This window comes from Heloderma suspectum, chromosome 6 (genome assembly GCF_057233095.1).
Source record: "Heloderma suspectum isolate Gila_16-S chromosome 6, 16-S_ref, whole genome shotgun sequence".
NCBI classification, from domain to species: Eukaryota; Metazoa; Chordata; class Lepidosauria; order Squamata; family Helodermatidae; genus Heloderma; species Heloderma suspectum.
Genome location: NC_139463.1, coordinates 78,561,110 through 78,681,960, shown reverse-complemented (window position 1 = coordinate 78,681,960; position 120,851 = coordinate 78,561,110). Strand labels below are relative to the sequence as shown.

Here is a 120,851-nt window from a genome sequence, read left to right as displayed (position 1 = left end):
GGCTCCGGCTCGTCTTCCAGCTGCTGCCGGGCTGCTGAGGCCAGAAATGGCGGCTGTCATAGTGGCTGCCATTTGCGTGCCTGCATTAGGCCATGATAGGCTACGTAAATACTTATGTAGCCTATCACGGCAAAGAGCAGGGGCGCAAATGGCGGCCACTATGCCATTTGCGCCCCTGCTCTTTGCCGTAATAGGCAAATACTTACGTAGCCTATCATGGCAAAGGCAGGGACGCAAATGGCATAGTGGCCGCCATTTGCATCCCTGCCTTTTGCCGTGATAGGCTATATAAATACTTACATAGCCTATCACGGCTTAATGCAAGGATGCTACGACAGCTGCCATTTGCAGCCGCAGCAGCCCAGCAGAGGCTGGAAGTCTGGCTGCGGCTGGCCCAGGCTGGTGGCTCTGCGGCCTTTGCCTTCAGTCTTTCCCAGCATCAGGGTCTTTTCCAGGGAGTTTTCTCTTCGCATTAGGTGGCCAAAATATTGGAGCTTCAGCTTCATTATCTGTCCTTCCAATTATCTTGCTCTTTAGTTTTATGCTGCACTCATTGCCTTGTGGTGTTTGGCTATCTTGCTTTGTTAGTTTGTTCTCTGGATGGTGTGGGAGTCTGAGGAGAGGATGGAGTCCAACAGACTCCCCCATACCCGTCTGGCCACCTGGACCCCACTTGTCAGGATGTGGGTGGGGGTTGCTTCCCTACTCAGCAACCGGTGGGAAGTGCTACAAGACCATCCGTCCCCTTACTGATCTGCGATTGTGTACACACTCATGGCTTGGTTACTTCCACTTATGTAAAGTTGCCTCTATGGCTGCCTTAAAGGGGCAATGACTCAAGATTACAGTATAAAGGGCTGTGATTTCTGTGCACAATGGAGCTTGGTAAGATCATGGATGGCCTCACAGTGCTTCTATCTCAGGTTATCACAGAGCCATCCTGCAGCTCCTGCAACACAGCTCATGTGGGCAGGCAATGAGAATGGCTCCTTAACTGCCTGAAGGGAGCAGACAGAGGTGCATCTGTCCATTCCTAGTTTGTTCCTACTTATTAAAACCTTTAGCCTCCGCCCACTGGTGTGTTCATTGTTTCTGAATCCTAAAAAGAACTGTTGTGTCTTGGCAACACACAGCTACACCAAGCTGGCACTCAACAATGCTGGAGCTGCTATGACTGGTTAGTCACTCCTTAGGACACTATGTGGTCCTTCACTGGGAGCTCCTGTGATTGCTCCCACCAGTCACATCAGCACTGAGATTTGATTCAAAAAACCTGGACCATGTGGTCTCCTGATCTCTGGTACGCCTGGCACTTCTGAAGATTAAAGGCTCTGTGGAACCTCAACTAACAGAACCATGCAGTGCTGCATCATGGAACTGAGTTGTAGATTGGGCCCTAAGTCTGCAAGCACTTCCTCCTCTCCATGGTTCCATAAATAATGCTTGAACATTAAATGACACTAAGCTGTTTTGAATTCCACAAAAAACCTGCCACATCGATGCAGCTAGATGGAGAAAGCAGTGTTTGACTCAGAGAATTCGTAAATACCAGTGTTTCTTCCCAGTGGCACTTCACATCACTGAAGTGGCTAAATAATGAGATGTGTTTCTCATGTAGATTTCCATGAGTTAGCTGTGCCAGCATTTGTGGATATGCCAGGTCAGATATTTACTTCCTCCATCTGTAAGCACCTATGGGACCACTCTGTGTGGTGGAATTCCAAACATGATTGGAACGCATAGCTTTAACAATGTATCTGGATGATATGCTTGCAGATGTTCTTTGCATGTTGGAAGTAGTTTAAGATTTATTTCAGTTGGATTGTGCCATTTAGGGACAAGGTGCTATGGGGGTTGAGCTTTAATATTTGCAAAGGTTTGGGGCTTTATTATTAAAAACTGGGGAGGAGTGGTAGCTTCGGTATACGCTTCACGTGCAGAAGGCCTCTTATTTAGTTCCTGGAATCTCCAGTATGAAGGAATTCAGGAAACAGGTGAATGGGGCATTGTCTGCCAGAGGCCCTGGGAAGCCACTGCTAGCTGAAGAAGACAATACTGGGTCAGTTGGACTTGGTATTAGGGATGTCAGAGAATTTCGCCACGAATCTTGGGGAGGCCGATTGCCAGTGCATTTGGCCCCCCGAAATCGGTGACAGAATGGTCTGCCACCCCCCCGCCACCCCCCCCCCTGGGATGGGACTTACCTTGGGGACAGATCTTCCTGGTGGCAGCGGCTCCGGCGACGGTTCGGCGGCAGTTTGGCGGAGGCGGCGGCCGGTCTTCCGACTGGCTGCCGCCGCCGCCATTTCCAGTTAAAAAACAAACAAACAAAAAAATGTGATAGGCTACGTAAAGATTTACATAGCCTATCACGGCTTACTGCAGGGATGCAAATGGTGGCAGCTCTGGCCGCCGCCATTTGCGTCCCTGCTAGCCAGCAAAATCCCTGCGGAGCGGAGCCGGCTGGCCAGAATTTCAGGGGGGAGGGACGGAGCACCTCCCTCCCACCTTGAATCAATTTCGCTAAAAGGTAAGTGACTTTCATACATCCCTACTTGGTATGGGGCACCTTCATAGGTTCATGTGAGACAGTTATCCATCTTATGCCTTTGGGATGTGGCAGAATACAAATGAGATGGAAAAATACAATTAAAATAAACATGGCAATATTACATAGTTGCTGGTGCACTAGTTGAGGGAAACAGAACTGGCTTCCTGTGCCAAAATACAGGGTATATCTACCTGGAAACTTCAGCGATAGGGTGACTCATATATTGAATGGATATATACATACATACAAGCCTGTAACTTCATTGCAGCATTACTTCCTTCTGTCACAAGCTCACTGGTGGCTCCAGTCCCCAAACATCAATGGTTTATTCCCATCTGGTCAACCCATTTACGAGTTCTGTACTTTCCTTCTCCATAACTTGTGGTACTCATTAAAGTACTTCTGCTAATCCAAAGTGCAAAAGTAATACAATTACTTCATTTCATTTTTTGTAAATGGAAAGGGATTCATTCATTTAATGAGTTCTCTCTCAAAGTCACACAGGGATTATTATACAAAGTCCAAGCCGATCTAGAGACAGGTTCCTTCTTAAGGTACATGATATCTATGGGGATTGCAAGGCAAATCTTGTTGTCTCAGACTTAGCATGCAACAAGGTGCATCTCCACAAAACATACCCAGAACTGCCTTCCTTGATAATGACTGCAGAGAATTTGATGACAAAGCAACATTAATTAAGCACACAGAATTAAGGTAACAACAATAAAATACTGGGTTCTTTGTTTTCTTTGTCTTTTTCTTCAGGCAGCTTATTGTGACTTCTAGGCCTGGAAGAAAGTGTTTTCTGTGGCAGGGAGAGGGTTAGAAAGTATTAGAGTGTATATTTTAAAACATTGCATTATATAGTCATCCTTCCCAAAACTGGTCTTGTCTAGGTTTGCCAAAAATGTTGCCTAGTAATGTATGGACAAAGTTCAGACAAGTTCTTTCAAGCCACATTTATTTTAATGGGCAAGTTAAGCATGTGTATTTTATTGCTGTAGGCTGCCGGGGGGGGGGGGGGCTTCTGCCCTGAAAGGCAGCCAAGAAATATTTTAAATAAATAAATATTTAAAATAAAAATAAAATAAATGTGTTTAAGGCTCCCCCATTTTATTACAAGTTCAAAATGTGGGTGAATCATGCACTTAAAAGAAGAAGAAAAAGAAATATACAGTGGGCTAATTCTCAGTAATAGGTTGAAAACAGTATATAACTTTTTAAAACAATTATACATATACAATAAATAACTTATAGCAAAGTATTCATTTTATTTAGTTCAAAGCATTTTTACTTGGTGTATTAGCGCATTAGGACAAGTGTGCATTAGCACTAATGCACACTTGCGCTATTGCGCTAATGCACATTAGTTGATGCAAATTAGTGCTAATGAGAACTGTTGTCCTTTATCAGTGTGCATTGCAATGTGTGTGTGTGTGGGGGGGGGGGATAAAGATGCAAATGAATTGAAGAAACAGAAATTGTTCATGTTCCAGTGCCAGAACTAGTTTTATAAACAGGGTCAGGAACAATGGACATAGGGCAGAGTGAACCAGTGGAGGAGCAGCAACAGAATGAAATGGAAGCTATTCACTCATCCCTAACTGGAATGAAATGCAAATACAGATACTTATAACAAGATCATATGCTCCTTTTTGCGCTACTTTCTGAGGCAGCAGAGTCTCCAATGTAAGATTCTGGGGACAGTCACAATTCATCCCACAATAGCGTTGTGCCAGTAGTTCTATGGCTCAAACTATAAACGCAATAAGATGTCCAGGATTCGGCTCCTAAAAATTTTGTATAATTCAATGCACCCTGTGCAGGGGGCTGCAAACTTGACTGTGGCACAGGCACTGCACAAGGGCATGCTTAATTGCATGCTAAATTGTTGTTAGTATCAAAACTGCCCCCAAATCTGTTTCCCCACCTTGATTAAAAAAAAAAAAATACTGGGACAGCTATCCTATATCACAGCTACAATGAGATTCATAGCCACCAATTGGGCTGAATCTACACAAAGCAGTTATACCGTTGTCGTACCATTATCATAACTATTGGTACGCAGGACACCAATGGTCACCAATAATTATGATAACAGTATTATAACAATATAACTGCTATGTGTGGGTTCAGCCCAAGGCTCTATTTTAGGTTTGTTTGGAGTTTTTTTTAATTGGAGACTGGCCATGGATTGTGCAACATATAGTGCTTTTAAGTGGTTTTAATCTCTCTCTCTCTCTCTCTCTCTCTCTCTCTCTCTCTCTTTCTCTCTGTGCAATTGTTACGTATTTTAATTGTATTTTAATTCACATTGTACTGTACTGTAATGCTTTTAATTTTCTTGAAAACTGCTTGGAGATATTATTAAATATGGACTGTGGTATATAAGTCTATTAAACAAATAATAAATGAACATATAGAGCTTGGCCTTTATAAGCCTCTGTGTACAGCATAGCTGTACCATACAGCAGGAAGGGAATAGGAGTTTGGACACTGATATCTCCTTAATCATTTGTCCCACTGATATTTTTCCAGTGCTTACAACAATGTGCCATCCATGTTTAAGGAGACAGACAGAGGCTTGCGTATGGCGTAAATGGAAAGTGGGGGCAAGATATATGCCTCTGCTCCATTGTGGTGCCAAAAAAAAGCCCTCACTAAAGTCTTTCTGCAGCAGTTGAAAGAGGCTTGATGGGCATTCTCTAACAGCACAACCTTATATATTTCAACTGAGAAGTAAGTTCCACTGAGTTCATTTGGGGATACTCCCAGCTGGATATAGGATTGCAGGCTTGCCTTGCTGACTCCAGTCTTTTTGTCAAAGGGTATCTCATGGTTCCTTCCATTCCCCCCACCCCAAAGAAAACAACACATGGGGAAAACGGGATGGAAAAATCAAACAACTGCCAGAGAATTTGTTCTGCTAGGATTTGGGGATCTCCCGAAGCTGCAAGTTCTGCTCTTCCTGGTATTTCTGATAATTTACTTGGTGACTCTGTCCGGGAACCTCCTCATTGTTGTGCTCATTGTAGTTGATCGGCACCTCCACACCCCTATGTACTTCTTCTTGGGGAACCTGTCTTGCTTGGAGATCTGCTACAGTTCCACTGTTCTTCCAAGAATGTTGGCCAGTTACCTGACTGGAGTGAAAAATATTTCATTTGGAGGTTGTTTTGTGCAGTATTACATCTTTGCTTGCCTAGCCGGGACTGAGTGTTACCTCCTTTCTGTGATGTCTTATGACAGGTATTTAGCAATTTGTCAACCACTGCATTATGCAGCCCTTATGAATGGCAAGTTGTGTTTGCAGCTCTCATCTGGATCCTGGGTATGTGGGCTTTTGGTCAGCACCGTTACAACCATATTGATGTCATTTTTATCCTTCTGTGGGCCTAATGAAATTGATCATTATATATGTGACTTAAAACCCATGCTAAAACTCTCCTGCACTGACACCTATTGGATGGAACTCACAACATTCATTTTTGCCTGTACATTCACCGTGCCCCCCTTCCTACTCACCACAACCTCCTACATTTATATCATAATCACAGTTTTAAGAATCCAATCTGCTATTGGAAGGAAGAAGGCATTTTCCACCTGCTCCTCTCACCTCACTGTGGTTGGCCTTTTCTACGGGACTCTCATAATTGTCTATATGCTACCGGGATTCTGCATCCAGAGACAGCTCAGCAAAGTCTTGTCTCTCTTCTACACCATTCTCACTCCTATGGTGAATCCTCTCATCTACAGCCTGAGGAACAAAGATGTGAAGGAAGTTTTAGGAAAAATCCTTGGGAAATGCCACCCCTGAGTAATGCCTTTGAGAATCCAGCTTGGAAAACTACATCATTTGGGTTGGGAAATTAAACACTTCCTCTCATGTTCACTATTTTGCTTTTCTTTCTCAGAATAAAATGATCAGTGCATGAGAAATAGGGATGTCAGAGAATTCCTCGACGGATCTCAGTGAAGCCGAATGCCAGTGCATTCGGCCCCCCGAAATCCATCGCGGAACAGCCTGCCACCCCCCGCCCTCTGCGGATCCCCCCCAGGATGAGACTTACCTGGGGCGGATGTTTCAGACAGCAGCGGCTCCAGCGGCGGCTTCGGTGGTGGCGGTGGAGGCAGCTGGTCTTCCAACCGGCTGCTGCCGCCGCCATCTACAGTCTGTGTTTTTTCTCCCCCCCCCCCCGAGACGTGATAGGCTACGTAAAGACTTACATAGCCTATCATGTCTGGGTAAAAAAAAAAACGCATACACAAATGGTGGCGGCTACGGCCGCCGCCATTTGTGTTCCTTATTTTTCGCCGTCTTAGTCTACGTAAATATTTATGTAGACTAAGACGAAGACAAGAAAGGGGAACGCAAATAGCACGCAGTTTGCAAAAAATAAGGAACGCAAAAGACGGCGAAAAATAAGTAACGCAAATGGCGGCTGCCACAGCTGCCGCCATTTGCATATGCGTATGCATATGCGTTTGTTTTGTTTTTTTACCCAAAGCCCTCCGCGGCCGGAAATCTGGCTGCGGACGGCCCTGGCCTGGGCCTGGCCAGCTGCTCTGCAGAGCCACCGTGGAGCACAGCCAGCCATCGAGGATTCCAGGGGGAGGGATGGAACGCCTCCCCCCCACCATGAACAGAATCCGCGAAAAGGTAAGTGACTTTCGTACATCCCTAAGAAATGGAAAAGGTGGTACTTGGGCATGTTCCTGTGGAAATAATGGGATGCCTTAGAAATGGAGATGCCTTTTTATGAGACTTTGATTAGTAACATCTTTGGCTGGCTAAATTGTTAAGCTTTAGTATTATATGCTAACTGAAGGGCGATATATGGTTATTGGAAATGAATTGTATGCTTGCTCCCTTGCTAAAAAACTGATGATATGATACTGAAATGTAAGGTTGATTACCTATGCTGTACTGACTTGTAATATTGGCAATGTTATAGGTATAATTTTAAAAGCTGAATGAGATTTGAAGTTTGTGTGTAATGGAGTATAAATTTAATCCTTTTAAGTAACTGTTTAATATCTATTTTCTTTTCCTTTCTTTGCTTTCTGCTTCCTTTTCCTTCTTCTGCTCTTCCTTTTTTGTTATTGCTGTGTCCTCTTAAGAATACTGTATTGTTGGAAACCTTAGATAATGAATAGATTGTTGGTATTGTTTATTTCATTTATAAAGATAAAAAATAGAATAAAAAGTATTTTCAAAAAAGAAATGGAGATGCCGTCTATTGTTATTAGGCCAGTGGATTCTGGCCTGGAACTTAGTCCTGCCTCTGTTACATGGGCTAGGGATGGGCAGATTACTCACCCGTTTCCGGTCCGGAGCATCCCCTGAGGGGGGGGAAGGCGATCCGTCCCTCCCCCCCCGGAATCCTCCCCGGCCACAGCCGGACTTCCAGCCACTGCTGCCGTGATGCAGATGCAAATGGCGGCCGCTATGCCAGCCACCATTTGCGTCCATGCCTTAGGCCATGATAGGCTATGTAAGTATTTATGTAGCCTATCACGGCAAAGAGCAGGGGTGCAAATGGTGCCCATTATACCATTTGCGCCCCTGCTCCTTGCCATGATAGGCTACTTAACTATTTACGTAGCCTATCATGGCCTAATGCAGGGACGCAAACGGCGGCCGCTACGTCAGCCACCATTTGCGGCTGCAGCAGCCCGGCAGCGGCCGGAAGATGGCCCGCCACCACATCCACTGCCACCGTCAGGTAGGTCCATCCCAGGGGGATTCCATGTGGTGGCGGGGGGGGGATTGCTCCGTTCCACCACAGACTCTGGGGGGGGCAGATTCTGAAGAATCAGGCCTCACTGGAGTCCGTGGCAGAATTCTCCAACATCCCTAATATGGGCATTGTTTAGCAGTGGGCCAATCACAACATAGGCCTTTCATTGATAACTGTCAAATATTAGCTATCCCACTTCTTTTAAGCATGATGACTGTTCAAATGGAACATCTAGACAGCTAATACCCTTTTCTGTGCCTTGCAGGCAGGGACACCATTGACCTACCCACTGTTGGGGAAAGGATGAGAGTGGATGGGCCAGCACAGTTCTGTGGTTCAGGTGGGCCAATTATATGGAGGGAACCTATGGCCCTGTAGATGTTTTTGCAGTACAACTCCCATCACTGATATCCATTGGTCAATGCTATTTGGGACTGATTGGAGTTGGAGTCCAAAGCCATCTGCAGGGCTCCACCCCATCTATGCACACTTATCTGGGAGTAAGTCCCATTGAAATCCCATTAAGTCCCATCACTATATTTACAGGGTCTCAGATGGACAAAAACAACTGATAACTTTTTCAGTTCTGTGCCATTAGCCAGGCAATTCCCCCCCCCCCGCCGCCTTGTCCTCCTCTCTTCCTTTTTCGGGGATCCGTCATCCTCTCTCTGCACGGGTCGACAAGGGGTGGGGGAGGGGAGAGGGAACCAGCCATGATCTGCCGCCGCCTCGTCCTGCGGTGGTGGCGGCAGCACAGAGAGGGGGAGAACAAAATGGAGGACAAGGCAGAGAGTTCGGGAGACCAGCTCTCGGGGACCTTTGGGTGGGGGTAGTATGTGGGGGGGGTAATTCTAGGGAGCTGATCGGGAGGGGAGGTTTTAGAGCCTGGAATTAAGGACAGAAAAGCGGGGAGGCTGTGATCAGGAGGGGTCTGAGAATGAGAATTCCAATTCCATTAGCAAATCACTCTAAAATGCCCCATTCACAACCCCAAATGCAAACGGGAGCACACGTTCTCCAAAAATGTTCACAAACTTGTATTCATGTTCACGAAATGTGCTTTTAAAAAAAAATACACAACTTGAAAAATGCACAACTTTTGAAAAATGCACAACTTTCAAATGTGCACTTGTTTGATTTGAATGAACAACAACAACAACAAAAGACAGGTCACAAATGAGACCCGGAGTGAGCCAAAACAAGCTTTGAAGTAAAATTTGGAGAATTTCCGCAAGCTCAAGCATTCCTGGTTTTCCTGCCCCTAGAACTTACTAAAAGAGAAAGAAAAAGAACATCTGACTCTGGTCTGCACATTGAAAAAAAAAATGCAAACCAGCAATTCCGGAATCAAAAAAGGAACAGCTGCACCAATAGAATTCCCAACGTGTTTCGACATGGCTCATTATCAAGGGAAAAACTCTTAGAGACTTTTTTGGAGGATTCAGAAAAGGGAATCCTTCAGAAAAGTCTCTATAAGAGTTTTTCCCTTGACAAAGACCCGTGTTGAAACACGCTGGGAATTCATTTGGTGCAGCTGTTACTTTTTTGATTTTGGAAACCAGCAATTCCTCCATGTTTCCTTGCTTACAAGTAGGGATGTCAGAGAATTTCACCACAAATCTCGGGGAGGCCGAATGCCAGCACATTCGGCCCCCCAAAATCGGTGGTGAAATGGTCTTACACTCCCCCGCCCCCCCAGGATGGGACTTACCTTGGGCGAATCTCCCTGGCGGCAGCGGCGGCGGCGGCGGCGGCGGTGCGGCAGCTGCAGCAGCCGGTCTTCTGACCGGCTGCCGCTGCCACCATTTCCAAGTTTAAAAAAAAAAAAAGTGATAGGCTACGTAAAGATTTACGTAGCCTATTACAGCTAGATTTTTAAAAAATACCATGATAGGCTATGTAAATGTTTACGTAGCCTATCACGGCTGAGTTAAAAAAAAAAACCCGCGCGTACGCAAATGGCGGCGCCCATGGGCGCCGCCATTTGCATTTCTTATTTTGGCACGTCTAGACTACGTAAAGATTTACATAGACTATGGCGAAAATTAGGGAATGCTATTTGCGTTGACCTTATTTTCGCCGTAGTCTACGTAAATCTTTACGTAGACTAGACGTATCAAAATAAGGAACGCAAATGGCGGCGCCCATGGGCCGCCGCCATTTGCGTATGTGCGTTTTCTTTTTTTTTTCAAAGTCACCTGTGATAGGCTACGTGACGATTTACATAGCCTATCACAGCTGACTTTGGAAATCTAGCCGTGATAGGCTACTTTAATCGTTACGTAGCCCATCACAGCTAGATTTTTAAAAAATACCATGATAGGCTATGTAAATGTTTACGTAGCCTATCACGGCTGAGTAAAAAAAAAACAAAAACGCGTGTACACTTCCACCCGGCCTGAATTTCACCGGCGAGGGATGGGGCGCCTCCCCCCCAGCCTGAATTTCGGCCGGGCGAGGCGGGGCGCCTTTCCCCCCTTGCCTGAACTTTGGGGGGAGAACTGAAGCGCCTCCCCCCCACCGCGAAGCAAAGCTGCGAAAAGGTAAGTGACTTTCGTACATCCCTACACTCCCCCCACTCTGTTTTCATGGCTAGATCGCCAGTTTCAGCTGTCTAGCCGCAGGACCTGGGAGCGCGGGGTGGGGAGGCCGGATGACACATAGGAAGTGTCATACCAGCACTTTTGCCTGCCCCGGCCTGCCCTCGACAATGCCCTGTTTCCCCCACTCTGTGCTGCTCTTCCAAGTGCGGAGTGCAGGGCTGATCTGTGCTGCCTTTGAGGCAGCACAGGAGAGGGTAGAGGTTGGTTCTCTGGGAACCAACCAATCCTATGGCTGTCTAGCTGCTGACTTCCAGCCATAGGCCATAATTTCTTAGTACATGTCTAAATAACCATATCTCTTATTTACCTTGAAGTAAACAGTGAAGATCTTTATGCCATTTATTTTTGAATGAGAAAGGAGGATGTTCTGTATTTAATTATAAATTATAAATTTCGCAAATAAGATAACTAGACAAGTGTCCTGTTATTGAGTATTTAAATGTTGACATTACTTAAAAGGACAGATATTTCTGCAAAACATACATTATACTGGGCAGGATCCAGCACTGATGTTCCATTTATGCCATTGATGTAGCCCAACCACAGTGACCTCTAAAACAACACCAACAGCATATACTGGTGTGATGGGCTTTCTGGAGAAGCCTATTGTGCCAGGATTAGGGATGGCGGAGAATTTCTCCCCGAAACTTCGGGGGGCCGAGCGCCAACGTGTTCGGCCCCCCGAACAAGTTTCGGGGAGAAATCCTCCGAACCCCCCCTGCCCCCCGCACCCCCCCCGGGACGGGACGTAGCTTCACCGAATGTCCCTCCCGGTGGCGGGTCCGGCCGGCGGTTCGGCGGGTGTTCGAGCGGGGCGGGAGCAGCAGCCGGTCTTTCGACCGGCTGCCACCGCCGCCATTGCAATCAAAGAAAAAAAAAAACGCGCCCTGATAGGCTACGTGACGATTCACGTAGCCTATCATAGCTAGATTTGCAAAGTCAGCCATGATAGGCTACGTCAATCGTCACGTAGCCTATCACGGGTGACTTAAAAAAATAAATAAATAGCGCGTACGGATAATGGCGGCCCCCATAGGGAGCCGCCATTCCCGTTCCTTATTTGGTCGCTGTAGTCTACATAAATGTTTACGTAGACTACGGCGAAAATAAGGGCAACGGTATTTGCGTTGCCCTTATTTTCGCCGTAGTCTACGTAAACATTTACGTAGACTACAGCGACTAAATAAGGAACGCGAATGGCGGCTCCGTATGGGGGCCACCATTAGCGTACGCGCTTTTTTTTTTTTTTAAAGTCACCCGTGATAGGCTACGTGACGATTGACGTAGCCTATCACGGCTGACTTTGCAGATCTAGCCATGATAGGCTATGTGAATCGTCACGTAGCCTATCAGGGGGCATTTTTTTTTTAAAAAAAAAAACTTTCACGTTCGCGGCCGGGCGAGGCGGGAAGCCTCCTCCCCGGCCTGAATTTCGGCCGGGGCGAGGCGGGAAGCCTCCCCCCCGGCCTGAATTTCGGCCGGGACGAGGCGGGAAGCCTCCCCCCCCGGCCTGAACTTCGCGGGGGGAGCAGTGAAGCGCCTCCCCCCCACCGCGAACGTCCTTCGACGACAGGTAAGGGACTTTCGTCCACCCCTAGCCAGGATACACCATTGCCATTCCAGTTCACTAGAGTTTGTTATGCTAGTGCTATCACAATGGTGTAAGTGGAACAACAGCATTGGATATTGCCAACTGTGTCTGACTTGAAAGATTTGGAACAGAAGTGATCTAATGCATTCAATTTTAGTTCCTAATGAGATGAAATTACATTGTTTTACTCTCTTAGATCTTTCATAGTATCCAGATTTATTTATTTTTTTTGTTTCCAGGGGGAGAAACTCCCCATAAAATTTGCTAAATCCTTTGTTTGTTTATTATGTATAATTGCTGTTAATGGAGATAGTCTAGGACTTACGTATTGTTTGAACCTGAACCAGATTAATAAAGACATTTTAACTTACCACAACATCTTTTGATATTTACTTAATGTTTCTGTTTGAAACAATAATATATCCTTCAAATCCACACCAGTAAACTTCTGCTCTGCTATATAAGATTTCTATCCTGTTTGTAAGAGTCATACAATGCAGGTTGTTTATCTATATAATAATCCTGAATGATATTGGGAATGCCAAATCCCCCTCTAATATTCTTTTGCCAGAGTACCTCAGCTGAAACATGGAGGCTTATTTTACATTATGAAATCCAATAACAACTTCTGCCATCATATACTTTTTCTTATTAATTGTTTTATATTGTGAATTTCAACAAAATAAAATCATGAAAAAGAAAATGGAGAAAAAAAGAATATAACTACATGCTTTAAAAGTACCAATTACTATTTTGATGATAGATGATAGATTAATAGATAGATAGATAGATGATAGACAGAGAGATAGATAGATAGAGCATTCAAGAAAGAGTAAATTATGCATAAACTTCAGCAAAAGCAGACCAAATATCCATATATGTATCCATTTGCATGTGGCACCTGACCTATATACCACCCATTCAAATGTTGATAGCAGTGTTAGGTTCTCAATCGATTGCATTATAGCAGGTGAGTGTTTATCTTTCCAATGTCATAATAACAATCTTTAGCTGCCAAAGGGCAAGGAGAATCCATTTGCTGTGTGTTAATTTCCAGGAAGCAGGTAAATAATTTAAGAGGGCATGTACATCAGTGTTCTAATACAAAGTTTATCGGTATAATAACCTCCTCCCCAAAGGCGACAACTATTAGTCACTGCCAAAACATATGGTTACAAGACACATTCACTGTATTACATCTCCAGAGATTAGCTGACTTAATCGAAGCCACATTAAAGAGACATTGTGGCATCCAATAAACATGAAATGACTTCTGCCACGTCATGACTTCAAATGCTAAAAGGAGATCAATAAAAAAAAATATGTCTGGCAGTTGATTAATTACAATCATTGCCTCATATTTATATGGAATTTAGTCCACTCTGTCCACAAAGACTTGGGTATAATAATAATAATAATAATAACAACAATAATAATAATAATATCATCTCCTTAAAAAAGAAACTAAAAAATCTTCTTGAAAAAAATGGGACACCAATTATATATGGCAGTTTTCAATATACGGATGGATGTATATCAATATGCATCACCTGATGGATAAGGGCATCTCTATCCCATCCTAAAATCCTGCATTTATAAAGGGGCTTTCTGCTTCCATTTTAAAGGTAGGATCACAATGACTCCTTTTTTCACCCACTTTCTTTCCCCGCCATCCCCTTTCCCACTCCTTCTCCCTGTATCTGAGTCTTCCATTATCTTTTATTGATCTCGCTCCTTTTCTTGCAGCTTTTCCTCTTTTCATGGAGGAAACTGAATTGGAACACAGGGGGTAATTTGATAGCTCATTATCTACAATCTATTTAAAAATGGAACAAAGGGCATTTAGGGCAGGACATGCCCTGGAGGGTCACAAAGTAATGTAAAGTGCCCACAAACCTTTGTGAAGGAGCAACTTTTGTGAACTGCCTGGAGAGCTTCAGTTATTTGGCAGTACAGAAATGCAATGCAATGCAATGCATAAATGAATGAATGAATGAATGAATGAATGAATCTCAATCAAAGGATAAAAGCTCCATGTGAAGAAAGCCATAAGTCCCCCTTCCCCCCGTGACACACTTACCTGTCATGCACAAGAAAAGAGTGTGGCTGCCCTGGATGATCTCCCCACGTCTCAAGGCAGAAAGGAGATGAGAGGGGAGTTGTATAATGAAGAATGTTGAGACTGCTATAGCCTGAGCAGATCCCTGGATTAGGATCCCCTCTGAATTTGCCAGCTGGGCCACTGGATGCAGCTTGTGTCATAATAAATTCTTCAATGGATTAAAACAAAATGTCTCATTTCCCTATATTTCCACAGAATTACTTTTCCTATGCTCTCCAGCAACCAAAATGTATAAACAAGTTTGGAAATACAAATATATTTATGTTGTTGGGGGATGGTAACATATATAACTTGCTTAATAATAACTATTTGAACAATGTCACTGCATACCAAGTGTTGAATCCAAATGGAAGTTTGCAGGCTCAGAGAGAGAGAGAGAGAGAGAGAGAGAGAGAGAGAGAGAGAGACTGTGCTCAGTGGAAATGCGTTGTTTCTGAATAAGCGTGCATAGTTTTCAGTCTCTGAATGTGTGTTGTTTCTGAAGAAATGCTTCAGAAAAGAAATTCAGTGGTGAAGATATTTTGGAGACATTCTCATGGGTTGGGTTTGGGTTTGTTGGGGTTCCCATATAGGTGGCTGAGGAGTCAGCAGAATTGTCCCATTTTCCATTGTGCGATCATCTCTCTGGCAGCCTGTAGCCTCCTCAGCTTCCTACACTTCAAGTGAAGCCCAGCTTAAGGCACAATGAGGTAATTCCTCCCATAGGGCTTTTTTCAGATCAGGATGTGCAGGCAGCCCATCTTTCTGAAGCTACAGACAAGATAGATTGCACATGCACAGACACACACACTAGCAAGATTTTTTATCAGTCCAGATTCAAAATATCCAAAAGGAACCACCCACTCACCCCTACACTACAATTAAAGCCCAGTTTAAGGCACCATAAGGTAATTCCTCCCATAGGGCTTTTTCAGATCAGGACATGCAGACAGCCCAGGAGTCTAGCTGTGATTGTTGTTGTTCAGTCGTTCAGTCATGTCTGACTCTTCGTGACCCCATGGACCATAGCACGCCAGGCCTTCCTGTCCTCTGCTCTCTCCCAGAGTGTGCTCAAATTCATATTCATTGCATCGGTGAGGCTACCTAGCCATCTCATCCTCTGCCGTCCCCTTCTCCTTTTGCCTTCAATCTTTCCCAGCATCATCAGGGTCTTTTCCAGGGGGTTTTCTCATCGCATTGGGTGGCCAAAATATTTGAGCTTCAGCTTCATTATCTGTCCTTCCAATGAGCACTCAGGGTTGATTTCCTTTAGGATGGACTGATTTGACCTCCTTGCAGTCCAGGGGACTCCTAAGAGTCTTCTCCAGCACCACAGTTCAAACGCATCAATTCTTCGGTGCTCAGCCTTCCTTATAGTCCAGTTCTCACAGCCATACATTGCTACTGGGAAAACCATAGCTTTGATTATACAAATCTTTATCGGCAAAGTGATGTCTCTGCTTCTTACTATGCTGTCTAGGTTTGCCATAGCTTTCCTCCCAAGGAGCAAGCATCTTTTAATTTCATGGCTACAGTCACTGTCTGCAGTGATCTTGGAGCCCAAGAAAGTAAAATCTGTCACTTCTTCCATTTCTTCCCCTTCTCTATGCCAGGAAGTGATGGGGCCAGATGCCATGATCTTAGTTTTTTTTTTTTTTATATGAGTTTCAAACCGGCTTTTGCACTCTCCACTTTCACCATCAGCAAGAGGTTCTTTAGATCCTCTTTGCTTTCTGCCAATAAGGTGGTATCGGCTGCGTATCTGAGGTTGTTGATAATTCTCCTGGCAATCTTAATTCCGACCTGTGCTAGGGATGGCGGAGAATTTCTCCACGAATCTCAGGGAGGCTGAATGCCAACGCATTCGCCCCCCCCAAAATTGGCGGTGAAATTATCTGCCCCCTCCCCCCCCGGGATGGGACTTACCTCCCTCAAATGTCCTTCTCGGCGGCAGGTCCCGGTGGCAGTTCGGCGGCGGTTCGGCAGGGGCGGGGGCAGCAGCCGGTCTTCCGACCGGCTGCCACCACCGCCATTACAAAGTGAATGTAAAAAAAAAAACCCCACACACGTGATAGGCTATTATGTGATAGCGTTGCCCTTATTTTTGCCATAGTCTACGTAAATCTTTACATAGACTAGACGTGCCAAACTAAGGAATGCAAAAGGCAGCGCCCCATGGGCTCCGCCATTTGCGTACGCGCTTTTTTTTTTCCAAAGTCACCCGTGATAGGCTACATGACGATTTACGTAGCCTATCACGGCTGACTTTGGAAATCTAGCCGTGATAGGCTACGTAAATCGTTACGTAGCCTATCACGGGTGTGTGGGGGTTTTTTTACTTTCCTTTTTTTTTCGCGGCCGGGTAGACGGGGCGCTCCTCCCCGGCCTGAATTTTGGTGGCGAGGGATGGGGCACCTCCCCCCCGGCCTGAATTTTGGCTGGGCGAGGCCTGGCGCCTCCCCCCCCTCGCCTGAACTTCGGGGGGAGAACCGAAGTGCCTCCCCCCCACCGCGAAGCAAGCTGCGGGACCAGGTAAGTCCCTTTCGTCCATCCCTACTCATCTTCCGGCACCATATCTTTTAGCCTTGTGGTACATTCCATGGGGTTTTCTTGGCAAGAATACTGGAGTGGGTTGCCTAGGGATGTCAGAAAATTTCGCCACGGATCTCAGGGAGGCCGAAGGGCAGCACAATCAGCCCCCCGAAATTGGTGGCAGAACGGTCTGCCCCCCCACCCCCCCAGGACAAGACTTACCTGAGGCAAATCTTCTTGGCAGCAGCGTCTCCGGCAGAGGCTCCAGCGGCGGTTCGGCGGTGGCGGCTGCGGAGGCCGGTCTTCTGACTGGCTGCCGCCGCCGCCATTTCCAGTTAAAAAAAAAAATGTGATAGGCTACGTAAAGATTTACGTAGCCTATCATGGCTAAGTTTAAAAAAAAACGTGATAGGCTACATAAATATTTACGTAGCCTATCACGGCTGACTTAAAAAAACAGTGTGCATATACACATGGCGGCGGCCACGGCAGCCGCCATTTGCGTTCCTTATTTTGGCACGTCTTAGTCTACTTCAAGACTTACGTAGACTAAGACGGCAAAAATAAGGGGAACGCAAGTAGCGTAGGGGATGCTACATGCATTGACATAGCTTCTGGCTTCACTGAGTTATGCAAGCCCCTTTGCCACAACAAGGCAGTGATCCATGATATACTTCTGTACTGTATGCATTTTTCTCACTATATGCATTTTTGATGCATTTTTCATAGTGTATGCATGGATTTTGTGTGTATTTCTCCTAATCTCTTCATTTTTGTACGCATTCCTCCTAATGCATAGTTCAAGGGAAATGCAAACAAAAATGCACACAATGGGGAAAATACATACAAAATGCATGCACATACAAATGTACAGATTTCTCCTAATGCTTGCGTTTGTGCACAATTTCCTTCATCTTTTATCACATGTATCTATGGATTTCTTTTTATTGAAGAGCTGCATCACAAATGTGAGAGAGATACAACAACTGAAGGAGAATTGCATTCCAGTTTGTATTAGTTTAGGAAGTACAAGTTAGGTTAGTTTCTATTAAAATGTGAGCCAAATTAATTTCTCCCCCGTCCTTAGTCATAAAATTGCTTCTCATGCCACTGCATATCCTCCCTACTTCTCTCTCTCTCTCTTTTTAGGAGAAGAGGTTTCCATATACTTCAAACAATACCTTTATTTAGAGTATGACAAAGTCTTGATTTTTAAACAATCATGAAATTCAAGTCATATTGACCCTCACATTTCTAGCACTATGTTACCTTGAGTCAAGGTAAAGTTTATCATGAAAACTGATAACTCCTTGGGCTAGTTCCAGCCAGGCTTAATCAAAGTAGACCATAACTAACAAGTACTATTTATTTCAATGGGTTTACTATAGGTATGACTAAGTCTGGATCTAACCCCATATATTGATAAAGTGGATTACAAATCTACACCATTGCATGATAAAATCAAGATCACACACACACACACACACAGTGGTTTCTGTTTTGGAAAACAACCTCTGACTGTTGCCTAATGCATAGAATGCATTTGCTCAAGTAACCACTTGAGGCAGGTAGGTATTGTCCAGGGACACTACAATATTAGATAGTGGAATAACTAACCTTGGTTATTTATATATTCTCTACATTTATATCCTGCCTTTCTTCAAATTATGGAACTTAAAACTGCATATGTGGTTTCCAGGCAGTCTCCTATCCAGATTAAAACACAAGTAGGGGTTAAAGGACTTTGGGAAAGGAACTGGAACCTACTGCAGTTGTGATGGGTAGGGGAAAAATATGGCAGGAGCAGAAAATACTGTCTGGAATGCCTGTATCTCTCTCTCCCTCTCTTACCTTCTCTTGGATTTTTAGAGATTTAAACTAGTGGAAACCCTAGTCAGACACTGCTGCTGTTCAATTCTTCCTCTTTCAGTGTGGTTTCTGAGAATCAAATACTACACAACGTGGAACAGACTTGGACTTGTGGTTTTGCATTACCCTGGAAACACCATCTGTCAATGTAGTGGACTAGTTCAGTTGGTCTGACTGTGGAAACCAGGGGAAGGGGGATTCTCCACAAATGATTTACTCCAAACTGGCTGCATTTAGAGGTAATTAGGGATACATGATGCCATGGTCATCCAGTAGCCATCCGGAAGCTTATCACGGAAAACTTGGATTTTCTGAGGCTGCTTAAAGTGCCATTCTTTTCTTTAAGTCAGGTTCTTGGCAGTGTAGTTGTTGTGCACCACAACCCCTGCATCTACCTCAGGTATGCTAGCCCTGCCCAGGGGTGTGCCTTTCACCATGTCCCTGGTCAAGGGGTGTTTCCTGTTCCTGTGTTTCCCAGCACAAACCAGTCTACTCAGAAGTAACTCCCATTGTGGTCAGTGAGGCTTGTCCCCTGGCTGTGCACTTCAGAATTTACAGAGATCCCCCTCAAAGGAAATGGCACAGTTTCAAGCATAAATTCCCTAAAGGCTTTAAAGCATGATCTCAAGGTTCCAATTCTCCATTGTTTGGTTAATTGCCTTAGGAAGTAACTACTTCACACCTTTGTTGTAGGGGTCCTGCACAACATTGGAAGAGAAAGGGGGCTGGTTTCCCATCCCTGTTCCTCCCATCTTTCCTATCACAGCCATATGTGTGTCTACTCATAAGTAACTCCCATTGTGCTCAATGAGGCTTGCCCCAAAATGCGCACGACGAAGAGCCCATGAATTGAAATAATGCATTCAGGAGCCTTAATGTTGAAGCGCCAAAGCTTCAATTGATCCATCACAGCAGCTAGAACACTGTGTACCTCCTCTACTGATTGTTTATTTAACAAAATAAGTAATGTGTGGGAGGAGAGGCAGAGAGAAAAAGAGATTGTTCAGCAGGGAGAACATCCTCCTTTTAATGATGGTCTCTTTAAGAAAGTACTTAATGCAGGTGTAGGGAGGGGATAGAGAGAGAGAAGGAGAAATTTTTATTGAACCAAAAGGTGTTTCCCATTTCCCAGCACAAGCATATGTGTGTCTACTAAGAAGTAACTCAGTTGTGGTTAATGAGGCTTGGTCCTGAAATGCAGGTGTATCTGGAGCTTCAGGGGAAAGGAGAAAGGGGGGAGCCCAGAGGAGAAGCCTCTCTTATTGGCTGAGCATCCCCTGCTGGTCAGATGATGTTCACTCCAACCCCCGCCCCCACCCAGAAGTATGTTCTGTGAAGGAATTTTTGCCTTGCCTTGAAGTCAGCTTGCCTTATAACTTATAACTTATAAAAGGATATCATATATTTTTTTTTTCCATTCCTCCACCCCCACCCCAAGAAAACTACCCATGGGGAACACAGAGTGGAAAAATCAACAACTGCCCGAGAATTTGTTCTGCTAGGGTTTGGGGGACCTCCCAAAACTTGAAGTTCTGTTCTTCCTGGTATTTCTGCTAATTTGCTTGGTGACTCTGTCCGGGAACCTCCTCATTGTTGTGCTCATTGTAGTTGATCGGCACCTCCACACCCCCATGCACTTCTCCTTGGGGAACCTGTCTTGCTTGGAGATCTGCTACAGTTCCACTGTTCTTCCAAGAATGTTGGCCAGTTACTTGACTGGAGTGAAAATATATTTCTTTTGGAGGTTGTTTTGTTCAGTATTTCATCTTCGCTTGCCTAGGTGGGACTGAGTGTTACCCCCTTTCGGTGATGCCATATGACAGGTACTTAGTAGCAATTTGTCAACCACTGCATTATGCAGCCCTTATGAATTACAGGTTGTGTTTGCTTCTCTCATTTGGATCCTGGGTATGTGGGCTTTTGGTCAGCACCGTTACAACCATATTGATGTCATTTTTATCCTTCTGTGGGCCTAATGAAATTGATCATTATATCTGTGACTTAAAACCCATGCTAAAACACTCCTGCACTGACACCTATTGGATGGAACTCACAACATTCATTTTTGCCTGTACATTCGATGTGCCCCCCTTTCTACTCACCACAACCTCCTCCCCTTTTGATTTGCCATTTTAGCCTATGTAAAGATTTACTTAGGTTAAAATGGTGAATGAAAAAGGGACGCAAATAGCGCCCGCTACGCTATTTGCATTCCCCTTGATTTTCACCGTCATACTCTACGTAAATATTTACGTAGATTAAGATGGTAAAAAGAAGGAATGCAAATGGCGGCGGCCATAGCCGCCACCATTTGCGTACACGTTTAAAAAAAAAAAAAAACCCACCCCCAACCATGATAGGCTACATAAAGATTTACGTAGCCTATCATGTCTTTTTTTCTTTCTTTCTTTCTTTTTACCCAGAGCCCTCCACAGCTGGAAATCCGGCTGCAGACGGCTCTGGCCTGGCTGGCTACTTCGCGGAGCTGCCGCGGAGCACAGCTGGCCATTCGAGGATTCCGCGGGGAGGAACGGAGCGCCTCCCCCCCAGGCCAGGATTCCGGGGGGAGGGACGGAACACCTCCCCCCCCACCATCAACATAATCCGCGTAAGGTAAGTCACTTTTGTACATCCCTAATCCCACATCTTCTAAGCATGATGACTGTTCAAAGGGAAAGTCCAGACAGCTAATACCCTTTTCTGTGCCTTGCAGGCAGGGATGCTATTGACCCACCTACTGTTGGGAACAGGATGAGGGTGGATGGGCCAGCACAGTTCAGTGTTTCAGATGGGCCTATTATGTGGAGGGAATGATGCTTTCTTCATAGCTGTTATTGGACATGGTTTCCCCCCGCTTGCCTTCCATAGCCTCAATATGAAACAAATTGAGTGGCATGTCACCATGTGCTTCCCCCCTCCCAACCCCACACACTCCCATAGACCCATTATAGTAGTTTAATAATGTGTGTAGGATATTACAGCTTCAAAACCTTGACCTCCAGTCACAAGTATCTCTCTTTTGCCACTGTGATCTGTCACGTTGCTCCCATACCCTAATCAAGTGTATCACCACAGCAAAGCCTCTACCATAAATTATTGTTAAACATGTATATCTGCTCTTTGGTTAATCCTCTTGCAATCAAGTAGATGTGAATTAATTGCAATATTGTAAATTAATTCAATGGCCCCATTCAGACATCAGGTTAATCCATGGTGGTCTAAAAGGTTAGGCTTTCCTTTTTGCTAACCACGGTGGCTTAGCATGTTATGGGTTGGGAACCACAGTCTGCATGGGAACTAAGCCACCCTGGGTAACCACACCCTGCAAAATGGTTAAGGGGCCCCAGGGTGGCTCACCATTATATCTGGTGGGCTCCCTGGTGGCTTAAATGGGCTCAGGAGGACTCCCCAGCCGTGATTGTAGAGTCCGCCAGCTAGAGCTGGTGGGTAAAATCATTTTTGCCTGTTCTTGCCAAAGATATAGAAGAAAGGTTATTTATGGTTGTATGTATTTAACATGTAGATTTAAATAGTCTTCCTTTGAGTAAGTCTCGCAGGGCCTCTTTCACCTTTTCATTTCTCAATGTGTAGATAAAAGGATTGAGCACAGGGGTTATTACAGCTGTCAAGATGCTCAAAACTTTCTTGAGATCCAGCGATGGTGTCTTTGATGGCCTCAGATACATGAATATGGCACTTCCATAGTATACGGAAGCCACAGTGATGTGGGCACTACAGGTGGAGAAGGCCTTCTTCCTTCCAGTGGCTGATGGGAACTTCAGCACCGTGGTGATGATAGAAATGTAGGATACTGTTGTCAGTACCAATGATCCCAGAAGTACAATGATAGCTATCATGAAATCTAAAAGCTCAATGAGTTGTGTGCTAGAACAAGACAGGGCGAGGAGTGGCTCAATATCACAGAAGAAATGATTAATAATATTAGATCCACAGAATGGCAGTTTTGATATAGCAGTCACAGGCCAGATCACAAAAGCAGCTCCTAAAAACCAGCAAGAAAGGACCAGCCAAGTACAGAGTCTGAAATTCATGACAGAAGAATACTGCAATGGATTACATATTGCTACATAGTGATCAAAGGACATGAGAGCCAAGAGTAGGAACTCTGCCATGCCAAGGCAGAAATAGAAGAAGCACTGACTTATGCAGCCATACAATGAGATTGTTTTTGTTGCTGAGAGGAGGTTGGCTAGTGTGACTGGGATGATGCATAATGTGAATGCAATCTCCAGGATGGACAAGTTAAAGAGGAAGAAGTACATAGGAGTATGAAGGTGAGAGTCGAGTAGTACCACAGCCATGATGCTCAGGTTCCCCAGCAGTCATAATGCAAAGGTAAGTAAAAGCAGACAGAAAAAGAAGATAACTAGCTGGTCAGGAACCAGGATGCCCAAGAGAACAAACTCCCCCAGCGTGCTGTAGTTTCCTGGATGCATTTATGGTGCAAACTGCAAATAACCAATGTGGAAATAAAACAAAGACAAACAACAAGAGCACATGCACAACACCTTAGGTAATAAATTAGCATTTAAAACACCAAAGCCCCACATCATAACAGCCTCCCACCCCTTGTATAGTGCTAGATGAAGAAGGAAAGAAAGAGAGAAGTTCTATATTTTCACACAATTACCTTGATTCAACAAAAGATAGCAGAGTGGAAGAATTCAGTCAGAGCACATGCAGAAGCATCTCTCGTCTGGCTGTACATCTGTTACCTTTGTGAACTCATCCAGGGCATATAGCTAAAGCAGGACTGTGGCCAATACAGTTCCACTGCATTTATTGATAATTTGGTATTCATGTCAGTGACCTAGTAAAGTCCTTAACTGAAAGGGTAGGTTCATCTTGGAGGAGGCAATTCTCACTGGCCCAAGGCCATTTAATTATGGATGTGTGAAAGCCACTTACCTTTTTGAAGGGGGTGGTTCGTAGGGATGTACGAAAGTCACTTACCTGGTCTCGCAGCTTGCTTCGCGGTGGGGGGGAGGCGCTTCGCTTCTCCCCCCGAAGTTCAGGCCGGGGGGGAGGCTTCCCGGCTCGCCCGGCCGAAATTCAGGCCAGGGGGGACGCTTCCCACCTCGCCCGGCCAAAATTCAGGCCGGGGAGAAGCGCCCCGTCTCCCTGGCTGCGAACTTCAAAAGAAAAAAAAAAAAGCCCCGTGATAGGCTACGTAACGATTTACGTAGCCTATCATGGCTAGATCTGCAAAGTCAGCCGTGATAGGCTACGTTAATTGTCACATAGCCTATCACGGGTGACTTTGAAAAAAAAAAAAAGCGCATACCCAAATGGCGGCCGCCATAGGGAGCCGCCATTCGTGTTCCTCATTTGGTCCCTGTAGTCTACATAAAGATTTATGTAGACTACGGCGAAAATAAGGGCAACGCTATTTGTGTTGCCCTTATTTTCGCCGTAGTCTACGTAAATCTTTACGTAGACTACAGGGACCAAATGAGGAACGCGAATGGCGGCTCCCTATGGCAGCCGCCATTAGCGTACACGCTTTTTTTTTTTCCAAGTCACCCGTGATAGGCTACGTGACGATTAACGTAGCCTATCACAGCTGACTTTGCAAATCTAGCCGTGATAGGCTATGTTAATCGTTACGTAGCCTATCACAGGGGCGTTTTTTTTTTTTTACTTTTCTTGTAATGGCAGTGGCGGCAGCCGGTCGAAAGACCGGCTGCCGCCCCCGCCCCTGACGAAGACCTGCTGAACTGCCGCCGGGACCCGCCACCGGGAGCGACATTTGTGAAAGGTAAGTCCCATCCCGAGGGGGTGGGGGGTGGCAGGGGGTGGCGGAGAATTTCTCCCCGAACCTTCGGAGGACCGAATGCATTGGCACTCAGTCCACTGAAGTTTTGGGGAGAAATTCTCCCCCATCCCTAGTGATTCACGGTGGGGGGGAGGCACTCCACACCTCCCCCCAAAATCCTAACCCAGCTGGCTCTGCTCTGCGGCAACTCTGCAGAGCCGCTGGCTGGGTGCATTTGCAGGCGTGCGGAGCCTGTGGACACAAATGGTGGCGGCTACGGTGGCTGCCATTTGCGTTCCTGTTTTTTTGCTGTGATAGGCTATGTAAATACTTACATAGCCTATCATGGCAAAAAAAACAGGGGCACAAATGGCGGCGGCTAAGGAGGTCACCATTTGCCTTCCCTTTTTTTGCCGTGATAGGCTACTTAAATATTTATGTAGCCTATCACTGCAAAAAAAACAGGAACGCTTCCCCAAATGCCATGCGACGCCATGCAAATGGCGTCCCTGCATTAGCCATGATAGGCTATGTAAGTATTTACGTAGCCTATCACGGCAAAAATGGGGAAGCGAATGGCACCAGATAAGTGCTCCGTTTTGCGCACCTTTCGAGGGGTGGTGGGGCAGGGGTCTTCGTTCCACCACGGATTTCAGGGGGCTGAATGCACTGACATTCAGCCTCACTGAGATCTGTGATGGAATTCTCTGGCATCCCTACATTTAATTAAAGAGAAGAAAATAACTGATGACACAATATTGTGATAAATCCCAAGCTAACAGGACTTATGTAGAATGTCATGTGTGAGTAGTAGGTGTGTTGTGTTTGTGAAGAGAAAAATAAATAATAGCCCATGTTACTCATATATTTATCTATAATGATAGCTACATAGAATGTAATCATACAAACAGGACACAAAGATAAACAAAATAACTAGTGCTGTGCCAAAAATTTCTACCACATTTCTTTGACCATTCTCATTCAATTCAATAGAAAAGAAATTGCCTTCAAAAAGAAATTCAAAGGAGGAGAAATTTTGGAAAAATTGTCATGGGTTGGGTTTGGGGTAGGGATGTCAGAGAATTTCTCCACGAATCTCCGGGGGGCCGAATGCCAATGCATTCGGCCCCCCGAAATTGGTGGAGAAATGGTCCGCCCCCCCCCGGGATGGGACTTACCTTTGTCGAATGTCCCTGGCGGTGGTGGCTCCTGGCAGCAGTTCGGCGGCGGTTCGGCGCAGGCCGGTCTTTCGACCGGCTGCCTCTGCTACCATTCCCAAGGTGAAAAAAACACACAACAACAAACGTGATAGGCTATGTAAAGATTTATGTAGCCTATCATGGGTAGATTTTCAAAAAACACCATGACTTTTTCAAAAAACACCATGACTTTGGGGGGGGGAAATCGCGTACGCAAATGGCGGCGCCCATGGGCGCCGCCATTTGTGTTCCTTATTTGGGCACGTGTAGTCTACGGAAACATTTACGTAGACTACGGCGAAAATAAGGGCAACGCTATTTGCCCTTATAAGGATTTACGTAGCCTATCACGGCTGACTGCAGGGATGCAAACGGCGGCGGCTATGGCCGCTGACATTTGTGTCCCGGCAGGAGATGAGATTCGCGGACGGGGTGATGGGGCACTCCCCCCCGGCCAGAATTTCAGCTGGGAGGGATGGGACACCTCTCCCCTGGCCAGAATTTCAGTGGGGAGGGACGGGGCCCCTCCCCCCTCGCCAAGAATTTTGGGGAGAGAAATGGAGCGCCTCCCCCCCTCCATGAAGCAAGCTGCGGGACCAGGTAAGAGATTTTCGTCCATCCCTAGTTTGGGGTTCTTGTGCTTACCTCACTTATGAGGTGGCTGAGGAGTGTGCATGACTGTCCTGTCTGTCATTATACAATAATCTCTGTGGCAGCCTGTAGTCTCCTCGGCTTCCTGTGCTTCAGTTAAAACTATCATAAAGAAGACATCTTGAGTCAATTCCTCCCATGGGGCTTTTTCAGGTCAGGAAGTGCAGGTGGCCTGGGAGGCTGCAGAGCAATGGAAAGGTGTGTGATAGGGAGAGAAATCATACACAATACCCTCGGCCACCTCGGAGTGATTAGGTAAGCTCAAAAATACCACCAAAAGAAATTCAATATTTTGCCTCAAAAAAGTGGAAGCCTCAACACAATTGATGCTGTTGCCAGTAGGGATGTTAGAGAATTCCGCCATGGATCCCAGGGGGGCCAAATTCCAGTAAATCCAGCACCCCAGAATCCATGGCAGAACGGAGCAACCCGCCCCACCACCCCACAAAAGCCCAGCGAAACGGAGGCTACCTGGCTGTGGCTCTGGCTGCGGCTTTGGCTCTGGTGGCAACAGCTCCGGCTGCTGCTGGGCTGCTGTGGATGCAAATGGCATCCTGAGTAGGGGACGCCATATGCATCCCTATAGTAGCCCGTGATAGGCTATGTAAATATTTATGTAGCCTATCACAGCTAGGGATGTACAAAAGGGACTTACCTTGTCCCGCAGCTTTTTTCGCGGTGGGGGGGAGGCGCTTCGCTTCTCCCCCCGAAGTTCATGCGAGGGGGGGTGTCTTCCCACCTCACCCAGCTGAAATTCAGCGCCCCGTCGCCCCGTCTCCCCGGCCGCGAACTTCAAAAGAAAAGTAAAAAAAAAAAAAAAGCCCCGTGATAGGCTACGTAATGATTTACATAGCCTATCACGGCTAGATCTGCAAAGTCAGCCGGAATAGGCTACGTTAATCGTCACATAGCCTATCACGGGTGACTTTAAAAAAAAAAAGCACGTATGCAAATGGCGGCCCCCATAGGGAGCTGCCATTCGCGTTCCTTATTTGGTCCCTGTAGTCTACATAAAGATTTACGTACACTACGGCGAAAATAAGGGCAACGCTATCACGGCTGACTTTGGGGGGGGGAAGTCAAAAGACCGGCTGCCTCCCCCGCCCCTGACGAAGACCTGCCGAACCGCCGCCGGGACCCGCCACTGGGAGCGACATTCATAAAAGGTAAGTCCCATCCCGGGGGGGGGGGTGATGGGGGGGAGAATTTCTCCCCAAACCTTCGGAGGACCGAATGCATTGGCCCCCTGAAGTTTCGGGGAGACATTCTCCCCCATCCCTAATCTAAAGCAGGGATGCTTTCCTGGAGAAAACGGGAATGCAAATGGCATAGGGGACGCCATTTGCGTTCCCGCTTTAGCCGCTTTAGCCATGATAGGCTACATAAATATATACGTATTTGTGTCCCTGCTAGCCAGTGGCCGGATTTCTGGCTGCTGGTAGGGATGTACGAAAGTCACTTACCTTTGACGAAATTTGCTTTGCGGTGGGGGGGAGGCACTCCGTCCCTCCCCCCGAAAATCTGGCCGGGGGGAGCCGTCCCATCCCTCCCCCTGAAATTCTGGCTGGGGGGGAAGCACCCCATCCGTCCCCCCCGAAATTCTGGCCGGGGGGGAGGCGCCCCGTCCCTCCCACCACGAGTCCCGGCCAGCTGGGAACGCAAATGGTGGCGTCTGTAGCCGCCGCCGTTTGCGTCCCTGAAGTCAGCCGTGATAGCCTATGTAAATGTTTACGTACCCTATCACGGCTGAGTGGGGAAAAAATAGCGTACGCTATTTGTGTTCCCCTTGTTTTCGCCGTAGTCTACATAAATGTTTACATAGACTACACGTGCCAAAATAAGGAACACAAATGGCGGCGCCCATGGGCACCACCATTTGCGTACGCGCAGTTTTTTGGGTTTTTTTCCATTCAGCTGTGATAGGCTACGTAAATCTTTACGTAGCCTATCACATTGTTGTTGTTGTTGTTGTTGTTTTTTACTGGAAATGGCAGCAACAGCAGCCAGTCGAAAGACCGGCCACTGCCACCACAACGCCCCCGGAGCCACCGCCGCCAGGGAGATTCGCCAAAGGTAAGTCCCGTCCTGGGGGGGACAGGGGGGTGGCAGACCATTTTGCCACCGATTTCGGGGGGCCGAATGCGCTGGCATTCGGCCTCCCCGAGATTCGTGGTGAACTTCTCTGACATCCCTAGCTGCTGGTCGAGCCGGCCGGCAGCTCTGCAGAATCCCACGGAGTGGAGCCGGCCAGCCAGGATATATCCGTATATATATATATATATATATATATATTCCGATATATACGTAGCCTATCGCGGGCTACCATAGGGATGCAAATGGCGTCCCCTTCTCAGGACGCCATTTGCGTCTGCAGCAGCCCGGCAGTGGCTGGAGGCCCCGCTGCAGGTTGGCCTGGCTGGTGGCTCCGCAGACTGATTGCAGAGCAGAGCCAGCTGGGTAGGATTCCGGGGGGGGAGGAATGGATCGCCTCCCCCCCGTCGAGGATTTCAGGGGGAGAGATGGAGCACCTCCCCCCCACTGCGGATGTCCTTGGACGAAACCAGGTAAGTGTTTTGTACATCCCTAGTTGCCAGCTACAGAAGCAGTGCAATAAACCAAAAAACCTTAGGAAAAAAAGAAAGAACCTGTGCTACAGCCCCTGCCAATAGTAAGCCCTATCTGTGAGAAACTGTTGGAGAATTTCTCCTCCCCTAGGATACATTTGGTGAAACTGACTCTCCCCTCAATTTCTCTGCTCATGAATATGCTGGAGAATGTTGAGAACCCATTTGTACACAGCTCTAAAGAAAACATAGCATTGTTAGGTCCTCAATCCATTGCATTATAGCAGGTGAACATTTATCTTTCCAGTGTCATAATAACAATCTTTAGCTGCCAAAAGGGGAAGGAGAATCCATTTATGCTGGCCATGTGTTAATTTCTAGGAAGCAGGTAAATAATTTAAGAGGACATGTGCATTGGTGTTCCAACACAAAGTTTATCCATATAATAACTTCCTCCCAAAAGGAGGCAACTATTGGGCATTTCCAAAACATATAGTTACAAGAAGAATTAGCTGTATTACATCTCCAGCAATTAGCTGACTTAATCAAACTCTTATTAAAAAGATGTGGTGTCCAACATACATGAATCAACTTCTGCCATCATATGACTTCAAATGGTAAAAGGAGATCAATAAATAAAAATATGTTTGGAAGTTAATTACTTGCAATCATTGCCACATATGTATAGGGAATTTTAGTCCACTCTGTCCACAAAGACTTGGGTCCAATGAACTTAAAACACACACAAACACAAACACACACACAAACACAACTCCTTAAAAGAGAAACTGAAGAATTATTCCTTGAAAAAATGGGACAACAATTGTATCTGGCAGCTTTCAAAACAGGGATAGTCGGATATCTGTATTCATAACCTCACGCATAAATCTCCCCCCTTCTACCTGTCATGCAAAAGGAAGCAGTGTTCCTGCCTTGGATGATCTGCTCACTTCTCAAGGCAGAAGGGAGATGAGAGGGGAGTTGTACAACAAATAATGTTGAGACTGCTATAGCCTGAGCAGATCCCTGGATTAGGGTCCCCTCTGGATTTGCATCTTGGCCACTGGATGCAGCTTGTGTCATAATAAATTCCTCAATGGATTCAAACAAAATCTATCATTTCCCTATATTTCCACAGAATTACTTTCCTTATGCTCTCCAGCAACGAAAATGTATAAACAAGTTTGGAAATATAAATATATTTATACTCTTGGGGGAGGGTAACATAAATAACTTACTTAATAATAACTACTGGAACAATGCCACTGCATACAGAGTGTTGAATTCAAATTCATGCATACTTAGTTGAACCATTGGAATTATTGGGATTTGAGTAAGTCAGGATGAACTGATTGATTCAGTTCATCTGTCTGAGTAAATCTGGATCCAACCCGGAGGAGCTGATCTGCAGTGAGAAAATTAAGAACTTCTATGAAAATTATAGTTTGAGATTTCTCTCCATGTTTTAGCATTGAAAGATTCCGTGTGTGTGTCTGTAAACTGGCACAACAGCAAAGCAATGAAGAGGCCCTGAACCACTATGGATGCACTCAGTCTTAAGTTAAAGTACATAAGAATTTCCCCTTCATGGATCACTGCCTTGTCGTGGTGAAGGGGCTTGCATAACTCACTGAAGCCATAAGCTATGCCGTGCAGGGCCACCCAAGATGGACAGGTCATGGCAGAGAGTTCTGACAAAATGTGATCCACTGGAGAAGGAAATGGCAACCCACTTCAGTATTCTTGCCAAGAAAACCCCATGGAATGTATCACAAAGATAAAAGATATTACATCGGAAGAGGAGCCCCTCAGGTCAGAAGGTGTCCAATATACTACTGGGGAAGAGCAGAGGGTATTTCCAAGCAGATCCAGAAAGAGTGCAGCGGCTGGGCCAAAGCCAAAAGGACACTCAGCTGTGGATGTGTCTGGTGGTGAAAAGAAAATCCGATGCTGTAAAGAACAATATTGTTTAGAAACCTGGAATGTAAGATCAATGAATCAAGGTAAGCTGGAGGTGGTCAAACATGAGATGGCAAGATTGAACATCGACATCTTGGGAATCAGCGAACTAAAATGGACAGGCATGGGCGAATTTAATTCAGGTGACCATTATATCTACTACTGTGGGCAAGAATCCCTTAGAAGAAATGGAGTAGCACTCATGGTCAATAAAGGGTGGGAAAAGCAGTACTGGGGTACAATCTCAAAAACGATGGAATAAACTCAATATGAATCCAAGGCAAACCATTCAACATCACAGTAATTCAAGTCTATGCCCCAACCACTGATGCCAAAGAAGCTGTGGTTGATCGGTTCTATGGAGACCTACAACACCTTCTAGGACTAACACCAAACAAAGATGTCCTCTTCATCATAGGGGATTGGAATGCCAAAGTAGGAAGTCAAGAAATCACCAGGATAACAGGCAGGCATGGCCTTGGTGTACAAAATGAAGCAGGACAAAGGCTAATAGAGTTTTGCCAAGAGAACGCACTGATCATAGCAAACACTCTTTTCCAACAGCACAAGAGGCGACTCTACACATGGACATCACCAGATAGTCAATATTGAAATCAGATTGAGTATGTCTTTTGCAGCCAAAGATGGAGAAGCTCTATACAGTCAGTAAAAACAAGACCTGGAGCTGACTGTGGCTCAGATCATGAGCTTCTTGTTGCAAGATTTTGGCTTAAATTGAAGAACGTAGGCAAAACCACTAAACCATTCAGGTATGACGTAAATCATATCCCTGATGAATATGCAGTAGGAGTGCACGAAAGCCACTTACCTGGTCTCGCAGCTTGCTTCGTGGGGGGGGGAGGTGCTTCACTGCTCCCCCCAAAGTTCAGGCCGGGGGGGAGGCTTCCTGCCTCGCCCGGCCGAGATTCAGGCTGGGGGGGAGGCTTCCCACCTCGCCCGGCCGAAATTCAGGCCGGGAAGGAGGTGCCTCGCCTTGCCCGGCCGCGAAATAAAAAGTAAAAAAAAATAACCGCCCCCGTGATAGGCTACGTGACGATTTACGTAGCCTATCACGGCTGACTTTGCAAATCTAGCCGTGATACGCTACGTTAATCGTCACATAGCCTATCATGGGGGCATTTGGTTTTTTTTTACTTTTCTTGGAATGGCGGTGGCGGCAGCTGGTCAAAAGACCGGCTGCCGCCTCTGCCCCTGTCGAAGACCTGACGAACCGCCGCCGGGACCCGCCGCCTGGAGGGACATTCGGGAAAGGTAAGTCCCGTCCCAGGGGGGCGGGGGGGTGCAAAGAATTTCTTCCCGAAACTACTTCGGGGGGCCGAACACGTTGGCACGTGTTCTCCCCAGAAATTCTCCCCCATCCCTAATATGCAGTGGAGGTGAGGAATAGATTTAAGGGATTAGACCTGATAGACAGAGTGCCTGAGGAACTATGGACGGAGGTCCATAATGTTGTTCAGGAGGCAGCAACTCAATCCATCCCAAAGAAAAAGGAATGAAAGAAAGTAAAGTGGCTGTCTGAGGAGGCTTTACAAGTAGCTGAGGAAAGAAGGGAAGTGAAAAGAAAGGGAGAAAGGGGAAGATATATCCAACTGAATGCAGAGTTCCAGAGAATAGCAAGGAGAGACAAGAAGGCCTTCGTAAGTGAACAATGCAAAGAAATCAAGGAAAACAATAGAATGGGAAGGATGAGAGATCTTTTCAAAATAACTGGAGATCTCAAGGGAACATGTTGTGCAAAGACGGGCATGACAAAGGACAAAGAAGGCAGGGACCTAACAGAAGCAGATGAGATTAAGAAGAGGTGGAAAGAATACACAGAAGAACTATACAGGAAAGATCTGAATGTCCCTGATAGCCATGAAAGTGCAGTCACTGAACTTGAGCAAGACATCCTAGAGAGTGAAGTCAAGTGGGCCTTAGGAAGCAATACTAACAACAAAGCTAGCGGAGATGACAGTATTCCAGCTGAGCTATTTAAAATCCTAAAAGATGATCCTGTTAAAGTGCTACACTCAATATGCCAACAAATTTGGAACACTCAACAGTGGCCACAAGACTGGAAAAGGTCAGTTTACATTCCAATTCCAAAGAAAGGCAAAGCCAAAGGGTGTTCAAACTACAGTACAATTGTGTTCACTTAACATGCCAGCAAGGTTATGCTCGAAATTCTACAAGCTAGGCTTCAGCAGTATGTTAACCAAAAACTACCGGAAGTAGAAGGTGGGTTTCCAAGAGGTAGAGGAACTAGAGATCAAATTGCCAACATTCACTAGATCATGGAGAAAGCAAGAGAATTCCAGAAAAACGTCTATTTCTGCTTCATGGACTATGCTAAAGCCTTTGATTGTGTGGATCACAACAAACTCTGGCAAATTCTTAAAGAGATAGGAGTACCAGACCACCTTACCTGTCTCCTGAGAAACCTGTACGAGGGTCAAGAAGCAACAGTGAGAACCAGACATGGAACAACTGACTGTTTCAAAATTGGGAAAGGAGTATGACAAGGCTGCATATTGTCACCCTGCTTATTTAACTTATATGCAGAGTACATCATGAGAAACAGGGGGTTGGATGAATCACAGGTCGGAATTAAGATTGCTCGGAGAATTATCAACAACCTCAGATATGCAGGCGATACCACCCTAATGGCAGAAAGCAAAGAGGATCTAAAGAGCCTCTTGCTGAGGGTGAAAGAGGAGAGTGCAAAAGCTAGTTTGAAACTCAACATTAAAAAAACTAAGATCATGGCATCTTGCTAGGGATGTACGAAAGTCACTTACCTTTTCGCAGGGGTGATTCGCGGTGGGGGGGAGGCGCTTTGCTTCTCCCCCTGAAGTTCAGGCGAGGGAGTGGAGGCATCCCACCTCGCCCGGCTGAAATTCAGCCCGGGGGGGAGGTGTCCCTCCTCGCCCATCCGAAATTCAAGCCGGGGAGAAGTGCCCCGTCTCCCCGGCCGTGAAAGAAAAAGTAAAAAAACAAACCCGTGATAGGCTACGTAACGATTAACGTAGCCTATCATGGCTAGATTTCCAAAGTCAGCCATGATAGGCTACGTTAATCGTCACGTAGCCTATCATGGGTGACTTTGGGAGGAAAAAAAAGTGTGCACGCAAATGGCGGCGGCCCATGGGAGCCGCCATTTGTGTTCCTTATTTTGGCACATCTAGTCTACGTAAAGATTTACGTAGACTACAGCGAAAATAAGGGAAAGCTATTTGCATTGCCCTTATTTTCGCCGTAGTCTACGTAAATCTTTACATAGACTAGACGTGCCAAAATAAGGAACGCAAATGGCGGCGCCCATTGGCCGCCACCCACCGCCATTTGCATATGCACTTTTTTTTTTCCAAAGTCACGCGTGATAGGCTACATGATGATTTACATAGCCTATCATGGCTGACTTTGGGAATCTAGCCATGATAGGCTACGTAAATCGTCACGTAGCCTATCACGGATGTTTGTGTGTGTTTTTTTACTTTTTTATTTTGTAATGGTGGCTGCGGCAGCCGGTCGGGAGACCGGCCACCGCCCTTGCCCCCGACGAAATGACGCCGAACCGCCGCCGGGACCTGCCGCCGGGAGGGACATTCGCTGAAGGTAAGTCCCATCCCGAGGGTGGGCATCGGGCCAGCGGAGAATTTCCCCAACACTTTTGGGGCGCCGAATGCCTTGGTGTTCGGCCTCCCGAAGATTCGTGGAGAAATTCTCCGCAATCCCTACATCTGGCCCCATCACTTGTTGGCATATAGCAGGAGAAGAAATGGAAGCAGTGACAGATTTTATTTTCTTGGACTCCAAGATCACCACAGACGGTGACTGTAGCCATGAAATTAAAAGACACTTGTTCCTTGGGAGGAAAGCTGTGGCAAACCTAGACAGCATAGTAAGAAGCAGAGACATCACCTTGCTGACAAAGGTCCATATAATCAAAGCTATGGTTGTCCCAGTAAAAATGTATGGCTGTGAGAGCTGGACTATAGGGAAGCTTGAGTGCCAAAGAATTGATGCGTTTGAACTGTGGTGCTGGAGAAGACTCTTATAAGTCCCCTGGACTGCAAGGAGGTCAAATCAGTCAATCCTAAAGGAAATCAACCCTGAGTGCTCATTGGAAGTGCAGATACTGAAGCTGAAGCTCCAATATTTTGGCCACCTAAGGCAAAGAGAAAACGCTCTGGAAAAGACCCTGATGCTGGGAAAGATTGAAGGCAAAAGGAGAAGGGGACCAGAGGATGAGATGGCTAGATAACATCACCAGTGCGATGAATATGAACTTGAGCTAGGGATGGCGGAGAATTTCTCCCCGAAACTTCGGGGGGCCGAGCGCCAACGTGTTCGGCCCCCCGAACAAGTTTCGGGGAGAAATCCTCCGCACCCCCCCCCGCACCCCGCACCCCCCCCGGGATGGGACTTACCTTCCCTGAATGTCCCTCCCGGCGGCGGGTCCGGCTGGCGGTTCGTCCGGTGTTCGAGCGGGGCGGGAGCGGCACCCGGTCTTTTGACCGGCTGCCGCCCCCTCCATTGCAATGAAAGAAAAAAAAAACACACGTCCCCTGATAGGCTACGTGACGATTCACGTAGCCTATCACGGCTAGATTTGCAAAGTCAGCCGTGATAGGCTACGTGAATCGTCACGTAGCCTATCACGGGTGACTTTAAAAAAAAAAAAAAAGTGTGTACGGATAATGGCGGCCCCCATAGGGAGCCGCCATTCCCCTTCCTTATTTGGTCGCTGTAGTCTACGTCAATGTTTACATAGACTACGGCGAAAATAAGGGCAACGCAAATAGCGTTGCCCTTATTTTCGCCGTAGTCTACGTAAACATTGACGTAGACTACAGCAACTAAATAAGGAACGCGAATGGCGGCTCCCTATGGGGGCCGCCATTCGCGTACGCGCTTTTTTTTCTTTTTTTTTTAAAGTCACCCGTGATAGGCTACGTGACGATTCACGTAGCCTATCATGGCTGACTTTCCAGATCTAGCCATGAAAGGCTACGTGAATCGTCACGTAGCCTATCAGGGGACGTGTTTTTTTTTTTTGTTACTTTCGTGTTCGCGGCCAGGCGAGGCGGGAAGCCTCCTCCCCGGCCTGAATTTCGGCCGGGCGAGGCGGGAAGCCTCCCCCCCCGGCCTGAATTTCGGCCGGGCGAGGCGGGAAGCCTCCCCCCCCGGCCTGAACTTCGCAGGGGGAGCAGCGAAGCGCTCCCCCCCACCGCAAAAAAGCTGCGAGAAAAGGTAAGGGACTTTCGTTCACCCCTAACTTGAGCACACTCCGGGAGAAAGCGGAGGACAGGAAGGCCTGGCGTGCTATGGTCCATGGGTCATGAAGAGTCGGACACGACTTAACAACTGAACAAAAACAACATAAGAATTTAGTGCTAAACACATAGTCTCTCAGACTTCCAATTGCTTCCAATTGAATAGGCAAAGGACACTGACAGGCTTGACAGAACAGAAAACTCCTCAATTTACAGATTCAAACTCTTAGTCCATATGGCTTTAACGTGGGGGACAAGTCATAATTTTTATACCACTCATACGCCTGCTTGTTTGTTTTCTTCCAAGCAATTTTGTTCTCCCAGCGTTACAAACTGCCACACTTGGTATTCATTTAACAATAACATCACAGCTACTGATAAGGCAGAAGTCAAATAGTTTACACTAAATATATCTTGAAATTGCTGTCCTGTTGGTCTGTCTCAGATAGATAGATAGATAGATAGATAGATAGATAGATAGATAGATAGATAGATGGGTGGATAGATGATAGATAGATAGATAGATAGATAGATAATACATAACAGATAACAGATAATAGATATAGATAAAATCTGTTAGCCATCCTTCTTACAAATTCAATGCAGGAGAGAAACTAATTGCATAGTACCTTTCTGCAGATAAGAAGTGAGTTCAGTGTTAGGTCAGCTCCTGACTGAGAAACATCTGTATCAATGGACACATAAACGACTAATTACATAGAGATACTTGCACTTCTCTATTTTTCTGAACTCAAACATCTGAGGGGATTTAATCACACAGGGAGCAATCAGGCACATAGGCAAATAAGTCACAATTCAATTCCAGATATTACAACTTTCTCTTTGTCTTTTTTTTTTTTTAAAAAAAAAGAAATTGGGGCTGTTCTGGCTAGTTCCACTAAGTGGGGATGGATTAATTTGCAAATGTATCAAGATCCCATCCAAAATTATAGGGTAACCTATGTTAAAGACAAGACAGATGAATCACATCCCACCGTTATAGCCAGAAAACAATGGGATAGTAACTGCTACAACTTGTATTTAGAAAATGGCTCAATGGATTGCTTTGAAACTTGGCAGTGTAGGAGATGTCCATGCCGATTATGAGGTAGAAAGGATAAGACATGGCTTGTTTTGCTAGGTCAAAATTTGATCAATGACTCCAGCAGTATTATCAGCAGTATTTTTCCCCATAGACTTTACTAGGGGTGCACGAAAGTCACTTACCTGGTCTCGCAGCTTGCTTCACGGTGGGGGGGAGGTGCTTTGCTGCTCCCCCCGAAGTTCAGGCCGGGGGGGGAGGCTTCCCTCCTCGCCCGGCCGAAATTCAGGCCGGGGGGGAGGCTTCCCGCCTCACCTGGCCAAAATTCAGGCCGGGGAGAAGCGCCCCGTCTCCCTGGCCGCGAACTTCAAAAGAAAAGTAAAAAAAAAAAAGCCCCGTGATAGGCTACGTAACAATTAACGTAGCCTATCACGGCTAGATCTGCAAAGTCAGCCGTGATAGGCTACGTTAATCGTCATGTAGCCTATCACCGGTGACTTAAAAAAAAAAAAAAGCACGTACGCAAATGGCGGTCCCCATAGGGAGCCGCCATTTGTGTTCCTTATTTGGTCGCTGTAGTCTACGTAAAGATTTATGTAGACTACGGCAAAAATAAGGGCAAGGCTAAACATTTACGTAGCCTATCATGGTGTTTTTTAAAAATCTAGCCATGATAGGCTACGTAAATCTTTATGTAGACTATCACTTCTTTTTTTTAACTGGAAATGGTGGTGGCAGCAGCCGGTCAGAAGACCGGCCACCGCAGCCGCTGCCGCTGAACCGTCGCCGGAGCCGCCGCCACCAGGAAGATCCGCCCAAGGTAAGTCCCATCCCGGGGGGTGCGGGGGGGCAGACCATTCCACCACCGATTTCGGGGGGCCGAAAGTGCTGGCATTCGGCCTCCCCGAGATTCATGGCGGAATTCTCTGACATCCCTAGTCTAAGTTTCTAAACATTTCCCCCCTAAAACACCCAGACTGATACACATCTTGGTATATTTCTTGGGCAGATAACTCACAAAATTCAGAGAAGATTAAGCAAAATCTGAATGATTACTGTGTCCCAATCTATACATTAGCCCAGAAGGCATGGATCACTTCAGTTTGCTTTGAAATATGGACCAAATGAAATCTTCTTCCATCCCTGGCATTTTGTCCAATAAACCTGAATTATTTCCAAGATGTAATTACATGATCTATTGTTTCTGAAACAATTCCAGGTCCAATGTATACTATCAATACTAATTGTCAACCTTTATTCTGGTACCATTTATTTATTAATATTTATTTATTCAAGTTACCTAGAGGCATCTTTGTCCCAAATAGCAGATATCAATTCTTATTTCTCAAGGAGAAGGAGTCTGATGATGATGATGAAAAAGAAGATGATAATAGTAATTTAAACTAACAATTGTAACATTATGTTTGTTTTCTCTTCAGAAAATACCTTTTTGTGATATGGATGGTGGGAATCACTCACCTGTGTCTCAATTCATTTTTGAACCTTTCTCTGATGTACATGCTATAAATATCATCCTGTTCTTACTGGTGCTGGCTTTGTGTCTTGTCACCCTGATGGGAAATGTCTTCATCATAATCTTTACTTTGACCAATCCTTCTCTTCAGTCTCCTATGTATTTCTTCCTCCGGAATCTACCTTTTCTAGAAATTAGTTACACTTCAACTGTCATTCCCAAAATGCTGCCAAACATCCTGTCAGAAGACAAGAGCATTTCTTTCATTGGCTGTGCCACACAAATGTATTTATTTGGCTCCCTTGGAATTGCAGAATGTTGCTTGTTGACAGCCATGGCATACGATCGTTATGTGGCAATATGTCACCCTTTGCATTGCACAGCCATTATGAACAGGATAGTTTGTCTGCAGGTCTCTGTGGTCTGTTGGGTCATTGGAGTGTTAGTGGTTTTGGTGCCAGCAACCTTAATTTTCACTCTACCCTTCTGTGGGCCCAACAGGATCAACCACTTTTTCTGTGACCTTCCTCCACTTCTCAGACTCACCTGTGCACTTATCAAAATGAGATAATCATTTTTACTGTCACTGTAGTCTTCATAATGATTCCCTTTCTGCTTACTCTGATCTCTTACATCTGTATCCTTCGTACCATCCTGAAGATGACCTCGATAGGGATGTACGAAAGTGACTTACCTTTTGCGGATTATGTTGATGGTGAGGGGGGAGGTGTTCCATCCCTCTCCCCGGAATCCTCGACAGGGGGGGAGGCGATTCGTTCCTCCCTCCCCCGGAATCCTTGATGGCCGGCTGTGCTCTGCGGCAGCTCCGTGGAGCAGCCAGCCAGGCCCAGCCCAGAGCTGTCCACAGCCGGATTTCCAGCCGTGGAGGGCTCTGGGGGGGGGGACCGCGTATGCAAATGGCGGCTATGGCCGCCGCCATTTGCGTTCCTTATTTTTGGCCATCTGAATCTACGTAAATATTTACGTAGACTACGATGACGAAAATAAAGGGGAACGCAAATAGCATAGCAGGCGTTATTTGTGTCCCTTTTTGATTCTACATTTTAGCCTACGTAAATCTTTATGTAGGCTAAAACGGCAAATCAAAAAGGGACACAAATAGCGCCTGCTATGCTATTTGCGTTCCCCTTTATTTTCGCCATCATAGTCTACATAAATATTTACGTAGACTAAGATGGCGAAAAATAAAGAATGCAAATGGTGGTGGCCGTAGCTGCCACCATTTGCGTACACAGTTTTGTTTTGTTTTTTAAACCCACCCAGCCATGATCGGCTATGTAAAGATTTACGTAGCCTATCACGTCATGTTTTTTTTTTAAAACCTAGCCATGATAGGCTACGTAAATCTTAACATAGCTTATCACGTCTTTTTTTTTTTTTTTTACAAGACTGGAAATGGCAGCGGCAGCACCTGGTCGGAAGACCAGCCGCCATCGCCGCCGGAGCCGCCGCCACCCGGAAGATCCGCCACAGGTAAGGCTCATCCCAGGGGGGATCTGCGGGGGGCAGGGGGGTGGCAGGTTATTCCGTCACAGAGTTCGGGGGGCCTAATGCACTGGAATTCGGCCTCACCGAGATCCGTGGTGGAATTCTCTGCCATCCCTAGTCCTTGGCCATAGGCAGAAGCAAGGCCTTCTCCACTTGTTCACAGTGGTGACTCTTTTCTATGGATATGGAATTCTGAAATATCTGAGATCTCAGTCTGCCTATTCAATGGAAACTGGCAAAGTGCTCTCATTTTTTTACAGTGCTGTGTGTTCTATGATGAACTCTTTAATCTACAGCCTCCGGAACAAAGATGTGAACGATTCCCTGAAGAGCTTGATGGGCAGAAAGGTATTCTTTTCTAGAATGTAAATTAATTCTATTTTTTCTGTAATATTCTAAGATGGGATGCTATCAATATCTAGATTTTGGCAATATGACAATGGCATAAGGACATTCATTCATATAACTTGGTGTTGCTCAGTGATAAATCACATATCTACTATGACATGTAAGAGCCTAATTATGAGAATGGATCATTACTGCTAAAACCTTGAATGTATTACTATACTAGATATCAAAAATGTGGGAGATGAGCACAAATAAATCCAGTTTTGATAAGACAACAAAAAGGCTATTGCTTGCAAGCACCAATTTGCACCCTTTCAATTGTGTGGAAGGACAGAGTGCTGCCAAGATCTGATGGTTAGATAGAAGAAAAGTCTGTCCTTGTAGGGGTGCATGAGCATTCTCATGTTCATGGGGTGAGCTTTTACCATCACCCAACCCAAACACTTGCCAAAGGTGCAAAAGCACAGAGCAGAACTTTTGCCCCCACTACCTCCACCACCTCCAACAAATTATCTGTAGTGATGTCAGAGAATTCCACCACGGATCTTGGTGAGGCTGAATGCCAGTGCATTAGGCCCCCTGAACTCTGTGGCGGAACAGCCTGCCACCCCCCCGCCACCCCGCGGATCCCCCCCGGGATGAGATTTACCTAGGGCGGAAGTTCGGGACAGCAGCGGCTCCAGCGGCGGCTCCGGCAGCGGTGGCAGCTGGTCTTCCGACCGGCTGCTACAGCCGCCGCCATTTCCAGTCTGTCCCCCCCCCATTCGTGATAGGCTACGTAAAGACTTACGTAGCCTATCACTTCTCAGTTAAAAAACAAAACGCATATGCAAATGGCAGTGGTAGGGATGTACAAAAGTCACTTACCTTTTATGAAATTTGATTCACAGTGGCAGGGAGGTGCTCCGTCCCTCCCCCTGAAATTCTGGCTGGGGGGGAGGCGTCCCGTCCCTCCCCCCCGAAATTCTGGCCAGGGGAGAGGCGCCCCGTCCCTTCCGCCGCGAATCCTGCTGGCCGGGTCTGCAAATGGCGGCGACCATAGCCGCCACCGTTTGTGTCCCTGCAGTCAGCTGTGATAGTTAACACGGCTGAGTTAAAAAAAAAAATACCGCACGTACGCAAATGGCGGCGCCCATGGGCACCGCCATTTGCGTTCCTTATTTTGGCACGTGTAGTCTACATAAACATTTACGTAGACTATGGCGAAAATAAGGGGAACGCTATTTGCCTTCCCCTTATTTTCGCCGTAGTCTACGTAAATGTTTACGTAGACTACACATGCCAAAATAAGGAAAGTAAATGGCAGCGCCCATGGGCACCGCCATTTGTGTACGCGCGGTTTGTTTTTGTTTTTTTCACTCAGCCATGATAGGCTACATAAACATTAGGGATGTATGAAAGTCACTTACCTTTTCGCAGGGGTGCTTCGTGGTGGGGGGGAGGCGCTTTGCTTCTCCCCCCGAAGTTCAGGCGAGGGGGGGGAGGCGTCCCGCCTTGCCCGGCTGAAATTCAGGCAGGGGGGGAGGCTTCCCGCCTCGCCCGGCCGAAATTCAGGCCAGGGAGAAGCGCCCCGTCTCCGTGGCTGCGAAACAAAGTGTAAAAAAAAAAAAAAACCGTGATAGGTTACGTAACGATTAATGTAGCCTATCACGGCTAGATTTCCAAAGTCAGCCGTGATAGGCTACGTAAATCGTTACGTAGCCTATCATGGGTGACTTTGAAGAAAAAAAAAGCGTACGGAAATGGCGGCGCTCTATGGGCGCCGCCATTTGCGTTCCTTATTTGGTCCTGGTAGTCTACGTAAAGATTTACGTAGGGACCAAATAAGGAACACAAATGGCGGCGCCCATAGTGCGCCGCCATTTGCGTACGCGCTTGTTTTTTTTTTCAAAGTCACCCGTGATAGGCTACGTAACAATTTACATAGCCTATAACAGCTGACTTTGGAAATCGATCCATGATAGGCTACGTTAATCGTTACGTAGCCTATCACGTTTTTTTTTTTTTACACTTTGTAACGGCGGCGGTGGCAGCCGCCCCCGCCCCCGACGAAAGGCTGATGAACCGCCACCAGGACCCGCCGCTGGGAGGGACATTCGCCAAAGGTAAGTCCCATCCCGGGGGGGGGCGGAGAATTTCACTGCCGATATCGGGGGGCCGAATGCATTGGCGCTCGGCCCCCTGAAGATTCGGGGAAATCTCCACCATCCCTAGTAAACTTTTACATAGCCTATCACGGTATTTTTTAAAAATCTAGCCTTGATAAGCTACGTAAATCTTGACGTAGCCTATCACGTTTTTTGGTTTTTTTTTTAACTTGGAAATGGCAGTGGCGGCAGCCGGTCAGAAGACCGGCGGCCGCAGCCACCACCGCCGAACCGCCGCCTAACTGCCGCCGCAGCCGCCGCCACCAGGGAGATTCACCCAAGGTAAGTCCCGTCCCGGGGGGGCGAGGGGGTGTAGACCGTTTTGCCACCGATTTCAGGGGGCCGAATGTGCTGGCATTCAGCCTCCCCAAGATTCGTGGTGAAATTCTCTGACATCCCTACTGGCTACAGCCACCGCCATTTGTGTTCCTTATTTTTGGCCATCTTAGCCTGCGTAAATATTTACGTAGGCTAAGATGGCCAAAAATAAGGAACGCAAATGGTGGCGGCCGTACGTGTTTTTTGGGGTTTTTTTTACCCAGATGTGATAGGCTATGTAAATAAGGGCCATTTGCATCCCTGGTAGCCAGCGGCCGGATGTCCAGCTGGTGGTGGAGCCAACTGGTGGTTCTGCAGAATCCCCGCAGAGCGGAGCCGGCTGACCAGGATTCCGGGGGGAGGGACAGAGTGCCTCCCCCCCCCCAGTGGACCCTGGCGGATCCAGGTAAGTGGGGTTTTGTGCATCCCTACTTATCTGAAGGAGGGATAGGCAAACTCACCCCCATCTGTGCCACTTGCTGGACCTTTCCTATCACTTGATACTGCTCATCACATGCGGCAAGCTGCTGGACAGTCTGTGGGTTTCTGGTGCATGGAGAGTGGCAACCTACTCCTCTGAGCCCCTTTTTTTTGCAAAATGGCAGTTCAGCCTTTTCCATAAATACTGATTTTATGTAGGGATGGTGGGGAATTCCGCCACTGATTCCAGTGAGGCGGCCCCCCGGAATCCGTGGCGGAATGGCCTCCTGCCCCCCCGCCCCCACGCAGAATCCCCCCGGGACGGCACTTACCTGGGGCGGATTGGGCGGCAGCTCTGGCGGCGGCGACTGGTCTCCTGGCCGGCCGCAGCAGGGCTGCTGCCACCACCATTGCCATCCTTGGACCATGATAGGCTACGTAAGAATTTACATAGCCTATCACGGCTAACCTAAACAAAAAACAAAAAATGCAGCGTACGCAACTGGTGGCGGCTACGCCAGCCACCATTTGCATTCCCTATTTTTTGCTGATTTATCTAACGTAAATATTTACGTAAGATAAAACGGTGAAAAAAAAGGGGAACGCAAATAGTGTAGTGGACGCTACTTGCGTTCCTTCATTTTTCCACCGTTCTAGGCTATGTAAATATTTATGTAGGCTAGAATGGCGAAAAATAAAGGAACGCAAATAGCGTCCACTACAGTATTTGTGTTCCCCTTTAATTTCACTGTTTTATCTTATGTAAATATTTATGTAAGATAAATCAGCAAAAAATAGGGAACACAAATGGCGGCCGCCGTAGCCACCGCCATTTGCGTATGCTGCATTTTTTTTTCAGGTTAGCCATGATAGGCTACGTAAATTCTTACATAGCTTATCATGGTTGTCTGGCTGGACACAAATGGCGGCCTCTACGACGGCCGCCATTTGTGTCCGCACCAGGCCGTCCACGGCCGGAAATCCGGCAGCCAACGGCCCTGGCTGGCTGCTATGCTGCCTGGCCGCGGAGCAGAGCCGGCAGTGGAGGATTCCGGGGGGGAGGACTGGATCGCCTCCCGCCCCGTTGAGGATTCCGCGGGGAGGGACAGAGCAAAGGTAAGTGAGTTTCGTACATCCCTAATTTTACGTAAATGGCAGCCATAAAGAGGGCCAATTAGGCAACTTTAGAGACATCAGTGGTCTAAGTAGACCATTTATGCCTGTAACATTGCCTAAATGGGCCTCTTTACAGCCACCATTTACATAAAATTGGCCTTTACGGAAAAGACCGAGCCGCCATTTTGTGCAGAAGTCTGCTGCACTTCCCCAACTTGGATACTCACCAAGCTGGGCAAGCACGGTGGTCTACGGACCCCAGTCCGGGGGGGCCAAGCTGGTGGTAATCCACCAAGCTCAAGCCCCCAATCAGGCTCCACCACCACCATCCATCCCTCATCTGAAGTGGCAGGAAACCAGTGGACATGGTGAGTGATGACAGAGCCCTGGCATAATATCCTTTTCCATCAGTGACAGGGCTGATATTACCATGGAATAGTCCAAGTCCCATCCCAAGCCAGAGAAGATGCTCTGCTAAGGCTCTGGGACCACCTGCTGCCTCCTCCCTTCTTGTTATGCCCCATAGTAAGTTACTGAGCCTTGGGGCAGGGAAAGGGGGAGGTGGTGCTGAGACTACTGAAGTAAGTAGGGTTAACTCTGTTCACATTATATGAGCATACCAGCATGGGGACCAATAGCAATGATTTTTCCATGGTAAATTGGAGCTGATTGTTAGGGATGGCAGAGAATTTCTCCACAAATCTCCAGGAGGCCAAATGCCAATGCTTTCGGCCCCCCGAAATCGGTGGGGAAATTCTCCGCCCGCCCCGCCCCCCCGGGATGGGACTTACCTCTGTTGAATGTCCCTCTCGGCGGCGGGTCCCGGCGGCGTTTCGGCGGCGTTTCAGCGGGGGCAGGGGCAGCGGCCGGTCTTCAACCGGCTGCCGCCGCCGCCATTTCCCAGTAAAATAATAATAATTAAAAAATGTGATAGGCTACGTAACGATTTACATAGCCTATCATGGCTAGATTTTCAAAGTCAGCCATGATAGGCTAAGTAAATCGTTACGTAGCCTATCATGTGTTGTTGGTTTTTTTCCATAACTTTTTTATTTCGCGGCCGGGGAGACAGGGCGCTTCCCCCCTGCCAGATTTTCAGCAGCGAGTGATGGTGCGCCTCCCCCCCAGCCTGAATTTCAGCCAGGAGGGATGGGGCACCTCCCCCCCACCAAGAATTTCAGGGGGAGAACCGAAGCGCCTCCCCCCCACCATAAAGCAAGCTGCAGGATCAGGTAAGGGACTTTCGTCCATCCTTACTGATTGTCAGTGTGATTGTGCTATAGGGTTATCCCTTCTCCTTTTGCACAGAGGTCCCAGTTCTGATTTGACCTCTTCCTGGCACACCATGGTATTAAACTGATCAAGACCTCTATAGCCACATATCCTCAGCCACAGATGCTTATTGATATTCAAGTTATGGGATGTAAGACCACAAAACAACCTTGCGACTGTGTTACAGTGGTTCTGGTCCTACCTACCAGGCAGATTTCAGAAAGTAACATTGGGGGATTATTTCTCAGCCCCTTGGCAATTGAGCTATGGGGTACAGATGTGTTTCTTTGCTACACAGTATGAAGAGAGCCCCTTTCTTACCACACAGCACAGAAGCCTAACGTATGTGATAATGTTTATTTATTTTCATTTATTTATAATATTTATATACCACTCCATATCAAAGATTTTGTAGTGGAGAACAGCAGGATGAAGGAATAAAATCTCATAATTCAAACAATTAAAGCATTTTAAAAGAACAGATACTGAACATAGTAAACTGCGGCTGGTCACTCAGGGCAGGCCTCTTGGAATAATGACGTCTTCAGGAGGCGCGAACGCAACACAATGTTGGTGCCTGCCTGACCTCCAAAGGCAGGGAATTCCATGGGAAGGGGGCCACTACGCTGAAGGCTCTCTTTCTGGTGGACTCAAACCGGGCCATAGGTCCACGTGGACCCACCAGAAGCAAGCCCTCTGATGACCTCAGTGACTGGGCAGGTTAGTAAAGAAGAAGGTGCTCTCAGTTATCCTGTTCCCAAGTTGTTTAAGGCTTTGCACACTAGTACTAATACCTTAAACCTGGCCAGGTAGCAAGAGGCAGCCAGTGCAGCTCCTTCAGCAAAGGAGTTACATGATGAAAGGGGGCATCTCCTGACAACCACTGAGCTGCTGTATTCTGTGCTAGCTCCAGCTTCTGGACCAGCCTCAAAGGCAGCCCCATATAGAGCATGTTGCAGTAATCCAGTCTTGACATTACTAATGCCTGTACCTAGGGATGTCACGAGTGTCCAGTTGGGGCTCGAAGCCCAGTGAGAAGTTGCTGGTTCGGCCTCACAGACACTAGCTCATGGACCTGAGATCTTGCCCAACTCACTGCATGCTGAGTCAGGCAAGAGCTTGGGTGCCTGCTCCCTCAGCAAGGCCGCACCTCTCCTCCTCTCCCCATCCTTGCTACAGTGGCAGGGGCATGGGAGAGGCTGGTCATTAAATGACCAGCTTGTCCCTTGCCACCGCCACTGTAGCAGGTGGGGACAGAGGGAAGAAGGAAGCACCTATCCTCTTCTCTCCCTCCCACCACCTGCTGGAGGCCAGGGTGAGAGGCTGGGGGCTGGCTGCTATCACCCTCCTTCCCCACGCCAGCCCTTGACAGCTGGCATGAGGAAGAAGGGTGATGGTGGCATCTCAGCACTCTCTCCCTGGCTTCCTCTAGAGAAGGCCAGAGAGAGAGGGTGGGAGTGGGTGTGCTGAGGCCCTCCTTCCCCATGCCAGCCCTTAACAGCCAGTGCGAGGGAGAGGGGTAGCTTGCAGGCAGGCTGGGCAAGCAAGGAAGCTCACTGAGCAGGCCTGGGCTGCGCGAGCTGCGGGTGTCAGGAGAGCCCTAGCTGCCTCTTGCAGTCCCCACCAATAGCCAACTCAGGACACAGATGACGAGGAATTCTTTCCAAGACTTTATTCCTTTATTACTTTATGACTCTTTCAGAATACTAGTTGCTAGTGCCAAAGCAAGGAAAAGCACTGGGGAAAGATAGGCGAGTAGGCTAAGCTCCAGGTAAGGCAGTTTGTCCCCATTTGAAGGAGAATCACGGGAAGACCCTGAACTTATGGGCTAGGGAGAGATCCTCCCTCTTTCCCTTGGGTCCTCAGGACACAACCATTGCTTGCGCGCCAAATGAGCACTAAGCCTCCTTTCCGCGCCCTCCATCTGTCGTCACTCCCTACATCTGTGCCAAGCGTCCAGCAACCCCCCCTCCAGTGCTCTCTCACTGCCAGGGTCACTATCTATCCCAGGAATGCTGGCAGGTAGGGATGTACGAATCCCTTACCTTGTTTCGGTGGTGGCGTCCGCTGGAGGGGGGAGGTGCTCTGATCCGGTCCTCCCCCACGGAATCCTCGATGGCCGGCTCTGCTCCGCAGTGGCTCCGAGGAGCAGCCAGCCAGGCCAGGGCCGTCCACAGCTGGATTTCCGGCTGCAGACTGGCTGGTGCGGACGCAAATGGTGGCCACTGTAGCGGCCACCATTTACATTCAGCCAGGGAGCCGTGATAGGCTACTTAAGTCTTTACGTAGCTTTTCACAGCTGGGTAAATAAACACACACACAAAAAATGGCATACGCAAATGGCGGCTACGGCAGCTGCCATTTGCGTTCCTTATTTTTCACCATTTTAGCCTATGTATATATTTACATAGAGTATTCCAGTGAAAAATAAGGGGAACGCAAATAGCGTAGTGGGCGCTATTTGCATTCCTTTTTTATTCGCCGTTTTAGCCTACGTAAATATTTACGTAGGCTAAAACGGCGAAAAATAAGGAACGCAAATGGCGGCCACCATAGCCGCCGTCATTTGCGTATGCCGGTTTTTGTTTTTGTTTTGATTGGCTTGCCATGATAGGCTATGTAAATACTCACGTAGCCTATCATGGCAAAGACCAGAATGCAAATGGCGGCCGTGGCAGCCAGTTGAAAGACCAGCTGCCGCCGCTGCCACCACCACTGGAGCTGCTGCCACCCGGAACATCTGCCCCAAGTAAGTCTCATCCCAAGGGGAATCTGCATGGGGGCGTGGGGGGGCGGGCCGTTCCATCATATATTTTGGGAGGCTGAATGCCAGTGCATTCAGCCTCACTGAAATCCATGGCAGACTTCTCCACCATCCCTAATGGCAGGAGGAATTTCTGCCAGCTGCTGTGCTTGTGAGAGATGAGCGAGCTCCTCTCCCACGGATTGCTTTTCCTCCTCAGAATCAGAACTGCTCTGGGGCTCTATGGACACAGTTTCCATCCTGACAGCGGGGGCAGTTCGTCAAGCTCCCTGATCCCAGATGGAGATGGGCTTGTCCATCCCTACCTGAACCACTGTGGCCAAGCTATCCCTGTCCAGGAGAGGCTGTAGCTGGTGAACCAGCGGAAGCTGGTAAAAAGCACTCCAAGCTGCAGCAGCCACTTGGGCCTCCAGCAACAATAACGGATCTAGGAGTACTCCCAAATAGGGATGGGGGAGAATTTCTCCCCGAACCTTCGGGGGGCCGAGTGCCAGTGCATTCGGCCCCCTGAAATTGGCGGTGAAATTCTCCGCCACTCCCCCCCCCCGGGATGGGACTTACCCCCTCCGAATGTCCCTCCCGGCGGTGGGTCCTGGCGGCGGTTCGGCGGGCTTTCATCCGGGGGCGGCAGCCGGTCTTTTGACCGGCTGCCGCCGCCGCCATTACAGCTGAATTTAAAAAACAACAACCCCGTGATAGGCTACGTAACAATTAACGTAGCCTATCATGGCTAGATAGGCCGCTTAACAAGATCAGCCTCGGATGGCCTTCTCTCTGTCCCATCAGCCAGGACAGCTAGACTGGTGGGAACGAGGGAGAGGGCCTTTTCTGTGGTGGCCCCCACTCTGTGGAACTCCCTCCCTAGGGAACTCTGTCATGTCCCCTCTTTAATGAGCTTCCATTGTGCATTAAAAACGTTGTTGTTCAGGAGGACATTTGGGGTGGGTTAGGGTATTTTAGAAAATGTTTTTATTATAGAATTTTATTGTTTTAAACTGTTTTTATTGTATGTTGTACATCGCCCAGAGTGGCTGGGTGACCAGCCAGATGGGCGATTAATAAATTTAATAATAATAAATAAATAAATAAAATAGATCTGCAAAGTCAGCTGTGATAGGCTACATAAATCGTCACGTAGCCTATCACGGGTGACTTTGGGGGAAAAAAAGCGCGTACACAAATGGCGGCGGCCCATGGGCACAGCCATTAGCGTTCCTTATTTGGCACATCTAGTCTATGTAAAGATTTACGTAGACTATGGCAAAAATAAGGGCAACACTGCGTTGCCCTTATTTTCTCCGTAGTCTACGTAAATCTTTATGTAGACTAGACGTGTCAAACTAAGGAACGCTAATGGCGGTGCCTATGGGCCGCCGCCATTTGCATACGCGCTTTTTTTTTTCAAAGTCACCCATGATAGGCTACGTGACGATTTACATAGCCTATCATGGCTGACTTTGAAAATCTAGCTGTGATAGGCTGCGTAAATCATTACGTAGCCTATCACAGGGCTTTTTTTTTTCTTTTTCTTTTGAAGTTCGCGGCCGGGGAGACGGGGCGCTTCTCCCCGGCCTGAATTTCGGCCGGGCGAGGTGGGGCGCCTCCCCCCCGGCCTGAATTTCGGCTGGGCGATGCAGGGCGCCTCCCCCCCCGGCCTTAATTTTGGGGGGAGAAGCAAAGCACCTCCCCCCCACCGTGAAGCAAGCTGCGAGACCAGGTAAGTGACTTTCGTACATCCCTACTCCCAAACTATGGACCTGATCTTTCAGATGGAGTGCAACCCCTTCCCGAACAGGCAATGCACCCAGCTCCTGGACTTGGGAACCACTTACCCACAGGGATTCTATCTTGCAGGGATTCATCTTCAGTTTATTGGCCCTCATCCAGCCCATTACTGAGTTTAGACACTGATCCAGGACTTGCACAGCTCCTCCTGAGTTGGCTGTCACAGGGAGACAGAGCTCTGTGTCATCAGCATACAGATGGCATTTAGCTCCAAATCCCCTAGTGACCTCTTCCAGCAGCTTCATATAGATGCTAAACAACATTGGGGACAAGATGGTGCCCTTTGGCACCCCATAGCTCAATTGCCAAGGGGCTGAGAAATAGTCACCCAATGTTACTCTCTGAAATCTGCCCTTAAGTAGGACCGGAACCACTGTAGCATGGTGCCTCTGATACCCATCCCACGGAGTCGATCCAGGAGGATACCATGGTTGATGGTATCAAAAGCTGATTAGAGATCAAGCAGTATTAACAGGGTTGCACTCCTATTGTCCCTCTCTCGATAAAAGTCATCCATCAGGGAGACCAAAGCCGATCCAGTCCCATAACCAGATTAAAACCCAGACCAGAATGGGTCTAGATAATCAGCATCCTCCATGAGTGCCTGCAGTTGCTCTGCCACAACAACGCTCTTAAGCACCTTCCCTAAGAAAGGGGTATTTGAGCCTGGGAGGCAGTTGCCTAATACCATTGGGTCCAGAGTGGGCTTCTTCAGAAGTGGCCGTACTACTGCCTCCTTAAGGACAGCAGGGACCACCCCTTCCCATAGGGAAGCATTTATCACTCCCTGAACATACATGTTGTGCATATGTAAGAATGTGTATATGCATGAATGGGCTACAGGTGTGTGTGTGTATGTGGGGTGTATACATCATCCCCACCAATATTTGTATGGGCCCTGCCTACCACTGGTATACTGCCTTGAGGGGGAACAAAGTCCCCCACCCCTGCTCTAGACCAAGGGTACAAAAAGTACCCACCACACAGGCCACATACAGCTCACCAAGCTGTTCCTGAATCTTTTGCCATCCCCCCCCCCCAAATGGGCAGCACTGCCTGGGGCTTCCCTTCCTGGTGCTCACATGGAATTCCCTTCCTTACCTCCAATCTTGGATGAACTTCCCTTGCTAGCAAGACAAAGCCCAAGCTTTCCATAGGTAGCACTAATGCTAAAGGGAGTATCTTCCCTTATCTCCAATCTCTCATGTGGCTGCAGTCCTCTTTTCACTTATCTGGGAATAAGCCTCATTGAACTCACTGGGACTTACTTTTGACTAAACATATAAAGAATTGTGGTGTGAGCCTACCAAATCACGCACACATTGGACTAAATGGTCTCAGCAGTAGTCTCCACTGGCTCTGGAGGAAGTTGGTGATTTTCACCAGTTCCTTCTCTTGCCACCCCCATGTCCCCAGAGAAGCTACTCTGGAAGGTCATGGGACTGGCTGGAAGAGTATGGGAAGTGGAACAGGGAGCTGCAGTGGGAAGAACTGGCAAAGATCACTATCCCACTCCACTTCCTTACTCCAGCAGGAAGACTCCACTGGGTTATGGTTTCACCTGTAGATGGGAGGAGACATTCCATTCATGGAGTGGAAAGTCTGGATCAGACCTAATCATTGGGCTGAATGGGATGTCATTGGGCTGAATGAGTCTTGAGTTGCTTCCATTTCTATGGTTCTGCTCAGGTTTGGGTTATTAGACCCGTAGAAAATCATGATTATCTTCCAAGGAAGGGGGTTGCTTGCATAATAAAGACCCATGGAGTTTTCAGCTCCAGTAGCAGGTAAATTAAATATGGAAACGCCTTTCAATTCCTCTTGAAAATCCACACCTAGTTTATACTTTATTTTAAGTCTGTTCGAGTGCTTGAAAAAGCAGCAGAAGAGCAACTAATAATTAAAATGAGATGCCTTAGAAATTTAATTTCTAACCCCAATTTTCAGCTCTATCAGAATCAGAATGATTTTACCATTTAACCAACAGGTGACAGGAACATTGCTCTAAAAACGATATGAGAGTAGAAACAGAGGAAATGGTTGGGTTTCCTAACCTATCATCAGTAGAATATGTTCCCACACTGGGCACCAGTGAAACATATATTTAGTAGCACTGTGAGAAGGAAGAACTACAGGTTCTATACAGGTAGGGATGTATGAGAATTTTGTTTCCATTTTTGATCCTGATTTACATATTTGTACCTTCTGGACCAAACATGGACTCAGATGCAATCTCCAGTTGAAGTCTGTACCTTTCTGAGTTTGCAATGTGATTTGCAGACCCCCAAAAATGTGTTTCATAGCATGCATTCATTTGAAAAACGTGAATGAAAAGATTCATACTTTTGAAAAATGTGCAGAAATTAGGGATGTCAGAGAATTTCCCAACGAATCTCCAGGAGGCCAATTGCCAACACATTCAGCCCCCTGAAATTGGTGGAGAAACGGTCCGCCACCCCCCCACCCCTCCATGGATGGGAATTACCTTCGGCAAATGTCCCTCCCGGTGGCGGCTCCCGGTGGCAGTAGGGCACTGTTGCGGCGGCGGCCGGTCTTCCAACCGGCCGCCGCTGCCGTCATTTCCAAGTTAAAAAAAAAACAACAACAAACATGATAGGCTACGTAAAGATTTATGTAGCCTATTGCGGGTAGATTTTCAAAAAACACCATGATAGGCTACGTAAAAGTTTACGTAGCCAATCACGGCTGACTTTGGGGAAAAAAAAAAAGCGTGTACACAAATGGCGGTGCCCATGGGTGCCACCATTTGCGTTCCTTATTTTGGCATGGGTAGTCTATGTAAACATTTACGTAGACTACGGTGAAAATAAGGACAACGATACTTGCATTGCCCTTATTTTCGCTGTAGTCTACATAAATGTTTACGTAGACTACCCGTGCCAAAATAAGGAACGCAAATGGCGGCACCCATGGGTGCCGCCATTTGTGTACATGCTTTCCCCCCCCCAAAGTTAGCTGTGATAGGCTATGTAAACTTTTACGTAGCCTATCACGGCTGACTGCAGGCCAGGGATGCAAACGGCGGCTACGGCCGCCGCCATTTGTGTCCCGGGCCTCCCGGCAGAAGCAAAACTTTCATGGCCAGAGAGGTGGGGCACTCCCCCCTACCCAGAATTTTGGGGGGGAGGGACGGAGCACCTCCCCCCCCACCGCGAAGCAAGCTTCGGGATCAGGTAAGTGACTTTCGTCCATCCCTAGCAGAAATGCACTTTAATCAATGGAATAAGAAATTGTATCTTTCAAAGATGCATGCAGTTGATCCGTACTTGAAAAATTCACATGAAAATAGGCATGGATTTTCACATGAACAGAAAGGAAGAATCTCACAATCTGATATGGATTTGACTCAGAACTAGGGATGTGCAAACCCACCCCATCCAGGTTCTCCAGGTGCCCGCCCAGTAGGGATGGCGGAGAATACCGCCATGGATTTCAGTGAGGCCGCCCCCCGAAATCCATGGCGGAACAGCCTGCCACCCCCCACCACCCCATGGATCCCCCCCCAGGATGAGAATTACGTGGGGCGGATGTTCCAGATGCTGGCGGCTCCAGCGGCGGCTGGTCTTCCAGCCGGCTGCCACGGCCACCATTTGCAGTCTGGTCTTTTTCTTTTTTACCCGGATGTAATAGGCTACATAAAGACTTACATAGGCTATCACAACTGGGTAAAAAAAAAAAAAAAGGCGTACGCAAATGGCGGCGGCTACAGCGGCCGCCATTTGCGTTCCTTATTTTTTGCCGTTTTAGTCTACATAAATATTTTCATAGATTATTATGGCAAAAAACAAGGGGAATGCAAATAGCGTAGTGGGCTATTTGGGCTGCTACACCATTTGTGTGGCTGCCTTTACTGTGATAGGCTACATAAATACTTACAGCCGCCATTTGCGTCCCTGCTCTTTGCCATGATAGGCTATGTAAATGCTTATGTAGCCTATCATGGCTGACTGCAAGCACACAGATGGCGGCTACTACGACAGCCTCCATTTGTGGCTGCAGCAGCCCAGCAGCAGCTGGCCGGGAGACCAGCTGGAGCCGCTGCCACCGCCGGAGCCACCGCCACCACTGGAGCAACCGCATCTGCCGCCAGGTAAGCTCTGTCCTGGGGAGATTCTGCGGAGGGGGGCAGAGGGGCATTCCGCCATGGATTCCAGCCTCACTGGAGTCTGTGGCGGAATTCTCTGACATCCCTACCGGTGTCCATAAAATTGGAGCACAATAATATCTGGAGGTTCACGGGTTCCCCATCCTGATCTACATGTATTTCTTTAGTTAGTTTGTTGTGTGTAGCCCACCTTTCTACCAAGAAAAATGGTACACAGGTCCATAGTGAACGGTACTCAAGTCCATAGCATTTAGTAGAGGGAGAGATGATGTAACAACCAACAGTGTGCTCTCAGTGGCATAGTAGAGAGAGAGATGATGTGCTCTCCTCTGCTTCTAATTGCCCCTTCTCCCTTGATGAACACAGAGATAACAAATGTGACTGCCTCAGAGGTGAATATAATGAGTACAATGAGAAACTATTTTTCTTTATGCACATTCATGAGACAAGCCTGTTGTTGATTAAGAAGCTGGAAGTTCTCCAAGAAGGTGACAAGGTAAGCAAAGAGTTGTTCATCTGTTAAGAGTAGCTGTAAAATATATGAAAGGTTCCACTGCTGGAGCCTTTCAGAGATGGATCTATGCTGGCATGTAGGTTCATCACAAAAATAATTTACCTCAACATTGTTAACAGATGTGTGAACTTATTTGAACTTATTTATCTGTTTTGCATACTATTTGCATTTTGCTATTTGCCATTCATTTAAGCATTTGATAATAAAGCCTACTGATAAAAATGCCATATACATCAATAAACAGAAATATGACATTCCTAATATAGGGGGAATCTATGTCTATATTTCCCTCAAGGAAGAAGAGCCCTTAGAAACCAAAGGAAGGTTTGTTTGTTGAACTTGCAAGTATGTAATTTAATATCCATGGACATGCCAGGAGATGGCAGCAGAGGGTAGGGATGTCAGAGAATTCTGCCACGGATCTCAGGGAGGCCGAATGCCAGCGCATTCGGCCCCCTGAAATTGGTGGCAGAACGGTCTGCCCCCCACCCCCCCTGGGACGAGACTAACCTGGGGTGGATCTTCCTAGCAGTGGCAGCTCCGGCGGCGGCTCTGGCGATGGTTTGGCGGTGGGGGCTGCAGCGGCCGGTCTTCCGACCGGCTGCTGCCACCGCCATTTCCAGTTAAAAAAAAAAAAACGTGATAGGCTACGTAAATGTTTACATAGCCTATCACGGCTGACTTAAAACAACAACAGCAACAATGCACGTACGCAAATGGCAGCGGCCACGGCTGCCGCCATTTGCGTTCCTTATTTTGGCACGTCTTAGTCTACGTCAAGATTTACGTAGCCTAAGACGGCAAAAATAAGGGGAATGCAAATAGTGTAGCGTCCAAAAATAAGGGGAATGCAAATAGTGTAACGTAAACATTTACGTAGCCTATCACGGCTGACTGCAGGGACGCAAATGGCGGTGGCTACGGCCGCCACCTTTTGCGTCATTGCTAGCCAGCAGCCGGATGTCTGGCTGCTAGCGGAGCCAGCCAGCGGCTCTGCAGAATCCCTGCAGAGCACAGCCGGCCGGCCAGGATTCCGGGGGCGGGAGGGAGGAACGGAGCGCCTCCCCCCCGTCCAGGATTCCGGGAGGAGGGACGGAGCGCCTCCCCCCCACCATCAACATAATCCGCGAAAGGTAAGTGCATTTCATACATCCCTAGCAGAGGGCAACAAAATGGCCTATGAGATTTTCACTTCTTCCATGGCTTCTTCATTCTCCTTATAGTTAGGACACCCAGGGCTCTCTTCATGGCAGGGCTCTTCCATTCACTTTCTTCCCACCCTTCCACAGCAGTGTAGGGAAGCCCCAGCTCTAAATTCCTTCCTACTCTCCTCAATTTGCATGGGGCCATTTGGGAACCTTCCTGCCTAGCTAGCCCATAGCCAGAAAGTTTGTAATGATTGGCTCTATGGTGCTTGGGAATCAGAACACCCTAAGCGAGAAGCTTTGGACAGTCCATTGAAGTAGCCCAATACATTCACAGTTATTTCCTTATATCAAATGTGAATAAAGTGAATTTTAGTTTTTGTACAGGAAAAGAAGAAGAACATAGTACTTGTGGGTTGCTCTGGTCGGGAGCTTCTTGGCCAGAACACTGGAAGGCAGGAACGTGTTTACTTCTTAATGAGCATTTGGATAGAATATTGTCTCCCTGCATGCTTTCCCTTGAACCTCCATAAGTAAAAGGGCCGGAGATATATTCTATACATTAAAGCTAAATATTCAGTGAGCAGGTCTGGAATATTTCTAATGGGGCAGACCCTCAAAGGGTGATTTGTGGCTACAACAGTGTTTTTTTGCTCTCTCCATTCCCAGTACTTGATTGACCTTTTTTTCCCTTCATCTTCTCAATTATTTTAATTGGAATATGGCTCCCATCCCCAGTGCTTCCGGAGCACCTCCTGTGGACTTTGTTCATATACTTTATTTTCACCTAGATTTCTCAGTGTGGTCTTAAAATAGCTTCATAATTGTACATAGCTCTCCTGAAATATGCCCATAAATGAAATCTTGTGATCTACACAGTACAAAATGTAGTGTGGGGGTCTGCTTTGCCTCAAGATTCTGGCACATCTCTAGAGGGAGGGAACTTCAGGGTAACGACTGAGAACTAGGGATGGGAAAGAATTCTGCCACGGATCTCAGTGAGGCCAAATGCCAGTGCATTCGGCCCCCAGAACTCTGTGTCGGAACGGCCTGCCACCCCCCCGCCCCCCCACTGATCCCCCCCAGGATGAGACTTACCTGGGGCGGATCTTCTGGGCGGTGGCAGCTCCGGTGGTGGCGGCGGCGGTGGCGGCGGCGGCGGCAGCTGTGGCGGCCAGTCTTCCGACTGGCCGCCACCATTTCCAGTGTTAAAAAAAAAAAAAAAAGACGTGATAGGCTACGTAAAGATTTACGTAGCCTACCATGGCTAGGTTAAAAAAAACAAAAAAAATCAATGTGATAGGCTACATAAATCTTTACGTAGCCTATCACGTCTGACATTAAAAAACAAACTAAAGTTTTTTTAAAAACTTTAAAAAACAAATGGATAAAGCCTTTTGTCTACAATTTGTAAATCTGTATTTTGTATACATTTTGGAAAAGTACATATGTGTTTGTGTGTGCATGTGTTCTGGCAAACTACATCAGAAACTTTGAAAATGTATGGATTTTGATAATAGACTGTGTACCGGTTTATGGTTAGGTTGACGAAATGCAGACAGCATAAGTTCACATTGAAATGCAAACGCAACAAGCAATAATGAAACACCAGTCTTTCTAAGGACACTGGGTTAGGGATGTATGAAAGTTCCGCCACAGATCTCGGGGAGGCCAAATGCCAGTGCATTCGGCCCGCCGAAATCGGTAGCGGAATGGCCCCCTGCCCCCCCCCGGGATGGGACTTACCTTAGGCGGATCTTCCTGGTGGCGGTGGCTCTGGTGGCGGCAGCGGTGGCAGTGGTTCGGCGGAGGTAGCGGCTGCGGCGGCCGGTCATCCGACTGGCTGCCGCCACCGCCATTTCCGGGTAAAAAAAAAAAAAAGTGCTAGGTTACATAAAGATTTACGTAGCCTATCACAGCTAGATTTTAAAAAAAACACCATGATAGGCTACGTAAATGTTTACGTAGCCTATCACGGTTGATTAAAAAAAAAAAACGCACGTACGCAAATGGCGGCGCCCATGGGCACCACCATTTGCATTCCTTATTTTGGCACGTCTTAGTCTATGTAAACATTTACGTAGATTAAGACGACGAAAATAAGGTGAACGCAAATAGCGTAGCGTCTACGCTATCTGCATTCCCCTTATTTTTGCTGTCTTAGTCTATGTAAATGTTTACATAGACTAAGACGTGCCAAAATAAGGAACACAAATGGCGGCACCCATGGGCGCCACCATTTGCATACGCGCATATTTTTTTTTTTTTAATCAGCCATGATAGGCTATGTAAACATTTATGTAGCCTATCACGGCTAACTGCAGGGATGCAAACGGCGGTGGCTATGGCCGCAGCCATTTGCGTCCCTGCTAGCCAGCGGCTGGATGTCCAGCTGCTGGCGAAGCCGGCCAGCAGCTCCGCAGAATTGCTGTGGAGCAGAGCCGGCTGGCCAGGATTCTGGGAGGGAGGAAAGGAACACCTCCCCCCCAGAATCAGCATAATCCGCGGAAAGGTAAGTACCTTTCGTACATCCCTACACTGGGTAGAACATGTCAAACTTTCAGATTTTAATTCCACATGCATCAAATTGGCTAATATGGTTTTCATATATGTAATTCATAAAGCAGTTGGGCATATGTATATGGCCATTGTTGTTGTTGTTGTTGTTATTGTTGTTGTTGTTGTTGTTGTTGTTGTTATTATTATTATTATTATTATTATTATTATTATTATTATTAGGTAAGGCATCTTAAACCCATGGAAGGGCAGAACAAAAGTACTGGATTTATCATCTTGGGAATTTCTGGCAACCTGGAGATGCGAGGTTTGCTTTTCACATTATTTTTGACCATGTATGCCATGTCGCTGGTGGGGAATGCATTAATAAGTATCGTTGTCAGGCTGGATCCTGCTCTTCACACCCCAATGTGCTATTTCATTGCCATTCTCTCTTTGGTGGATATCTGCTATACATCTGTCACAGTCCCTAAGATGCTGGTGAACCTCCTCTCCAAAGACACAGCCATCTCCTTTACTGGCTGTGCTGCCCAGCTATATTTCCTGCTCTTCCTGGGTACCACTGAGTGCTTTCTTCTTGCTGCCATGGCATACGACCGTTTCATGGCCATCTGCAACCCCCTGCGCTACACTTCCATCATGAGCAAGGAGCTGTGCTCCTGGCTAGTGGCTGGATCATGGGCCAGTGGGATGGTGCTCTCCCTAGGGCAGACGAACCTCATATTTGCTCTGCCTTTCTGCAAGGACAACCAGATCAACTACTTCTTCTGCGACATCCCTCCACTTTTGAGACTTGCCTGTGGAGATACATTCATCAATGAAATCGCTGTCTTTATGGCTGGGATGTTAATCACTCTGATCCCATCTCTGTTGATACTAGGCTCCTACATCCACATAATTACCACCATCCTAAAAATTGCCTCTGCAAGGGGCAGGCAGAAAGCCTTCTCTACCTGCTCCTCACACCTCATTGTCATCACTTTGTTCTATGGGTCTGCAAGTGCCATGTACCTGAGACCCAGCTCTAGCTACACTCTTGACAATGACAAATTTCTGGCTCTGCTTTACTCCATCATCACCCCAACCCTGAATCCTACCATTTACAGTTTGAGAAGCAAAGAGATCAATGAGGCTCTGAAGAGAAGGGTTACCTCAAAATGCTTTCATTTCAGTCACTGATGAAATGAAATAAGGACACAATCCTGTGGGGATAGTCATCAGCCTCTGACCTCAGAGGCTGATGACTATCCAGTGCAGGGCGGCCAGAGAACAGAGGCAATCCTTGCCTCCATGCTCTGGCTGTCCTGCATTTTTGGCTAGACAGGTTTCCCTGTCTCTGCACTCTGTTTCCAAGCACAGAGACATAGCTGGCGCAGAGAGAACCATGCCAACTATGAGGGGCTGGGGGGGCCTGGGGGATGGGACAGAGAGCATGGCTTCTGGGAAGTGAGGATGGAGCCTTGGCTCTGACTCCAAGTCCCAGAAACCGAAAAGTCCTATGGCCCTCTAGACAGTGTCTAGTGGCCATAGGATTGCTCCCTAGAGCATACTGAGAAGGGGTGTCTTCTGCAACAGAAAGTAATGTGTGGATTTTAGGATGGCCAGGAGAAGTGGTATAAGGGAAAATATAAGCTCAGTGTTGTTATTGTTATTCTGTAGTTTCAGCAGATTGTCATGCTGAGTGGTGGCATGAGGAAGTGTAGCAGCACCATGAATCAAAGAGTGTGCCTTCTAGTTGTGTGGATAGAGACAACATCCATGGAGGGAAAAAACAAACACTGCAGTTTAAACAGGGGGCCGCACAGGTGCCGTTGTGTGAACATCACTTGCAGAGAGGCAAATTGGATGTGAATGAACTCTTTTGAAAAACAGTGCATTTGATATGAATATATGCAGTCTGAACACCTTAACTGAAGGTTTATACAATCGGTGTTGGGCCATTCATATATTATTATTATTATTATTATTATTATTATTATTATTATATTTATACCCCGCCTTTTTCCCAGTACTGGGACACAAGGCAGCTTACAAACAATTAAAACATATACAATTAAAACATATGAAAATATACAAAAGTTAAAATATAAATTAACAACAATACAATTAAAACTATATTAAAACATTAAAACATCATTTTAAAACAGCATTTTAGTAGCTTACCCCCAGGTTCCAACTACGTCCCAAAGGCCTGCTGGAACAAGAATGTTTTAGTCTGTCTCTGGAAACATATCAAGGAGGGATCCATCCTAGCCTCCCTGGGAAGGGTGTTCCACAGCCATGGGGCAGCCACCGAGAAGGTCTTCTCCTGGGTTCCTACCAAATGTGCCAGTGACAGCAGAGGGACTGAGAGAAGGGCCTCCCCAGAAGATCTCAGGATATGGGCAGGTTCATAAGGGTTAATACAGTCTACATTGCAGTCATCAAGCAGTGGAGATGTGTGTTTGAAACAAGTTCTGGTGTATGGATCTAGTGTGATGAACTTACTGAGCAGATTGTGTGTATTGCATTTGTGTTTATTGACTTCAGCCTAAGGTCTCAGAGCAGCTTACAATAAAACAGATCAAAATAGAGTAGCCTGACATAAAGCATCAGGACTGGACAAGACATTCTCTCCCCCACCCTTTCTCTATTCTCCATATACAGAAGCTAAGCAGACAGGCAAATACATCTTACTTCAACATGGGTGACAAGACCGTGTCCTCCACCACACCTGAGACCATGCATGGCACCTTCTTTCCAATCCCTTGCCATCCCTCCCAATCTCCCAGAATCGGAAATCTCACGTTTTTTATCTCATCTGTTCATTTGTGTCTTGCTGTCATGCTTTTTTTCCCCCCTGAATGATCTTATATTTTAATATTTAATATTGCTTTTAAATTGTATTATTATTATCTTTTTATGAAGTACTGATTATTGTAAAACACCTTGGGAGGATATTGTAGCCTGAAAGGAAGTTTTAAAATGAATGAATACATAAATAAATTAAAAGCAGCCATCTCAGTTCGCCTAAGGGTAAAGTTGGCCCTGAGGTCCAGGACAAAATTACATTGGGGCATTAAAAATAAATACCTTGAAGGCTTGAGCAATGGTTTTTATCTAGCACTGAAGAGAAAACAGTGGCAGCACCCGATAAATCTTCCTAGGGATGGAATTACAGAGACTAATCTAGGGATGGCGGAGAATTTCTCCACAAATCTCCAGGAGGCCGAATGCCAACGCATTCGGCCCCCCGAAATTGGTGGTGAAATTCTCCGCCGGCCCCCCGCCCCCCCCGGGATGGGACTTACCTCATGCAAATGTCCCTCTTGGTGGCGGGTCCCGGCGGCGGTTCGGAGGGGGCAGGGGCAGCGGCTGGTCTTCTGACCAGCTGCCGCCGCCGCCATTGCAAATTAAAAAAGGAAAGTAAAAAAAAACACACACACACCCGTGATAGGCTATGTAACGATTTACGTAGCCTATCATGGCTAGATTTCCAAAGTCAGCCGTGATAGGCTACGTAAATTGTCATGTAGCCTATCACGGGTGACTTTGGAAAAAAAAAAAAAGCGCGTACACAAATGGCAGCGCCCATGGGGCGCCGCCATTTGCGTTCCTTAGTTTGGCACGTCTAGTCTACGTAAAGATTTACGTAGACTACGGCGAAAATAAGGGCAACGCAAATAGCGTTCCCTTATTTTCCCCGTAGTACGTAAATCTTTACGTAGACTAGACGTGCCAAACTAAGGAACGCAAATGGCGGCGCCCCATGGGTGCCGCCATTTGCGTATCCGCTTTTTTTTTTCCAAAGTCACCCGTGATAGTCTACGTGACGATTTACATAGCCTATCAAGGCTGACTTTGGAAATCTAGCCATGATAGGCTAGGTAAATCGTTACGTAGCCTATCACGGGTGTGTGGTTTTTTTTTTTTACTTTTCTTTTTTTTTAAGCGGCCGGGTAGACCTGAATTTCGGTGGCGAGGGATGGGGTGCCTCCCCCCCGGCCTGAATTTTGGCCGGGCGAGGCGGGGCGCCTCCCCCCCTCACCTGAACTTCGAGGGGAGAACCAAAGCGCCTCCCCCCCACCGCGAAGCAAGCTGCGGGACCAGGTAAGTCCCTTTCGTTCATCCCTACTAATGACCAATAAGTGGACAGTGGCATTGTTGCAAGATATAAGATGACCAAGATGCACTTCAACAACCGCTGATTGAGTGATGAGCAACTCATTAAAATGCAAACTTTGGAATCGTATGTTCAGTACTTAGCATTGCAGAAAGCCTTTGTTTGTTTGTTTTATTTGTACCCCACCTTTCTACCAAAAAATGGCATTCAGGGTGACTTACAGGACCAATTCAAACTGATTAAAATGGTGAAACAGCACATTAAAATAGACTACAAACATAACGATTACAATGATAATAATGATAATAAAACCACCCAGCACCCAACTCAACACAGCCACTTGCATGCAAAAGGCCTTCCTGAATAAAGTGGGCTTTGCCTGTCAGCAAAAGGACAGCAGAGAGGAACAAACCAAGCTTCTCTTCAGAAGGAGGTCCACATCCTGGGAACAGCCACTGAAAAGGCTCTCTCTCTTGGGTCACCACCAAACATGCCTCTGACTGCAGTGGTCTCAAAAGAAGGGCTTCTCCAGAAGATCTGAAGGGCCTCCCCAAAAGGGCCTGCCCAGAAGATCTTAAGAACCTCCACAGAAGGGCCTCTCCAGAAGATACATTCTCACACACACACCATGCAACCTGCAATGTATGGAGAACCTATAAACCATTAACACTGTGTGTGTTGAAACAAATAAAACTATGGGGCGGTTCCACCACACACTGCCATGAACACTTCTGTGTACTTAAAAAGCAATCATATAGGGCTACCCTATATATGTCTCCAGAGAGGAAAGCCATCTGACATTCAACATGACCTGATCCAAGCCTAGGTGCATGTGTATAGGATTTCATCCTAAGAAATGCTTTAAATGCAAAATAAAATTAAGTGAGAAGTAGCCCGCAAAGGTGAAACATATATTTGCTTTTCTTGAGCTTTTAAACTAAAAGAAGAATCCTTCAAATGGATTTCAACCAGAGCTTTTAATTAGGAGGTTTACAAAGGTTTCTTATAACAGTAACAAATAAAAGTAACAAACCAACATTTTAGTAAATGTACTTGTTCTGTAGATACACTGTTGTAAAATGTGTTACTCTGCTTTATTCATTCATTAATTTAAGATCCTCCTCAGCGGCCCTTCTCTGTGAGCCCCTGCCAAAGGAAGTGAGGCAGGTGGCTACTAGGAGGAGGGCCTTTTCTGCTGTGGCACGCTGGCTGTGGAATGAGCTCCCTAGTGAGGTTTGCCTGGCACCTACATTGTATTCCTTGCGGCACGAGGTGAAGACCTTTTTATTTTCCCATGCATGTTAGCATTTTAGCTTCCTAGACTTTTAGCTTTGCTATTTTAAATCTGTATTCTCTGCATTGCTGCTAGGTTTTATTGCGGCTGTATTGTTATATTGTGGTTTTAATGTTTTTATATGATATTGTTTTATTGTGTGCTCTTTAGTTTTAATTTTTGTGAACCACCGAGACAGCTTCGGCTTGGGCGGTACGGAAAGAAATTGGGCGGTATAGAAATGAAATAAATAAATAAATAAATAAATTGATTTATACAAAGTACTTCTCTTTTTTCTTTTTTACATCTGTCGGCCAGGGTATCAAAACATCTGTTATGGTAAAATGACTGTTCAGATATATATGTCCAAAGTTAAGAATCCATCATAAATCTTATTCCATGGTAAAGGGGTCGTGCTTTTCAGCCACCATTGCAACTGTTTGATGTTGCCCAGCAGAGCTCTTTCAGGTGGTGAAGGGCCTTCTTGAGTAGGTTGTGGAAACAATAATTTGAGCCTTCAGCAGACTGCTGTGATCAGTTTGCTGTCCATTTTGCAGATAAATGTGCTCATATATGTGCAAATTTCCATACTATCATTTTAAGGGAGTCAGAACAGGATGCTTTCTGTTAATTTTGTATTATTTTACTACGTTTTGTTGATTGCATCCTGCTGTGGGATTATTTTATAGTGAAAAGCAAGTAGGAAATTTGGTAAATAAATAAATAACCAGAGTGCCATCGAGTCATAGAATCATAGAACAGTAGGGTTGGAAGGGGCCTATAAGACCATTGAGTCCAACCCTATTATCATGATATCATTCAGCATTTACAGCATGAGGATGTGGACAAATTGCTTGGAAGACTGAGTTGCGCCACTTGCTCACTGGAGCTTTGCCAGTCCTGGGGATGTCGTGAGCATCTGGATGGGGGCGTGAGCTCGGCAGGTTCCTGCCAGCTCAGCCCCACCCCCCAGATGCCAGCCCGTGAACCCCTGTGCTTGCCTGACTCAGCATGGGCAGCAGTTCCTACTCCTCTGCCGAGCCGCCATTTTGCAGAAAATGGCAGCCATAAATAGGCCCATTTATGCAAAGATACAGCCATAACTGGCCTATTAAGAATATTTACACCTGTAATGTTCTGTACATGGGCCTATTTATGGCTGCCATTTGTGCAAAAGGGCCCTTTACTTAAAAGGACGAGCTGCTGTTTTCTGCAAATTGGTGGCTCAGCAGAGGAGCAGGGTGCTGTGGTGCCTACAGACTACCCAGAGGTCCATTGCATGCAGCAAGCAGGCATGGGCAGCCAGCGGCAGCCAGGGGTACCTGTGACCAGCTTAAGCTGGTGCAGCACTTGCATCTTTAATTTTCTACCCAAAGAGAGAGAGAGAAGATCTTGCCTTGGTTATTAATGCACTGGTTGGACTACTGTAATCAACTGTATGTGGGACTGCCTTTGAAGACAGCAGAGTGAGAGAGAAAAGCTTCTGCACTCATGTCATTTCCCACTCTTGGGGGAAGATAAAGATAGGATGGTGAGATGCATATTCTCCCAACTCTACTAGACTTCAGAATGTGTGTGGGGGGACTCCCTACCTTATATTGATTGTAAAGCATCATTACTCTGTAGCTCCTGCACCTATTCTTCTGAAACATGCAGGCTTCTTGCCTGGGGACACTCTATGATGAAGTGTGCCATTATCATACAAATTAACCAAAAAAAAAGTGGGGTAGGGGAGGAGAAAGAAATCCCACCCTAAAAATGGAGATCTCCCCTTCCACATGAACTGCTGCAGCTATCCTTCTGTAATTTTCAGAATACAGAATGTACAAAAATGAAAATAGGTCCACAATGAACATAGGGGAGGAATGTACGAAAGTCACTTACCTTTTCGAAGGGTGACATTCGCAGTGGGCGGGAGGCGCTCCGTCCCTCCCCCCGAAATTCTGGCCGGGGGGGAGGAGCTCCGTCCCTCCCCCCCCGAATCCTGGCCGGCCGGCTCTGCCAATGGCGGCGGCTATAGCCGCCGACATTTGCGTCCCTGCAGTCAGCCATGATAGGCTACGTAAATGTTTACGTAGCCTATCACGGCTGATTTAAAAGAAAAAAAAACACACGTATGCAAATGGCGGCGCCCATGGGCGCCGCCATTTGCATTCCTTATTTTGGTACGTCTTAGTCTACGTAAACATTTACATAGACTAAGACAGCGAAAATAAGGGGAACACAAATAGCGTAGCGTCTAATGGCAGCGCCGATTTGCGTACGCACGGGTTTTTTTTTCCTTCTAAATCAGCCGTGATAGGCTATGTAAAGATTTACGTAGCCTATCATGTTTTTTTTTTTTTTTTTAACTTGGAAATGGAGGCAGCGGCAGCCGGTCGGAAATGCCGCTGCCGCCATTTCCAGTAAAAAAAAAAAAAGTGATAGACTACGTAAAGATTTACGTAGCCTATCACGGCTAGGTTTTTTTTAAAAAAAGTGATAGGCTACATAAATGTTTATGTAGCCTATCATGGCTGACTTAAAAAAAAACAACAACGCATGTACGCAAATGGCGGCGCCCATGGGCGCCACCATTTGCATGCCTTACTTTTGCACGTCTTAGTCTACGTAAACATTTACGTAGACTAAGACGGCGAAAATAAGGGGAACGCAAATAACGTAGACACTATGCTATTTCCGTTCCCCTTATTTTCGCGGTCTTAGTCTACATAAATGTTTACGTAGACTAAGACGTGACAAAATAAGGAACACAAATAGTGGCGGCCATGGCCGTCGCCATTTGCGTACGGGCGTGTGTGCGTGTGTTTTTTTAAGACAGCCGTGATAGGCTACATAAACATTTACGTAGCCTATCACGGCTGACTGCAGGGACGCAAACGGCGGCGGCTATGGCCGCCGCCATTTGTGTCTCTGTTAGCCAGCGGCTGGTTGTCCGGCTGCTGGCAGAGCCAGCCGGCGGCTCTGCAGAATCTCTGCGGAGCACAGCCGGTCGGCCAGGATTCCTGGGGGGAGGAACGGATCGTCTCCCCCCCATCCAGGATTCCGGGGGGAGGGACGGAGCGCCTCCCCCCCACCATCACCATAGTCCGCGAAAGGTAAGTGATTTTCGTACATCCCTATCACCAAGCCTGGCCCAAGACATTTTAGAGCAAAGGGCAAGATGGGGAGGGGCCACAGCTCAGTGTGATAGAGCACCTGCTTTGTATGCAGGAGATCCCAGTTTCAATTCTCAGCTTCTCCAGGTAGGGCAAGGAAAGAATCCTGCCTGAAACCCTGGAGAGCTGCTGCCAGCCAGTGTTGACAATACTGGGCTAGATGGGCCAATGGTCTGACTCAGTATAAGGCAGCCTCCTAGGTTCCTATGACCACTCCTCCCACCTCACGCAATGTACAGAAGCCAACTGGACAGACAACTGAATCTTACATTCACCACCCCTAAGGTCAGCAGGTTATCAAAGGGAGCATGGGCCAGGTCATATCACTCTCATAGCTCTGTCCAACAGCACCCTGCAGTCACTCCCCTTCCCAGAAGCCTTAGTGTGAGGCAGCCACCTCATTCTTCCTAACGGTGCTAGTAAAATGTGCTTCAGTCAGGTTCTCTTTCAAGGAATGGAGCCAGTGTAGTGTAGTGGTGAGAGTGACGGACTGGGAGCTGGGAGATCCGGGTTCTAGTCCCCACTTGGCCATGGAAGCTTACTGGGTGACTTTGGGCCAGTCACAGACTCTCAGCCCAACCTACCTCACAGGGTTGTTGTTGTGAGGATACAATGGTGAGGAGGAGGATAATGTAAGCCACCTTGAGTTCCTTGCAAGAGGGAGAAAGGCGGGGTATAAATGCAATAAATAAATAAATAAAATAAATAAGGAATGCATGTCACTTAATCCTGCTGTCAAGTGAGGATTAATACATGTCTGGCCCAGTTCCTGTGGCTGAAAAATCAAACTGTATCTCCCCCTCCATACCTTTTGGGTTGCCTTTGAAAACTAACTAACACATTACTGCACACATACGTGCACTCCTCTCTCTCGGTAACCCATTTCACAATGGGGGTTGGACTCGATGGTCTTATAGGCCCCTTCCAACCCTACTATTCTATGATTCTATGACTCACATCAGAGTAAAATTTCACAGAAGCATATCTGAAGAATCAGCTTCCTATTGGCAAAGTTTAATTAGGAGAAGTTGGGTTTTTTTTAATGCAGATTCATTACAACGGAGACAATTTCTCTAGGGAACATCTTCCACTGTATTCTAAATATATTTGTATACAAATATATCATTTGTATATATAACAAAACCTGTCCCTCTTAAGCATCATTCCTTGAGAGTAAAGAAACTGCTTGCTCTATTTGGTGCATTAAGATATCCAAACGGCTGGTAAAAGTATGTTTAGAATGAGACCTGTTCCTCCTTCCATGAGAACAAAGAGGATGCAGGCAACATAAACATGTATTCTTATGAGTAGTCAAATTAAAGGCTGAAATGCATCTCTTCATTCATAATACAGGTAGGATGACAGTATTTTTGCTGTACATTTTTATCTCCAGTTTTATATCAGTTGGATTTCAAACAGGTATTCAATCAACATGAGCCTTTTTCTTTTTGTGCATGTATGTTAGGGATGAGTGGATTTCTACTGTTCTGTTCTGTCCTTTCTTGTTCCATGGGTTTACACCATCTGTTTTTTTTTATTCTTCTAAATTCCTGTTTAACTGGGAACATTTATAAAATTAATTCTGCAATTCAGTTATGCATAGTTTGCCAGAGCTTTCTATTCCGCCCTTTCCTCTTTCTAAGTTATTGACACGTGCATATGCTTTGATAAAACAAAGTTTAAAAAAAGAAGGAAAAAAGAAAGCAATCTTGATGCATCAATATTCAAATGATTGCATCAAGATTCTTTTTGTGTAGTGTTTTACCTATGTGCTTATGTGTCCCAAAAAAAATTCAGGGAGAAATTTCTATGAGAAGAATTTGGGGACCATCTCTAGTGATTTTAACAGCCATAACACTGACGCTAGTTGGCCTACACGGAAGGAACAGTTGGTGATAGGCAGATTTTGTTGGCAGTGTTTTATATTTGTTTACAATGAGTAAGGTTGGGGCAGAAGGCTGTAGCAGACTTCCCCACTCTATCCTCCCCCATAAAAATGCTCCACAGAGGGCCGAGGGACCCTGCTGAATGGGCCAAGTTGTGTTGCTCAAAGGCATTTTCTGTAAGCAGAGCTGTTCTGTCAATGGCTCTGCTCACAGCAAACCCACAAATGGGTGAGTTTGGACACACATGTGGGGTATTTATTACTAAGTATCAAAAACCTGTAATCCCATTTCTCAAGACACTGGTATGATTGAGAGCATCTGTACACACATGCACAGCCACACACATACCGCACAATTTAGCTAAATCAAGGATTGTTAAGCCCCACTGAGCTCAACTGAAGAGTGGAGTTAAGCACTTGTTTAAATCTCTCCCATTTAAATCAATCTGACTTAAAATGTTTACTCTTTAACTTTGCCCAGGATGTTAATGTCGGTATCCCACATGACATGGCATATGTTTTTAGAGCAGAAATGTATCCATTCCTACAGTTCAGTAACTTCTCTGTTTCTTTTTAAAATCTGTGGTTAAACCTTTGAAGAACTGGGCTAATTACAGTGTAATCCTATACATGTGTACTCAAAAGTAAGTCTTGTTGAGTTCAAAGGGACTTACTCCTAAGCAGACAGGGGTTAAGGGGAGAATGGCAGTTACTGTCTTATTCATATGGGAGGAAGGAACTGACAAGTAATTTTGTCCTTTGAATCCTCTTTGGCTGCCTCTTTTGTTTGGTGTAGAGAGCCGCGGCGGCTTAGTGGTTAAGACGCTGAACTGCAGACCGGAAGGTCGGCAGGACAGCAGTTCGAGACCCGAGTGCTGCGTGACGGAGTGAGCTCCCATCTTCAGTCCCAGCTCCTGCCAACCTAGCAGTTCGAAAGCAAGAAATTGCAAGTAGATAAATAGGTACCGCATCAGCAGGAAAGGTAACAGCGTTCCATGAACCTCGGTGTTCAGTCATGCCGACCACATGACCACAGAAGCGTCTTCGGACAGCTCTGGCTCTTCGGCTTAGAAACAGGGATGAGCACCGCACCTTAGAGTCAGACATGACTGGCTGGGGACACCTTTACCTTTCTTACCTTTTGTTTGGTGTAGAGCTGTGCTTCCCCCTCAGTTTCTCCTTTCACCCGCCTTTTATCAGAAACTGACAAGCTGTGCCCACTTCTTGTTTCCCTTTTATTTCTCCTCACAAGTGATCATCCTGTTTCCTTTTACAGAAGAGGGAGTAGCCAATCGTCCTTAGGAATGTACCTACAGGTATACATTATCCAGACATTCCCATCTTCCACTCTCAGCTCCCAGTTGGCTCTTGTCCCTTCCCCAACTTCCTCACTGGGATGGGTTCAGATACACAAATGTAAATCAGATGGGGTATGAAGTTTATACAACATTTCCCCTATGATTACTGTCTAATGACAGAATATTGCTTCTATTATGCCATTTAATAGCTGTTGAGTAACTCAAATAATCTGATCAATGACAGATAAAATGATCCTAAAAAATGAATGGTGTGTAGATAACACAACTAAAAAGGAATGGATCCCCCCCCCTAAAATCTAGTGGAACATTTGGTATGTCTTTCTTTAGTCCTATGGTTGGATCCAAATGTAGTCATATTTAGAGAAGACCCACTGAAATCAGTGGAACTTAGATTCATCAGTGGACTCATGACAAATTTAAGTCATGTTTATTTCAACAGGTCTACTCTAATTATGACTAGATCTGGATCCAACCCATTGAGAGGTTCTGTGGAAGTATATTCCAATCCCACAGAATGGTATACACCCTCAGTGCTGGGTGATTTCCAATTCTTTCTTAGACTTTGACATGGAAAACAATGCTGGAGCTTCCACATTTCTATTGTTTTTTATTCACAGAATCTGAGGTCTGTTAGCTCAAAATGCCAGGATATCTCTTAAAGCAAAGAGCTATATAACATTTCACTATTTCTACAGAAGTGCATGACATTGGGATATCTGTCAGCCCCCATGGAGGGGATTCCACCTGCCAAATGTCAGACAGTTTTGCTCAGTAGTTTTTGTGCTAGGCACAGATAAAATGTGCTGTTCTCAGAAACTCAAATCAAAGGTCATAAGGTGATAATAAGAGAAGTCAGGTGTTTCAGCAGTGATTAGGAGGGAGTCATTTTCCCTAATCTCTGCTGTAGGTTTCTTTGAAGTGCAAATAACCCCTCTGCCCTAGTACTACTTTCCTATTCACCTTCACAGTAGATGACCTCAGACACTCTTTGGCTGAATGGAATACACATTACCTGGGAAAACAGGCTGGCTGGCAGGCAGGCAGAGTAGTTTTTGTGCTAAAATAAATGTGCTTTTCTCAACATCAGCTCTTAAAGCAAAGAACAATATGTTTTCACTGTTTGTACAAATCTGGGCAACAGGCAGCCCCCATGCCAAGACCCCAAAGATGCCTCATATTGGGCTTGCTTTCCCATACATTGTATCATTATTTAAATAATACATGTTATATGTGTGTAGTGCTCTGCCCATTGTATTCTGAAATGTAGATGTGTGTAGTGCTTTGCTTGACCACAACACAAGCACACACAGATAGACACACATGAGCAAAAGAAAGGCAAATACAGAACTACGTACAAGCAAATAATAAAAAAGCTTTGATTTTATTTTCATGGGGGAATAGATATAGAGTTCAAAATTGGGAAGGGGGGGAATACAGGAATTGAGAAGGGTGGGGGTGGGAGCCAAGAACAAGGAAACAAAAGTACTTATTTATATTTCTTGGGTTTTGTTGTTGTTGGGTTGTTATTGTTTGGGGGGAGGGGTTAAGGGCCTAGCCAGAAAGCTATGAAGAAAGAGTTGAATTGAGAATAGGGTGGGAGGTGAAGCCAAAGAACAAGGGAAGGCAAGCAAACTAAACTACTTTTTATTTATTTTTCTTGTGTTTATATAATCTAGAAAGATAGAAAGAAAAAGCTAATAAGATGGCTGCAGAATTCAGAAGGGTGTGGGGGTGGGTGGGAGCCAAAGAACAAAGCAAGGAAATGAGGAAACTAAACTACTAAAGTACTGTTTTCTTTCGGGGGGGGGGTAAAATAGGTAATCTAGGAAAGAAAGAAAGAAAGAAAGAAAGAAAGAAAGAAAGAAAGAAAGAAAGAAGGAAGGAAGGAATTGTTGAATTCAGAAGGGCTGGGTGGGAAAGAAGTAGAAGAGCAAAGCCACAATACAACACACACACGCACACCAGAGATCTAGCCAACTAACCATTTTTTTCTAACAACTCTGTCCAGTAACCAGCACCTCTAACAGTTATCTCTCACACAATGAAACAAACACACACTTTTCTCAAATATATACAGTAGCCCCCCCCCGCGCGCACACACACAACTCTTGTCCAGCCTTACATTGGAGACAGCTGGGTTAAGTTCATTCCTAATTTAGCAACAAGAGTTGCCATTCGCCAAAGCTCACTCCCTCCTCCTCCTCCTCCTCCTCCTCCTCCTCCTCCTCCTCCTCTCCCCTCACTCCTCCTTCTCTCCCACTCTCTGATCTTTCACAAGTTGATACATTTTGGAGACTGGCTGTCAGGACTTCAGATGGCATCAGAATAGCTCCAAAACTCAGAGGCAGACAGAGGAGCTTTGGCAGTGATCCACTTTGGAGCACCTCAGTACTGTTCTGATCCAGATCTCGCTGAGGCACCCCCGAAGCACCCTGATTCACTTTGGTAATTGGACCCAGCACCAAAGTGATGCACATCCCTAGTAGAGTCCCCATAGGAAGAAACTTAAAGGGGCTTCTGCCATCTCCTGCCTCTCTGCCCCCGTAAACACCCCCTTTTCGCACTCTTCATGTTCCGCTTTATGCATGTGGAAAGGCAGCCACTTCTGTTCTCCCAACGCAGGCTATGAGGGGGAAGGGGTGTTAAGTACAGTTTCCTGGCTCCCAGCTCAGAGCCAGTACTCCAAGAAATCCTACAGCCCTCTAGACAGTGTCTAATGGCTATAGGATTGTTCTTACTGTAACAATTTTGTTCAGGATGACTGATATATCTTCTCTGTCATTGTTATCTATTTAGATGAGATACAACCAAATATGATAAAAGAAAACCACACAGAGTTTCCTGATTTCATTCTCCTTGGATACTCAGAGAACCCGGATCTGCAAGGCTTCCTGTGTGTTATGTTCCTGTTCATCTATGCAGGCATCATCTTAGGCAATGGACTAATCATCTACGTTACAGTGACTGACGTTGCTCTTCACACCCCTATGTATTTCTTTTTGAAGAATCTGTCCTTTCTGGAGATCTGCTACACCTCAATTACTCTCCCGAAGATGCTCGTCAGTTTAGTGGTGGGGGAAAGGCGCATTTCCTTTATTGGCTGTGCTGCCCAGCTCTACTTCCTGCTTTTACTAGGAGGCACTGAGAGCTTGGTTCTGGTTGCCATGGCTTATGACCGCTACATGGCCATATGTAATCCTTTGCATTACAAACTCATCATGAGCAAGCAGTTCTGTTTAGGACTCATCACTGGGTCACTGACTGTCAACATGCCCATACATGCAGGCCAGATCTATCTAGTGTTTACTTTGCCCTTTTGTGGCTCTCATGAAATTAACAACTTATTCTGTGATATCCCCCCACTGCTAGAGTTGGCCTGTGCAGACACTTACATTAATCAAATAGCTGTCTTTGTAGCTTCCACGCTTTTTGTTCTCATCCCTTTTTTTCCTCATCCTTGCTTCTTACATGAAAATAATCTCTGCTATTCTGAAGATACCTTCAGCAGACGGCCGGAAGAAAGTGTTTTCCACCAGTTCTTCACATCTCATTGTAGTATCTCTCTTCTACGGCTCAGGAACTATTGTCTACTTGAGCCCCAGATCAAAGGAGTCAGTGGACATTAACAAGTTGCTTTCCTTGTTCTACACTGTTTTAATCCCTATGTTTAATCCCATCACATATAGCCTGAGAAATAGAGAAGTGAAGGTAGCCCTAGGGAAATTGTTTACTAAACAATGTGATACTGCAATTTAGCAAGTTAGCTGAAAATATAATATGGTTTCTCACACTGAAGATGATTCCATAAACTACCAAACTCAATGCCTCTTGAGAAGTTTGAAAGAAGTAATGAGAGAGGTGATGACTGATGACGATGATGTATCCTTCCTGATTCCTCTGGTATCAGGGGTGACACATACCCATACACAGGGCACAATCAATAGGAACTTAGAGGATCCTGTTGAACAGTATGTCCTGCTGGGCTGGGCTGCATTCCTATGCCCTGCTGGGCAGCAGCAAGCAGGATGGAAGGGGCGATGGAGACAATCTTTGCCTCCCTGTCCTCCATCTTTCCTGATTTTTGCTAGACTGGCTATTCAGCCATATAGGGAGAGCACTTTAGAGGGGGAGGGAAGTGGGCCAGAAGACACTGAGCATAACTGGTATCCTGTACTCTCTGGTGTCCCCCACTTCACACCCACTGGAACCCCCCCCTTTCCTCCTCCAAGGTCGATTTTCCAATCTCAGAGGGCAGCTGGTGTGGTTCTTTCCACAGTGGCTGCAAGGGGGGAGAGGAGGGAGGGAGGATCTCCCCCTTACGAGATCTGAGCACTGTCTCTGTCCTCAGAAATCTTCTTCCGAGCATTCCTGTGGTCCCTGGGACACTCTTCCTGGGTCCGTAGGATTGCTCTCACACATACATGTATAATCATGGAGTTGGAAATTACCTTGGAGATCATCTAGTCCAGGTGTTGGCAACCTGTGGCTCTCCAGAAGTTTTAGCCTACAACTTCCATCAGCCCTAGCCAGCATGGATGCTGGCCATGAGTGAGGATGGAGGTTGTAGGCCGACATGTCTGGAGGACCACAACGTGCCTACCCCGGATCTTGTCCAACAGCTGCTCTTCAGTCAAAGGAGCCCAAAGTGGTTCACAAAATGAACCAATAATGAAATAATGGCAATAAATGAAAATATTGTCAGCAGAAATATACAAGTGATGATGTGAAAATGACAGGGGTTTTTCAGGGATGGTATACATCTTCTGTAATTATGCTCGCTTCAGGATTTTCTGTTTTATGGCACTTGTGGGGGAGGCCTTTGTGGGCTGCTGACTTTTGATTTTCTAGTGTAGATGGAAGAGCTTTTCAGTTGACTGCTGTTTCTAGTTTCTGTACGTATTTATTGCTGTGATGCTCTTTTCTTCTTTCCATTTATTTTCTCTCCCCCCCTCCCCACACACATTTTTTATTCAGGTAATACATTTACTTTATTGAAATGAGAGAAGAGAAAATATCTAAGCCAAAAATATCTAAGCCATCTTCATCATCACCATCATTATTACTATTATGTTCCTGCCCACTACAAAAAGCAATCTCCAAGGAAATACAGGAAGCCATAAATAACATATCGGAAAAACCCAAAATCAATATAATCAGCACAATAATACAAAAAAGTAACACTGTAAGAACATAATCTAAAAAAGCAATACAATACAGAAAGTTTTCATTGACAGTGCACAAAATCCCCTCCACTCACCCTACAATGAACACCACTAAAGAACCCCACAACAAATGGACCATAACCAGTTTCCAAATGCCTGGGAAAATAAACATGTCTTTGCCTGGCACCAAAAAGATGACAGTGTCGATACCAGGCAAGCTTCCTTGGGGAGAGTGTGTTCCATAAATGTGGGGCTGTCACAGAAAAGGCCCATTCCTGGTCTGGCACCCTTGAGTTTCACTTCGAAGGGGTATACATAGAAGGGCCTGGGTAAAAAACAAAACAAAAAAAACCAGCGTACGCAAATGGCAGCGGCTATGGTGGCTGCCATTTGCGTTCCCCTTTTTTCGCCGTTTTATTTTATGTAAATATTTACATAAGATAAATCGGCGAAAAATAGGGCACGCAAATGGCGGCCGCCATAGCCGCCGCCATTTGCGTACGCTGGGTTTGTTGTTGTTTTTACCCAGCCGTGATAGGCTACGTAAATTCTTACATACCCTATCATGGCTGCAAGCCAAGACAGCAGTGGCGGCGGCAGCAGCCCGGCTGTAGCCGGCCGGGAGACCAGCTGCTGGAGCCGCCGCCGCCGCCGCACTGCCGGAGCCACTGCCGGAACCTCTGCCACCGCCAAATCTGCCGCATCCGCCCCAGGTAAGTACCATCCTGGGGGGATTCCGCAGGAGGGCACGGGGGCAGGAGGCCGTTCTGCCACAGATTCCGGGGATTCTAAAGAATCCGGCCTCACTGGAATCCATGGTGGAATTCTCTGCCATCCCTAGCCTGCATGCCCTTATACTAAAGCAAGTAAGCCAATCACACAGAGCTCTGGTATGTGTGAGAAGTAGAATGTTAGTTTGGCCCTCTTATTCATCTGTAGACCTTGGGTGAAGAAAGAAATTTGTTTTAGTTCATATTTTATCAGGATTTACACATTTGTACCTTCTGGACTGAACATAGACTAAGATGCAATCTCCAGTTGAAATCTGTACCTTTCTGAGCTTGCAGTGTGATTTGCAGACACCCAAAAATGTGTTTCATAGCATGCGTACATTTGAAAAACATGAATGAAAAAAATCGTACTTTTGAAAGATGTGCACAAATACACTTTAATCAATGGTAGAAGAACTTGTATATTTAAAGAGGCACACAGTTGATGCATAGTTGGAAATATTCACATGAAAATACACATGGGTTTTCACATGAACAAAACAAAAAATCTCACAATCTGATATGGACTTGACTCAGAATAAGCTTCAAGATGGAATTTGGAGAACTTTGGCAAGCTCACATTTTGCTGATTCACACATTGGTCAATACAGGTCATGGGACCTTTATCTAGACTGGGGGTAGGGAATCCCTTGCCCTCCAGATGTTTTTGGATGAAAGCTCTTATCATCCCTGACTACTGGACATGCTTGATGGGGCCAATGGGAGTTGGAGCACAATTAAATCAAATGAAATTTTATTTGCACCAAGCCAATGGCCATTGTAATTTGGAACAATATTCATACAAGTATACATAATCAAACATAAAACAAACAGTAATGCTGTCCAGTGTCCATAAAATTGGAGAACAATAATATATGGAGGTTCACAGGTTCCCCATCATGATCTATATGGATTTATTTATTTATTTATTTATTTATGCCCCACGTTTCTACTAGGGATGTATGAAAGTCACTTACCTGGTCTTGCAGCTTGCTTCGCGGTTGGGGGGAGGCGCTTCGCTTCTCCCCCCGAAGTTCAGGCCGGGGGGGGAGGCTTCCCGCCTCGCCCGGCTGAAATTCAGGCCAAGGGGGAGGCTTCCTGCCTTGCCCGGCCAAAACTCAGGCCCGGGAGAAGCACCCCGTCTCCCCGGCCGTGAACTTCAAAAGAAAAAAGAAAAAGAAAAAAAAGCCCCGTGATAGGCTACGTAACGATTTGCACAGCCTATCATGGCTAGATCTGCAAAGTCAGCCGTGATAGGCTACGTTAATCGTCACGTAGCCTATCACAGGTGACTTTTTTTTAAAAAAAAAGCACGTACGCAAATGGCGGCCCCCATAGGGAGCCGCCATTCGCGTTCCTTATTTGGTCCCTGTAGTCTACGTAAAGATTTATGTAGACTTAGGGGTGGATGAAAGGCACTTACCTTTCGTCGAAGCTTGTACGCGGTGGGGGGGAGGCGCTTCGCGGCTCCCCCCGAGATGTTCAGGCCGGGGGGGGAGGCTTCCCGCCTCGCCCTGGCCAAAATTCAGGCCGGGGGGGAGGCTTCCTGCCTCGCCCGGCCGAAATTCAGGCCGGGGAGGAGGCGCCTCGCCTCTCCCGGCCGCGAACTCCATTGTTTTGTTTTGTTTTTAAAAAAAACGCCCCTGTGATAGGCTACGTGACGATTAACGTAGCCTATCACGGCTAGATCTGCAACGTCAGCCATGATAGGCTACGTTAATCGTCACGTAGCCTATCACGGGTGACTTTAAAAAAAAAAAGCGCGTACGCTAATGGCGGCCCCCATAGGGAGCCGCCATTCGCGTTCCTTATTTAGTCACTGTAGTCTACGTAAATGTTTACGTAGACTACGGTGAAAATAAGGGCAATGCATATAGCGTTGCCCTTATTTTCGCCGTAGTCTACGTAAATCTTTACATAGACTACAGGGACCAAATAAGGAACGGGAATGGCGGCTCCCTATGGAGGCCGCCATTATCCATACGGGCTTTTTTTTTTTTTTAACGTCACCCGTGATAGGCTACGTGATGATTAACGTAGCCTATCACGGCTGACTTTGCAAATCTAGCCATGATAGGCTACGTTAATCGTCACGTAGCCTATCACGGGGGCAGTTTTTTTTTCTTTTATTGGAATGGCGGGGGCGGCAGCCGGTCGAAAGACCGGCTGCCACTCCCACCCCGCTCGAACCCCCGCCGAACCACCGGCCGGACCCGCCGCCGGGAGGGACATTCAGCGAAGGTAAGTCCCGTCCCGGGGGGGGGGGTGCGGGGTGCGGGGGGGTGCGGAGGATTTCCCCCTGAAACTTGTTCGGGGGGCTGAACACGTTGGCGCTCGGCCCCCCGAAGTTTCGGGGAGAAATTCTCTGCCATCCCTACATAGACTACGGCGAAAATAAGGGCAACGCTATTTGCGTTGCCCTTATTTTCGCCGTAGTCTACGTAAATCTTTATGTAGACTACAGGGACCAAATAAGGAACGCGAATGGCGGCTCCCTATGGGGGCCGCCATTAGCGTACGAGCTTTTTTTTTTTTAAAGTCACCCGTGATAGGCTACGTGACGATTAACGTAGCCTATCATGGCTGACTTTGGAAATCTAGCCGTGATAGGCTACGTTAATCGTTATGTAGCCTATCATAGGGGCGTGTTGTTGTTTTTTTACTTTTCTTGTAATGGCAGCGGTGGCAGCCGGTTGAAAGACCAGCTGCCGCCCCCGCCCCTGACGAAGACCTGCCGAACCGCTGCCGGGACCCGCCACCGGGAACGACATTCGTAAAAGGTAAGTCCCATCCCGGGGGGGGCGGGGGGATGGCGGAGAATTTCTCCCCGAACCTTCGGAGGACTGAATGCGTTGGCACTCAGCCCCCCGAAGTTTCGGGGAGAAATTCTCCCCCATCCCTAGTTTCTACTAAGAAAAATGGTACTTGAGTCCATAGTGTTTAGTAGAGGAAGAGATGATGTAAGAACCAACAGTGTGCTCTCAATGGCATGGTAGAGGGAGAGATGATGTGTTCTCCTCTGCTTCTAATTGCCACCTCTCCTTTGATGAACACAGTGATAACAAATGTGACTGCCTCAGAGGTGAATATAATGAGTACAGTGAGAAACTATTTTTCTTTATGCACATTTACAAGACAAGCTTGTTGTTGAGCTGGAAGTTCTCCAAGGAGCTGAGAAAGTAAGCAAAGGGTTGTTCATTTGTTAGAGTAGCTGTGACAGATATGAAAGGTTCCACTTCTGGATCTTTTCAGGAGATGGATATATGCTGGACATATGTAGGTTCATCACAAAATTAATTTACCTCAACATTGTTAATCGATATTTAAAGTCATTTCCTTATATCAAATGTGAATAAAGGGATATTTAGTTATTAAACTATTCTTTATTAAAAAAAAAAAAAAGGAGAAGAACAGACAGAAAGGCGGAGCAAATATGAGGTTCATCTGCCCTAGGGAGACTACCATCCCACTGGCCCATGATCCAGCCACTAGCCAGGAGCACGGCTGCTTGCTCATGATGGATGTAGCGCAGCAGGTTGCAGATGGCCATGAAACGGTCATATGCCATGGCAGCAAGAGTGCAGGGGCTGGTTGGGTTAGAGCTCTGTGTTGTTCATTAAATTTGGTTAGATCTGTGGGGGGGGGGAGTATGTGCAGTTCCTTCTTATACTTTCCTACCCAGTCCTTCTCCATTCAGCTCTTCTTCCATTTCTAGATTATCAATTGAAAAAACATTTTTTGGTGTGTGTGTTTTACTGCATTAGTTAGCTTCTTCTTGGCATGTTCTCTTCCCCCCCAATTATTGTTCTTGTGAAATCAAGAGCTAGTTGATTCATTATCATTAGGTTCCTGAGAGAGCTGTGTGTGTTTGTTATGTTTGGTTAGATTGGGAGGGGGTGCATCTCCTTCTTATATTTTCCTACCCAGTCCTTCTCCATTCAGCTCTCCTTCCTTTTCTAGCTTATCAATTGAAAAAGAAACATTTTTACTGTATTAGATAGCTTCTTCTTGGCTTGTTCTTTCACTACCCCCCTCCCCAGGAACACTACTGACAGCCTGAGGTCATCGAGATCTACAGCAAAGATCACCAACTTCATATATAAACAAACTGGATAATGATGTGTACTTGCTAGACTCTCAGTTCCTTCCATTCACTTGCATCATTTTTTTTTAATTAAAAACCTTCTGAAATTTGGCAGGTATGGTGTGGAGATTTTAGATAGATAGATAGATAGATAGATAGATAGATAGATAGATAGATAGATAGATAGATAGATGATAGATAGATAGATAGATAGATAGATAGATTTGTGTGTGCTAGAAAAACAACAACAGCGTTACTACAAAAAACAAAAATTACCTGCTAGGTAATGTGTGTATTCAGCAAAAGAGAGACTGAGGTCATCCACTGTGAATCTTCTGAATAGGAAGTACTAGGGGAAAGGAGTTGTTTGCACTTCAAAGAAACCTACAGCAGAGATTAGGGATAGTGACCTCCTCCACTTTAACACATCTGACTTATTATCCCTTCTGAGTTTGCTTGGAGTTTCTGAGAACAGCACATTTCACCTGTGCCTAGCACAAAAACTATTTTGCCAAACTGTCTGAAATTTGACAGGTGGGATCCCCTCCATGAAGGCTGGGAGTTCCCCAAATGTCATGGACTTCTGTGTAATCAGTGAAAAGTTACAGCTCTTTACTCTTAGAGTATTTGTGGGGGGGGGGAAATCAAATTTCACCTACGCCTAGCACAAAACCTACATGGCCAAATTGCCTGAAATTTTTGCAGCTGGGCATTGCTCCAGGGGAGCTGAGGGTTCCCCAAATTTCATAGATGTACCATGAAAACTGAAAAGGTTACGGCTGTTTGTGTTTCCCCATACAAGTCAAAGGGTAAACATCAAAACGAGTGATTCAGATGCCCGAATCCCATTTCAGATTCGTATCTGAGTAGAAGTGGATGGGGTCTGAATCAGTCTGAATCGAGGTGGGGCTGCTTCAGAAGGTCCAAATCAGTGTCCAAAGCGAAGCAGAGGGTCTGTGCACAGCCTTAATATGAATGAAGTCCACAAGAGGCACTCTGGAAACAATGGGGATGGAAGCCATATTCCAATTAAAACAATTGAGAAGAGGAAGAGGAAAGGACAATCAAGTATTTGGAATGGAGAGAGCAAGAAAACACTGTTGTAGCTACAAGTCACCCTGTGAGGGTCTGCCCCATTAGAAGCATTCCAGACCCTCTCCCTGAATATGTAGCTTTAATTTATAGAATATATCTTTGGCCCTTTTACTTATGGAGATTCAAGGGAAAGCATGCAGGGAGACAATATTCTAGCCAAATGCTCATTAAGAAACAAACATGTTCCTGCCTTCCAGTGTTCTGGCCAAGAAGCACCAGACCAACCCACAAGTACTAGGTCACCACACCCATAAAGAAAGATGGAGACATGAAGTGTTGTGTAAACTTGGGCCACAAAAAATGGTAAATACAAATGGGATCTGCAATGGAATGAGCTCTGCAGGTCTTCTTAATGCTAACTAGTAAGGGTGAGTCTTATCTGGTCCTGACTGGGGAGACAATGCAGTGGCTATCTCCAATCCATGCTCCTCCAGCCATATCTACTGGCATAGAGAAGGGCCCTCCTGAGCCACAGGCTCCTTGAGCTCCATGGCTCTATCACCCATTCATGCTCTAAAGGAGTTCCTTTCACTGTCCCACAGCCTTAGCTGGCAAGTCACAGGAATCTCCTCCCACCTTTTTGGCACCACCACGTGCTCAGATATAACTCACTCGTATAGGCCGTACTTGCTCTGTCCCACCCAAGTTGCGACTGTTGTAGCCTAATTAATGGCAACAGCATTCAGTACAGAGCAGCTCAGAAAAACCAAGCATCCTACACCAATCTGGGTGTTCAGCTAAATAAATAAATAAATAAATAAATAAATTATACCCACAATTTGACTAGCAATTTCTCGCACTGATTCTTACAAAGGTGGAAGGGTGGGGTATGAGAGAGTGGACGTGGGGCCAGATTATAAACCTCCTTGGACCCTACCTCCAACATTGACCCCAGAACACAACATGTGTCTGCATGTCATGATCCTAGTGTGCCCACCTCCTTCTGGGGGTGGCCGTGAAAGCCAATCACCCATGAGTTCTGACCATGGGGGAGAGTATCAAGGGGGGGATGCCATGTGAGATTTGCATTTCTTTATGAAACATGGAATTTGACTTCTATTTGCATTTGCTTGATATGTTTTTTATGCTGCTGCACCTGCCACCCCATTTTGATATTTGAGATTTATTGTGAGCCACTTTGGTGGCAGTCAACCATTTAAAATGCTGGGAAAGCAGCATATGAACTAAAGCAAATTAAACCAGACATCCATCCTGCATTAATTTCCATAGAGAGCAATCCTATGGCCACTGGACACTGTCTAGAGGGCCATAGGATTTTTCACTCACTCCAAGCTCAACTCCAGGAAACCACACTCCCCCCCCTCCCCCTAGTAGCCTGCATGGGGAGAACTGTGTTGGCTGCCTCTCCATGCTCGTAAAACAGAGCATGGAGAGGGTGAAAAGGGGGTGTTCCCAGGGTCATGGAGGGGAGGAGACCATGGAAGCCCCTTTATGTTGCTTCCTATGAGGTCTCCAGTCTGTATTGACCCTGCTGTGGGCTTCAACCTCTTAATTTAAAGGTGCTGAAGATAGTGATAAATCAGACCCAGGTTTACTTACAAGGAGTACTTTATTGAGTAACTTACAGCACACAGGCGTACCCAATGGTTGGATCAGACAGCTTCTCTGAGCCCAGAGCCATGGGGTACAATAGGTCTTATATCATACATGTTAGCAATGAGGCAGCATGACAGAAGCAAGCACCCCCTAGCATTCATTCCCAGCATAGACTAGGAGGGCTTAGTTCTCAGCACAGCCACCTGCAGCTTTAAGACAAACAACCTTCGCTTCCCAGGCAGATCTTGATTCACTCCTTAGTATGGAATGTGCTAGGCCATGTTATTGGCCCTTTGACTCATCTTCACATGCTCAGAGGTTTACTAGCAAGGGAATTGCACTGATAATGAACTTAAGCAGGCCCCTCTAACACTACAGGTGACTTGGTTATGCTCCTGGGGCCAATACACAGTCCCATTCCTGACCCCTCTCCGAAGCCCCATCTAGAGGTGCAAAATTGCACATCTAGCCAAGAATGCAGGGTGGGAGGATGGCAGAAGAGAAGATCCCCTCTGTGCTCTGCCTGACCTGCATCAGATAGATGTCAGCCTCCGAGTTCAGATGCTGACATCTGTCTCGATAGGATTGCGCCATTAGCCAATAAGTTCATGTTCTATCCCAAGGATAGAGCAGTTAAAAATATGACACTAGAGCAGTTAAAAATATGACACACACACACACACACACAAATATGTACAACTAAAATAAAATTATCTCATGCCCACATAAGAAGCTGGGTTGCTGAATTACACTGAAAAGAGAAGATCATCTTGCCAATAAATGTTATGATTAGGGATGTACGAGTCCCTTACCTGGTTCTGGTCTGGGGCTTTGGCGGTGGGGGGCAGGCAATCCCTCCCTCCCCCTGGAATCCTCCCCAGCTGGCTCTGCTCTGCTCCATGGCAAGGCCGCGGAGCCGCCAGCTGGGGCTGGCTGCAGCCGGACTTCCGGCCGCTGCCGGGTTGCTGCGGCCACAAACGGCGGCTGTTGTAGTGGCTGCCATATGCATCCTTGCATTAATCCATGATAGGCTATGTAAGTATTTATGTAGCCTATCACGGCAAAGAGCAGGGGCACAAATGGCGGCTGCTATGCCATTTGTGTCCCTGCCTTTTGCCGTGATACACTATGTAAATACTTACGTAGCCTTTTACGGCAAAGATAAGGGATCTTTAGATCTTCATTCTAAAGAATCCAGCCTCACTGGAGTCCATGGTGGAATTCTCCAACATCCCTAAATTTATGATCAAGATGTTGCTGCTGCCAAAATGAGAAGCTAGGTTATCTGAAGGATCACCTCCTCCAATATGTGCCTGCCTGGACCCTAAGGTCATCCTCAGCAGTCCTTCTCCATGAGCCCCTGCCAAAGGAAGTGAGGTGGGTGGCTACCAGGAAGAGGGCCTTTTCTGCTGTGGCACCCTAGCTTTGGAATGAGCTCCCTAGTGAGGTTCACCTGGCACCTATGTTGTACTCCATATGGCACCAGGTGAAGACCTTTTTTATTCTCCCACCATTTTAGCATTTTAGCTTCCTAATCTTTTAGCTCTGGTGTTTAAAATCTCTATTTTAACTCTTTGCATTGCTGCTAGGTTTTATTCTGGTTCTACTGTTGTATTGTGGTTTTAAGCTTTCATATTTTATATTGTTTTATGCTGCACTCTGTGGTTTTAATTTTTGTGAACCATCCAGAGACCTCTGACTATTGGATGGTAAGTAAGTAAGTAAGTAAGTAAGTACGTAAGTAAGTAAATAAGATTCAACCTCCATAATATTCAGTTTAACATATCCCAGCCCTGTCACAACATCCCATGTTTCTCTGCTTCCACCAATGGGAGCTAATGAGTTTGAGAAAGTTTGGGAGAAACAGAACATTGTGAAGATGTAGGTTTTGAGAATAGGAAGTCCAGGTTTTTGTGGTGTGTGTTTCAATAAAGCAGGGATCTGTATGTACTCCACCCAGAAAATGATTTGCCACAAACATATTTCATTTGATTTGTGATTTTTATTTAAAGTACACAAAGATATTACAAGCAATTACTGTATATTTATATCTATATCCAGCTACACAGCAGAGAGATATTTTCATTTGCATGTCTAATGTAACAACACTAAGAAGAAATTTGATATATGTGGAGACTGAGATGCACTAGGAATTACTAATAAGGAGTCATTCTGTATTGCATTGTTGCCCCTCCCATGAGGTAAGGTGCCTCAGGCAGCAGATTGGGAGGGGTGGTGAGTTGTCCCTACCCCTGCTGCTGGGAGTTCCCCCTGACATCTCTGCCTGCCGCTGCTTCACCAGCCATGCTCTTTCACTTTGGCAACTGCTGCAGTGGGACAGTAACCAGTGAGGCTGCCTGGAACAGCCAGCCACACGATCAATCACTCTCACAGGTTCCTCAGAATGCGGGACCAGCTGGGTGGGTTCTCTTGAGCAGTGGCCCACCCAATCTCTCACTCTGAGGACTCCCCCAAAGTGAGAAATTGGTCTGGTGGAATTACTGGAGAGCCATGCTGGCTACTCAGAGCACCCAGCATGGCTCTCCAGAGAGCAATCCATGCCTACATGCCTCACTCTAGAGAGCCACGTTGGCTGCTTTGTGTGGCCAGCACAGCTCTCCAGAGAGCCTGCTTGCTTGCTCACTTTCTTGCTCTGAGGGATTCCTGAGAGCCAGAGATTGGGAGGGCAGGCATGTCCACAGCAGAGGCAGCACCATGGAGGATGGGTGGGAGGAGTAGCCATGCAGGGGAGTGCTGCCACGCTTTCTCCCACCAAAGGCAACAGGACATATTGCACTGCCTCTCATTATTAATATATTCATACGCCCCAACTAGAAAAGCTATTGCCACATGTTGGCTCATATTATTCTCTCCTGCAAGGAAGGCAGCAGTAAAGATGAGTCAGCCACCACAAAGTCAAAAAATAGCACATTAAGTAGTTCATTGCTGTACCACCTCTGTTAATTTCAATAGACTGTCCACATCTCTGTACAAACACTTTTAAACTGAGCATGGATGCCCACCAGTAGTGACTTGTGTATGTAAATGAATGTGATGGGACATAGAGGCTGGTGTTGACAATATTTTGTCCCAATTTTTAGAGCAATATATAAGAGTTTCTTGCTATATATTAAATATAATTAAAGGACAGACAGCACATGGGATTTAATAACCATACTGGAATACCTGTTCTTCTGAAAATGCATAAATGGTTCTGATATTATGCCCCAAACCAATAAAAACTTACACACTGATTCTCTAAATCACAACCAATTTCATGTAGATTTAAAAAAAAACAGACTTCTGAAGTGTCATATGGATAGTGAATTTCCTGAAAGCTTTTCCCATGGCTTCCTTCACTTCCTTGTTTCTCAGGCTATATATGAGGGGATTAACCAGGGGTGTCAGGATTGTATAGAACAGAGAGAAGACTTTCTTCAGATATCTCAGATTTCTAGACCTGGGAAGCATATAGACAAACATCAGGGTTCCATAAAAGAGGGCCACCACAGCGAGGTGAGAAGAACAGGTAGAGAAAGCCTTTTGCCTCCCAGTGGCTGATGGGATTCTGAGGACTGTAACAATGATGAAAAGGTAGGATATCACTGTGAGTATAAATGGGGGGAGGGTGAATGCACAGGCAAATATAAAGATGGTCATTTCTACAATGTAAGTGTCACTGCAGGAGATTTCTTTTATGATTGGAGATAAATCGCAGAAGTAATGATCAATTACATTGGGTCCACAGAAAGTTGACGAAAACACTGCAAGGGTTGTACTTGTGCTAACCAATACTCCACTTGCCCAAGACACAGCTACCAACAGCAAGCACAGCCTGCTGTTCATGACCGTGGCATAGTGCAATGGCTTACATACAGCTAAGCACCTATCATAAGACATCGCAGATAGGAAATAGCATTCAGCACCTCCAAGACAAGCAAATATATAACACTGCATGAAACAGGCTTTTACAGATATACTTTTTTCTCCAGTCAAGGGACTTGATAATATTTTAGGCAGGATGGTGGAGATGTAGCAGGACTCCAAAAAGGATAGATTTCCTAGGAAGAAGTACATGGGGGTGTGAAGGTGTTGATCAATCACAACCAAAAAGAGAATGAGAAAGTTCCCAGCCATGGTCCCCAAGTAGATCACTAAGAAGAGCAGGAAAAGAAGAACCTGAACCTTAGGAAGATTCCCAAATCCCAACAGTATGAATTCAGTAACTGTTGAGTGATTCTGTTTTTCTTTCATTGCCATGGGCTGCATCACAAGAAAATAAAACACAACATTTAGCAACACATTTGGACCTTTATCATGTTTCTCTCACTGTCACCTCCATGAATTGCAGTCTTATCATACAGAAGATGCAGCTGTTGTCTGTCGGTAGTTCTTAATCATGAAATCAAAATTCATCTCCTATTTTCATATGCAAGAATATGAAAGAGCAGACTCTGAATAGCAATTTCTGGGAGAAAAAGAACAATGAAGAGGACTTTTTCTGTGATGAACTCTTTGTTTGCTTCCCAGATGCATCTGGCTGGAAACAGGATGTGGGACTTCATGGGCATTTGGTCTGACCCAGCAATAGCTCTCCCTGTTAGTGTTGTGCCAAAAGTTTATGCCACATTTTTTTTTTTTACCATTCTCATCCAAAAAGAAATTCAATGGGGAACAAATTTTGGCGAAATGCTCAAAGGTTGGGTTTACCTTACTTAGGAGGTGGCTGAGGAGTGAGCTCAAGTGTCCTGTTTTTCATTGTACAATCATTTCTCTGGAAGCCCGACCCATAGCCTCCTCAACTTCCCACACTTCAGTTAAACCCCAGTTTAAGGCACCATAAAGTAATTCCTCCCAGAGGGCTTTCTCAGATCAGGAAGTGCAGGCAGCCTGGGAGGCTAGCTGTGATTAAGTAAGCTCAAAAACACCACAAAAATAAATTATAAAATATCTGGAATGAGGCAGGACAATGGAAGCCTCTTTCATGGGGGGAGGAAATTGGAGGGCAGAATTTGGCAGAACACTAACTCCACCTCATCCCTGGAGTTTGACTCAACACTGCCCCACCTGCATTGCAGTGCATGCAAATTGGGGGCCATCCTGCCAAGACAGTTGAGTTCATGCTTGTGCATCACAAAAAAAAACAACAACCCCAAAACCTTTACCAAAAAATAAAGAAGCTGTGCTACAAGCCCTGCCAATGGGGAGCCCTACCTGAGAAGAAACTGTGGATAATTTCTCCTTGCTCTGGAGAAATTTGGTGAAATTGTCTGCCCAGAAGAAAGGTGGAGAATTTCAAAAGGCCATTTGTACATAGGTCTACTCCCTGCCTCACCCCTAAAATTAGGACATGAGAAGATCAATCGAGAAATGCTGACAAAATTACCCTCTTATAAAAGCAATAATTCTCCAGTATGGTAGACTAACCAGCAAATAATAGATTGCTATTTACCTTATTGGTGAAATAGTATCCTGGAAGTATTGTAGGCTCCATTCCAAAACTTAAGATGACATTCTGTTCTCCTGTCCTGTTCCCCATAAGAAAATGAATTGCTTAGTTGATCTTGCTCAGAAGTCTTAATCTCTTGTTGCCTCAACCCCAGGATACAAACACAGTAATGTACAAATTATTCTCATAGTCCTTAGTGCCTCTCTCTTTTGCCTTCTGAAGAGGTTTGATTTGATAGTTGCAAAGCTTTTATCACTCTGCAATGACCTGAATGTCTCTACTGAATGGTTATTTATGTATTACATAGCAAGGTAGACAATCTCTCTTGACAATTCTGCCAATAGGCATATCAGTCCCCAGAGCAGGCAAAGATTTTTATACAAAAATTTAAATTCTATCCAAATATTATGGTACACACAAACATGTGAATTAAATTATGCATATCACATATGTATCTATTTATTTGGGGCGACTGCAAATTAAGGGCTCCAAACACTCCCAATAAAAAGGCATTGTGGAGCTATTCTGTCTTTTCCTCTTTAAGAGATTATTATTATTCTTATTTTTCTGGTAAGGGGGGAAAAAGATAGAAGAAACAGTGAGGAAATAATGGGAAGACAACATTGGCTGGACTCTCCTGAGGTCTTGTATTTGAGGCAGAGTGATCATGGGATAGCCCATCTAGAAGCACCCTAGAATAACAGGCTATACCATGGAGAAAACAACTAGGGATCCAACAAGAAAATACTTCAAAAAGTGTTCAGGAAATGTTGGGAATGTTTTGTTCCCTCCACATGTTGTGATATGTTGTTTCTCAAATTATGTGGATTTTGCAACTAAAATAAGGCAGTTGGATGTTTAAGTCAATGCTAGGGATGTCAGAGAATTCCGCCACGGATCTTGGTGAGGCAGAATGCCAGTGCATTCGGCCCCTCAAACTCCATGGAGGAACGGCCTGCCACCCCCCCGCCCCCCCTGCGGATCCCCCCACCTCCCCGCGGATCCCCCCCGGGACAAGACTTACCGGGGGCGGATGTTTCGGATGGCAGCAGCTCCGGCGACGGCGGTGGCGGCAGCTGTGGCGGCAGTGGTCTTCCGACCGGCTACCGCCACCGCCATTTGCAGTCTTGTCTTTTTTTTTTTTTTACAGAGACGTGATAGGCTATGTAAGTTTTTACATAGCCTATCACGTCTCTGTAAAAAAAAAAAAAGACGAAGAAAAATAAGGAGCGCAAATGGTGGCAGCCATAGCCGCCGCCATTTGCATAGGCTTTTTTTTTTTTTTTTACCCAAACGTGATGGGCTACGTAAGTTTTTACGTAGCCTAAAACGTCTGGGTAAAAAAAAAAAAAAGTGTACACAAATGGTGGCCATTTGCGTTCCTTATTTTTCTTCATCTTAGTCTATGTGAATATTTACGTAGACTAAGACGAAGACAAGAAAGGGGAATGCAAATAGCACCCAGTACACTATTTGCGTTCTCCTTTCTTTTCTTCATCTTAGTCTACATAAATATTTATGCTAAGACGAAGAAAAATAATGAACGCAAATGGCGGCGGCTGTAGCCGCCGCCATTTGCGTACGCATTTTTTTTTCCTTACCCAGAGCCCTCCGTGGCTGGAAATCCGGCTGCGGACGGCCCTGGCCTGCTCCTGGCCGGCTGCTCCGTGGAGCCGTGGTGGAGCACAGCTGGCTTTCGAGGATTCCGGGGGGGAGGACCAGATCGCCTCCCCCCCGGCGAGGAATCCAGGGGAAGGGATGGAGCACCTCCCCACCCAGCGGAACCTGGCGGAGCCAGGTAAGCAGGGTTTCGTACACCCCTAGCCAATGCAGTAAACCTGAGAAATTCACTTCCAACTGTTGATTGAAACGAACAGACAACCCTCCCCCAGAGATAACCTTTAATATTTTGCACTAACTGACATTCTTGAACTGTCTTCAAGAGCCATCATCGCACAAAGTACAGAGTGCATTTCAGCAGTCCCACTAGGGAGGCGGCGGCGGGGGGGGGGATTCATTCAGTTTTCATTTTGAATTCACCCACTTTTGCACTTTCAAATCACTGTGCAAACCAAAACTAAGTTATCCATTGAAAATCACACTTCTCCACATTTTGCAATGGAGTTCTCCATTTTTTTTTTTTTTTAAATTAAGTATACAAAAATGTATATGGGGGGATAGCATTTTAAAATCTGGAATCTGTCTGGATGTGATGCAGTATATAAATGTTGTAAATAGAAATAAATATATTCAAATCCATAATACTAGGAACGTTTCTGGCAAAAACGTGGAGGCAAAATGTGCATATGAGGAAATATGCACACAAAAATGCTTATGGACTTATATGAAAACTTTTTTTTAAATCTCAGACTTTGGGATGAACTGCCTTAAGACATGAGGAATTCTCAAAAATTGAAATGGACCAAATTCAAGATGGGGGGGAGAGAGAGAGAGAGAGAGAGAGAGAGAGAGAGAAGAATTGACAGTTGAATCCATCCTTGCTAGTCACAACCAGAAATAGTACAGAAACTATTGTCACAAGGTGTACCAGCCACTGAAAAGGGGTACATCCTTCAGAGCATACATTGTTGGTGAAAGGCACCTCTGGCTCTGACCATTATGGTAAATGGGATTCCATTAATAGGAGCTGAATAATAGAAGATGGCATGTGTCTGCGATGGGATCTGCAACCTCTCCCAGGTCATAGGGCTTGCTATTCTTCATGACTTCCACTTTTGTCAGGACTGAAATTCAACTTCCTTAACTACATTCAGGTTCTTCACCAAGGTCCAGCACTGGGCAAATCACAACCTTCTGGGTGGAAGATACAGCAGTTTCTCATCAGCATACCAGTATCAACACATAACATCAAACACAGATGTCACCCAACAGCCTCATATACATGTTGAATAGAAAGAAGGAGCTGGCTGGCATATGACTTCATAGAGAAGGACCTACAGTATAAAGTGTAATGATGGAGGAACCCTGATGCTGGAAAGTATGCCTATGGTCTGAGTACATGGCTAAGAATCTAAGCAGAAAAGCGAAGTCAGAGGGACCATAGGGATGGAAAGTTTCCAACAGTCTATGTGATAAGACGGCATACCTGCTGAACTGAAAATAAGACAATGGATCTAGAATAAATTTATGAATTTGTGGTGAAACTGGTTAGGGATATAATACCCATTGTCTTGGTGACTCTCTTTGGGAAATAGGGAACTAACCACAATATGGATGATTTTGTTAATGCACAAATCATAACAGTTATGCTCATTCAACGTATGTAAAAGGAAAATAAATATTCCAAGGATCATGTTGGAAGCAACTAGAATGGCAATACCTGCCCAGTCACTTTTCTCAATCCATTTGTATAGGATATTTTGCCTAAAAAAAAGTCTCGATTTGAGCCAGATCAGGGACTGAGGGAAGTGGACACTCTCACAGAAATTATCTTCTAGAAAGCCCAGAGATAACTGTGGGTACATGATTGGCCACTATGCTTGAAAACCAAAGAACAGACATTAGGTGTCTAAACTCCCCTCCCTGCCACTGAGGTAATCTCATCCATTTAGGTTATCTGCTATTGTGGGAAGGGAAGCACAAGATCTACATTAGTATAGCTTACTCTGTTTGTTCTTTTATTAGCTGTTTTCCGGTAAACATGTTATGCTGAATGTGCTTGATTAAACTGATTCATCCCTGAACCCTTGACCTGGTGTTGTGTGATTTGGACTGTGAGCACAACATACATTGTTAAAGCTATGAATGCCACACATGATTGGAATTCATCCCCACAGAGTGGTCCCATAGGTCCTTTCAGATGGAGGAAGTAAATATCTGACCTGGTATATCCACAAACATTCGCACAGCTAACTCATGGAAAATTACATGAGAAAAGCACCTTGTTATTTAGCGGCTTTAATGATGTGATGTGCCACTGGGAAGAAGCACCTGTATTTATGAATTTACTGGGTCAGACATTGCTTTCTCTATGCTTTGTGTGTGGTTTTATCAGCTGCTTACTGTTGATCATGTTGTGCTGATGTGCTCGATTAAGCATAAAGTCTTGACCAAGTGTTGTGTGGGTTGGCTATGATGAACTGGAATCTGAACAAAACTGTCACTACTGTAATTTGCCCAAAGGCGGCACTTCTGTGTTACAAGAGAACATAAGCCTGCCTACCCCTGTCCTCTAGCACTTCCCTGAAAGGAATGAGTGGAAGCTATCAAGTGAACTCCAGCAAGGTTCATCAGCCTCATCACCAATATCTCACAATCTATGTTTTCAAAGGCCAAGTGAAGATCTGACAAGGAAAAAAATAAATGAATTGCGATTACCACTATAGGCCAGTGTCACAAATGCAGTCCCCGTCCGATGCATGGGGGATAATTAGGAATGGCAGGGGGCCAAGAAGCTGATGGTATCCATAATGTGCTTTCACAACCATATATTCAGTAACCTTCTCTCCAGAAATGTAGACTGAGGTTAGGAGCTGAAGCTAGTATGTCTCTACATCCAGATCATGAGCCAACATTGGCTGACTGCTGATCTCAGACTCCAGGGCATTGAATGAAACATTACCAACCACAGCTAGCAAAAGACCCAGCCTCCCCCAGATACTACCAATTGTAGGCAACCACACAGTCTAACAGATGTTTCCAGACACAATTTGCGGTGACAGTTTTTGACCCATTAAGCCATCTGTTATATGAGTTTGGAAATAATACTACTCTCTGTACAAATCTGTCTGTGTTAAACTATGAGGATGATGTTGTAAGATATCAGACTTCGGGCAATTATTTCACAACAAATCTACTTCCCACAAAAAAAGCTCATAATAACAGGAGAAGAAAAGGGTGTTTTTATTTTGGTCATTAATCCACTGGAGGGGACGATGACAGTATAATGTAAATGTGTATATTGCAAAGAACATTAAAAAAAAAGTAAATGAGTTACTATCCAGCAGATACAACTTATTCACACCATAATTGAGGACCTGTCCCAAACCCCAAACCCCATTATAACTTTTAAAAACTGGATTTCTGGAATGTTATATAATGTTGTATTATGAACTTCCTGACAGCTTTTTGCACAGCCTCCTTCACCTCTTTGTTTCTCAAGCTGTATATTAGGGGATTGACCATGGGTGTGAGGACAGTATAAAACAGAGAACATATTTTCTTCACATATCTGAGTTTTGTGGACCAGGGGAGCATATAGACAAGCATCAGAGTTCCATAAAACAGGGCAACCACAGTGAGGTGAGATGAACAGGTGGAGAAGGCCTTCTGCCTTCCAGTGGTGGATGGGATCCGGAGAATAGACAAAATTATGTAAGCATAGGAGGACACAGTGAGTAGCAAGGGAGGCAGGGTAAAGAGGCAGACAAATACGAAGGATGATAATTCTACTAGGCGTGTATCACTGCAGGAAATTTGCTTTATGTCAGGAATGACATCACAAAAGTAATGATCAATTACATTGGGGCCACAGAAAGAGAGCTGTGATACCCTGACAGTTATGCTTGTGCCAACCAATATTCCACTTACCCAAGACCCAGCTGCCAACTGCAGACACAACCTACTATTCATGAGTGTGGCATAATGCAATGGTTTACATACTGCTAAGTACCTGTCATAAGACATCACAGACAAGAGGTAGCATTCAGAACCTCCCAAACAAGAAAAGATAAAAAACTGTAACAAACAGGCTTTTATAGATATCGTTCTTTCACTGGTCAGGAGTCCAGTCAACATTCTAGGCAAGATGGTTGAGCTGTAGCAGGATTCCAGAAAGGAAAGGTTCCCTAGGAAGAAGTACATGGGGCTATGAAGATTTTCAGCAGCCATAACCAAAAAAACAATCAGGAGGTTCCCAGCCATGGTTGTCAAGTAGATCATTAGGAAGAACAAGAAGAGAAGAACGTGCAGATTAGGGAGCTCTCCAAATCCCAGGAGTATGAATTCAGAAACAGTTGTTTGATTTTGCCCCTCTCTGTTTGCCATGGCCTGCATCTGCAGAAAATAAAACACATCACATATAATGGCATTTTGGTAGGCCTTGTCTTATGAATCCAAAATAAAAATCAAAAGAAACGTTCTCTACAAAAGCACACACATGTCTATACCAAATCTGTATGAACCAGTGCTGTGCCAAAATTTTATTCCACAGTTTTTTTCAACCATTCTTATTCAACGTGATAGAAAAGAAATTGCTTTCAAAAATAAATCCAAAGGAGGATAACAGTTCAGAGACATTCTCATGGGTTGGGTTCAGGGTTCTTGTGCTTACCTTACTTATGAGATGGCTGAGGGTGTGTGAAGCTCCTGTGTTTCATTTTACAGTCATCTCTCTGGCAGCCTGTAGTCACCTCAGCTTCCTGCACTTCAATTAAAGCCAAAGGAAGATATCATGAGGTAATTCCTTCCAGAGGGCTTTTTCAGATCAGGAAACGCAGGCACCCTGGGGGGCTGCAGGGCAATGGATAGATGTATGATAGGAAGAAAAATACACACACAGCCCCCTTGCTTGCAATAAATTATAAAATGCCCTGATAATGGGGCAGAAAATATGGAAGCATCTTTCATGGAGGAAGAAAATTATCTTTCAAAAAAATGGAGACAGAATTGTGGCACAGCACTAGCTCCACCTTTTTGCTGGAACTGAATGCAATACTGCCCCCCAACCCTCACGCCTGCATGATGGAGAAGGCAAAATGGGGGCTAGGCTGTCAACACAGCTGATGCTGTTGCCACTTGGAGTAGCAGTGCACAAACCAAACACTCTGAAGTATAAGAAAGGAACTGTGCTACAACCCCTGTGAATAGTGAGCCCTTCTTGTGAGGAAGTGTGGGAGATGTTCTCTTCCCATACATTTGGATAAATTGTCTTCCCAATTTCTCTGCCCACAAACAGGGTGGAGGGATGGGGCGCCTCCCCCCCAGCCAGAATTTCAGCAGGGAGGGACAGGGCACCTCCCCCGCACCCAGAATTTTGGGGGGAGGGATGGAGCGCCTCCCCCCCACTGTGAAGCAAGCTGCGGGACAAGGTAAGTGACTTTCGTCCATCCCTAAAATTTAGAAAACTATCTTTCAAAAAACTGGAGACAGAATTGTGGCACAGCACTAGCTCCACCTTTTTGCTGGAACTGAAAACAATACTGCCCCCCAACCCTCATGTCTGCATGATGGAGAAGACAAAATGGGGGCCAGGCTGTCAACACAGCTGATGCTGTTGCCACTTGGAGTAGCAGTGCACAAACCAAACACTCTTAAGTATAAAGAAAAAATTGTGCTACAACCCATGTGAAAGGTGAGCCCTTCTTGTGAGGAACTGTGGGAGATGTTCTCTTCCCACTGGATACATTTGGATAAATTGTCTTCCCAATTTCTCTGCCCACAAACAGGGTGGAGAATGTTGGGAGGCCATTTTTGCACAGCTCTACTATGAAATATGCTTTTGAGTAGTTCACAACGAGGCCCTAGAATTATCATGTTCTACATGGAAGGTAGCTAGTCTCATGGAAGGCAATACCATACCATACCATACCATACCATACCAAACCATGCTGTACACACACACCCATTTCACTCTATTCACTGGAAATTTAATTTCTGTATTTTGAAATTTTGCAGACTAGCTCCTAGCTTGGCTTATATTGCAATCACCCCCACCCCCTTCTCTGTTATCAGATACCAAAGTGTTGTGATGTCCAGGATCCTTGACTAGATGTACATACGAATGTGCAAATCAGCAAAACATGAGCTTGTCAGGGGCCTCTCATTTCCACCTTGAAGCTCATTCCAACTTGTGTTTGTGCAAGAAAATTTGTGCATATTTTCATGCACATATGTGTGTGTGTACCCATCAGTTGTGCACATTTTTCCAATGTACACATTTTCTCGCACAGACTAAACTATGATTATTAGGGGTGGACGAAAGTCACTTACCTGTCCTCGAAGCTTGTTCGCGGTGGGGGGGAGGCACTTCACTGCTCCCCCCGCAAAGTTCAGGCCGGGTGGGGGAGGCTTCCCGCCTCGCCCGGCCGAAATTCAGGCCGGGGAGGAGGCGCCTTGCCTCGCCTGGCCAAGAACTCAGAAGTTTTTTTTTTTAAACGCCCCCGTGATAGGCTACGTGACGATTAATGTAGCCTATCACGGCTAGATCTGCAAAGTCAGCCGTGATAGGCTACGTTAATTGTCATGTAGCCTATCACGGGTGACTTAAAAAAAAAAAAGCGCGTACGCAATAGTGTTGCCCTTATTTTCGCCGTAGTCTACGTAAATCTTTACGTAGACTACAGCGACCAAATAAGGAACGGGAATGGCGGCTCCCTATGGGGGCCGCCATTATCTGTACGCGCTTTTTTTTTTTTTTAAGTCACCCGTGATAGGCTACGTGACAATTTACGTAGCCTGTCATGGCTGACTTTGCAGATCTAGCCGTGATAGGCTACGTTAATCGTCATGTAGCCTACCAGGGGGGCATTTTTTTTTCTTTTATTGGAATGGCGGGGGCGGCAGCCGGTCGAAAGACCAGCTGCCGATCCTGCCCCGGACGAACACCCACCGAACCGCCGGCCGGACCCGCCGCCGGGAGGGACATTCGGCAAAGGTAAGTCCCGTCCCGGGGGGGTGCGGAGAATTTCTCCCCGAAACTTGTTCGGGGGGCCGAACACGTTGGCGCTCGGCCCCCCGAAGTTTCAGGGAGAAATTCTCCGCCATCCCTAATGATTATGTACATATTTCAAATGTTGTGCACATTGCATCACAAGCTCAGAAATGTATGTTCTGCAGGTGGCATTCAGGTCCATGTTTGGTTCTGGGAAGTGTAAACTGGATACATCCTGGTAAAAAAGAACTGAAGTGCATTTCTTAGCCATCCCGAGATGGACCATTGGTCTGATCTAGCTCAGTTCTTCTTATGTCCTTAGGTTCAAACCTTTGGCTGTAGGATACCATTAATTATCACCCATCAACTGATTCACTTTACATAAAAAAACAAAACAAAAACCCTGCCATTTATATACACAGATCAGATGTCACATCTCATTCGGTCCTAACCTAGCTCTCATAGAAAACATCAGCTCCTTCAGTCTGTCATTCCCTGCAGTAACTAAATCCTCTAGAACAATAGTAGAAAATTGCTTCACACTTCAGATTTATTCTCTAAGCATTCTGGAACATTTATCCATGTATTTATTTGAACCTTTATTTGGTCATGTATGGAATGAACACTTGCAGAAACATCACTTGTAGAGACTGATCAACAAATGATTGAGTCAGGTCCTAAGCATTGTGCAATGACCCAAGATAAATATTATACTGGTGGACAGATAATACTCTGTTGCCCTGTGCAAAGCAGCAGTCATCCAGGCTACCCTGTTGCACATAGCTGGCTGAAGGGATGAATCCTGTACCTATTTCTTTTCCCCTGGAGCACACCGTTATCATCCTCTCCACCCCAGAAACAACATAATATCTTGGTTTGTTATTTAGTACGAGGATGAAGGTGCACAGCACCCACATATGATGGAACCACTGTTTAAATCTTTTCCATCCCCCAATAACCCAGAGAAAAAGACAAGAATGGGATATCCAGAATTCTAGGGCTCTTCCATCCTGGTTTGTGGGGAAAATGTGCTTTCATGGTTTAGCAAGTTCCAGGGGGATAGCCATGTTAGTCTGGTCTGCTGTAGGGATGGACGAAAGTCCCTTACCTGTTCTTGAAGCTTGCTTTGCGGTGGGGGGGGAGGCGCTTCGGTTCTCCCCCCAAAGTTCAGGCGAGGGGGGGAGGCGCCCCACCTCGCCCGGCCAAAATTCAGGTCGAGGGGGAGGCGCCCCGTCTACCTGGCTGCGAAAAAAAAGTAAACACACACACCCGTGATAGGCTACGTAACGAGTAACGTAGCCTATCACGGCTAGATCTGCAAAGTCAGCCGTGATAGGCTACATAAATCGTCACGTAGCCAATCACGGGTGACTTTGAAAAAAAGAAAAGAAAAAAAGCGCGTACGTAAATGGCGGCGGCCCATGGGCGCCACCATTTGCGTTCCTTATTTTGACACGTCTAGTCTACGTAAAGATTTACATAGACTACAGCGAAAATAAGGGCAACGCAAATAGTGTTCCCTTATTTTCGCCATAGTCTACGTAAATCTTTACATTGACTAGACGTGCCAAAATAAGGAACGCAAATGGCGGCGCACATGGGCTGCCGCCATTTGCGTATGCACTTTTTTTTTTCAAAGTCACCCATGATAGGCTACATGATGATTTACGTAGCCTATCACGGCTGACTTTGGAAATCTAGCCGTGATAGGCTACGTTAATCGTTACGTAGCCTATCACTGGGGTGTTTGTTTTTGTTTTTTTTACTTTACTTTTTTTTTTTGCAATGGCGGCGGCGGCAGCCGGTCGGGAGCCCGGTCGCCCGCCCCCGCCCCTCACGAACTGCCGCCGAACCGCCGCCGGGACCCACCGCTGAGAGGGACATTCGGCTACAGTAAGTCTCATCCTGGGGGGCGGCAGGGGGCCGGCAGAGAATTTCCCCACCAATTTCGGGGGGCCGAATGCGTTGGCACTCGGCCCCCCAAAGTTTCGGGGAGAAATTCTCCCCCATCCCTACTCTGCTGGCACAAAAACAACAGAGTCTTTTAACACTGCAGACTGACAAATGCATTAGTGTATAAAGTTTCATTGACTAGAAACCTTATCCCATAATAAATGCATTAGTCCTTAATGTTCTGCAATTAGTCTTTACCTTTAGTCTCCCTTTTTCACCATCACCAGAGCATGGATAGGTCTCATATTGAGTAGGAAGTGGAAAACCTGTCAAGCTTGATCTTGACAAAGACCTCATTTTTCCATTGCCAAGCTCATTCTGTCTCAGGTCCTCATCAGATTTCAAGCCTCTGCCCCCCACATGGAAATGTGTAAGGATTTCCATGTTCTTGTTCTAATGTATATATAATTTATACACATTTCTTAAATGTATGCATCTTCTCCCACTGAGAATAGTGGTTTTTTGTGCACATTTTCAAATGTACATTTTTTTTGTATGTATCCCCCCCCCAAAAAAAACCCCTCATCGCAAGCCTCAGTAAGATGCTGATTTCATTAGCGAGATATGTTCCATTCCATTTTCATTCTCAGGAGGTGAGACTTGGGCTTTATTGCATAAAAACTGCAACCCTAACAAATTTCTTACACATCCCTAATATTGAGCAATATACACAGGCTTAAAATGTGATTTTGTTTAGACCCATCTATAGTGGGAACTCTTTCTGTTTTAGGATCTTATCAGAACAGTGCACAATGGGACTTCTGGTTGGAACCAATGTTGCCCTCGCAGCAGCCTGCAGAGTCTCCGCGGGACACTATCTCAAACAACTTTTTAAAAGGTTGAAAAACCTTTTCATCTCTCCACTGGAATTAAAAGGGGGGGGCAAGGCAGCAGCTGGATGAGATCTTGGAGAAAAGTACTCTGTGAAGAAGCGGGGGGGGGGCTGGATTCCGAGACTACCCTCCCCGAGCATAAACATCGCAAAAAGCTGTTTTGAAACTCCTATCTAATAGGAGATTACAGGGCTGACGTGTTCCATTGTAATATATGGATTAAGAAATATCAACAACATCTGAGGGATGGTTTAAGAAATATCAACAATATTTGAGAATATCTGAGGTAGGCATGGCGGAGAATTCCACCACGGATCTCAGTGAAGCCAAATGCCAGCGCATTCAGCCCCCCGAAATCTGTGGCAGAACGAAGCCCCCCGCTCCCCCCACCCCATAAAATGGGCCCGGAATAAAACCTACCTTTGTCAGCCGTTCCAGTGCTCCTCGAATGGTGGCCGCGTCTGCAACCGCCATTCGTGTCTTTCGAATGGCCGTGATAGGCTAAGTAAATACTTACGTAGCCTATCACAGCTAACGCAGGGATGCCATTTGCGTTCCCTTTTTTTTGCCATGATAGGCTACGTGAATGTTTGAAGAGAAACATGGCTACAGCGAGGAGAAAGAATGGAACTGCATCACTGCTCACTCCCCCTGTACCTCCATTGGCAAAGGCTCCAAGAACCGAAGATATGGGGGAATTATTTCCTTTGATAAAAACTTTATCTTTGAAATTTGCTGAGCAATCTAAGAGGCTGGATTCAATCCAAAATTCCATCACCACCCTGCAAGGAGCTGTGGATTTAATTAACACTGCTTGGCAAAAAATGGAGGCAAAGATTAAGGAGCTGCAAGATAGGCTGACAACGAACGAAACTACGACACAATCTTTTTTCAAAAATTTATCTGTCAGAAATTCCCAACTGGAGGCCTTCATGCACAGATCCAATGCACCTATTATTGGTATTAAAAGTCTGCCTATAGATGTATATCTGTCTACCTTTGTAGACAAGTTTTTGCATGAGATACTCCCTGTGCCATCTGATTATTTATTTGATATTAAGCAGGCGTTTCATGTGTCAAATGCTAAAGGGACTGGCTATACGATTATAGTTCAATTTGCAAGAATCTCTACAAAGAATTATATCCTGTGTTTGGCAAGACAGGGTGGAAATCTTTTTTGGAAATAAAATAAAGTTATGTTATTTCCAGATTACATCAAAGAGATGGCTGATAAAAGAAGGCAATTCATCAAGGCGAAAAATATGGCAAAACAAATGAACTTACAATATCACTTAAAATATCCTGCTACATTTTGCATTTTTTCTGAAGGTCAGATGAAGAAGTTCCTAAAGCATGAAATGGCGGAGGCATGGCTGATGTAAAAATGTGTGAGACTACTGTTCCAGTCCCATGAAATGGAAGCTTTAAACAAGTTTTGTTAATTGTTTATGCTTAGTCTGCATGATTCAGGGTAGATCGGCGATAACTGATTATATACATATATTTGTTTGCTCTCTTTCATTCTTTTTAAATTTTTCCTTAAATTCTCATTATGATATGCTGCATTTAGGTTGCTTTCAAGCTTTATTATTCTATAACATTATAATTTCATTTCTTTTTTTCCCTTTTGTTGTTGTTACTATTATTATTACTATTATTATCATTACTATAAGACTACTAAGAAAGATTTTTGGTTGGTTAAACTGTTAAACATTATTATTATTATTATTATTATTATTATTATTATTATTATTAGATTCTAATGTAAGGGCAGTATATGGTTTCTGGGAATTAATTGTAGGCCTGCTTCCTTGCTATAAGACTGATGATATGATACTGAAATGTAAGGTTGATTATTAAATTGTAATATTGCTCATGTTATAGATATAATTTCTAAATTAGAATGGGATCTGAAGCCTGTGTGTATTGGAGTTTACATTTAACCCTTTAAAAAAGACAGGGATTTTTTTTCCTCCCCCCCCCCCTTTCTTCTTCTTTTTGGTATTGTTGTGTCCTCCTAAGAATATTGTACTGTTAGGAAATTGTAGTTATTAGGTTGTTGGTATTTTTATTTCATTTATAAAGACAAAAATAAATAAAAAGTATTCTAAAAAAAAGAAGACTGCATGATGGTCATTCTGGAAGAGTACTATTACATACTGGATCTGCATAAACATTTTGAATCAGTTACTCTCTCCCCCCCCCCCACATACCTTTGATTTTTTCTTTGATAGAGACTCCCTTACCTCTTTCTACCTCTTCCAAAGAGCTCTGTCTGTGCCAAAGCCCACATCAGTCCATAATAAGATTGTGCTCTCTAGAATTGTTATTTATAGTCTATAAAGCAAGGCAGAAAATGTCCCTTGATATTTCTGATAATGAGTGGGATATAGATTTTTAAAAGGCACTGAAGGAAATAAGATTTTCATAGGGAAGTAAGGCCACAGAAACCTCCTATTTGAAGTCAGGGAAGTCACAAGTTTTGAGGTCAGGGAAGTCACAAGAGACAAGTTTGAAAGGGGGGGCTCTGATTGATATCTACTTTCTCTGTGTCTTTCCATTCATATGCCTTATTATTCTTACTAATTATCCTCATGAGTCATTACTCAATGGATCTCGCTTGCAATGTAACCATTGAAATCAGCTGCACTGATTTCCACATTTGAATGAATGCAAAAAAAAACCTAAACAAAACAGGTCACAAATGAGAATGGCAGTGAGTCAAACTGAGCTTCAAAGTGAAGTTTGGAGAATTTCAGTGAGCTTGAGCATCCCTGGTTCTCCCACCTCTACCAACAAGATGACCATGGGAAGTCCACAAGCAGGACATAAGCTCAATGGCGCTCTTCAACTCATGTTCCCAAGCAACTGGCATTCAGAGGCATACTGATAAGATATAGTTAAAGTTTTGGCTGGTTGTTTTTTTAAATAAATATGTGAACTTCAACATTTTCCACTTCACCTTTCCTGTCTGCCCATTATCTGCTCATCTGGCCTTCCCTCTCAAGGCCAAAACTAGGTGGGATGTGAGAGCTCTGTGTTGGGGAGTCTCTTTTTCTCCTTGTTCAAAAAGCAGCTGCAAAAGTTCAGGGATGCATGTCATGAGTATGTGAATTGAACCCTTTGCCTCTGTACCACAGCCTCGATCCAAAGCCTCCTGTCCAAAGCTACTAAAAGTCTCCCAAAACTTAATCAGCAAGTGCTCGGGGGGGGGGGTGCAGTGTTCACATGGGATGTGTTTAGATGGAATATGTGAGGCACGAAGGAAAGATAAGTTGTAGTGACAAAGATCATAGTGGGTGAAAACCAAAAGACAGGTTAGTAGGGGGATATCTAGGAAATGCAAGTATGAAAGGAAAGGGAAGGGATGACATGTCAGTCAGGTTTCAGGAATGGAGTGTGTGCATGTGCAGTGCGGAGGGGGGGATTCGTAGTAAGGGTCAAAGACCTGCTGTTAGGTATATTGAAGTTTAAGTTGGAAATGTAGTAATAACCAGAGACATGCTTTTACATTTCTCATTCAAAATTGCTTCCCCCTCTCTCTCATTAAACAACACTGATTTAGTGTTTGTGGACATACGGGGCATCTCTACACCAGCCTAAAATCCTGCATTTAAAATGGGGCTTTCTGCTTCCATTTCAAATGCAGGATCACAACAACTCCCTTTTTCATGTGATTCCTTTCCCGCAACCCCCTTCCCCCTCCTTCTCCCTGTATCTGAGTCTTCCATCCTCTTTCAGTGATCTCACTCCTCTTCTTGCCACTTTTACTATTTTCATGGAGGAAACTGAAGTGGAACACAACAGGGTAATTTGATAGCTTATTATCTGTGATCCATTAAAAAATGGAACAAAGGGCATTTAGTGCAGAAGACGCCTAGGAAGTTCACAGTGTCATGTAAAGAGCCTGCAAACTTCTGTGAAGGAGCAATCTCAACTGCAGGATAAAAGCTCAGTGTGAAGGAGCCCGTGGAATCCTCCCTCCCCCAGCATTCTGTTGCATCATGACGGACACTATGGATCAATGCACACTGAATTTCTCTGACATAACCAATGCTCATGAAATCTCGTTCTGCTTCTTAAAGTAGCTAGGAAACCCAGAATACACCTTCTCCATTCTCTTTTAAGAATTCATTTACATATCAGAAGTTGGATAGAGAAACATATTTTATTATAGACTTAAGGCTGTTGGACATATTTGCTTTCCCCTTTGAAACCCAAATCTTGGTAATGCTGGGAAATGAAGGGCAACGTACAAAATTTTGACTAAGTGCTTGTTACTGTACATCACAAAAGTAAGTCTTTGTTATGTATGCTGATAAAATTTAGAATCTGCTAATGCAATTCAGAAATTCACCCTAGAAATTCATACAGTATACCAGTGACTCACAACCACTGGCCCCACACCAACCTCATACATTCAGGGTCCTATTTGTACAAGGACCTGTGTTCATATACACACACGTGTATAGCTTACCTACACATAGTCTGTCTCATCCATGTTTGCTGGGTATATTTCATATTCTGAACTGGGAGCTTATGCACTTTTCAGGTTTCACGCATACTCAGCTGTGCAAACAGAATGAATGGAGGTGAGGAGCAGAGCCACCAGTTGTAATCCCAATGTTCATTTGTAGACCTCATGCACAGGGCTAGTGTGTAATATACAGTGATGAAGGAAAGACAATATGCCTGTGCAGAGATGCAATTCCTATTCACCCACATAGGAAGAACTGACGTTCACTGAGACTGATGAGTGAACTCCTCTCAGCTCAATTCAGAATTATGAGAACCTTTAAAGAAATCCCTAAAATACTCATCATCATTATTTCATGAGAGTTTCAAATTGACTCCTAATAATGGTAGTTGCACTAAAGCACCTAAAACTTGCATCTACTTTTTTTATCCATGTAGAAATGGCTCAGTGCAAAGTCTGCTAGTACATAAAACAGATAATTTATGGTGTATGCTCCACTTTGGGCAAATAAAACAATTGATGGAGTCCAATCTCAGGAAGTCCAATCCTAGTTTAGGAAAAGGGACAAAGGGCAGCAAGCTGGTTTAAAGTGAATATTTCTCCATCTAGCTCCGTATTGTCTACCCTGACTGGTAGGGGCTCTCCAGGGTACAAGGCAGCCTTCTCTCCGAGCTCCACCTGAAGATGACAGGGATCGGCCCTTTCCCACTGACTCCTCTCTGATTGTCTACCATTATGGGTTCCATCAATATTTGTACATGTCAGGGTGATGAACCCCTTTTAGCAAGAGACCTGAATTCAATTTTGGATATCTTTTTGGGGCTACATTCTCATTGAAGATGGGGTCAATGTAAAGGGGCTAAATTTAAAATGGATGGGGCCAAAAAAAAAAGTAGCTTAAAGTTTTTAGTGCCAGTAACTAAGCCTTAGGGCCTTAGATTGTGTGTGTGCGTGTGTGTATCTGTGTGTGTGCATGGTGGGGGTGCTGCACAAAAGCTGGAAAGACACCACATGATAGGTGGTTGGGGGGAAAGGGGTTTGGTCAGGAGAAGGGGGCATGAATACCTGGGAAAACCTGGAGGGCTGGATTTGGCCCCTGGGCCTGAACTCCCCTACCCTGGCTTATGCAAAAGATAGGTAGCACTCAGTGGGACCTAACACAAAAATATAATTATGCTATGTAATATTTGGAGTATTTTTGCTGAGTGATGAAATAAGTGTCCTGAAATATGTTAACAATGGATAGTATCCAATGTTAATCCTACTTAGAGTAGACCCAGGACTAACCTAGGTCCAATTCATTTCAATCAGTCTACTCTATGTAGGACAAACATTGGATACTACCCAATGACTGGAAGATGGTCCTGCTTTAGCATGAAATACTAAATGCAAATTGCATATGTCCTTGAATATTGACCACATTTGAAATCCAAGTAATGTAAGCTACCATGGATATATTCATGGTGAAATATGGGTTACAGAGGTAAAACATTAAATAGAATAAAATAAATAATAAATAATTTGAGAATTGTGTGCCCTAGCATTCTTTCACACACTAGAACAAATTCTAAGAGTATCTCTACACCAGCCTAAAATCCCTCATTTAAAATGGAGCTTTCTGCTTTTGTTTAAATGCAGTATCATAACCGACTCCCTTGACACATGCCTCCTTTGCCCCCTCCCCTTTCCCTCTCCTCCTCCCCCTTATCTGTGTCTTCCATCTGTGTTATTCATCTAGCCCCTCTTCTTGCTGCTTTTCCTCTTTTCATGAGGGAACTCAAGTAGAGTAATTAAATAACTCATTGTCTCTAGGGTTGGCGGAGAATTTCTCACCGAAAATTCGGGGGGCTGAGCACCAACATGTTTGGCCCCCCGAACAAGTTTCGGGGAGAAATTCTCCACACACACCCGCCCCCCGCACCCCCCTGGGACGGGACTTACCTTTGACGAATGTCCCTCCCGGTGGCGGGTCCAGCCGGCAGTTCGGCTGGTCTTCGTCCGGGGCGGGAGCGGCAGCCGGTCTTTTGACCAGCTGCCGCCGCTGCCATTCCAATAGAAGAAAAAAAAAATGCCCCCGTGATAGGCTACGTGACGATTAAAGTAGCCTATCACGGCTAGATTTGCAAAGTCAGCTGTGATAGGCTATGTAAATCGTCACGTAGCCTATCACGGGTGACTTAAAAAAAAAAAAAAGCGCATACGGATAATGGCGGCCCCCATAGGGAGCCGCCATTTGCGTTCCTTATTTGGTCGCTGTAGTCTACGTAAATCTTTACGTAGACTACGGCAAAAATAAGGGCAACGCTATTTGCGTTGCCCTTATTTTCGCCATAGTCTACGTAAACATTTACGTAGACTACGGCGACCAAATAAGGAACGGGAATGGCGGCTCCCTATGGGGGCCGCCATTATCTGTACACACTTTTTTTTTTTTTTAAAGTCACCCGTGATAGGCTACGTGACGATTCACGTAGCCTATCACGGCTGACTTTGCAAATCTAGCCGTGATAGGCTACGTGAATCGTCACGTAGCCTATCAGGGGACGTGGGTTTTTTTTTCTTTTATTGCAATGGCGGCGGTGGCAGCCGGTCGAAAGACTGGCTGCCGCTCCCGCCCCGCTCGAACACCTGACGAACCACCAGCCGGACCTGCCGCCAGGAGGGACATTCAGGGAAGGTAAGTCCCGTCCCATGGGGGGGGGTGCGGTGGGCGGGGGGGTGCTGAGGATTTCTCCCCGAAACTTGTTCGGGGGGCCGAACACGTTGGCGCTTGGCCCCCCGAAGTTTCAGGGAGAAATTCTCCGCCATCCCTACTCACAATAAGCCTGGTCTTGCATTCTCATTCTTTGAAATACAATTTTATAGCTTTTTATAATGTGTTACATCATATGTTAAACACATTTCTGAGCAAATGCTTAGGGGTCAGATATGGTCTCTTGTGTATATGGTGGTGTTGCAAGAACATGTGAATGTGTAAAATGGCCAAGCTACATACTCTTTCTGAATCTATTTCTGCATGTGAGAATCTATGAACATGTACAGGAGAAAAATAGAAGCAAGGGTGATATCTTTTGGATTGGTCTGAATCAGTGCCTTGAAATACAAACGAACATGGGATTCACACAATTAAGTCTATCCACATATAAGTTGGAGAATCAAGTTATATTCTGAATATTTTACCATAAACCTCCATTCCCTGAGCAAAAAACCCCCCCTTATTTAAATGTTTTAAACCCACACAGTTAGAGGAACGAGCAATAAATATGTCAGTATATATCTATTGATAGTCCTGCCATTTAAGGTACTATGTGTCTGTGTAGGGTGTGTGTGTTTGAATGAGCGAATGTCATGTTGTACTATAGAATATAAACCTCTTGAAGCACTTTCTCATGGACTCTTTCACTTCTGTGTTTCTCAGACTGTATATGAAGGGATTGACCATGGGAGTCAGGACTGTGTAGAAGAGAGAGAATACTTTCTTTACATGTCTTAAGCCCCTTGATTGTGGTAGCACATAGACAAGGATCAGCATTCCATAATACAAGGCAACCACAGTGAGGTGGGAAGAGCAAGTGGAGAAGGCTTTTCGCCTCCCAATGGTGGATGGAATTCTAAGGATTGTAACTATGATGTAAGCATATGATGTCAAGGTGAGTAGAAAGGGTGGCAGGGTGAACACACAGGCAAATATTAAGGCAATCAGCTCTACCAAAAGGGTGTCACTGCAGGAGAGGTTTATTATCGGGGGTGAGTCACAAAAGTAATGATCAATTTCATTGGGGCCACAGAAGGATAACCATGACACCTTCAAAAGTTAACTTGTGCTAACCAAAACTCCACATAGCCAAGACGTAGCTGCTAACTGGGAGCTCAGTCTGCCATTCATAAGTGTAGCATAATGGAGTGGTCTGCATATTGCTAAGTACCTGTCATAAGACATCATGGCTAGGAGGTAGCATTCTGCACCTCCTAGACAAGAAAAGATGAAAAACTGCATGAAACAGGCTTTTACAGATATATGTTTTTCCCCAGTCAAGAGGCTTGACAACATTTTGGGCAAGATGGTAGAGCTGTAGCAGGCTTCCAAGAAGGACAGATTTCCTAAGAAGAAGTACATGGGGGTGTGAAAGTGTTGATCTGCCACAACCAGCACAAGAATGAGGAGGTTACCAGCCATGGTCACAAAGTAGATCACTAAGAAGATCAGGAAGAGAAGAATGTGCAATTCAGGGAAATCCCCAAATCCCAAGAGTATGAATTCGGATACTGTAGTCTGGTTTTGCCACATCTTCTTTCCTATGTGTGCTGCATCTAGAGAAAATAAATCCAGAATGCACTTCATAGCCTCATAGTTTAAAGCCAAACTTAAACAACATCACATTCAAATACCTTACATGTATGATGAATGGGTTTATGTGAACATTTCCTAATGAGCCCATATTTTAATGGTGTATCTGTATGTTTCATATACTGCATTAAGGAGACATATTACAAAGGTTTCAAATGTGTAATAAAACAATCTAAGCATCAATATTGCTTAGGGTATGAATTCAGAAAGAGTTGTTTAATTTTGTTACACTTCCTTTGCAATGTGTGTTGCATCTAGAGAAAATAAACATAAGAACATAAGAATAGCCCTGCTGGATTACACCAAGGGTCCATCTAGTCCAGCATTCTGTTCACACAGTGGCCAACCAGATGTCCAAAGGAAACCCCAGAGTAGGACATGCAAGCAAGCATAAGTTCATATTTGAAAACCAAACTTAAAGGGGGTCATGTTATAGGAATGTGCGAAACCATCCCCACCCGGTATTGGTGGGTGCCTGCTGAAGCAGCACCCCCTCTTGAGGCCCCCTGGACCTGTGCTCGAGGCTCCACGAGCTCGGCAAACCACTCGCACTCATCCTGGGTCCCATCCGCAAGTGCCAGCCATTTTGTTGAGGTTTTTAAAAAAAAAATAAAAAGGAGGTAATTAAATATGTGCATATTTAAAATGTGCACATTAGGGCTGCGAAATCTTGATCTACATAATATTAGAGGCATAATGCCTCTAGTATTTCATAGATCAAGCTTCCCCAGCTCAAATGTGCACATATTAATATGCACATTTTTAGTTAGCTCCTTTTCTCATTAAAAAAAGCTTGGCAAAATGGTGGGTGCTCACAGATGGGTCCAGGATTTGTACAGGGAGCACACAGGAGGGTGCGAGCAGGGGCAAGCAAGGCCAGGGGCACAGTGGGCACAATCTGTGTGTGTGTGTGGAGAGGAATCCGACAGACTCCCAAACCCAGTTAGGCGTCAGCTCCATCCCAAGACATATATGAATACTTTATATCTATAAATCACTTTAATCAAATAGATCAACACATAATACCATGGCAATGTATTAATTGTATAGACTCCTAGAATTACATTATACTGTATGATAGACCACAATCTATAGCCTTCTGTGAAACAACAGTTGTCGGATAAATACACACTCCACAGGGCTGGCAAGCTAAAAACTGTTCCTTGGTTTTGGTTCCTAGACATACTAGGAACTTCTCTCCTCCCTCTCAGTCTGCACGGCAACAGTACAGTCTCATAGCTTGGTGGTGAAGTGGGAGGATCATGAAACTATGTTTGAAAACCTCACTTTGATAAATGCTCCATCCCACATTAACCTTGGGAAATGGACAAAAAGGGGGACTTCTTGAACATCCAGGTACTAGGGACCTTTCATGTTATCTTGTGGGAAAGAAACATAACCACCATTTTTTAAAAACAAAACAAAACATGCCTTTACCACCACCAGTGAATGGCATCACAGTGAGAATTGTTCCAAGTGATGGATCGCATATTCAAGGAGAGATGCAAAGGTGTGTTGTTGTTGTTTCCCTGTGTCTCCCCCCATCCCTTTAAAGATCTTTCCATAGTGAAATCTATTCCTATTTTTCTGATCTTATCTGAATAGCATATGCTGGTCTTCCTGCAAAAGAGCTATTGCGTTCTAGTCTCCACAAAAGTTTTGCATCTCTTTCCCCCACTATCCCCCACCCTTAGATTTTTTCTCTGATAGATTTTCTTACCTCTCCCTGCTCTTTGCAAAGCCATCTGTTTCTGTGGTGCAAACGCTTTGGTGCCTGTCCATTATCAACTGAGTTTTCTCCCTCTATACAATTGCTATTTATATTTTACAGAGCAAAGTTGAAAATGTCCCTTCCCTTGATGTTTCTAGCAATGGGTGTTGTACAATGTGGAGAAACAAAAGGCACTTAAGGAAATGAGATGTTCAGTGGGGAATAAACCTGTGTTCCCTATAACCTGTACGATCTGAACAGTGAGGGATGCCACAATAGGAAGTCTGAATGGGACATTTATTTCATTTATTTGCTTTCTTTTATCTGATCCCTATTATGCTTCCCCCCCCCCCTTGATTGCTGCTCTTTTATTGTTTTCATGAGCGTTTTTCTTGTTTTTATTATGGTGTATGTATTTTTTTATGAGGTTAGGTGCCTTGAGTGCTGCATGTTTAGCAATTATGTGGGATACCCTGCCAATAAAAAATGCACTTCATGACATTTCTTTAGCTGCATTCAGGTGTTCAGACTGAATGCATGGAGGGCAGAGTGGAATCCCTGTCCCTGTGGGAGGAAGGGCTGAAGGGAGATTCTAAATGTGTTCTCTTGAATGCACTTACAAATCTCCTCATGACTGGGAGCCCCCCTTCATCAGGGCTCACAACTGTGGGGAGGATTCAAAGGACTTCTCCACATCAGGCTTTTTATCCCACAATTTACCAGGGCTTCTGCTTCCAGTTTCCTTGAGGGATTAAGGTCAGCTCTTTACACAGCCAGTTTTTCTTTAAATGCATAACACTACTGCCCTTTACACAGGTGGGTGGAGCATGGAGGGATGTTATTGGATGTCAGCAGTGCTGTATACCTTCCTCCCTCTCAGCATGAATTTCCTTGCCTCTCCTTTTCACTTCTGCTGCCTCCCACCCCCTCCTCAGACACATTTACATAGAATCCACAGTACTTTCACAACTTTGGAAACCTGCTCCTCTGCACCCCCCAAAAGCACGCAATTACCATTTTCTAGGGATGTACGAAAGGCACTTACCTTTCGCGGATTATGTTGATGGTGGGGGGGGAGGCGCTCCGTCCCTCCCCCCAGAATCCTGGATGGCCGGCTGTGCTCTGCAGGGATTCTGCGGAGCCGCTGGCTGGCTCCGCCAGCAGCCGGACATCTGGCTGCTGGCTAGCAGGGATGCAAATGGCGGCGGCCATAGCCGCCGCCGTTTCCATCCCTGCTGTCAGCCGTGATAGGCTACGTAAATGTTTACATAGCCTATCACGACTGACTTAAAAAAAAAAATACAACGCATGTACGCAAATGGCGGCGGCCTCGGCCGCCGCGATTTGCGTTCCTTATTTCGGCACGCCTCAGTCTACGTCAAGATTTACATAGACTAAGACGGCGAAAATAAGGGGAACGCAAATAGCGTAGCTACACTATTTGCGTTCCCCTTATTTTTGCCGTCTTAGTCTACGTAAATCTTGACGTAGACTAAGACGTGCCAAAATAAGGAATGCAAATGGTGGTGGCCATGGCTGCCGCCATTTGCGTATGTGCGTTGTTGTTGTTTTTTTAAGTCAGCCATGATAGGCTACGTAAAGATTTACGTAGCCTATCACTTTTTTTTTTTTAACTGGAAATGGCGGTGGTGGCAGCCGGTCGGAAGACTGGCCGCCACAGCCGCCGCTGCCGCACCGCCGCCACCGCTGCCGCCGGAGCCGCCTCCACCAGGAAGATCCGCCCCAGGTAAGTCTCATCCTGGGGCGGTGGGGGGCAGACCGTTCCACCATTGATTTCGGGGGGCCGAATGTGCTGGCATTCGGCCTCCCCGAGATCCGTGGCGGAATTCTCTGACATCCCTACCATTCTCTCATGGGTGTGTACATGGGGACTGAGTGGAAAGGAGTTACCTAGGGAGGTAGTGGGCTCTCCCACACTGGAGGCATTCAAGATGAAGCTGGACATAGGGATGTATGAAAGTCACTTACCTTTTCACGGATTGATTTGCGGTGTTGGGGGGAGGTGCTCCGTCCCTCCCCCCAGAATCCTGCCTGGCCAGCTCCACTCTGTGGGGATTCCGCAGAGCCGCTGGCCAGCTCCGCCCGCAGCTGGACATCCGCTGGGCAGCAGGGACGCAAATGGTGGCGGCCGTAGCCACCGCCGTTTACGTCCCTCTACTTAACAATGAGAGGCTACGTAAATATTTATGTAGCCTATCACGGCAAAGTAAAAAAAAATGTGTATGCAAATGGTGGCGGCTACGGCGGCCACCATTTGCATTCGCTATTTTTAGCCATTCTAGCCTACGTAAATATTTACGTAGGCTAGAACAGCTAAATATAGCGAACGCAAATGGCGGCCCCCATAGCCGCCGCCATTTGCGTTTGCTGCACCCAGCAGCAGCCAGCCAGGAGACCAGCCGCCGCCCCCGCCCCCCCACCCCCCCCACCGCCGCAACTGCCGCCCCTGCTGCCACACCTTACACCGCCGCCCCCACCCCCGCTGCAACTGCCGCCCCCGCCGCCGCACCTGCCGCCCCCACCACCGCACCTTCTGCCACCGCTTCACCTTCCGCCGCACCCGCTGCTGCCGCACCTGCTGCCGCCGCCACACTGCTGCTGCCGCGCTGCTGCCGAAGCCGCCGCTGAAGCCGCCACATCCACCGCAGGTAAGCTTCGTCCTGGGGGGTTCTGCGGGGTGGGCGGGGGGGCAGGAGGCTGCATTCAGCCTCACTGGAATCCGTGGCGGAATTCTCCGCCATCCCTACTTCCAACCCTACTATTCTATGATTCTATGAAAACTTTTCTGGGCAGCAAATGCAGAGCGGAGTACCAGCTATGCTCCCCCCCCATCCCATTATGAAGTGCTGAAAGGAGGAGGAAGCAGCTGAAAGAGGTTGCATGTGTCCACAGTACTTTCACAACTTCAGAAGCCTGCCCCCCCCCCTACAATCAGGAAAGCAAGTTACACTTTCCTCATTTGTGTGTACATGGGGACTGAGTGGGGTCAGAGTGGAAAGGGGTTAAATCTTTTCTGGGCAGCAAGTGCAGAGCAGAGCAATCCCAATCCCATTGTAAAGCAGAGGCAGCTGCAGACAAAGTGGATGATGGGGGTGGAGGAGGCAGAGGGAGACTCCCACCACCTTGTCATTGTTGCTGATATCACACCTACACAGGGTGGATCTAATGCAAGGGCAGAAGCACATGGGCAGGCAGTCATGGTATCATTCTGGAACTGCAGAAAATACCACACTTTCCCCATTCAGAGAAAACACAGGAAAAGCAGGTAGAAGGCACAGGATGAACACTGGAGAAGAATGATGTTATGTAAAGCACCCGGAAAATACTATGTCTGAAGAATGACCATCACACTATAAAACCCTTGTGTCAAGGAGGCCTAAGTGCATTCAGTGGAATGCATGAAGATCAGAAATTGAGCTGGTACATGTGGTGTTGGAGTTTGTGTATGCTCCCCTGTCCTTCCCCAGTTTAAGCCCCCACATACATTCCATGGTGCACCTGACTAGGGCTTCTGTGTATTTAGGGAGTAAAAAAATCTATTTGCTTTGTTAGGCATTTGTGGATCAAGCCTCACAATATATAAAGCAGGGATGTTCATAAGTTTTGGACTTCAACTCCTAGAAGCCTCTGCCAGGATGGCCAATGGTCAAGAATGGTGGAGCTGAAGTTCCAAAATCTGGAAATCTACTTCCTACTCACCCCTGACATAAAGTATGCTTAAAAATAAACAACAAAAACATCGACCATGCTTAGCACTTCGAGAAAAAGCAACAATGTGGGGCCCCAATTCAGAATATTAGTGCAGGGAAAGGGTTAACCCTTTCCTCTCTTCCCCATATTCCCATGGTCCCATCAAAAACTGACCCTCACTCCCTGGCTGCCATGTGCCCTTGAAAGTGCACTTTACCACATATAGCACCATCAGGGACAAGAAACAGCTGGTGGGGTAATTATCAGTGGGAAAAATAGGGCAGGGAGGAAAGGCCTCTCCCCACCGGCCATGGTCCCAATCCAGTTTGGGGCTTCATGTTCCTTCTTTTTCTCACAAAAGTGAGGTGGTGGAGAGAGAGAAGTGTGAAGTACTCAGTTTCCGACCATTCTCTTTTTCTCAGTTTGTCTTTCACAGACAGGGTCCTCCCTCTAGCTCTCTCTTCTTGCCCTCTTTCTTCTGTAACATAGCCTATACCAGCCCTCTTCTCCTAAGTCTGATCTTTTCCCCTGTCGACTGTACATAGGCCCTGAAGTGCTGTTTCCTATGCACTTCTCTAACCTCTTCCCCAGACCAGAATTCTGACAGCGAGAGAAACTTGGCTAATACTAGCAGATAAAGGCCTTCTGCATGCAGTACCATTAAGACATTTTAGCCAATTACGTCAAAGGCAAAGGTCAATGCGAATCTTTCAGCTACCCTGATCCCAAATTATGAAGAGATTTAAAGGTAAGAACCAGTGTGTATTTTTGTTCATTTGTTTGAAGTATGGCAGATACTCAATGAGGCTTATATCCACAATGATAACATGTTTTAAAAACTACGGGTTGGATCCAGAATCTGCCTTCCGCAAGAGGAAGGGCTCTGGTCTTGTAAGGTCCCTTGGCCTAATTTCGGTGGATCCCCCTCCCACAAGCACTCCAGCACTACTCACCCCATTCAGCAGGGTCTCCTGGATTCTCGGTATAGCATTTTCAAGGGGCTGGAACATCTATCACAGGAAGGAGGGGATCTGGAAGTCCACTTCCACTAGTGCAGTTAATCCAGCATAAATCTGGATCCAGTCCACAGTTTTAAAAACACAAAATAACATTATTCCAGTCTGTATTCTAATGCACCAACAGATTTCAGATCTATTTCTGAGGCCTTTTCCAGATGCCTTTGCCAGGTAAGTTGCAGTGGGTGACTACTGGGGAAAGGATCTGTTCAGTGGTGACACCTCTGTTATGGAATGCTCTCCCTAGAAAGGTTAACCTGGCACCTACATTGATGTCATTTTGGTGCACAGGTTTCCTGTTTCTTCAATTATTTATCTATCTATCTATCTATCTATCTATCTATCTATCTATCTATCTATCTATCTCTATTATATGGTCTTATGCTCTGTTAACATGTTTGTTAATTGTAAACCACCCTATAGGGGAGCGTATATGAATGGGTTGGATCCAGATTTAGTCAAAATTAAGAGAAGACCAATTGAAATACATATAACATATATAAGTCATCACTAATTTTAACTTGTGAACTTCCTAAAGAGCTTTGGATATTGGTCAGTATAGAAATGATATAAATGAAGTGAAATGAAATGAAATGAAATGAAATGAAATGAAATCTCCATCAACAACAGGTCTACTCTAAGAATGACTCTAAGTTTGTATCCAACATAATAAAAATAATAAGTAAGAATAGATCTCTAATATTATAGTCTCCATATTTTTAAAAGAATTTATTGGTAATGTGTTCCCAAATGTCAATAATGAGGATGAAGTATACAGTCATATACACGCTTGCCTTAAGTTGCATTACATTCAATGCATGTACTTAGACATGCATGGTCTTGCATTGTAAATTCTTGTTTAGACATCAGATGGGTGTTCTGTTGTCATGGAATGATGGAGAAGGGAAAGAGGGAGAGGCTGATGGGATTGGATGGGAACAATTTGATTGCAAGATAATTTTCACAAAAGATTCATGGGCAAAGAACGTAGTAAAGGCAAAATGGAAAAGAAAGAAGTTAGTAGATGGATAGAGACAAATATCTGAAAAGAGTAGTTCCAGATGAAGAGCGTAGTCCTATACATGTCTATGCAAAAGTGAGCCCTGTAGGTGTAAGACTCGCAGAAATTAATGGGACTTACTTTTCTGTAGGCATGTACAGGATTGCACCATTAGTTAGCTGAACTTAATTCCCATTAAAATCAGCAGGGCAAGTTAGTCATGACTTAAATCTCACTAAGTCAATAGGAACTAAGACTAACTGGAACCAACCCACTCTTGTGTATGGAGATGAAGAAATAGACAATCAGGAAACTAAATGATACATGAAAAGAAAGTATGGGGCAAGGCCACCATTTCAGGTTTAAGTGGTGGGGGAAAGATTGGAAGGCTCATGGATCTGCTGTTGCATTATAATCTGAACTGGGGAAAGTAATGTTTTTTTAAAGATCATTTGTTGTGTTTTCTTCTTTATATCTCAAATTAAGCATGTATATACTCCCCACCACCACCACCAAAATGCTTCTGCACCATCCTTTATATGGAAGCTGATTGGATTAAATATTGGTTGCTGCAGTGATTCTCTTCTGTATGTTGTTGCATTATATATGCAATTTTAGAAAACAACAACACATGTTGCTTTCCACAAACTACCAATCAACATAGAATTGGGAGCTGTTTCTTTAAAATTGCAAGAAAGGACATAATATATACAGGAAAAAAAACTTTTTGAAAATTATTGCAAAATCCAAGAGATGGATAGACAACCATCTTGTTCTCATTAAATTAAAAAGTAAAGGTAACGGTGTCCCCAACCAGTCATGTCCGACCCTAGGGTTTGGTGCTCATCACCATTTCTAAGCCGAAGAGCCAGCGCTTCCATGGTCATGTGGCCGGCATGACTGAACACCGAGGTGCACGGAACACTGTTACCTTTCCCGCCAAAGCGGTACCTATTTATCTACTTGAAATTTCTTGCTTTTGAACTGCTAGGTTGGCAGGAGCTGGGACTGAAGACGGGAGCTCACTCCTTCATGTGGCACTCGGGTCTCGAACTGCTGTCCTGCCGACCTTCCGGTCTGCAGTTCAGCGTCTTAACCACTAAGCCACTGCGGCCCCTAAAATTAAATTACTTATACTTAATTATTTTCTCTTCAAAATACAAATGCTGGTAAAGTTGAATGATGCAAACTACACATAGATGGGTATCTGCAATATGTGTTGTGTTAATATTAGCTTGCCCCATTGAAGTATGCTAATAAATGTGCAATTGGGGAGTTTGTGATTATGCTCCCAATCTCCACTGGTGGGCACATTATTACAGTTCCAAAGGTGATGGTATGGTGTATGATGGTATCATGGTGTAATATAGAATATAAAACTCCTGAAACATTTTCTCATGGATCCCTTCACTTCCATATTTCTCAGGCTGTATATGAGTGGATTGACCATGGGGGTCAGGACCGTGTAGAAAAGAGAGAATACTTTCTTCACATGTCTAAAGTTGTTTGATCGTGGAAGCATGTAGACAATCATCAGAGTTCCGTAAAACAAGGCTACCACAGTGAGGTGAGAAGAGCAAGTGGAGAAGGCTTTTTGCCTCCCAGTGGTGGATGGAATTCTAAGGATTGCAAGTATGATGTAAACATACGACGTCAAGATGAGTAGAAAGGGAGGCAGGGTGAATGCACAGGTAAATATGAAGGCTGATAGTTCAAATAAATGAGTGTCTTTGTAGGAAATATATCTTATGCTAGGGCTAACATCACAAAAATAATTATCTATTTCATTGGGGCCACAAAAAGATAACCATGACACTTTCAAAGTTAAACTTGTGCTAACCAAAACTCCACTTACCCAAGATACAGCTGCTAACTGGAAGCTCAGTCTGCCATTCATAAGAGCAGGATAATGGAGTGGCTTACATATTGCTAAGCACCTGTCATAAGACATCATGGCTAGGAGGTAGCATTCTGCACCTCCCAGGCAAGAAAAGATGAAAAACTGCATGAAACAGGCTTTTACAGATATACTTTTTTCCCCAGTCAAGAGGCTTGAAAACATTTTGGGCAGGATGGTAGAGCTGTAGCAGGATTCCAAAAAGGACAGATTTCCTAGGAAGAAGTACATGGGGTTGTGAAGGTGTTGATCTGCCACAACCAGCAGAAGAATGAGGACATTCCCAGCCATGGTTACCAAGTAGATGACTAAGAAGATCAGGAAGAGAAGAATGTGCAATTCAGGGAAATCACCAAATCCCAAGAGTATGAATTCGGATACTGTAGTCTGGTTTTGCCACATCTTCTTTCCCATGTGTGCTGCATCTAGAGAAAATAAATCCAGAATGTACTTCATAGCCTCATTGTTTAAAACCAAACGTAAACAGTATCACATTCAAATACCTTACATGTATGATGAATGCATTTATTTGACCATTTCAGACCATATTTTAAATGCTTTATGTGCATGTTTCGTGTAAGACATTATGCAAACATACTACAAAGGCTTTGAATTTGTCATAAAACACTTCAAGCATTTCTACTGCTCTATTTCATTGATCTCCATATCTCCCATCCTTCATCCTCTCAGGTAATTAAGCTTCAGAAATACCTGCTGCTAAACAATGCTAGAAAATTATTTGGATATTGGACCTTGTCACCATTGGAGTATGACGTGAACACTTAGCGAATCACTTTAATCAACATAGATTGTTTAATAAGTGAAACAATGTTATCATTAACTAGTTATTGTAGAACCCACTAAGATAAGTATTATAATGCAAGTTAGACCACAATCTATAGCTCCCTGAAAAGCAACAGTCTTTGAGGAAATATCCCTGCTACTCACACAGAAAACAAACTGGATTTTCAGTAGTTTCTTTTCAGAGACAGCAAATTGTCACAAGGGAGCTCATCAGTGGTGGCCCAAGACACTTTTCTGTCTGAAGCAGAGCTCATTTTTTCCTCCACCCCTCACTAGGACCAACACTTCGAAAATTTAAAAGCAATTGCTGGTTGTTGTTGATTTATAATCCACCCCACCTGAAATAGATGGCTTCATCTGTTGCATGACAGGCCTAGCCCTTAATGTAAAAATATATATTTTCAAATGTAATGTTTTTGGTCTAATTTTAGTTTTTATTATTCTCCTTCATCCCTGTTCTTAAAGTTGTTGCAGAAAGTAATGATTAAAAAAATCTGAACAAGCTGCTCATTAGAAAATAATAAATTTCATTGGAAAATAACAATTTAAACACATCCAGGGTACCCAGTTTTTCATGGCTGCTGGGCAGTATTTTGTGTTAACCTCAGGTTCTCCTGATCATGTTGATGGTTTTTGTTGTTGTTGTTCATTTCTTTTCTATCTGTGTTGGGGGAAATTTAGGCACAGTGTTTTACTTCCCTCCTTTGTATGAACAACATGGTCTCCTGGCTTGGTGGTACTCTAGGAAGATGAAATTACACAGGAACTACATCTAAAGACTCTACTTTAAACATGTATTCTTCGATTGCACAATAATATTGGCAGATGGACATCCAGAATGCCCCCTAGCTTTTAGTAAAGGAACATCAAAACATGTTAGCATTCCTCTACCATCGCCAGAGGATGGAATCACCAGCACTCCATCTATTAGCAAACACAGGTGGTGAATGCCAAGAGGACTGAATCCCAAACAGGCCCACTGAGAAATAAGAGGGAGGTATAGGCATACTCAGGGGAAGCTGAAGTCTATAGAAGTACAATAAAGTCCTTCTAAAAATGCGTGCGGTCAAAGAAATACCTCAGGAAAAATCCCAATGAGGACTGAGCATGCTCACTAGTTACAGAATGTAGAGTAACATTAGGAAAACAGAATGTAGGAGGGGGAAGATCAAGAGCAGAATGCTTGCTTGGAGGGAATGGCGGGCTTGAAACCTGAACAGCAGCATTACGTTCAGGAGGCACTGTAACATTTTGTTGCAGGCCCCAAGATAATATTTCCAAGTGGTAGATTACTTTATTAGTAATAGACACATGATTAAAAAGTGATTCTGTTTATATCTATCTATAGTGGGAACTATTTTTGTTTTGTACCTTATATGCTAATCCCTGAAAAGAGCTATTACATTTTGGTCTGCACAAACCTTTTTAATTACTTGTTCTCTCTTTTTTCTTTCTTTTTGTCCCCATCCTTTAGATTTTTTTTCTAACAGAGAATTCCTTACCTCTCCTCTTCTTTGGAAAAAAAATCCCTCTTTTATTGGTGCCAAGGCCAATAATAAAGTGACTGTCACTACAGAGTTGCCATTTATATTCTACACCACAAAGTGGAAATGTCCCTTGACATTTCTGATAATGAGTGTTGTAATATGCGAATAAAGGAAAGACACCAACACACACACACCCTCCCATGGGGAATAGAGCCTCCCTCATTCTCTCAACAAGA

The 120,851-nt window shown here is 45.4% G+C and overlaps 5 protein-coding genes and 4 pseudogenes across 5 annotated transcripts; 4 read left to right on the top strand and 5 right to left on the bottom strand.

Moving 5' to 3' along the window:
* Nucleotides 1–5,426: 5,426 nt before the first annotated feature.
* LOC146341329 (olfactory receptor 2G3-like) lies at nucleotides 5,427–6,368 on the top strand. The gene has a single exon (XM_084807371.1). It carries the CDS (start codon nucleotides 5,427–5,429, stop codon nucleotides 6,366–6,368), a length of 942 nt encoding a protein of 313 aa, XP_084663497.1.
* Nucleotides 6,369–22,500: 16,132 nt separating this feature from the next.
* Nucleotides 22,501–23,445, bottom strand: LOC146341328 (olfactory receptor 6M1-like; annotated as a pseudogene).
* A 15,470-nt stretch (nucleotides 23,446–38,915) lies between these two features.
* LOC146341327 (olfactory receptor 10A4-like) lies at nucleotides 38,916–52,228 on the top strand (annotated as a pseudogene).
* Nucleotides 52,229–59,153: 6,925 nt separating this feature from the next.
* Nucleotides 59,154–60,092, top strand: LOC146341326 (olfactory receptor 5V1-like). The gene has a single exon (XM_084807370.1). The coding sequence runs from the start codon at nucleotides 59,154–59,156 to the stop codon at nucleotides 60,090–60,092; it is 939 nt and encodes a 312-aa protein (XP_084663496.1).
* A 13,371-nt stretch (nucleotides 60,093–73,463) lies between these two features.
* Nucleotides 73,464–74,406, top strand: LOC146341325 (olfactory receptor 10AG1-like; annotated as a pseudogene).
* Nucleotides 74,407–86,603: 12,197 nt separating this feature from the next.
* Nucleotides 86,604–87,587, bottom strand: LOC146341324 (olfactory receptor 10A7-like). The gene has a single exon (XM_084807369.1). It carries the CDS (start codon nucleotides 87,585–87,587, stop codon nucleotides 86,604–86,606), a length of 984 nt encoding a protein of 327 aa, XP_084663495.1.
* Nucleotides 87,588–93,613: 6,026 nt separating this feature from the next.
* Nucleotides 93,614–94,776, bottom strand: LOC146341323 (olfactory receptor 10A7-like). Its single transcript, XM_084808321.1, has one exon. The coding sequence runs from the start codon at nucleotides 94,771–94,773 to the stop codon at nucleotides 93,796–93,798; it is 978 nt and encodes a 325-aa protein (XP_084664447.1). The 5' UTR covers nucleotides 94,774–94,776; the 3' UTR covers nucleotides 93,614–93,795.
* Nucleotides 94,777–107,987: 13,211 nt separating this feature from the next.
* On the bottom strand, nucleotides 107,988–108,929 carry LOC146341322 (olfactory receptor 11A1-like; annotated as a pseudogene).
* Nucleotides 108,930–117,781: 8,852 nt separating this feature from the next.
* Nucleotides 117,782–118,738, bottom strand: LOC146341321 (olfactory receptor 10A3-like). Its single transcript, XM_084807367.1, has one exon. It carries the CDS (start codon nucleotides 118,736–118,738, stop codon nucleotides 117,782–117,784), a length of 957 nt encoding a protein of 318 aa, XP_084663493.1.
* Between the last annotated feature and the right edge of the window lie 2,113 nt (nucleotides 118,739–120,851).

Excerpts from the sequence above, each read along its gene's own strand:
- LOC146341329 (XM_084807371.1), top strand. The coding sequence starts at position 5,427 with ATGGGGAAAACGGGATGGAAAAATCAAACAACTGCCAGAGAATTTGTT.
- LOC146341326 (XM_084807370.1), top strand. The coding sequence starts at position 59,154 with ATGGAAGGGCAGAACAAAAGTACTGGATTTATCATCTTGGGAATTTCT.
- LOC146341324 (XM_084807369.1), bottom strand. The coding sequence starts at position 87,587 with ATGCAGCCCATGGCAATGAAAGAAAAACAGAATCACTCAACAGTTACT.
- LOC146341323 (XM_084808321.1), bottom strand. The coding sequence starts at position 94,773 with ATGGCAAACAGAGAGGGGCAAAATCAAACAACTGTTTCTGAATTCATA.
- LOC146341321 (XM_084807367.1), bottom strand. The coding sequence starts at position 118,738 with ATGGGAAAGAAGATGTGGCAAAACCAGACTACAGTATCCGAATTCATA.